Here is a 121,146-nt window from a genome sequence, read left to right as displayed (position 1 = left end):
CGTCACGCACGCGCTGCGTTGTTTTCGTTCAGAACACAGCAAACATGGCATCGAGGCAAAAGCGCTCTAAAGTTTGGTTATATTTCACGCGAAAAGACGACAATACGGTCACTTGCAACACTTGTAAAAGTACCATTTCGTCAAAGGAGGGAACTACCTCCAATATGCAGAAATATTTGACCACACAGCATGCAATTAATTTGCAGGACTGTCGCGTGTTTGATACACTACTACTTAGCGACACAAGTAGGCCTGGTCCGAATACCATTTTTTGAGCTTCGAAGCTTCGGTAGTAATGAACATTGAATATTCGAAGCTTCGGAGAGAGGGGGCTTAACATACTGTTCTCTCTAATAAAGGCAGTATTCTCTATGTGTCTGTATGTCCGTTTGTATTTTTATTATTTCGAGAACCGTTCATCCAATCGACTTCACAAGGGAGTGCAGTGTTGCATTTGGTGCAATATAGACAGACACGCGAGACGCGACACGTTCAGAATTAATAAACTTTTAGTAAACTATAGAACAGCGCGAGCGGGAAGTGGCGCACCTCACGCGGGCAGGGCTTATATGCTCAGAGAACGGACACTGCACTAGTGATATAAAACGCACACACACATGTCTGTGAAATCAAGCAATACTTTTAAGGTAGTCTAATATTTTTTCTGACTAACAAATTACTGACACAGAAAAGGGTAGATTTAAATAAAGAATAACGAAATTTAAATAGCCTAAAGAAAAACGAAATTTAAATAAAGAAAAAACGAAATTTAAATAAAGAAAAAACGAAATTTAAATAAAGAAAAACAAAATTTAAATAAAGAAAAACTTAATTAAGTTAAATTAAAAAACGAGATTAATTTAGATTGATAATGGGTAAAAAGGCTAATACATTTTGTTTCTATTATTCTGTTTTCCACAATGTCAAAGCAACGCAGCTTAACCCAAAATACAAGCTCAGGCATGCACTTTTGTCCATACACACTCCGCTGTTCTGCGCTCTAGCCAGAGAATACTCCCGTTGCAGGAACACGGCGTTGGTTCTATTTCTAGCATGCATGCGTTTTCCACGTGACTCGAGCCGCGCCTGAAAACGGACACGCCACGCAGCCAGTGTGTTGCCAGCCTTATTCAAGCGTGAATGAGAACTGTTTCGCGGGGGATGCCAGGTGTGCAAAAACAACAACAAAAAAACCCTGAATATTCGAATGTCAAATTTTCAAATCGAATACCAACCCACCGAACGAATATTCGAATATTCGGGTCCAGCCCTAGACACAAGTGAGTCAAGCAGCAGCGGAGCTAACGGGGCGCCATCTGTTATTAATGCCGAAAGTAACTTGTCTCCAGGCAGGACAGGCCCTGTCTACTTAGTTAATGTGAGCTCCATTTCATTGTGTAAACTTTTACTATACGGATAATCTCCATTGTCATTGTCCATCAAATTTAGAAGATGATGATGACGGCCAGAGTCTGGCTGGCTCAGAGGCTGGCTCTCACACTGGCTCAGAGGCTGCAGCAAGTATCTCTCGTGCACCTCTAGCTACTCCATTTACAGAGGCAGGGAAGAATAAAATGACCAAGGCGAGGATAAACGAATGTCACCGAGCAGTGACTAAGTTTGTGGTAAAGGGTTTGCAGCCGTTTGCCACAGTAGATGCCTCTGCATTTCAGTAGGTTAATTTGCTGTATTTGCTGTATTTTGTCCAGCATCATGCATGACCAAAAGTTGCATGTTTTTATGTCAGTATAGTTCTGTTTTATTAATTCCTAGTCCTACCATATATTGTCTGTAGCGAGATGATAAAGACTCTCAACCCAAAATACAATGCCCCAAACAGAGACAGTTTAACAAATAATCTGATTCCTGCTTGGTATGGGTGTTGAAAAGAGCAATCTGATCACAGACCTCAAACATGTCACACATGCAGCCATCACAGCAGATGGATGGCCTAGTTTCAGTCAAGTTTCATTCAGGGAAGGTCAAAATAAAGATAAAGTCCTCCAAACCAGGGCAGTGTACAAAGCTCAAACAGGGACAGCTGTGGCCAAGGAGATTGAGGGTATCCTGGAGGAGTTTGGAGTGAAAGAGAAGGTGGTGGCAGCAACTGTGGATAATGCAGCAAACATGGATGTAGCTGTGAAAACGCTAAATATCATCAAGCTTCCATGTTTTGCGCACACACTTAACCTTGGAGCTCAGAAGCTGTACAACTGCAATACAGTTTCCAACTGGGCAGCAAGGATTCGTTCTGTGATCGTATGAATGAAGAGATCCCACATGGATAAAGTAGTCCTGAATGAAAAGCAACAACTCCTCAGTAAGTAGTAATAGGCCTATACTGTTTAAATACTGTACTTTAATTGCAAGCTAACGACATACAAATTGTAACATATAAATGAACAGATTAGGATACATCTAAAAATTGTAAAGTAATGGTAATATTACATTGTTTAATGTGTGTGTGTGTGTGTGTGTGTGTGTGTGTGTGTGTGTGTGTGCAGAGCTGCGCCAGCACATGCTCCTTTTAGATGTGAGGACTAGATGGAACTCTGTATTTGATGATGGACAGATTTTGTGAACAGTTTCCTGCTATCCAAGCTGCAGCTATAGACCAACGGCTTAGAAAGCCCATGGAGAAGTAAATAATGATTGCAAAAAAATTTAAATGACTATAAAAGCCATTAAAAGAGTTTTGCTGTTGTTTAGCCAATATATTTTTTGTTTTGTTTTGTTTATGTTGCAGACTGGCCAGAATGGGCAATGAGGACCTGAGGAAAGCAGAGGAGTTTGTGCTGCTGATGAGGATGTATTACACATCCACACTTGCTGTCTCCAGCGAAAAAAGTCCAACCTGTGGCCAGATATTGCCCATCCTTCAGAAACTGCGCAAACATTACACAGTACAGGCAGACGACTCTGTATTCGCCAGGATCGTCAAGAAGAACATCTGGAATGATCTTTCCAAACATTACCAGGTACAGTCATGTAATGATGAATTACTTTATGACAATTAATCATATACACTAATGGTTATTTATTGTCATTCACATTTTCCTCTAAATTTGTGTTGTTTGTCCTCCATTTTAAGGATGATGATATCCAGGCACTCCTGGAGGAAGCCACTGTGTTAGATCCCAGATTTAAATCTAAAATGGACAGGGATGAAATCTGGGACAGGGTCAGGGCATCAGCAGTGGCAGCAAACACAGAGGAAGTTAAGAAGGTATTTGAATTTGACAATGCCTTTAGCATATACAGTGGGGCAAAAAAAAAAAAATTTGTCAGCCACCAATTGTGCAAGTTCTCCCACTTAAAAAGATGAGAGAGGCCTGTAATTTTCATCATAGGTACACTTCAACTATGAGAGACAAAATGAGAAAAAAAAATTAAGAAAATCACATTGTAGGATTTTTAATGAATTTATTTGCAAATTATGCTGGAAAATAAGTATTTGGTCACCTACAAACAAGCAAGATTTCTGGCTCTCACAGACCTGTAACTTCTTCTTTAAGAGGCTTCTCTGTCCTCCACTCGTTACCTGTATTAATGGCACCTGTTTGAACTCATTATCAGTATAAAAGACACCTGTCCACAACCTCAAACAGTCACACTCCAAACTCCACTATGGCCAAGACCAAAGAGCTGTCAAAGGACACCAGAAACAAAATTGTAGACCTGCACCAGGCTGGGAAGACTGAATCTGCAATAGGTAAGCAGCTTGGTGTGAAGAAATCAACTGTGGGAGCAATTATTAGGAAATGGAAGACATACAAGACCACTGATAATCTCCCTCGATCTGTGGCTCCACGCAAGATCTCACCCCGTGGGGTCAAAATGATCACAAGAACGGTGAGCAAAAATCCCAGAACCACACGGGGGGACCTAGTGAATGACCTGCAGAGAGCTGGGACCAAAGTAACAAAGGCTACCATCAGTAACACACTACGCCGCCAGGGACTCAAATCCTGCAGTGCCAGACGTGTCCCCTTGCTTAAGACAGTACATGTCAAGGCCCGTCTGAAGTTTGCTAGAGAGCATTTGGATGATCCAGAAGAGGATTGGGAGAATGTCATATGGTCAGATGAAACCAAAATAGAACTTTTTGGTAAAAACTCAACTTGTCGTGTTTGGAGGAGAGTTGCATCCAAAGAACACCATACCTATTGTGAAGCATGGGGGTGGAAACATCATGCTTTGGGGCTATTTTTCTGCAAAGGGACCAGGACGACTGATCTGTGTAAAGGAAAGAATGAATGGGGCCATGTATCGTGTGATTTTGAGTGAAAACCTCCTTCCATCAGCAAGGGCATTGAAGATGAAACGTGGCTGGGTCTTTCAGCATGACAATGATCCCAAACACACCGCCCGGGCAACGAAGGAGTGGCCTAGCCAGTCTCCAGATCTCATCCCCATAGAAAATCTTTGGAGGGAGTTGAAAGTCCGTGTTGCCCCGAAACCAGGGGCGTAGCACCAAATTCTGGGCCCTGTATACTCTCAATGTCAGTGGGCCCCCTATACATGCCATTGTACGATGCGGGTTAGCAAAATGAAAATTCAATTTTGAATGAAAAAATTTTTTTTTTATTATTTGAATATAAACAAGACAGTGTTTAAATCTATAATCAAATCAGATTATAGTAATGACTGGTTCTTTCATTCACCACCTGAATTGATGCATTTGGCCTACTTGTGCTCAAATACCTTTAAACCTTAGGCTACATCAGGTTCGTTTGTGTGCTAACATTTTGATCCATGATACTGATGAAAGTTTTAAATTAAAAACATTTATTTTTGAACAGGAGAACACGAGACAACTGTACCCTCAGAAACCAATCAAATAAGCTAAGCCTGCCATAATGAAAAAAAAAAAAAAAGTCAACTATAAAGGAATAACCTTTCAGTTTTGTAAATTCCCATTAATTCCCTTATATTCCTGTTAACTCCCATGGAAATTTTCCAACTTTGAAAATTCCCAGAATTTTGCAACCCTATTCATTGGCTTTGATAACATCATGAATTTATTGAGCATTGACTATAGCTTTTAAGCACAGCACTGTTTGTTTCTGAAACTGGTTAATGTTGGCAACCTGACGTTAGGCCTGGCCCATAATTTACTTACAGCAACAAGCAGCCTGGTTGACAAACTAAGCTAAAGATTTAACATTAGCATACATTAGCAGCAGCTGTCTGGAGTTGACTACGTTAACTTTAATTGGATGTGTAGGTGCATAACAAGCAAACTCCGTTCACCTTTTGGAAAGAAAGCAGTCATCAGCTGCTTCCCCTCATTCTGCCTCCTTTCTTTTTCCTGCCTGTCTTTCTTTTTTTGAAAGCCCGATTTGCGCTTTTTTTTGCGCAGCATGATCAGGCTCCCAGGCTCTAGACCGCTCAAGACTCACTGCGTTACTTGTTTGCCGCCGGCTGCCGTCTATGGGCGGACTAAACCATTTTGAGGGGGGGGGTCCAGAGTGTCTGGCACTGAGTTCATTCTCTCAGTTGGTGTTATCAATATATTTTGAAATGAATAACGACATCAATTGGAGGGCCCAATTAATTCGAATTAGGCTACAAAAAAAAAAAAAAAAAAAAGTAAAAAAAAAAAAAAAAATGATGGGATTTCAAAGGGCCCTCTCCCTAGACGGGGCCCTGGGTAGTCAGGTCCACTTTTCCCCCCACTACCACGCCCATGCCCGAAACATCACTGCTCTAGAAGAGATCTGCATGGAGGAATGGGCCAAATTACCAGCAACAGTGTGTGAAAACCTTGTGAAGACTTACAGAAAACGTCTGACCTCTGTCATTGCCAACAAAAGGTATATAACAAAGTATTGAGAAACTTTTGTTATTGACCAAATACTTATTTTCCACCATAATTTGCAAATAAATTCATTAAAAATCCTACAATGTGATTTTCTGGATTTTTTTTTTCTCATTTTGTCTCTCATAGTTGGTGTACCTATGATGAAAATTACAGGCCTCTCTCAACTTTTTAAGTGGGAGAACTTGCACAATTGGTGGCTGACTAAATACTTTTTTGCCCCACTGTATCTGTTGTGCGAGACCTTTTCTTCTTGCTCTTTGGTTCTTACACTGTAAATTTCTTCTCAAGCTGTCAGAGCAAAGAGAGACACAAGGGCAGGCAGAAGAAGAGGATAGAGAAGAAGAGGATGACTACGTAAGTTTATTCTAGTTAATTGTGATAAATGATGATAGATGGCAGGGATTATTACACTATTTCATTTAAAACTAAAGCTTGTGGTTATGTCATTATTTCAGACCCCACCTGTAAAGCAGAAAAAGAGGACAGCCCTAGAGGAACTTTTCAAAGAAGAGGACAACAAGCTGCTTTCCACGCAGCAGCCCCCTGTCTCCACAGCCCAGAGAGTGGAGCAAGAAATCCAGCTGTATAGAAGCCTTGCTCCCATTCCAACCAAAGACAGTGCCAGTTTCTGGTTCTGGAAGAAGAGTGACACATTGCCAGTGTTGTCAGCTCTAGCTGAGAAGTATCTCTGTGTCCAAGCGTCCTCCACCCCTTCTGAAGGGTGGTCTCCACTGCTGGAGGCAACTTAAGTCCAGAAAGATCTCATATCCTTCCTGAGAGGGCAAAACATGATAATTTTTCTGCACAAAAATTGTTAATTTGCCTAAGTTGATAGTTGTGGTCTTTACAGAAGACTTCTTTGTATTTTTTTATGTCAGTTGAATTTTGTTTCAGGTTGAATCCAAATGAGCACTGTTAATATTCCAAAAGGCACAAGCTCTTCCTTGACTGGTTTGAGTCTGTGTTTTTAGTTTTTATGGCACATAAATTGCAGTTTTATTTTTTTATTTTTTTGTCTGGACAAATGAATGTGAAAATGAACAATTTCCTAATCCTAAGGCACTCTTCTTGATAATCTTTCAAGGCACACACTAGCGTGCCATGGCATACTGGTTGAGAAACACTGCCCTAGGCTATAGGTCCATGGACTTTACTTTGAGAAGTAGCTCACCTACTTTTAGGTTTGTTCTGAGGTTGCTATATAATTTGTGTATACTCTGTGCTGTGTCTTCTGATCAGATATTAAAGTGAGTTAATACAAACAAACAAATTTGTACTTATTCCCTCACCCAATGAGAATCAATAAGAGAATCGATAAGGACTCAGATCAATAAGCAATATCGATAATGGAATCGGAATCGTTAAATTCTTATCAATTCCCATCTCTACCTGCCAGTGGTGTGTTCCTAGCCTGGTTGACACCAGACCCTTCTCAGTTGTAACTGGGGAAGTGGGTCTGGGGAAGGTTCATTTACAGCCCATTTCCAAAGGCCTCTGGGCACAATTGGATTGACCTAAAACCAATCAGAGCGATCTTCATCGTGTAAAGCCCGCCTCAACGTTTGTGATTGGTGCCTCAATTTGGAAAAATTGGAAATGGGCTTGAATGGGCTCTTGGCCAGTCTGACTTGCAGAGCAAATTCCCAATCTAACATATTGATGTGGGTCTGGCTTGTCAGGCTACTATAGTCCAGTGTTTTCATCAAGAGTTAAGTTTCAATTGATTTACAGACTGGACTGTGATGAACAGAATTTATGGAATGATTTTAACAGCTAAACAGTTAAACTTGAACACTGTAAAAAAATTCCTGTAAATTTACAACAGCAAGATTTTTTTTTTTACATTACTGATGAATATGTGCATGAGTATAGACTTACGTTAAGTAGACTCACCTACTAGGCCAAATCCTAAACATCCTGAAAAGTCTACGCTCCTTGATTTGTTTTTAACAAATGTGCCGCAGAAATACAGAGCTACTGCTGTTTTTGCAAATGATATGAGTGATCATTGCGTTATTGCTGTGTGAGCGATACCAGGATATCTAAATGTAAACCGCATATTATAATAAAGAGAAATCTGAAGTCGTTCTGTGAACAAGCTTTTTTTATTGATCTTAATCTTTGTGACTGGACCAGGTTGAATCTGATCCTGGAGCCCGAAATAGCGTTGCAATATTTTAAATCGTTATTTTTGGACATTATAAACAAGCATGCTCCTTTTAGGAAATATAAGATTAAAGGGCGTGATAATCCTTGGTTTTCAGAGAAATTGTCTGATCTAATTCATGAGCGTGATCTTGCTTGGTCAATGGCAAAGAAATCCAAAAATAGCTCAGACTGGCAACATTTAAGGCACCTGAGAAACAAATGTGTCTCTCAAATACGTAAAGCAATGTATATTAATGTATATTAATTATGTGATAGTTCACCTAATCCCTCTAAAGTTATAAAATCACTGTCTTCTGATTCTAGGGATACTGTCATGCCAAATATGTTGAAGTTGAATGATAAAATTATTACAGACAGGAAAAGTATGCTAGAATCCCTAAACCAGCACTTTATATCTTCTGGGTTGTTGTTTGAGCATGCAACACAACAACAGAGGAGACAAGAGGACGACTCTTTGTCTAGGGAAAATGTACCTGTCGTTTTTGATCTTGTTCCTATTGCAACGCAGGAGGTGTATGATGCTCTTATAAAGTTAAATGCTAAGAAATCCGCTGGTCCGGATTGATTGAATCCATACTTTTTAAATATTGCTGCTGAACATATTGCAGAACCTGACACACATTTTCAACCTGACTACTGAAACTGAATTGAAGTCAGCATATGTCACTCCGTTATGTGGAGGGTGGTGACCGATCAAATCCAAATAAGTATAGACCAATATCTAAGCTATCTGCTTTAGCCAAGGATTTAGAAGGGCTTATAAGTGACCAGTTGAAAGACTATTTAGTAACAAAAAAACATTTTAAAAGATTTGCAGTCAGATTTTCATAAAAAACAGCACTGTCACTGCCACTATGAAAGTGTTAAATGATTTCATAAGTTCTTTTGATTCTAAAGAATATTGTGCTGAGCTGTTCTTAGATCTTTCAAAGGCGTTTGACACAGTTGACCACTATCTCCCGTCTCAGAGATTGGTGGATATTGGAATGTCTCCAAAAGCTGTCAAATGGTTTGGCAACTATGTGAGTGGTAGAACACAAAGTGTTCAGGTTGATGGTGTGTCCTCAAACTCATTACATTATACAAAATGGTGTCCCCCAGGGGTCCATTTTGGGTCCTATTTTATTTTCTATTTATATAAATGACTCGTGTCACAATGTAACAAAAGCAAAGTGTAATTTTAATGCGGATGATACCGTTTTGTATTGTTCTGCCCCATCCTTGACAAGTGCCTAAAAGATCTGCAGTCTGCTTTTAAAATTATTCAGAAGAATCTTTATAAATTGAGACTTGTACTAAACTCAGACAAAACTAAAATGATGTGCTTTTCTAAATCAAGGAAAACAGAAGATGCTTGTCAAATTTTTACACTAGATGAGAAAGTAATTGAACGAGTATCAGTCTATAAATATCTTGGTTTCCTTTTAGAAGAACATTTGTCCTTCAAACAGCATATAGAGTGTTTAACAAAAAAAACTTAGAGTAAAGTAGGGTTTATATTATAGAAACAAAGGCTGTTTCTCTTTTAGTATGAGAAAAACACTTATACAAACAACATTTATGTCAATGCTGGATTATGGTGATATTTTATCCAAGCATGCAAATCAATATTATTCAGAAATGCTGGATTCAGTATATAATGCAGCACTAAGATATGTATCCATAAATATGTTAAGCATTATTAGCGTATATATTACGCACACACATCGGTCTCTCTGTGTACAGAACAGATAATAGTTTATATAGGCCTATGTTCTTTATTGTTTGTTGTTTTTTCTGTCAAAGTAACAGAAAACATTTAGAATTTTCCATCTGTTTCTAAAAGTAAATGAGTGAATTTTTTTGTGAGACATCAATCTATCCTTCAAAACAAAAACAAAAAAAGCCATCAAGACAATATCAAGGTTTATATGGTGTAACAAATATGAGCATGGTGCTGTCTGATATTAATTTTAATTTATTTCTTCAGCCAAGCATTCACATAATAATACCTTTTATACTACAGTTGAATCGGATCGAATGCATTAATATTATGAACAGCAGCTACACTAATTATTTCCCAGAGTTCGTCAGCTCCAGTTTGTATCCAGCCTTTCATGGAAACCTCAGATGCCCCAACACCCGTGAAGAGACGACTCGACGCCTGTGAAGAGACGACTCAACGCTGGCGATATGTTATGCCCTAAAATTTATACATGATTAACTAACTGTATTTTTCTATGTACATTTCTGAAATTCACTTTATGTAAAGCTGCTTTGAAACAATATGTATTGTGAAAAGCGCTATACAAATAAATTTGAATTTAATTGAATTATTTCACTTTTTAATTTGTAAGTGCAGAATTATTCTGCTGTGCCTATTAATATGTTTGAATCTAGAATGTTTGCTTAAAAAGTTTTGTATCTTTTGTTATTTATGGTGTTTGATACTGTATTTATTTGTTGTATATTTTGTTATTTATCTGTATATTCCTGTTAATATATATATATATATATATATATATATATATATATATATATATATATATATATATATAAAATCATTAAATCCCAGGCTGAAAATGAGTGTAAGTGTTGATAAACACAATACATTTTCTAAATAAATAAATAAAACAGAAAGTATGCCTCTTAGTGGAGTATTCATTTCCAAAAGAGTCGATTCCTCTGCTGTGTCTGAAATCACTCACTTGTTTTTGATTCTCTAATTCCTATAGTGTGTGGCAGTTTAAGTGCACTTGTTGCGATCCAAAAGGATCACTACAAATAAGTAGAGACGAATACCGCTACATTGCAAAATATCTGAGCTTAATTTTACATTCTTCTTCAAAATGAGCCGAGACTCGACCATCTAAAGCCACAGGTATCGACCCGAAGGACAAGAAACTGCCACAAAATCCAACGCATCCCCAGAGCAGCCCTCGCCGACAGGAAACATGCAGCCTTAAAGGTGGTATCAGTGATTTCAGGCCCAAAAATATTTTTATCACATTCATCTAATCTTTCCTAACGATCCGCTAGCTGCCCGCCCCATAAGCATACCGTCAAAAAAACGTGTCTCTGTAGGCAGCCTAGGCTCTGAGATCTGCACACAAAAACAATTGGTTTCACCAACCACTCAAAACCAAAGCAAATAGTGTTCCAACCAATCACAGACAGGGGGAGGGTGTTGTGAGGTTTTGTGCTCGTGCACGGCTGCACGCGAAGTCAGAGCTGAAGAAGAAGCTGGCTCAAAACCTCACAACACCCTCCCCCTGTCGGTGATTGGTTGGAACACTATTTGTTTTGGTTTTGAGTGGTTGGTGAAACCAATTGTTTTTGTGTGCAGATCTCAGAGCCTAGGCTGCCTACAGAGATGCGGTTTTTTGACGGCATGCTTATGGGGCGGGCAACTAGCGGATCGTTAGGAAAAAAAAAATATATATTTTTGGGCCTGAAATCACTGATACCACCTTTAATAGGAAACGAAGAACACCTGCGCGCTGGTGCTCCCAATCTTGCCGCAATCAGCCAGTCACCTGCAAACAATACAGACGCAACGCACCCAAAACAAGGAACGGCTGACAGGGACATCACAGCACTATATAAGCAAGAGTGAACGAAATGAAGCGAGGAGTTCGGCCACTGATTTATTAAACCTCGTCAGAGAGCTGTCACAGAATCTTTGTCACATACATTTATCCTACATGTAAGCGTACTTTAAACTAGATAACAGTCATAGTGACTTAAGTTTATACATACCTCGCTCCGTGCCAGCTTTAGTTTAATTGATGTTAAGCTATATGCAATGTGAGCTGACTACATAGACTGCATCTGTGAGCTGACTACATAGACTGTTCTCTGACAAAATCCAGAAAACCCAGAAAATGCATGAAATTACAGGCCTATAGCATTAACATCTCAATTAGTGTGAATGGATGGAGAAGGTAATAGTTTGTAGACTGTCATATTATTTAGAACAGAAAGGATTTATTAGTGCACATCAAAGTGGTTTTGATAATCCACTTGGCTTCTCTTTGGCTCTCAACAAAGGCGGTCACCCCCCATCCCTCGCCTTCAAAGCTTTGTACCACCAGTCTGACAGGCGGGTCTGTGACCAGCGCCGAGAATGGCTGCAGGATCGGATGGCTGCTTGCCTGTGCTGGGTTAATCAAGATTAAGACTTGGGCATACTGGACTAAAATCCATAGCTCCCTTACGAGACCCTCCATCACTTCACCGGCCCTTATGAGACCCTCCATCCCTCCACCTGCCCTTACGAGACCCTCCATCACTCCACCTGCCCTTACGAGACCCTCCATCACTCCACCGACCCTTATGAGACCCTCCATCACTCCACCGACCCTTACGAGACCCTCCATCCCTCCACCAACCCTTCATCACTCCACCGGCCCTTACGAGACCCTCCATCACTCCACCTGCCCTTACGAGACCCTCCATCACTCCACCGACCCTTACGAGACCCTCCATCACTCCACCGACCCTTACGAGACCCTCCATCACTCCACCGACCCTTACGAGACCCTCCATCCCTCCACCAACCCTTCATCACTCCACCGGCCCTTACGAGACCCTCCATCACTCCACCTGCCCTTACGAGACCCTCCATCACTCCACCTGCCCTTACGAGACCCTCCATCACTCCACCTGCCCTTACGAGACCCTCCATCACTCCACCTGCCCTTACGAGACCCTCCATCACTCCACCTGCCCTTACGAGACCCTCCATCTCTCCACCAGCCCTTCATCACTCCACCGGCCCTTACGAGACCCTCCATCACTCCACCGGCCCTTACGAGACCCTCCATCACTCCGCCTGCCCTTACGAGACCCTCCATCACTCCACCGGCCCTTACGAGACCCTCCATCCCTCCACCGACCCTCCATCACTCCACCGGCCCTTACGAGACCCTCCATCACTCCACCTGCCCTTACGAGACCCTCCATCACTCCACCTGCCCTTACGAGACCCTCCATCACTCCACCTGCCCTTACGAGACCCTCCATCTCTCCACCAGCCCTTCATCACTCCACCGGCCCTTACGAGACCCTCCATCACTCCACCGGCCCTTACGAGACCCTCCATCACTCCGCCTGCCCTTACGAGACCCTCCATCACTCCACCGGCCCTTACGAGACCCTCCATCCCTCCACCGACCCTCCATCACTCCACCGGCCCTTAAGAGACCCTCCATCCCTCCACCGACCCTCCATCACTCCATCTGCCCTTACGAGACCCTCCATCACTTCACCGGCCCTTATGAGACCCTCCATCCCTCCACCTGCCCTTACGAGACCCTCCATCACTCCACCTGCCCTGATGAGACCCTCCATCACTCCACCGGCCCTTACGAGACCCTCCATCCCTCCACCGACCCTCCATCACTTCACCGGCCCTTATGAGACCCTCCATCCCTCCACCGGCCCTTATGAGACCCTCCATCCCTCCACCTGCCCTTACGAGACCCTCCATCCCTCCACCTGCCCTTACGAGACCCTCCATCACTCCACCCTCCATCCCTCCACCTGCCCTTACGAGACCCTCCATCACTCCACCCTCCATCCCTGCACCTGCCCTTACGAGATCCTCCATCCCTCCATCTGCCCTTACGAGACCCTCCATCACTCCACCGGCCCTTACGAGACCCTCCATCCCTCCACCGACCCTCCATCACTTCTCCGGCCCTAATGATACCCTCCATCCCTCCACCGGCCCTTATGAGACCCTCCATCCCTCCACCTGCCCTTACGAGACCCTCCATCACTCCACCGGCCCTTACGAGACCCTCCATCCCTCCACCGACCCTCCATCACTTCACCGGCCGTTATGAGACCCTCCATCCCTCCACCGGCCCTTATGAGACCCTCCATCACTTCACCGGCCATTATGAGACCCTCCATCCCTCCACCGGCCCTTATGAGACCCTCCATCCCTCCACCGGCCCTTACGAGACCCTCCATCACTCCACCGGCCCTTACGAGACCCTCCATCACTCCACCTGCCCTTACGAGACCCTCCATCACTCCACCAACCCTTACGAGACCCTCCATCCCTCCACCGACCCTCCATCACTCCACCGGCCCTTAAGAGACCCTCCTTCCCTCCACCGACCCTCAATCACTCCATCTGCCCTTACGAGACCCTCCATCACTCCACCTGACCTTACGAGACCCTCCATCACTCCACCCTCCATCCCTCCACCGACACTCCATCACTCCACCGGCCCTTACGAGACCCTCCATCACTCCACCTGCCCTTACGAGACCCTCCATCACTCCACCGGCCCTTACGAGACCCTCCATCCCTCCACCGACCCTCCATCACTTCACCGGCCCTTATGAGACCCTCCATCCCTCCACCGGCCCTTATGAGACCCTCCATCCCTCCACCTGCCCTTACGAGACCCTCCATCACTCCACCGGCCCTTACGAGACCCTCCATCCCTCCACCGACCCTCCATCACTTCACCGGCCCTTATGAGACCCTCCATCCCTCCACCGGCCCTTATGAGACCCTCCATCACTTCACCGGCCCTTTTGAGACCCTCCATCCCTCCACCGGCCCTTATGAGACCCTCCATCCCTCCACCAGCCCTTACGAGACCCTCCATCACTCCACCGGCCGTTACGAGACCCTCCATCACTCCACCTGCCCTTACGAGACCCTCCATCACTCCACCAACCCTTACGAGACCCTCCATCCCTCCACCGACCCTCCATCACTCCACCGGCCCTTAAGAGACCCTCCTTCCCTCCACCGACCCTCAATCACTCCATCTGCCCTTACGAGACCCTCCATCACTCCACCGGCCCTTACGAGACCCTCCATCACTCCACCCTCCATCCCTCCACCGACACTCCATCACTCCACCGGCCCTTACGAGACCCTCCATCACTCCACCTGTCCTTACGATACCCTCCATAACTCCGCCGACACTCCATCACTCCACCTGCCCTTATGAGACCCTCCATCACTCCACCTGCCCTTACGAGACACTCCATCACTCCACCGGCCCTTACGAGACCCTCCATCACTCCACCTGTCCTTACGATACCCTCCATCACTCCACCGACACTCCATCACTCCACCGGCCCTTACGAGACCCTCCATCACTCCACCGGCCCTTACAAGACCCTCCATCACTCCACTTGACCTTACGAGACCCTCCATCACTCCACCCTCCATCCCTTCACCGACACTCCATCACTCCACCGGCCCTTACAAGACCCTCCATCCCTCCACCGACCCTCCATCACTTCACCGGCCCTTATGAGACCCTCCATCCCTCCACCGGCCCTTATGAGACCGTCCATCCCTCCACCAGCCCTTATGAGACCCTCCATCCCTCCACCTGCCCTTACGAGACCCTCCATCACTTCACCGGCCCTTATGAGACCCTCCATCCCTCCACCGGCCCTTATGAGACCCTCCATCACTTCACCGGCCCTTATGAGACCCTCCATCCCTCCACCGGCCCTTATGAGACCCTCCATCCCTCCACCGGCCCTTACGAGACCCTCCATCACTCCACCTGCCCTTACGAGACCCTCCATCACTCCACCAACCCTTACGAGACCCTCCATCCCTCCACCGACCGTCCATCACTCCACCGGCCCTTAAGAGACCCTCCTTCCCTCCACCGACCCTCAATCACTCCATCTGCCCTTACGAGACCCTCCATCACTCCACCGGCCCTTACGAGACCCTCCATCACTCCACCCTCCATCCCTCCACCGACACTCCATCACTCCACCGGCCCTTACGAGACCCTCCATCACTCCACCGGCCCTTATGAGACCCTCCATCACTCCACCGGCCCTTACGAGACCCTCCATCACTCCACCGGCCCTTACGAGACCCTCCATCACTCCACCGACCCTTATGAGACCCTCCATCACTCCACCGGCCCTTACGAGACCCTCCATCACTCCACCGGCCGTTATAAGACCCTCCATCACTCCACTTGACCTTACGAGACCCTCCATCACTCCACCCTCCATCCCTCCACTGACACTCCATCACTCCACCGGCCCTTACAAGACCCTCCATCACTCCACCTGCCCTTACGCACTTATTTATTACTTTTTTGTTGTTATTTTGGTCGAAAATAGGACATCGGTATCTAGATGTCAAGTTTTGACATCAGTTTGATTTGCATATTTGACTTATTTTTTGACGTCAATGTTTGACATTAATTTGATTTCTTTTCCACATCAATTGCCCACTGGGATATTTTTGTTTTCACAAGGTGTTGTTGTGCCGAATTTCGTTCCTCATATTGAGGATATCTGAAAGTTAGAATTAAAAATGTTTTATGGTTACATTCATCAATGCATGTTCATGTTGTTCACTTGATAATGTTGACTGGTAAATTTCCACTACGGTGACTTGTATGATCTGAGAACTGGTATGCATGTAAAAGGGAGAGAAAGTTATTTTTGGACATACAATACTGGTAAAGAGACATGTGAGTTACTTGAATGTGGTCTCTTGATTTATTGTATACAACAATATGTAGTCTGCATTTTACATTTGTGACCCGTGCTTGCAAAATGTGTCGGAAAGAGTGCAGGGATCATTCTACCACCCCTACTGGACAAATGAACATGCAACATTGTGATCTCAGATCAGTTTTATAAATGTTTAGACAATTTAATTATAATAATCACTCTGATATTAGTATTACTGATATTATCGTAATACTATATTTTTTAATATTAGTTTAATATTCTTAATATTGTGTTTATTATATTTTGGAAGTTTACTTTGCACTCTTAGGGGCGGTTTCCCGGACAGGGTTTAAATTAAGCCAGGAGTAGGCCTTAATCTAGAATAGTTAATCGTGTCTTAAAAAATGGCTTTCTGTAACACAGATTAAGTACGGATTAGTTACACCTGGACTATGGAGTCCTGAACTAAAATAAACCAGATTAATTTAAAACCAACTGTGCTAATCTGAATTAGCATGATAGAGGTAATTATATGCCTATAAAACATGGAATGAACCAAGAACATCTTAAAATTGCATGGAAATGAAAGCTTTAGCATAAGTTCTGCCGGGAAGACTCAATTACTATGTCACCTATTGCTTTCACTTCTATCCAATCATATTCGTAGGCTCATTGTATAAAAGCTCGGTACTTACACATGTTTGAGTTCGCAGATACTGAAGCGACGATTACCCCCATCCTCCCCACCACCACCAGGATGGTCCTGTCCATACCTCCCGGGGGGGTCGGCTGCGCCCCTGCCTTCGTCTTCAGGCAGGAATTGCAGATCCGATACCCTCGGATTATGCACTACGGACGGGGCCTACGCCAAATGACTTTGTATATTATCAGCTTGCTGAGCTGTCAATAAATGTATGGTTTATTGAAATAATTCTCCCGAGTCTTTCTGGTAGAACTGAGAAGCAAATCCAAGGAAACAATGGAATCAGAAAAAGACTGCAATCAAAACATTTTTACTAAACAAGAGCTAGCCTCTAGACTAAACATAGCTTAACTCCTGCTGAAGAGACTCAACATCACAAATACAATATAAATAGAGATGGACTACTGTTATGGAGCTTTTTGTATTCTTTATAATTTTTCATACTGATAACATTTTTTAGACTACAGGCCTTAATCTGCCTGTTTGGACATATGCGGTCATTATGAAATTTGTGTTCTCAAACTAATGAGAGTCAAATGTGTTTTTTAAACGTTTAAAAAGAGATGATGTTGTTGACAATGATTTATTTTTTTTACGGCTGGAAAACGAAAGTGTAATTGGATAAATCAGCCACGTGAGGGCGCAGTAACAGAAACTACTGATGCGCTCTCGTTTAAAACGTGTTCTGGATAGACAAGAATGGTTTGGCTTATTATTTTATTGTCTTTTCTTTTCTCTTCAAAGCAATGTGAAGCAAGGTAAGCACATAATTTTCTGATCTATATAACAGTAGGATTAGTAGCCTAATGTAGGCTACCAATGTTGGCTACTGTCTATAAACCTTTTGCAGGGTTTGCTTTTTAGACAGTAACAATTAAATAACTGAGTTGCAACATTACATTTAGTTGAAACGTATCTTTGTATAAACTAAATTTACTTTTTACAAACCAGATTTACAGAAGCCTCTGTCAGTTGGAATAAAACAGCAGATTTTAACAGCATCAATAAGCTCTTGTTTAACCTGATAGATTTCAATTCTTTTAGACATAGGCTCAATGATAATGCTGAAATTTAGATTTTAAGAGAGAGAACATTATGTGAATGAATTACTTTGTTAGCGGCTCTTTAAACACCTCTGTGTGCATCAATCATAGGCTAATAAAAACATTGTTTTTATGTTTTTTGTATCAGTATTTATTTATTGATCCGTATTTGTATCATATACCGTTTCTGGCTGTTATTTACAGATAAAAAATGACTGTGGGTTATTTTCTGTTGTGTTGAGGCTTTATTCTGTGTAATTTTGCCTGCTAAACAGTAAAACACAACAGGAGCAGCAGCATCCCCCCCCCAAAAAAGTCCCTAAGATGGTGGGAATGCTGACTAATGAGTACAAAGTCAGTTATAAACTAGTTAATCGTGTGGACGCTAATTTGCAGTTTAAGTAAGAACATACTGTACGAACAGCTGATGATGCAATCGAACTTTTCATTGTGGTTTATGTTTCATATGTTCCTCAAAATAAACTTTCCTCCACTGAATGTTTTAGAGCCCCAGAAGTAGCCTAGGTTCTTTCCCAGAGTTCAGTGCTGTGGGTGTTTATGATGACAGACAGATCTCATCTCACACTAGAAAGAGCCTGTGTAAGAGAGAATCTGACTGGACCTGAAACTACACAGACTGGTAACTGAAGACTCTGTCATGCACACTACATCTGCAGAGCGTTCTGGTGAGTTTATTGATTTCTCTTGTCAACATCTAATCAACAAAATACATTAGAAATGAAAATGAAGGTGTTATTTCCTAAAGTATAGCCACTTTGTGCATCCATATACCCTGCTGTCTCAAAAGGCACTCCCAAGGATACAGAAGTATATTTTTGTGCTAGTGTGTGTGTTTGTTCTGTGATTGTAGAGCTTCAGAGAATAATTGGTTGTGAATTGGAGAAATTTCCTGATGGATCAGTGAATCTGACTGTCTTTGATAATATATGGATTTGATGGAGAGGATTTTATTATCTTCAATTATGCATGGATAAAGTCATACAAATCAAAATGCAATGGGATCATCAAACTGGACACAGCAAATTCCTCCAGGGTTTCCAGACACATTTAACAAGTTAACAACACATATAAGAGTAATTTCTGATCATATCACTTTAATTAGCTTTTGTCCGTGTTTGTGTTTTTGACTGTTTCTAATTCTCTCTTTGATCACAGAGGTTGTTTATCACCATTATCATCACCAATGATGACACAATCAGCAATATTCAAATCTTTATGACCTTCACTGTAAAAATAAAATCACCTAAATCAACATAAAAACATCAGATCATTTCAAATCAGGTCATTTAAAATGGCTGTACGAGTCATTTCAAGATTTCATTTTTAAAATCTCTACTTCAATCTCATATACCTTGAATTGGAAATTGGAAGTTGGAAAACAATACAATTGGTTAATTATTTTGAGTTATGAAAAACACGTTGCCATCATATCGTTTGATTCTAGTGAATCGCAGAATATCTTGATTCTAGTTTACTTACAAGCGTTTAAAAAAAATTTCAACATCAATTCCTGAAAAATTATGAAAATATATATTGAAATATGTACATTTATAATTTTCTCTCTGAAATTCACATTATTAAACTGCCACACAATTTTAGGAGTCATTTGCCACCACAATGGCAACAAGAAGTGTTTGATTTTGTCTCATCATGGAAATGGACAGTAAAACAAAAAAAAGTTTAAGTCAGGATTAATTTGGCCTACATTTGTTTAAATAAACTGCATCTGTAAAAAGTGTAAAAACCTCATTTTTAAATATTTTAATATTCTGACAGTACAACTGAGTTGTTTCTTACTTGTCCATTAAAATGTATACTGTTCTTACAGAGTGGCATGCCCATGCATGGCTCTTCACTACCACAGTAAAAAACAAACAAACAAACAAACCTATGTGTAACTAAAAACTGTAGCCCAAACATTTAGTATAAATATAAATGCAAAATAAATAAATAAATGCAAAAAATAATAATAATAATAAAAAAAAATAAGGGGAGAAAATAGCATATAGCTTCTACACAAACACAAAGTGTAATAATTAGGCTACATTGCACTCAGAGACATTTATGTATACATGACTATATTACTATAACAGCATTCAATATGAATATATAGCCTACCGGCACATTTCTGCCAAAAAAGTTTGTTTTACTACAGTAAATGTATTAATTGTGGTGAGAAACTAGTTTGTTCTTCTTGGATGTTCTCCTGTTTTTTTGCAATATGTTGAGAATATCAGCGCTGTTTCATCTTGCTTTAAACCATAGACTGTAATAAAAAAAATATATAAAAATAAAAAATAGTTTAAATCACAGACTCATGTGTGGGTTTATAATAGAGATAAAGAATTCTGCGCTGAATTCATGCGCTTCACAGTGGATCGCGCAGCTCTGTTTAATAATGTTCGTGTGATCGACATCAGCCCACTGGGCCGAGCTGATAATGCTCCGCGCTGCAGTTCAAAAAAAGTTTCATTAGGCCTACACTTTTGAAGCATTTGCCGTTTGATGTTTCTCATAGGCAACGTTGCAAATGACAGGCAGCGCATAACCAGAGAGTTGAGTAATTTTGTAGAGGCAACGGTGCAAAATTTAAGTCGTACCGGCACGAATAGGCAATTATACCATTTAGTCGAAGTCTGGATTCCCGATTTACAGTGGATCGCTATTCATTCGATTCACATGACGTCACTGTAGCTTTGCGCCGCCATCTTTGCGACCGACGGTCTCAGTAATGCCTGCAATATGTTGTGCAGTTGGCTGCAAAAACAGCTGAAAGAGGAACACTGAACTGGTATTTTATTCTATACCAAAAGAAGAGAGAAGAGAGAATCATTTATTTAAAAGACTTGAAGTCTCATGTTGGTTTGTGGTTAATTATATTTCCATTATACTCTCAGTGGCCAACATTATAGACAGATATCGACAGATAATGTTTTGTCTTCATTTTATTGTTATCTGTTTAAATGCACTTTATCATGGTAAGTTAGTAAGATTTGGGGTTGTTTTGTTTTTGAACTGTCTGTCTGTCTGCCTGTTATTTATACCTACCTAAATCTAATACATATTTTTCTGAAGTTCATAAAGATATTGTCTTCGTCACATGCGCTTTAGATGTTATATTGTGTAAGTTACGTTAACGTTATCTCTGCAGACGATGCATAATCTCAGCCTTGAAATGCATATTTTAGGACTAACGTTAACGTTAGTTCTTCCAAAAATGATCATTCTTACGTCATTTACTCACCTTCATGTTCAAATCCTTAAGTTTACTTTCCGTGGAAGACAAAAGGGACATTTTTGAATATGTAAGTTAGCCTAATGGAGACTCTTCTTGTCGATGTAATGAAAGTGAATGAGTAACGTTAGCCTACTGGGGGCTGTCACGCAAAAAATAAATAAAATAAATAAAAGACAAAAAAACATCACAAAAGTAGCCTATCATAAAAGTGATCTAATACGACTCGTCCGTTATATTAATATCGTTATTTATTCATATGATAGCTTTATGTGACGAACAAACTGCAATTTGAGTAGTTATATTATAATCATGATGAGCTTACCTCTTGATAGCTTTTAATCGCAGCCGAATCATTCAAAAAGATTCGACTCGAAAGAGTCTTTCATTTCGATATTTGTGTGTATTAAACCTTCTTCTCTGTAATTGAACATCTGTTCTTTCGGACAGATATGGCAGTCTTTTATGATATTCGGTTGATGTCTTTGGCTGTGCTGATGGACGGATTAGATAGATTCATTCATGCCAGCCGAACAGCTGCAGATTCATAGATTCATTCATGACATCGCCTCGACTCTCATGAACGCGCGCTATGAAGCTCTATGACTTAAGTATTTCTATATCATGAAAGGCCAAATGGGATAAGCCTGGGGCAGATAATAATGGACTAAAGAAAACTGGGGGTAACAAATAAGAATCGGAGCCTAAAATAGAATTTTTCTCCAGGTATCTCTGTCTCTCTCGCTCATTCAAATGGGCAGTTTGGGCGGCCATACCGGGCGAGTCGGTCGCAAATATGGCGGCGTTCTATTTATAGTGACGTAGGTGGCATCTATGAATTGGCAAGTTGGGGCTATTTATAGAATGTGCTTATAGCAGCTAGGCAACTCACTGGCTCCACGCGGGCACTATTGGAGACACTGGCCTAATGCAGTCGAGATGGTGGACTGACTGAAGAACTCTGCAAAACAAACGCTGTATGAAACGGTGCATTTTTACACTGGGACCCATGGGAGTAAAATCGAATTCTTCCTATCATGATCAACTTTGTTAAATCACATTTAAATATCGGAGTATTTTCTTTTTGATTAGCCGGGTTTTAATTCCGGCTAATCAGTTTGAGCTAATCAAAACAACGCGATTATCGTTCATGAGTCCAACATTCATCCACGCAAGAAAACATGCAATCTACCTGAGGGAAAACTTGATCAAAAAGGGAAGTTTTCTTTCACTATTGAAGCCGAAGTTAATGTTGTTAAATAGCCATAAACATTTTTCATTGAAGTAACATTGAAGGACCTCATTATTGAAACAAAATAACCAATAAAGTCTTAAGCACCAAAAGCAGCCCATATAGGCCTACTAATCCTCTCTCTATCTGAAAAATATGCATTTTCATTTATTCATGTCAGTAGGCCTGGTTGCAACAACATTTAGTTACAATTTTGAAGTGCCATTGTTAAAAAAATGCTTTATTGGCAACATTTTAATATCCAATGGTGTAGAAAAAAGGTAAAATCCAACTTTTTGCACATGGAGCCACATTATAGGCCCTAGGCCTAGATTGAACAATTTAGGGCCTTTAAAATGAAGATTAAAAAACTAAATTGTATTAAGAATGAGAATATAGAAGGGTATGAAGATATATTTAATACTTTTAGAGTCACAGGCAACTTTGGAATAAGAGGCTACTATTTATGGCACTCAGCAATGCTCAATTTAGTTGCTAGAAAAAACAACAACAATTTATATAGTTTCAGCATTATTTGTTCTTCAGAAAATATTGATGAAATTGAAAATGTGTTCCAATTTTCTAATGGAGCCACACTGAGATCCCCATATCTCTGGAAATTAAACATACTGGGCATTAAAAAAACTAAGAAACCAAAAGAAAAGTTAAGAATTATTCTAAATGGATATTAAAACATATTTAATATGAGTTACTGGCATGCAAACTTTGGGCAAAAGGAAGTGCTTTTCACATTTCTGAACTTCCACCATTGGCATATAATGCAACAAAGATTGCTAAAGTAAACAGATTTCATGAATAGACTTAGAACAGCATCATTATTTTTTGTATTACACAGAGATTGGTAAAGTCATTTTTATTATAATCTGATTCCGAATCTCAGGTGAAAATTGTCATTTTGTCATTTACTCTACAAATCAGTAAATTACTCAGTAAATAATATACATCCATCACATGTAATATTTATGTTTGTCTTTCTTAAGATTAAAAATAAATAAATTTAACAACATTTTGAGACCCAAAAATGACCCAAATGTGTTTATGTCTGAGAACCTTTTATACATAACTGCAGATGCTGAGATGACATCCACGTGTAGCCTAATTTGAGTGTCCCCGGTCTTATAACCGTCCTTAAAGAACCACGATTGTCCGTTGTTTCCTTTCCAGAAGTTGGCAACCCTGAGACCATCTGATGAAATATAGGGCTACAAAATATTTGAAAGAAATGTCCGGATAAGCGGATGAAGATGGCTGGATGGATGGAGAAATGTTGTAATATTATAATTATTATTTATTTTCTTTTTGGGGGGAATGAACACCAATAAATATAATGGATGATATCTTATCTTGTACATAGCAGCAGGATTCAGCATTCTACATAAAGCTAAAACAGCTCACGTTAGCTACAAGTTATCGCGAGAACAGATTTAGATCAGGCATAGTACTGGGGTTCTAAACTGTCAGTCAAACTCATTAGGCTTGTTTGAGATGCGCCTTGCCTCGCCTGAAATGTAGTCGAGAGTAGGCGGCTGCAGTGAGAGGAGGAGTGAAAAAAGCGCAGGCAAGCCGGACAGTTCTCTCTTCTCGTAGTGGATCTGACACCTGTGAGATCAAAGATGGATATCGCGGGATTCACGCTCGTGCACAGTGTTGCTAATAATCTGGATGTAATTCAAGTTCTGTTGCTTTTATATGAAAATAAATAAAATGAACAAGACACCCAAAGTACTTATTTAATTCCATTCCAAATACATGTTTATCAATATTTTTTTTTTCTTTACAGACATATGTTTTTATTTATTTATTTATTTTATAAAAATGAAATTGCATAACCTAAAGAGATCGAACTGTCAGACAGTTTGGGAATATTCACACATAACATATACACATAAAACCTGAAATTAGAGTTTTAAAATCAAAACATTTTAAAAGAGAACAATACATCACAGTTGTTTAAACCAATGAGCATTAAGCTGTGTCGTCAGCAAGTCGTTTCCCATCATGCTTTTGATCAGCGCAGTCGGTGGAGAGCAACTGCGCTCGACTGCAGAATCCGACACTTGCGCCTTGATTTTTGACATACGTCAGCATGACATCAGAGCAAGGCGGATCGCACTCGGACACATTTCTAACCGGCATGCATCTCGCGATGATCACCGGTGATCGGTTCTGCGCAGATTTTGCTCATCTCAAACAAGCCTATTTCCTCCACACCGTGAACGGACCCGTATTAATTTACTCGGACGGGATTCTCCGGTGGTCATACGGGATAACTGAATTTGTGATCAAGCTGCTGGAGGATTTTAACGCCAGGCTACTCGCGCTTCTTCTGCCTTCTGACAGCGAATGCATTTCACATCGATTTAAACTTCGGGAAAGTTTATTTTCTCGGATGCAAGAGATGGTTTCTATCGATGCGCTGAACTGTGCTGGTGATTATTCCAAGACTCAACGAAAAAAAGAGCACCGTGGACGTTTCGAATTTCTGTTAAATATGCTGACTTAAAATTAGTAGCTAAAATAGCATATTTAAACTAATAATGCATAAACTGTGCTCAGCCAAATCTACAGTCTTTCTCGTGATAATGGCCCGATGCTGGAAAAGAGGACTGTAGAAGATGATTTTTGTTGTTGGAACATGAAATCAGTTTCTGTTCTACTCGCTTTAACTGTGTTTCTGCACACGATCTCATGGAGCGCCAATATCATCAGCCATGGAGGTGAGTTCAGTTCAACTGATGCAGGAAATTATCTCCGTTTGAGACATAGAGAAGTAGGCTACTCGCATAAAAAAAGCAGTTTTAAAAGTCAAATAATTAATACAAATGTTTAAACTTTCGAGTCTGCGTTTAAACTACTTAAAATAGTTTCAGCCACAGTCCTGCATGCGCTAATATGTGATGCTGCGGTAGAATGCGTGCGGGTGCGGGTCCAATAGCCACGACTATTTCAACTCAATTCGGTGCATTTGACAGCTACTTTCAATGGTCAAATGGATGGTCAAATGGATTTTAAATTCACAGATTCAAAATTACCGGATTAATAACTTGTGAGCTAAACCTTTAGGCTACTAAAAAAATACGCCTCATTTAAATCGTAGTAACGTAGACATCTACTACCCATTTTTTTTTCTTCAAAACGAGCTTTCCTTCACAGTGGACAAAATGTAGTTTATTCTAGTTAAGTTATTGATTTTTTTTTTTATTTAAAAAAAATCATACAAATAATTAAATTAAGCAAAAATACATTTATCTAAAATAAGTGTAGTATAACCATCAGGACAGCAGGTGATGCGTGCAATGAATTTGGTAACAATACAGCTATTACAGTGAAGTTAAGTAACAGTAAGAAATATACACTTGTGCCGGTCAAAAGTTTTGACCTCTTATGCGCACCAAGGCTACATTTATTTTATATGAAGAAAAAAAACCCCGTAATATTATTAAAATGTAGGCTACTTCCGTTCCATAGTTTTGAGTTAGTAAGAATAAAAAATAAATAAAATTAATAAATGGGGGAAAGACCTTAATGAAACGCAATGAAATCCCTTATTTTTGAAGTGTTGTAACATGAAGTGTTGTTTGTGTTTTATATGTTCCTCAGAGAAACACTTCCTCCACTACAAGTTTACCCAGATAGCAGACCAACATTGAATCAATGTTAATGCATTAACCAAAAGATCATTGATTCAATGTTGAAATTTAACATTGATTTTTCATCAGGTTTGCACCCTGAAATAATGTTATTTCAACGATGAAAAATCAATCAATATGGTCATAAAATCAATATTATTTCAACCATAATTAAATCACTTATTTAACATTGAATCAACATAGAAACAATATAAAATCAATCTTGCTTTATGTACAGCAAGACTCTATGCTAGTTTATATATAAATATAAATATAATGTAAAATAAAATACAGTTTTACAGTATACTTTATAGTATAGTATGTTTTCAGTTTTTAAGTTAGTTTTATCCACCATTTTTTTTTTCTACTGTATGTTCCTCAGAGAAACACTTCCTCCACTACAAGTTTACAGTCCTGACCAGATCAGACTCATTCCCAGAGTTCAGTGCTGTGTGTGTTTATGATGACAGACGGATCAAACACTTCAGTAATGAAGAACGAGTCTGGATTCTGACTGATAAAGACTGGACTGAAGCTCCTGAAGATCCTCCTGATTCTAGAGACTGGTTCATACATCAGATCAGGACTCTGTCAAACTGCACAGACTCACTGTGTTCTGGTGAGATTCATGCTTTACTCTTATTAATTATCAGACATTATATTTACTGTGAGTTTCTCATGAGTGTTGATCTGTGATTGTAGATCATGTTCTTCAGAGAATAATTGGCTGTGAACTGGAGAAACTTCCTGATGGATCAGTGAATCTGACTGTGTTTGATGAATATGGATTTGATGGAGAAGATTTTATTGCCTTTAATTATGAAACTATGCAGTGGATTGATATAAGCCCCAAAGCCAAAGAAATCAAAGAGAAATGGGATCGTCACACTGAACGCAACCAATACCTCAAACATTCAAGGCCTGCACTGAGTGGAATTTGATGTTTCACAACATAAAAAAGAGTAAGTTCTGATCAGATCACTTTATTTAGCTTGTCTTTTTGTGTGTGAGTGTGACCTAAGTTCAGGAGGACATCATTTAGCATCAATGTTTGTGGGCAGTGGCACTGCAACAGTTAGCATGTATTTTAACTTATACGTTTCATATACTAGTATTTAACCGAAGCTATAGTTTGTGAAATTAAACATTTCTCGTTGTTAGTGTGTTTTTTAGTTAGCTTAGACAGCCATTATGAAAGTATAAGTAGCCTAAAAGGTATAAGAAGCCATAAAACGATTTGCCAGGGGAACAAATTATATATTAATGAGATCAAAGATCGTCCATTAGATATAGCCTACACAAGACGAATTATATCCCATGTTTAACCACTCCACTAGACTAGAGACATCAACCAGCGGCAAACGTCAGCAGCACTAGCCGAGGTAAGGCTATTCCAGGCGGATACATAGCGCTGAGCGCCCGGTGATCGCTTGGATCTCACAACTCTGCAAACGTCAGATCAAAATTTTAAATAGGCGCTATCTGTATAAACAAACAACATATTTGAGATTAAAACAACTACATTCTCGACTGAAAAACTCTTAAAACTACATTTCGTGACACAATAACAGTAGTATTTTAAAATTTCGCGGTCTTTCTCCTCTGCTGACGCAACTTGAGATTATAGCTGCGGGATTTAGCATTCTACATAAAGCTACCACATAATAACACAAAAACAGCTCACGTTAGCCCGGACTCATCACACCGGCTCAGTCTCACACAAAGCCCGCCCTTTTACCCATATATGGATTGGCCAGAAGGTGGGCGGGGTTAGGATTTCCCAAGATTTTACAAGATGGCGCCGCCCATAGCCCCCATAAACGGCCTCAAAACTTTTTTATTTTTTATTAAGTTTTAGTATAGATTACAAAAATTTGTCAGATACTTGCGAACACAGAACAGAATACAAAGAATTGACATATTTCTCATATCACAAATATGTAAATATAAAAAATTATATAAATTATATATAGCCTACACAACAACCCACATAAACATATACAATTCATAGAAAAAAAAATACAAATAAAGATATTTAACCACAAAATACATAAATAGTAAATTCATCTTACACAAACAATATATAAAAGGGTAAATTAATTACCATAATATCAGGGAAGCTTTCCAAATATATTTTTATAAGATTCTATAAATCTATTAGGCTACTTTTCTTATTATCTATTAGGGTAAGAGATAGGGGTGTAAATATTAATCGATTCGTATCGATGCATCGATTATACAGCCGACGATTCGATGTATCGATGCGTCCGCAAGAGAATCGATTAATGTGTTTATTTTGCCGCCTGTCTATTTTCAGCATCCACTCCGACATATGCGTACAACCTACTAAGCTGCGGGTGGCGCTAACCTCATTATTGTCTTCTACTTCACACGCGTTACGTTTCATAGTCTATCTGTGTTCAGAGGACACATTGTTGAGTCTGACTTTCAAGAGCGATGGAACCGTCAGAGCGAGCTGGCAATGACAGTGAAATGTTACACACTCCAGTCGGCGTCAAGTCATGGGTGTGGAAGTATTTTGGCTTCAGGAAAACAGATGGAGCAGTGGTAAGAGTTGCCGTTTGTCTGATTGCGCCCGTTTCACACATACGTTTGCAGTGCGTATTTTTTTCCGTACCCATGTTAACAGGTCAGAGCTTTCACACTGCACGCGGTTGTGGTCCGTTTATCCGTTCCAGCTGCGGTGCATAGGCTATACAGCATTGCAGATATCGTTTCCGCACCGAGTCTATTTGTGCTGTGCTGCACGCGCTGTAAAGTGACAGCGCATGGTTCGTGGTCAAAATGAACACAGATTGACATGAAAATGTAGCAATTTCACCATAAATGCGTTTAATTAAATAAATTGTAGTAATCTCACCATAAATGTATTTAATTTAATTGTACTATTTTTCACAGTCATATTTTTTACTTTAAGACCGGGGTAAAGCAAGGAAAACTACAATTTACCTCAACAAACATAATGAACAACACTTGTCTCATTCGTGGAGGTGGAAAAACAATTTCTTTGTGACATGCATTGCAATTGTATTCTGCATTCTCAATAAAAGGCAAATTATTTATTATTTTTGTTGATTTATATGAAACTTAATAGATATCATGTAAAAATCTAGTATTGAATCGAATCGAATCGTATCGCGGGGAATTCTGAAGTATCGAAAAGAATCGAATCGTTGGCTTAAGAAATCGGTATCGTATCGAATCGTCATGTAGGCTCCGATTTACACCCCTAGTAAGAGAATTGAAAAGTGATTTAAATTCCACTAAAAATAGAGGAAATGAGGGTTGAGACCCTAAGAATTTCTGTTTATGGGTGAAAAATTTCCCCAATAAAATAAAAAAAGTTAACCACAAGGATTAGAGGCTGATCCTTACTATTATCATAGTAACATATTACATCCTTGAGAGAAAAGTTATAAATTATCATGGGGGGATGGAATATGAAAAGCTTTAAATCAGACCAGAACTTCTTTGTAGAATCACAATGAAAGAAAAGATGAGTAAAAGTTTCATCAGTGCGTCCACAGAAGGAACAAGAGCTATCAACATCCACATATTTGGATATTATAGAATTTACAGGATAAATTTTATGTAAGATTTTAAAATGAACTTCTTTTACCTTGTTGGAAATGCAAAATTTATGCGGTAAAACCCATGCTTTTTTTCCAATTTATATCATCCAGCTGTGAATTCCAGTAAAATTTTCCTCTTGGAACAATCTTGTTTTTACTTTGCAAAATTTGACGAATACATTTATTGTTACATTTTTTTATTAAGTAATTTAATGCCGTTCAAAGACAATGTAGGTTGAGCATATGAGGTATTTACTTTATTAAAAAGAACATGACTTCTAATTAGAAGAATCAAACCAGAAGGGATGGCTTTAATGACCGCGTTGTATTCCTTAAAAGGAATGGGAAAACTGTGCTGTATCATGAAGTTCTCATATGACAGTATGGAGCCATGTTCATCAAACAACGACAAGATATTTACGATATTTCTTTGGAACCACTTTGGATAGAAGAGAGAAGAATTTCTAATAGTTATATCAATATTATTCCATAAGAAAGTTCTGCGAGGAGAAAAATTGTGGACAAAACATAGTTTCCATGCAAGAAGTGACTGCTGATGAAACTTAGATAATGCAACAGGAAGTTTGTTTGGATAGTAATTACATATCAAGACAAAAGAGAGACCACCAATTTTTTCAAAAATGTAGTTGGGGATAAGAAACCATACAGAATTAGGGTTTGCCAGGCATCTTTTAAGCCAGTTAATTTTAAAAGTATTAACAGTATCAATGAAATTTAAAACTTCAAGACCTCCTTCTGATTCATTAACAAAAAGAGAAAGTGAAGGGTAAACAAAACGAGACAGACCCTCGGCTTTTGATAAAAGCACTCTACCATATATCGTTAAGTCTCTTTGAAGCCAGAGGTTAAATATATTCTTAGTTTTTTTAATTCTCTCATTAAAGTTCAAATGTTGTCTGGATGAAAGATTCCAGGATAAATAAATACCTTAATATTTCACTACATTCTTTACAGGAACACTTCCTATCGAGGTATCCTCACAATCATGCACAGGCAATAATTCACATTTAGATATATTAAGTTTTAAACCTGAGGCTGCAGAAAACTGTTCGACTAGTTCATTAGCTTTTGGTAGCTGATCTTTATCTTTAAGGAAAAGTGTTGTGTCATCCGCCAGTAGCGAAATTTAAATTTCCCTATCAAATATGGAGATGCCTTTAAAATCAGAATTGCATACAATGTTCCTGGATAACAACTCAACAACTAAAATAAAAAGAAAGGGCGAAATAGGGCAACCTTGTCTAACACCCGCTTTATATCAAATCTAGGAGATGTGTTGAAATGTACTATTGGAGAACTATTAATACCTTTATAAAACATATCAATCATCTCTACAAATGCCGTTCCAAAACCAAACAACTTGAGACATTTTATAAGAAAACCATGTTCAATGGTATCGAAGGCTTTATAAAAGTCTAAAAAAAGGATGAAAGCTTTAGAGTGTATTGAGTCTGCATAGTCCAATAGATCTAATACAAGTCTAACATTGTTACTAATATGCCGTCCCTTAATAAAACCTGACTGGGGTTCAGCAACAATATTATCAAGTCCGGTCTTTAATCTGATTGCAAAAACTAAAGCCAAGATTTTATAATCAATAGTCAATAGAGTAATGGGCCGCCAATTATCTATTAGCAAAACATCTTTATCAGGTTTTGGTATTAAGGAGATAATCACCTGTTTCATCGTTTTGCTCATTTCTCTCTGACTGATGCATTCTTTATACATGTAATATAAATTATTTTGAATAAGGTCCCAAAAATGAATATAAAATTCAACTGAAAGGCCATCAATACCGGGTGCTTTCCCTTTTTTCATTGAAAAAAGTGCTGTTTTAATTTCATTCAAAGTAATCTCTGAGTCACAAAGTGTTTTAAAGTCATCCTTAATAGCAGGCACATCCTTCATTAAAGGGGCTATATGCAACTTTTTCCCCAAAATAAACGTAACAATAGCCTTTTTATTTGACCATTTATGACTCAAACATCTCCTGATGAGCATACTGACACCTTGTCAGCTCACAGTGGGTGCACCTTATAAGCCTGTATCCTATTTTTCCTATTTTCTGTCGGGTCGGATTTTTCGCGCGCTGTCTGCGGATGTGACGTCAAGCGCGTTCATGTTAAACGTTTCAGATCACTCTGCCACCACCGCTAGTCAGCAAACAAACTTAGTTTCTCAAACAATATATGTATTTGACTGTTCTTACCTCTGTAAACATAATGTTGACTTCTTTGCAGCGGATGACTTGTGAAGTGTGCACGTACGAGAGCGAGCAGAAAGGAAGAGCAGTTCCGTTTTTTGGCCACAGGTGTCAGTCGCGAGTTTAAATTTCAGAAAATCGCATATAGCCTCTTTAATTTAGAAATGAAATTTTCACATTTGCAATCATCAAATTAGGAAGTGTAAAGGGCACTGTAAAATGAAAAGACAAATTTGGAAATCTCTGTTGTGTCTGAACAGTGAGTTCCATTAATATCAAGAACATCCAGTGATTTCCTCCTTCCATTTCTTTTTTCCAGAGCAAAAAAGTAACTGGAGTTGGTTTCTCCCTCTTCCAGCCATTTAGCTCTAGATCTTATAAATGCGCCTTTAGCTAAATCTCTATACATTTGATCTATTTTTAGTTGTATCTCCTTTAACTCCATTTCTTCCTCAGGAGATACAGTACTTTTAGTTAAAAGCATATTAATTCTATTAAATAATTCTGATTCTTTTTGATATCTAAGGAATTTAAGTTATTTACTTCTCTTAATAGCAGCACATCTAGCCATATATTTAAAGTATTCCCATTTTTGCTTGAATTTGCAATTTGTATTATCATTAAATATTTCTTCAATTATTTTTTTTAACACTATCATTGAAGTTGACGCCCTGGAGAAGAGAGTTATTGAATTTCCAGTAACCTCTTAAGTTTGCAGTTTCCTGTGAATCGCCCAATTTTAGAATAATTTGTTTCATGATCTGATAAAGGGGCAGAAGAATGAGACAAGTTGTTAAGAAGATGAAGAGCATTTGTTGAAATTAAAAAAAGATCAATTCTAGATTCACACAACAAACTTATGTTAGACCAAGTAAAATTCAACATATCAGGATTCAAAAAGCGCCATGCATCAGTCAGAGATAAGTCACAACAAAAATTTAAAGTCAGATTGTTACTTTGTGAAAGTTGGCAAATTTGGGGAGGATACCTGTCTTTTGCATCATCAGCACATTCATTAAAGTCACCACCTAAAATTAAAAGGGAGTTTGAATTCTTCTGCAAGAGTTGTGACTATGTGGGAAAAAAGCCCTTTGTTCCGAGAGCGTGAGTTGTGACCATAAACATAAGGATTGCATTATCCTGCCTAATAACAATAGTTAACCATCTGCCATCATCAGAAGATACCACCTCTAGAATATCTCCTCTAAATCTATGTAGAAAGATAGAGACCCCAGCTGAGTGATTAGTGCCATGACTACAGTCAATTCCATTTCCCCATTGCCCTTTCCAAAACTTAATATCCGATTCACAGGAATGTGTTTCTTGAAGTAGAATCAAGTCAGCCTCACTTCTTTTACAAAATAAAAAAACAGCTTTCCTTTTTACAGAGTCCCGTATACCCCTGACATTCAATGACATCACAGTAAGAGAATTTAACTTAACATCCATCAAATAAATTTGAAAAACAGAAACAGAAAAAAAAGACATAAACTAAAACAAACTCAACTAACAAGTAACAAGAAATGTAAGAAGTGTTTAAGTAAACGTTGAAAAAGGATTGATACACAACCATTAACATTATGGTTAACAAATAGCGACTATAGTAAATGTAGGCTATATTAAGGCACCATATGTTTGATTTGGTATAATAAGAAACAAAATTATAAATTGCCTTTAACATAGCCATGTATATACTACTTATATCAACTTAGTTTAATTATACATATAAACTTAAGGTATTACTTTTAAATTTACTAACTCCTTTAGGAGAACATATTGTATACGGTTAATTAGAGAATTTCAGAACCAAACATTAGGACCAAATAATCACAAAAAAAAACATATTGGCCACTAGCCCATATTTGGGTGAGAACCTTTAATTCGTCTCAGGACAAAAACAAAATACTAATTTCCTTTCCTTTTGTTATTTTCTATTTTTTATTTATTTATTTATTTTTTTTTACATAACGACGTTAATGTTTCTTGAACCGAAGGAAGACCCATCATTAGTTCTACCGGTCTGCAGCTCCGATGACAGTAAGACCGTTAGATTCACTCTGGGATCACAGGGGATGAGAAGTCATCATACAGATTTCCGTCCATCAAATGTCAGTTCAGAAAGTAGTTAATCAATGTCTGCGTAGTTGATCTTTTTCCCATCAATTAGAGCAAGTGGGCCAAGGAAAGAAGCTTTTTTCCCCTCCTCTCTTGCTTTTTTAACCAGGCGCCAGAGCTTCTCTCTGGCAATTCTGTCCTCTGGAGACAAAGCCTCAGTAAGCCGCAGTTTTTTGTCACGTAAGAACCTGCTCCCTTTGGCGCTCTTCCAAACAGCATCACGGATGCGGCGGAGTGCAAACAGAATAATGACAGATCTGTGGGGACCATCCTGTTTTTTAGGGCCGACACGATGGGCAATGTCGATCCTCTCCTCCAGGTATTCCTGTAGCCCAGGAGCAACCTTTCCAATTACAGTAATCACCACCCTTCTCACATCCTCGTTTCCCTCCTCTTTTAGCCCGTGCAGCTTTAGCGCCCATCTCTAGCTATAGCGCTTGTAGTCGGCGACTCCTTCCCTCAGGATTCGGTTTTCTTTTTTCAGATTTTCAATCTCTTGCTTCGTGTTTCTTTATGTTGCTCAACGTCCACCACAAATTGTTGAACAGTAGATGAGAGTTTCTCAATTTGCTTAGAGGTTTCAGTTGTTGTCAGTTCTATGACTGAAATTTTATGGAATGAGTTGTCAATTTTTTTCCCTAGGTCACCACAACTTTTTGCTAAATCTTGGATAGCAGCCACAATGTCCGCATGGCCATTCTCTTCACTGTCACCATTACCATTACTGTGCTCGCGCTTCTTCTTCTTTGTGGCAGGTTTCTTAGAGATATGAGGTGAGGTGGAAAGAATGTCACCTGGGTTAACGTCAAGTTTATTCGATACATCTTCTTTACCTGAGTCTTCCATAGAAACTTCTGTGGTACTGACGTTAGAGTTGTCTTCCATTGTTTTCACCCTCTGGCATGCGTTCCTGTGTTGACAAAACTTTAGCCTAGCTTACCGCCAGTTGTGACTTTTCCCTTTTGCCGGTTCTTTAAAAAAATAAAATAAATGATGTCGGCTATATGGTGAGCATATTTTCTCAACACTGCTGCCCCGTAGCACCAAAAATGGTTTCACCTTACTTTCAAGCCATCATTACACCAGTTTCAAGTCAAAGTAATTAGGTTGTGTTGTCAAAAACCTACACTTTTCTGACAGAAGAGTTCAGAACAGCCTCCTCAGACCAGCGCCATCTTGGCCCTAGGCCGGCCTCAAAACAGTTCTTCAGAAAGTCTATGGGTGACGTCACAGACGCTTTGTCCATATTTTTTACAGTCTATGAGTGTAGCACAGTTCTTCAGCAGTGATGTCAGCATGTCGGCCTTCAATCTTAACCCAAAGGTCTGTCAGAGACTTGTGTGGGCCGTCTGGCATACACCTCAGTTTCTATTAGGGATGTCCCGATCCGATCCACGGCATCGGTATCGTGCCGAATCCGATACTGGCCCAAAATGGTAGATCGGATATCGGAGGGGAGAACAAAATTTATCCGATACCTATGATCCGATATCCATTAGGGGTGGAACGGTACGTATTCGTACTGAACGTACGTTCGGTGCATGGATTTACACAGAGAATACACGGTATAAAAATAAATAAATCTCGCGTGCACATTAATTAATGTAATACGGAACTAACGTTACTGTTAGATACGCGCATATGCGGGTTCTTTAGGGACACCTAATCTGTAGCTCGCCTTAGCTCTGAACGCGCGTCTATATCGCTTCAAACGCTCACTTTATCATTATACGCGCGCGGCGCGTCCTATTCGCTTTGGGCGCGCGAATGGATTCAAACTGTTCAAGCATCGAACTAGACGCGATAGACGCAAATTTGACGCTCTATTCGCGTTTGGTGTGAACGCAGCAAAATGAACAGGCTGCGTATGTCAAGATTGCAATGCTGGTGTGTGTGTGTGTCAGAGAGAGAGGCACGGGCGCGATCGAACAGTGGAAACATAAAAACATACTCCGTCATTTTCATACAGGACATCATTAAAACTGCAAAAAGTGTTTAGCCTACTTATATTTGTGTAAAACACAACATTGTGCTTTTGTCAAACTGTAAACTCTTGTCAAACTGTAACTGTCACCCAACCAAAAACACACACACACACACACACACACACACACACTGTTTAAAAGCAAAAATGATCTCATCTTTTGGACATTCATCATTGCATTGGTTTTCATTTCTTGTCCTAAACAGGGCACTAATCTGTTTATTTTGAAGTTACACATTCTACATTGAATAAAAAAGAAAATCAAATGTGTTTTTAAAAGTAGTATTATTTTATACAGAAATAAATTATTTATAATTCAGATGAGAATAAAGTTAAAGTTAATTAAAATTTTAAGGAAACAAATATATTGATCTGAAATATAGCAAATTAATTTTAAATTAATTCAGGTACAATTACCAAACATATCTCAAGGCCTTTTGAATAAAGGGTGGCAGTCTTTCATTATCAGCTGTTGTTGTGGACTATATACTGGAGAAGTATTTGTTCTCCATTTGAGTGAGGTGTTTTTATGTGGCTAATTGAGCAAAGTGCTTCCATTATATTTTATTATTATTAGTATTAGTTCAAGAATAAAATAAAAATATCGGATTGATATCGGTATCGGCAAATAGCCAAAGCTGCGGCATCGGTATCGGTATCGGAAGTGAAAAAGTGGTATCGGGACATCCCTAGTTTCTATGGGCTATTTGGGTCTGTATTGGCTATTTGGTTCACACCATTACAGACAGTTTCAGTTGATTGTATCTGAGGCACAGTAACAATGTAAATCTGAAACTGACTAAAGGTAACTGAAATACACATAATCTTTCAATATGAATGTACATATACTTTTCTAACTTTAGTCAGTGTGTAATGTTGCTGTTTAACCCTCTGATGGTCTTTATTTATGTCTACACTCTGGGTTTTGGGGTCTCTAGAGACCCCAGAAAATAACATTTAATTTTGTCACAAGATAATAGTTTTTTTTTTTTACAAATGTAATTTTATTCTGTTTGTTAATGTTTTTACTCAACATTTGTGCAGTTTTTGGAGAATTTATGATATTTTTTAATTTTCTATAAATAAATTAATAAATAAATATTTAAATAGCCTTTTTACAAAAAAAACAGCATTTGATGTAAAATTCACTTTATAAAAGACCCAGATTTCTAACTTTCATTCATGGGGATAACATGGATGATTTTAAATGGTTTAATGTAACATTTTTGCCCATTTTTTGGAAAATGCAGTTTTAAAATAAAAAATAATAATTTTAACCACTAGATGGCTATAGAGCTCCAGTATATGCTATTTGCTATTAGACTACCTGAAAGATATCTTTTCACAAGTTGGATTCAGTTGGATTCATATCTAAATATTATAAAATCACAATTATAACAAAAATAAAATATTTTTGTCAAAGTTTAGCATTTTTTTGTACCAAAAAAACCCCCAGTTTTTCAATAATGTTACATTATGATTAGAATCAAACCTGAACAAAATGTTACAAAGAGAAATGTTGGAGTCTTAAGATTTTATCATTTATTTCAATCATTTATTTTTAATCTAATTCTAGATTCTAGACACACACAATTGTGTGTGTGTGTGTGTGTGTGTGTGTGTGTGTGTGTGTGTGTGTGTGTGTGTCTGAGAGATAAAGAGAGAGAGAGTGTGTGAGTACACATTGTCGATGTGCCAGTGTCACCACACCACTTTATATTTGAAGTGGTTTAGCATTTTGGATGATTTTATTTGACAAATTATAGCCTTACAAATGTTCCTGTGTGTGTGTGTGTGTATGTGTGTGTGTGTATGTGTGTGTGTGTGTGTGTGTGTGTGTGTGTGTGTGTGTGTGTGTGTGTGTGTGTGTGTGTGTGTGTGTTTACATTTTCAATGTGTCAGTGTCACCAATTTATTTTTGTGGTGGTACTGCATTTTGGATGATTTTATTTGACAAATTATAGCCTTACAAATGTTCCTGTGTGTGTGTGTGTGTGTGCGTGCGTGTGTGTGTGTGTGTGAGAGAGAGTGTGCGAGTACACATTGTCGGTGTCAGTGTCACCACTTTATATTTGTGTTGGTTCTGCATTTTGGATGATTTTATTTGACAAATTATAGCCTTACAAGTGTGTGTGTGTGTGTGTGTGTGTGTGTGTGTGTGTGTGTGTGTGTGTGTGTGTGTGTGTGTACATTTTCAATGTGTCAGTGTCACCAATTTATTTTTGTGGTGGTATTGCATTTTGGATGATTTTATTTTACAAATGATAAGAGAACAGTTTTTATAGTCTCAAAAATGTATTCCTCTATATGTGTGTGTGTGTGTGTGTATACACACGTGTTGTGAGCAATATAATTTAGCATTGTGGATGTTTTTTGCATTGGTGGAAGTGTGCCACTTTATTTGTGCCATTTCTGTCGATGTGTTCTGCATTGTTTCTGATTTTGATGATGAATTTTGTCTATTTTGATTGCGGGGTCTCCAGAGACCCCGAAGACCACGAGTGTCACAATTTTTGTCACGCTAACATAAAAACAGATATCATTCCACTTTATTTATTTTTTTGTAGATCTAGAAAGTGTTGAGAGCCGTAGAAGGTTTCATACCATTTGGACAAAGGGAACATTTTTTTTTAATTTGAGCAAAAGTCATTTGGGGTCCCAAAAGACCCCATAAACCATCAGAGGGTTAAACATAAACAACATCTGCAAAGTTACGACGCTCAAAGTTCAAAGCAAAGGGAGATATTTGCTTTTAAAGAAATTCCTTTTTAAGGACTACAACAAACGGCTGGTAGAGACTACACCAACATTCCTCCCGGGTTGGTGACATCACTAACCGTATAATTTACATAAACCCCGCCCCCGGAACACAATTTATAGATTATCATGACAGAATATGCTAATCAATGACTAGAAGATAACTCCACATAATCTACATAAATGCATCAATTAACCAATCAGAAATGTCCTGTTGCTTCTACATGTTGTCACTTCTTCTTGAGTCTCTATATCTTTGTCTGAATCCGGTTTGAACATAAAAGGCTAAAATGTTTTTGAAGTTTTCAGTGCATGCCTGTGTGACAGTGTTGCCAGATTGGAAGAAAATGATCGTACACGAGTGAAAATGACAGACTTCCCAACCTGAACAAAGTCATTTCTGGGCGTCAAGAAATCTGGGGGGGGGGGGGGGGGGGGCGGGTTGTTCGGTTCTGATTCGGGAGTATAGATAAAAGCCCGCCCGCACTTACAATTGATTGGTTGGGTCCTTACATGCGCTTCGTGAGGCACACTTGCGCACACACGCAAGGTCTCTCGCTCCCTCTCTCTACACGTTCTTCCCCCGGTAGACGTAGAATCCACAGCTAGATCAATGAGAAGCCCTATTACAACGACCATCATTTGAAGTGTCACACAGTTCTGAAATTATCGTACATTATAGGATTTTTTCCATTATTGATCGTACATCGTACAGAGGTCAAAATTATCGTACAAATACGATAATTATCGTACATCTGGCAACACTGCTGTGTGAGGTAAAAGGACACAAGCTGTTGAAGCTCCGCCCCCTGTGCCGGGAGCAGCAGCTCATTTGCATTTAAAGGGACAGAAACAAAACGGTGCGTTTTTGCTCACCCTCAAAAAGTGACCATTTTAACATGCTATATAAAAATATCTGTGGGGTATTTTGAGCTAAAACGTCACATACACACTCTGGGGACATCAGAGACTTATTTTACATCTTGTGAAAAGGGCATTATATCACCCCTTTAATAGGCACGTTAGTATTTTCACAAAAAAATAGTTTTAAGCCAGTTATTCATATCTTTTTCTGTAGTTTGTCAGTAATAAATATCAGTTTACATTTCCAAACGTTCTTTTGGCCATTAATTGTAGTAATCCAGTGAGATTTTTGTTTCAAGGAGTCTGAAAACAGCCAGGTATGATCTGATCTCACACTACTGTATATATATATATATATATATATATATATATATATATATATATATATATATATATGGGTGAGTTTATGTGTTAACACTATATTTTTAGTACTATAGGCAAACTACTTTGCTTTTAAGCACAGACAATGTCCTTGCCAAGCCAACCTGTCTATATCACTTCCATTGAGACAGATGTGGAAAAGACATTTTCCCCCTTTCCCTCTAATATCTCATGTTTGACTAGCCTGTTAGTGTTAGTTTTAGAGTTAGCATTAAATAATCTTAAATATCACCTGATGAAATTGTAAAAATCCAGAAATGTTTCCATTGGAATGAATTATGAGCGGTTCAGAAATGACATACAATAAACTCGCAGTATTTCTCATATTTACCTTGACATATCTCCAATTTATTAACCTCTGCTGGGACCATTCTTTCATTCTGCCATGTGGTTCCCTCTGGAGTGTCAGTTACTATGTTTACTGAGTATACAAATCTAGAACACTGAGCCTGGGATTGCATTTAATGCAGAGGGGTGAAAATGACAGTGAACCCAAGAGATGTGTTAAATATGTCATAAACATGTTTAAAATATGTCAAATTGAAAAGAAATATAAAAAGAATATTAGATTTGAATGAATTGGGTTAAAATGCATACTTTCTGTTTGAATTTAAAATTATATCAGTATTAGATTTTAAGTGAGATAAGGTTGAAGACCCAAAGTCTGGCCTAGGGACAGAGGCAAAATAGTAAAAAACGCATATAAAATGCCTCCTATTTAATATAAAACAACAGAATTGAATTTTTTTTTTTATATAGGTTCCCCTGGACAGAAAAAGTACCATAGTTGGAGAATCACCCATATATATATATATATATATATATATATATATATACAGTGAGGAAAATAAGTATTTGAACACCCTGCTATTTTGCAAGTTCTCCCACTTAGAAATCATGGAGGGGTCTGAAATTGTCATCGTAGGTGCATGTCCACTGTGAGAGACATAATCTAAAAAAAAAAAATCCAGAAATCACAATGTATGATTTTTTTAACTATTTATTTGTATGATACAGCTGCAAATAAGTATTTGAACACCTGAGAAAATCAATGTTAATATTTGGTACAGTAGCCTTTGTTTGCAATTACAGAGGTCAAACGTTTCCTGTAGTTTTTCACCAGGTTTGCACACACTGCAGGAGGGATTTTGGCCCACTCCTCCACACAGATCTTCTCTAGGTCAGTCAGGTTTCTGGGCTGTCGCTGAGAAACACGGAGTTTGAGCTCCCTCCAAAGATTCTCTATTGGGTTTAGGTCTGGAGACTGGCTAGGCCACGCCAGAACCTTGATATGCTTCTTACAGAGCCACTCCTTGGTTATCCTGGCTGTGTGCTTCGGTTCAATTTTCATGTTGGAAGACCAGTTGGAAGACCAAGCCTCGACCAGTAGCGCGGGAAGGGGGGTGCTGCGGGGGCTGCAGCCCCCTCGTCATAGCATCAGCACCCCCAAGTGGGGGGCTGTGGACAGTGGACTAATATAATATTGTACTTTAAAAACGTGAAATAAAAATAAATAAATGGACAGCGTTAACTAACTCTCTTATGCCTAATTAAGTGAGTGTTCAAGCTACGGAGAAAATGAAATAAAGTTTGAATTTGTCATGCTTTGTTCCGATCAGAGCACGTGAGTGGAGAGCGCATTTCTGAATATTCCGCTCCCTCGCTCATTCCGCTCAGGGTCACTCGCTCAACCCAGAATAGCCTGCTGGTACCAAAATATGTGGAATAAGGGCTGCCTCCGACTAAAGTTTTTTTAGTAGTTGTTCATTTAAGCCATCAGTGGACAAATCGCCCCTTTATATTAATTTTATTACTTAAATAGGCTATATACAGGATAATGAGCGTGTACATAATATAGCCGCACTCAGGCGCACAGCCGCATGCATTAAGCTTGCCACAAAGAACCGGCAAAAGTATGAATGTGTTCAAAATAGCAAGGAGACATTTAATTGTTTATTAATAAACTGGTGTTTTCTGTGTCGCTGCAAAGATGGAGTTGGCGATGTGGACTCGCCATGAACGCCAGAGAGAAATGCATGTGAAATACACATTTCATATGATAAAATCAGAGAGTAGCCCATTTCTTTTCGTTTTGAATAGTTTCGTTTAAAAGTAGCCTTTTCAAGCTTTCTATAATAGATAGCCTATAGCATATTTCTCAAATCTGTGATGCACAAGCTGAGTTTCGGCGCCCTCCAGTTCACGTGCAATGCAAGTGATCATGCCGGTGCCTTATTACATTGTCTGCTATATATTTGCGTCTTATTTATTAAATAGGCTACAGGCAATTGGTTAATAAAACATTGATCAAAATTAAGATACAATTTATACAAAACGAAAATCTTCTAAAAATTGTCTTTCTACAAAACAAAACTCAATGAAGTGATAAAAATCATGTCTTACCCACTCCATGTCTCCAGTCATATTGCATCTCATGATGTATCATTATCTTTCTCATGCTGCATATGCTCACTTTCATAATCAACATCGATTAAATAAAAAAATAACATAGCCTATAATATTTAAACATAAATATGAAACTAAATGTTTTCTTTAATGGCTACAACACATACAGTACAGAGAAATTTCATGTCTTGTCGTTGGCCACAACATAATGACGTCAAATATTTTCCAACCCAGCCCCCAGCCCCCCCTCCATGAAACAGCTTCCAGCGCGCCTGGCCTCGACCCATCTTCAATGCTCTAACTGAGGGAAGGAGGTTGTTCCCCAAAATCTCGCAATACATGGCCCCGCAATACAAAATCTCGCAATACATACACTCTCCTTAATACAGTGCAGTCACCCTGTCCCATGTGTAGAAAAACACCCCCAAAGCATGATGCTACCACCCCCATGCTTCACAGTAGGGATGGTGTTCTTGGGATGGTACTCATCATTCTTCTTCCTCCAAACACGTTTAGTGGAATTATGACCAAAAAGTTCTATTTTGGTCTCATCTGACCACATGACTTTCTCCCATGACTCCTCTGGATCATCCAAATGGTCATTGGCAAACTAAAGACGGGCCTTGACATGTGCTGGTTTAAGCAGGGGAACCTTCCGTGCCATGCATGATTTCAAACCATGACGTCTTAGTGTATTACCAACAGTAACCTTGGAAACGGTGGTCCCAGCTCTTTTCAGGTCATTGGCCAGCTCCTCCCGTGTAGTTCTGGGCTGATTTCTCACCTTTCTTAGGATCATTGAGACCCCACGAGGTGAGATCTTGCATGGAGCCCCAGTCTGAGGGAGATTGACAGTCATGTTTAGCTTCTTCCATTTTCTAATGATTGCTCCAACAGTGGACCTTTTTTCACCTAGCTGCTTGACAATTTCCCGTAGCCCTTTCCAGCCTTGTGGAGGTGTACAATTTTGTCTCTAGTGTCTTTGGACAGCTCTTTGGTCTTGGCCATGTTAGTAGTTGGATTCTTACTGATTGTATGGGATGGACAGGTGTCTTTATGCAGCTAACGACCTCAAACAGGTGCATCTAATTTAGGATAATAAATGGAGTGGAGGTGGACATTTTAAAGGCAGACTAACAGGTCTTTGAGGGTCAGAATTCTAGCTGATAGACAGGTGTTCAAATACTTATTTGCAGCTGTATAATACAAATAAATAGTTAAAAAATCATATATTGTGATTTCTGGATTTTTTTTTTAGATTATGTCTCTCACAGTGGACATGCACCTACGTTGACAATTTCAGACCCCTCCATGATTTCCAAGTGGGAGAACTTGCAAAATAGCAGGGTGTTCAAATACTTATTTTCCTCACTGTATATATATATATATATATATATATATATATATATATATATATATATATATATATATATATATATATATTATTATTATTATTGTTATTATTATTATTATTATTATTATTATAATATATTTTTTACACACAACACCAAGTTCTTTGTAAATGCTTGTTTGTTAATTGCATTTTCATCTCCAGGTTCTCCAGATGTTCATGTCTCTGTAAGTAAATCTCCTGATGATGAAAGTAAACTGGTTCTGGTCTGTCTGGCCACTGGTTTCTACCCCAGAGATGTTCAGATGAACATTAGATTGAACAGAATTAATCTTGAGGATCAAACATCTTCTGGAATCAGACTAAATGATGATGAAACCTTTCAGATGAGAATCAGTGTGAAGATCGACAGAAACTATGAAGGATCTTATGACTGTCTGCTCACTCACAGCAGTCTGACTGAACCAGTTACAGTAAACTGGGGTAAATATACATTCTAGTGCTCTATATAAATGTAAAATATAAAACCATAATTTCAGTCACTCACATATTTGTAACAGGAGAACATGATAATGCTGAAATAAATTAATGTTTCTTGCCACAACAATTACATTTGAAGAGCCCCAACTCATTTCAACATGTTGATTAATTATATATATATATTTAAAAAATATTTTCATTCTGCAGATGGAACCTGTATTGACTGTGAAACGGATTCTACATGGATTGTAACAGCAGTAGCAGTTCTACTTCTTGTTCTCGCTGTGATTGGTTACTTCATCTATAAAATGAGAAGGTCAAACGGTGAGTTACAAATATTCAACACTGTTGCTTTAAATGTCTTATTGTTGTAATATCATTGTTTAAAAGACAAGAGATGGACAGTTTTAGACCGTATATAGATTAGTATAGAGATGATTTATGATTTTCATTTAAGTTTACTTTTGATGCATTAAAATGTATCGAATTCTATATTTACACAAACAGGGTCTCTGTATGTGCTCAAGCTTTTATATAATCTGATTTATCTTTTCTAGCTCAGAAAGCAATGACAGAAGAGAATACTATTGGGACAGAAACACTGAGTAATAATCATCCTTTTCAAACACAGGTATCTACACCACATTTACTGTCTGTCTTTGTGTAGAGAATCTTAATTCAGGCCAAAGAATCCAAAGAATTCCTAGGTCACCATGTCATAGTCTCTAGTCTCTTCATAGTCATAGTCTCTTCTGTCCGATCGGACAACAGTGGTCTCCTACATAAATCAAATCATCAAGCGGTTTAGTGAGGGCATACACATATCTTTCTAGTGGCCCCTCTCTGGTGGACCCAACCTTGGTTCCCCGAGTTGATTCAGCTGCTGACAGCAGCCCCGTGACCAATACCCCTGAGGGAAGACCTCTTTTCCCAGGCGAACAGGACGATTTGGCACCCCTGTCCCAAACTATGGGCCCTCCATGTGTGGCCCCTCGACGGGAGCTTATGGACCTCGCTGCGAGAGTCCTAAACACCATTTGTGAGGCTAGAGCTCCGTCCACAAAATATTGTTTTTGAAATATGTTCAAAAAGATCGAGAACTGCTTGTTTATGGGCTCTGGTTAGAAATTAAATGTTTATTTTTTATTTTCTTTCATTCTCAAGAGAAACAGTATTCCTAAACTGTGACTTCATTTTCTTTCTTTCTTTCAGCTGTTTCTAATGTCTGTTTATGGGTCACCTCTAATTTAATAAGAATAATTAATCATGCCAGTCCCTGTTTATTATGATCATCTGATGATGCTTCAGACTTTTCACATTTGACAGTTTCTTTAAACGTTTACAGGATCAAGATCAAGAGTTTATGTGTGTAACAGTATTGTTCTCTGGTGTTGTTTCAGGCAGATGGAAACGACGTATGGTTGCAGTGAAGCATTAGTGGTCTAAATGCTCTGGACTTACTGGACTACTAGACAATTTTTCATTCTTAAGTTTACAATATTTCGCACTAAAAGCATAAATGTACTGTTTTTTCACAAGGTGCTCATTAGCTAAAAACAAAAAAAGTGAATGTGAGACTCAAGCAAATATGACAAACATGCATTCCCTTTTGCTCCAGTAGAAAAAAATGATAATCCACGATTGCATTTAATGACTTTCCAAATTAAGAAAAATATATATCTAGAGATTGATTACAGCTGTTAGAAGAGAGAAAGATGTCAAATTTACTGTCACTACCTCAGCCGTTGTGTTAGATAAGCACACAATTCAGATAACACAAAGCCAAAGCACAAAATAACTCTTGTTTTATAGAAATATATGTACGTAGATATAATATGTAACATAAACCATAATGTATATAACTTAAAAAAAAGTAACAGTTATTAAAATGAAAAGCCATAAAATGTGAAGTGCCCCACTGGAAATCCAGCAATTTTCTGTGTATTTTCTGTGTTTCTGTGGACAAATTCTGTGTATGGGTTACCATACTTGCCCTTCACACGTCACTTTCATTTTACTGTAAAATTTTAATAATATATTTATTTATACCAGACATTTTTATAACAGCATGCGAGCAATACAACCTTGCATGATGAATTGGTCTTTTACCTTCTCTTCATTTTTAATAAAAAAACGGCCAATGATGATTCTGAAAGAAAATGCACAGGGTTTGTTATAGTAACAAACACAACTTTCACGCACATCTGACTAACAGATTAACTGTTATTTTAGTGTTGTTGTTAATGTTGTGGTTATTTTAGCAAACAGTTTGCTTTGTATATTCACGGATATACCCCCCCCCCCCCCCCCCACCCCACACACACACACACACACACACCCCTGTATATAGGGGATAGGGAAAGATTTAGACTGTGAATATGCTTTCCATTGAAGTGAATGAAGTCTGGTTTCACGTTAGTGTCATGTGACACATTTCTTGTTGTATTCCTCATGTTTAAGCTGGTTTGGATAAAAGTGTCTGCTGAATATTTTATGAGCTGCTCAGAAATTGTTCATCTTTATAGAGTGTGTCTAATGTACGTGTGTGAATGGTATTTTTATTTAAAAATAAAATGCTTAAAATACAAAAAGGTTGATAACAATGTGATGTTTTATGTTTGGTCTAGGAGACTGAAAGACATATTAAGAGACCACTGCAAAATGATCCGTTTTGACCTTTTATAGGTTTTTGAGTGAAATTAACATTGTTGTTTTATTCCATAAATTACTTGCAGCATTTATCCTATATTCAATCAATTTAGTCTTTAGGGCATTTATATGCATAAAAGCACATTTAATAAATAAACACAAATGTTTTCACAACCTCATATAATAAAAAGACAAGTTCATATTCATTTTTGAACAACAATGCAAACTTATTTTATGCATGAAGAGTCCAAAAATGTATGTTGTCAGTCCCAGAACTGTAGGTCCTGAGAGGATCAATAAATTAATTCTGATATGATACTGGATAATATAAACCTTATGAGAAACAGAAAAATACAACTTCCCATTGAATATTTAAAATAAGCATATAAGAAAATGTATTCTTGTAAACCGAGATTATATGAAGAATACAGTGTGTGGATCTTGACATGCAATCACAATAAAATTGTTTTTAATCTCTAAAGAGAGTGTGAAAAGTGTGTATATAGCGCCACCTACCTGTCTTTCTTTGAATTAAATAGGACAGTCAGCTTCATCAGGTTCCTCAGATTCATCAAATATATCCCTACAAAAATATTGACAAGAAATTTAAGTAGGCTATTCTACGGCTGCACTTTTCCCACATGCATGACCTGCATTTAAATTTAATATTAAAATTCCATTAAATTGAATCGAATAATTCTTGAGTAGCATGTTTTAATTGAATAATTGATTATGGATTGTACAATTCAAATTGCTAGATTTTTTTTTATATTAATTTAAATACATAAATCTTTTTAAGGTTTTTACTCAGTGCAGGAATGAAGACGCAGGTGTGATTTCATCTTCAGCCAGTGAGAGGCAGCAATCGCACAATACACCTAGAAGAGATGGTAAATATAAAGTTTTTTTTTTTTTTTTTTTACCTTCTGCTAATACATCGTGAAGGAATGAAATAATTCATTCATTCATTCATTCATTCATTGTGTGGGGGTTTCCTTTTTCTTTATTTTAATTACAGCCTATTTATTAATTGCGAAAAAATGACAAAATAAATAAATGTGTTATTGGATAAAATAGTGTGTTTGCTGAACTTCTTAAAGAAGGTTAAACAGTAATTAATCTACAAACAGCAATCTACCTTTTCATATTCTGTGGTAAATGTTTTATGATCAACCATATTAGCCCTTATCAGGCAAAACATTGATATTTTTAGTTTACATGCACTTTTAGTGAAAGTGCAGGAAAACACAATGTAAGCCTAAATCACAGCTGTATTATAAGTAAAACAGAAATTAGGCCTATACTGTTTCACATGTTTTTGTTATCATTGCAACGGGAAAAGACCATGAAATCCTAATTAAATGAAGTTCAAATGTAGTATTTTTAATATCATGACTAGCAAGTTACAAAGCCTGTTGGATTGATCACTTCCCTCTAATCTGTTGGCCAATAGTGTTAATACACTCCGCCTTATGCCCAACTTTCACGACCAGTAAAGATCTTTCTGCAGAAATAAAGCGCTCGACATTCAGAGACACTTCCAGATTTCATCAGTGAAACACACTGATGCAGTGACGCGCGCTGGAATTGAATGGGAAACATATCACGCGCTCTCGTTTAAAAACCTTATCTTTATCGAGGTAGCGATAGTCTGTCTTATTTCTCACTCTAGTCTGAGTGATGCGCTTCAAGGTAAGAACAGTTCATTTGTTTTTCTTCTGATCCGCAGCAGAGACGCGGTTATCTACAAATGTTTAAACTAAACCTTTCGAGTTTGCTTATTTAATATATTTATTTCTCATTCATTAATAAACTGAAAATATTTTAGAGTTCTCATAACAACATTACATGTCTCTAACATTATGTTTTATGCCATTGCTCTGTTAAAGCATGTCAAACGAACTAATCGAAAGCGCAAACAGGCTTTTTGTGTTTTATTGAGGAGTCAGCATCTGTTTCACGCACTTTCCTCACGAGATCAGCTCGAGATCACGTATTTCCCGCGTCTCTGAGCGACTCTGTCCACATAAATGAAGTAAAACTCCATCTCACGTGCTTTCAGTTTCGAGTGCCTTTGGGAACGGGCACCAGTTACGAGTGTTATAAAGTCAGAATAATGAGATGAGATATTGCGTAATATAGGCCAAGGCTAACGTTGCAGTTTCGAGATATAGGCCTAAAGTCAGAATTGGGATATCAAGTCAGAATTGTGAGATTTGAAGTCAGAATTGTGTGATATAAAGTCGCAATTGCGAGAAAAAAAACTCGGAATTCTGACTTTTCCCCCCGAAAATTGCAAGTGTAGGCCTATATCCCAGCGACTATAGCCACAGAATAAAAAAATAAAAAAGGTAATTGCGATTTTTTTATCTCACAATTCTGACTTTATAACACACAATTGCGACTTTATATCACGCAATTCTGAGAAAAAAAGTCAGAACTGTGAGATAAAAAAATCGCAATTACCTTTTTTATTTTTTATTCTGTGGCGGAAACAAGCTTCCATAGATTTGTAATGAGACGCTTCGAAAGATTTTTCAGCAAGTTTGGGTTTCGTGAAAAGTCAAGTAGTCAATTATTTTCTTTGCGCTAGTTGCTGGTCTGTTACAGAATTGATTTTAGATTGACAGGCACCAGCAATCTCTCTGAGCTCATTCTGAGTGCAGGAACATCTGTTAGATGTCTGAAGTCTGAGCAGAGATTATTGATGATCCCTGAGACTGTACTGGGCCAAAACTGACACTGTCATGTCACAGTGCTGAAAAATAACTTTTCCATTTATTACATACTCTAGCAGTTTATTATGACCCGAAAATATATTTACACTTTAATAACATAAAAGGTCTCTAACATTGTGTTTTGCACCTCTGCTTTGGCAAAGCATCTGTTGATTGAACTAGAACCAAAATTGCAATATGGTTTAGTGCACTTAGCTTATCAAATATCTGTAATTTAATTAAATTAGTACAGTCAATATATTTATTGCACCCTATTGATAAGAATTGTTGCCCCAGTAAAGTGTTTTTATTGTTGTTTTCCTCAGAGAGACACCATCTCCACTACATGATTACATCCATGACTGAAGCACACTCGTTTATTTTCAGTTCTCTGTGTCTGTGTGATGATGGAAAGATCTCTCATTACTGTAACGAAGTTGAAGCCTGGACAAGCAAGATTCTGACTATAGATGACTCGACTAAAGCTTCTGCAGAATCAGATGATTATAGAGACAAACATCAGCTGTACAAACTGTCAAACTGCACAGACTCACTGTGTTCTGGTGAGATTCATGCTTTACTCTTATTAATTATCAGACATTATATTTACTGTGAGTTTCTCATGAGTGTTGATCTGTGATTGTAGATCATGTTCTTCAGAGAATAATTGGCTGTGAACTTGAGAAACTTCCTGATGGATCAGTGAATCTGACTGTCTTTGATGAATATGGATTTGATGGAGAGGATTTTATATCCTTTAATTATGACACTATGCAGTGGATTGATAAAAGCCCCAAAGCCAAAGAAACTAAAGAGAAATGGGATCGTCAAACTGATCACAACCAGTTCCTGCAGTATTACCTCAAGACCTGCACTGACTGGATCTCAGCGTTTAACAACACAAACAAGAGTAAGTTTTAATCAGAGCACTTTATTAAGCCACTTTGTTTGTGAGTGAGTGAGTGAGTGTGTGTGTGTGTGTGTGTGTGTGGGGGGGGGGGGGCTACCATCACTTCCGCTAGAGCATCGTCCACGAGACATACCTATGCGTTGAAGTGGAACCTCTTCGTCAACTGGTGTTCTTCCCGACGTGAAGACCCCACGAAATGCCCGATCAGTGTTGTGCTGAAGGGTTTGAGCGAAGGCTGTCTCCCTCCACCCTGAAAGTGTATGTTGCCGCCATTGCCACACATCATGATACACTTGAAGGTAAGTCTCTGGGAAAGCATGACCTGATCGTCAGGTTCCTGAGGGGAGCCAGGAGACTGAATCCTCCTCGCCCTCCTCTTGGTCCCTCTTGGGACCTCTCAGTGGTTTTAACTGTCCTGCAGAGTGCTCCCTTTGAGCCTCTGCAATAAGTGGAGCTTAAGTTCCTGTCAATTAAGACAGCGCTCCTGGTTGCATTGGCCTCCATCAAGAGGGTAGGGGACCTGCAATGATGGTAAAAACGAAGTGATGCTTTTAAATATTAAATTAAAACCGCCAGTAGGTGATGAGTCATCGAGTCATTCAATCAGTAACGAAGCAAGTGGCTGTCTTTATGAATTAATCATTGAATCATTGACTCTAAAGATTCGTTCACAATCATTGCTGTGTGCTGCAGTTCTGCTGTGGCTTTCATTGGAGCTATTCATTTATTGTAAAAATACTGACAACTGTGTTGAAAATGGACATCACTTAATATTAATATTTAGTTTGTTGAACTGTTGTATAAAATCAATGTCACATTCGCAATCGTGTGGATCTTCATATAATGTGATCAACATTAAACACAGGAACTCACACAGGGTATGTCTTTGTAGCAAAATTTAACCTGAGAGAAATGCATGCTCAGTTTAAATCGTATTTTAAGATGAGGTAGTATTAAAGGAACGGCAAAATTCAGCATTTTGTTCCCGCACCCCCTTGTCACCTCACGGTTTGAGAACCACCACAAACCCAGTTTGAGAACCACTGCCTTTACATATCTTTGTAAAACGAAAAATAATAATAATATTACAAATAATTATTAGTATTAACCACCCAAACACAATTTAAAACAAACTGCATGATACCAGTGCTCTGTGAAAAAGTCAGTAATTATTTAATGCCATATTACAAGACTGAAGCATTCTTACACAAAAACAAATTGCACAAACTTTCCATTTGCATTTGAAATTTAACTCAAAAAGTTTAGTTACTTTCTCAGAAAGGTCCCTCACTTCGGTAACTGTCCATGTTGGATCTGTCCCTGTTGTTTTAAAAAGTAATCACGGAAAGCAAAACAAGGCATTAGCATGACCGCATCCAGCTATCCAGGCCGATAGACCGCAGTCTGATGGAGATAGGCGCGCATGAGCGCGTGCGCGGGCGGCACGCGCAGCTTGGGGCGCTAACAGAAGCGCCCCAGAGAACGTCTAATGAGGGGAGAAGTGCCACTCAATAAACTTCCGGTTGCAGTTCCACTCTGGCTCCATATGAGGTCGCTCACATGACGAGTGCAGAATGAATGGAGGTCTATGGAGCTATACCGCTCAAAATCCACTTTTCTTAGGATATAATTTTTTGTCTAGTAATTTGAATGTTGTTTTCGAAAGGGGATGCAAAGCAATTACACATTGCTTGGTGTTAGATTTTTTAGAGTCACTTATTTGCTTTAAAAAGTCTTTCAAAATGTCAGAATGCTGACGTCATTAGCAGAATGCTAGCGTGTTATGGGCAACAACAACTCAACCTGTAAGAAATCGAAAAGAAATAAGTACTCGTTCATTCAACTTTCGATCTATAACCCATGTTGAACTTGCAAAACCTACAATCAAATCTGAGATTTCTCAACAGCAATCGGGTGAGGGAGACAAATTTAGCCGTCTAGCCCCATTGACTCCCATTCATTTTGCACTCATGGCGAGCGCCCCCAGTGGAACTCTGATTGGAACTACAACCAATAGGACTTAATAGGGCGTTGGAGTGAACAGGCTTTCCGTAGACGGGCTTTGAGCGCCCATAGCTGACTAGATTTGAGCTCGCTGATTGGCTACAGTTTATGTCAAACATGTATATCTTAAATCAGCAATTGGCTAAGCTGCTCCACAGACTCGCCTCTCTGGGGCGCTTTCTCTAGCGCCCCAGAGCTGATGAGACGTGCACGCAGGTGGAGGAGACGTGTTGAAAAAGCAGACATTTTTAATTTCTATCATATTTTTCACATATACTGGGTGCATTTAATATCTTAAACACACAAATACTGACAATTTGTATGTATGATTTATGTATGTATTTACTTATTTATTTAATGAGTGTGGCTCATAAACTGTGGTCTGGCTCATGGGGGGGCGGCGCCCTAGCGCCCTCTATTGGCCAGCCGCCCCTGCCTACATGTGTCTTGGCCATTGCACACTGACGCCGCCTTCACACTGGCAGTTGAAATCAGCTCCGTAATACACAATACGCCCCCAGCGGACGTCGTACACAATGGTGAAAAGCGTCGGAAGCGAGTATATTTAAATATTGAATTATTTATTTGTATTAACTGCCCTAATAACGTTAAAACATCATGAAAATAAAAAAATGACATGACAACTAATTGTTATAAAATCATTATTTATTTTATTAAAAGTTAAGAATCCAGGTTTGTTTATCAGTACCATAGCAACGCTAACTTCCGTTGGGATTTTCGGATAGAAACCGTCCGTAGCCTTTCGCAAGAGTTCAATTTTTTTAACGCATCCGGATGGCCAACGGACACGATTTTTTTCGCACCGCTCTCGTTCGCACCTGGTTCGGACCCATTCGCATGCAGTCTGCGAATCTCCATAGGAAATGAATGACTTCCGGTCGTTTCGCTGCCGTATCGGAGCTGATTTCAACTGCCAGTGTGAAGGCGGCGTGAGTCCGAAATTCGCATCCGAAATTTTCGCACGTTAAAAAAAAAAATCGACCTCACCTTATGTCAATCACGCTTGCACACTGTACACGAAACTTTCGTCCGTAATAAAAAAATTCGGATCGGGTTCGATTTTCTGCATTTTTCGCATCCACAGCCAGTATTTTGAGAGGTTTTTTTGACAATTCAGAGCCACCGTACGAACGACAAAATCCAGAATGGAGTCTGACAAGTTGATACACTTCGTCTCGCAGCACATAGCCTACTGTATGAAAAACAAAATGCGGATTACAAAAACACTGAATTCGGATTAGAAAATGAATAAACCTCCCCTTTCAATCAGATCGAAATTTTGGATCGATTAAGTTGTGATTGAGCAGCCAATTCGATTAATTTGGGTATAAAATATAACCTGTATACAGCTGTTCTCTCTGCCCAGCGCTTCCGCCGGCCGTGTGTGTGTGAGTGTGTCCATACTCCATACCTTAGACATACTGCCCGTCTCTGTTCAAGATCGATTGGTTCACGGAAATTGGTGGTCTTCTTTTTAATATGTGGCTCCAGTATCGCTAGCAAAGCATCAAACTGTTCCACTGACATTCTGAGGTAAATTTTGAATCGCTCGGGATAATTTCGCAACTCCTTGATAAGGAGGTGAAACTCTCCTTCCTCTCAGTGCCTCTTTCTTTTTCTCTTTTTAAGAAAGAGGACAACAAAATCATCCTCACTGCTTGACAAATCCATTTAGTATTTTTTGCGTTTTTTTCCGCAAAGGTTTAATAAATACGCATCAGACTCAGTGTGCAAGGTTTCTGTGCGTGACGAATTTTAAGGCTGACGAACACGAAAAAACGCATACGAAAATTTCGGACTCAGTGTGCAATGGCCTTAAAAAAAATCTCTGATTATCGTTTACTTGATTGTTTGAGTTAAACATACCAAAATAATTGACTAAAAATCCAACAGTTAATTTTATCTCAAATTTACAGTTATATTAAAAAAAAATTTGACTAACCAACTATTTCTTTATAATACACTTAATATATTTGTGACATTTCTATCAAAATATTTGAGAATGGAGAATTAAACTGATCTGTTTAAAGAAACAAAAAATATTACTTAATTCAAATCAATATTATTAATATATTTAACACACTCTTAAGAAATTGAGTAAGTTTACTCAATTAAAACAGTGTAGCCTACACCTCCCCCGCCCTCTGAAGTGACACAACTCAACGGTTGAGTGAGTGCCGGCTGTTTGAATTCTTTCCAGTCCAGAACAGTTCTTCTCCTTTCGGCGTCGCAGATTTGGTGCATTTCCTCAGTGAAATTCAGGTTTGTGAATGTTTTATTTTATCTATATAATCATTACTGTGCTTTAAATCATTTTATTTAATGCAAAACAACATACAGAGGCGTAATGTGACACCTAAACGAGAGTCGCGCCTGTCTTTTCACATTATTGAAACGCCTCGAAGTTCACCCACAGAGGCGAGTCCTTCTCCGGCACGAGAACCAGCGCTGATCCGGTGGAAATTGGATAACAGACTGGTTGATTACACTTTAATTAGGCTACCTGAATGTTTAAATGTTTCATTTTTACTTCTAAAATGTTTGTTTAAATGTAGGCAATATTGTATACATGTTAAAACAGTGTAAAATGTACTTGAACCTGATGTCAATCGTGTGGAAAGTACAGCCCACTACTACATTTCAGTTCAGGGAAGAGAGCGGAAGAATGGCTGAAGCCCTTGGCAAGAGACCCTTACCACCACCACAACCACCCGCTGCAGGGAAAAAAACGCGCTCAGAATCGCAAATAAAATCTGATAAAAAAAAGGACCCAAGTAAACAGAACAGAACCCGAGTAAACATTGGCACTGCTTTCCATCGCTGGAGACAACTAATGGACATGAAATAAATGAGGTTCGACTCCGAACTTGCAACATTTCTTTTGGATTGGTAAGTAAGATGCTGTTAATACTTCGCTAGAAGTTTGTTTTATATGTTTGTGTAGTTTTTTCGGGAAGTTATAACATAGAAATGTATTGAAGGCTGTTCGATAAACGTGCTAATGTTAGCGATGGCTAACCATAGCTGTTAGCGTTTGATAGTTAGCTCTACCCACAGATCCGATCCGGTTTTCACCTGTTATCTACCAGAGCCCGTCTCTACCAAGCTGATGCTAAAATGTAACATTAGCTAAGAAGCTTGAAATGTCTTCGATGATAATGAACCCCAAATGGACGCATGAAACGTAACGGAAAACATTGCAAGGTGTAATGAGACCGAATGTTTTTTGGTGACTAATGATAACTTAGCTAGAAGAGGTATTGCTAATGAAAATCAAACTTGATATATGCTGCTAAATTAGCATCAGGCGGGCAGCATACGTAACACTAGATGTTGTCCCTAGTTTCACTTGTATATGTGCAGCTAAGAATACTTCATAATTTTTAACTAAACTACAACTACAGCAGCAGCATGTTCTTCAGTAGTCAGCAGCCATATCACCCTGTAGCCCAAGACTGGTTGCCCACTGAAGCTAAGCAGGGCTGAGCCTGGTTAGTACCTGGATGGGAGACCTCCTGAGAAAACCAGGTTGCTGCTGGAAGAGGTGTTAGTGAGGCCAGCAGGGGGTGCTCACCCTGTGGTCTGTGTGGGTCCTAATGCCCCAGTGTAGTGATGGGGACACTATACTGTCAAAGAGCACCGTCCTTCGGATGAGACGTAAAACCGAGGTCCTGACTCTCTGTGGTCATTAAAAATCCCAAAGAGTAGGGGTGTAACCCCGGCATCCTGGCCAAATTTGCCCACTGGCCTCTGTCCATCATGGCCTCCTAATCTTCTCCATAATACTGATTGGCTTCATCACTCTGTCTCCTCTCCACCAGTAAGCTGGTGTGTGGTGGGCGTTCTGGCGCAATATGGCTGCCGTCGCATCATCCAGGTGGATGCTGCACATTGGTGGTGGTTGAGGAGATCCCCCCTTCTATGTAAAGCGCTTTGAGTGCCGAGAAAAGCGCTATATAAATGTAACGAATTATTACAACAGTTTTGACGATGTTAGGTAAAGTGATGGTAAAGTTATGCAGTGACGATCGACTGGCCAGCTGATTTTGGGATCTGAGACTAGTTCCGGCATTAGGCATAACATTTGTACCTGCAGTGTTGAACTGTGTCATTTTTTTTTTAGGTATGAAGGACCACTGTCATCCACCAACGTTCCTCTGGAGTCAAAACGTCCTCTATTAGGAGTTGGCTCGGCTTCGGCTATGGCTCTAGGGTCGTTGTGAAGGTAGGGGCGGAGCATAGAGACTATGCCATTTCTCGGTTGTTACTCTAGAGTAGACCAACTCACTTTCTGGAGGTATACTGCCCCCATCTGGTATGGAATGTGGAGTATGAATTGATTTTTTGGTGGACATTACACAAGGCACCTTTAAAAACTATAAATGAAGTCATATAACTTATTGATTATTTGTGAGGTGAAAGTGTTTGTATTTTTATAGACCATATACACACTGAAGCTGAATATCTGACTTGCTGCTTCTAAGTGCTTTAAATCAACATGAAATAAATTTTGACTATTTTTCAACTTTTTTTTAAATCTTAATTCATGATCCTAAGTTAATTATATTTCAATCACATGGCATATTTAGAGAAATACCATCCACACAATAGTGATGATAAAACTAAATCAAAAAGTGAAAATAACAGAAGTCAAATGCATCACTTATTTGTATTTGTGTCACATGACGGAGGCCCGTCTGACGAGTCGACTCTGATTGGATGAGACTCGAGAAGAGGCGTGTCCAGTTCTGTATGCATGTTTTTTTTTGTTTGTTTTTTACAATTTGTGCATATTTTAGTAATAACTGAATTTAATTTCAGTCTGCACTTACATTTTTCAAATGACTGCAGAAGACCTTATGGCACAGAATGTCATAGGGACTATTTATGGAGTAAGATTTATATTCATTTACATTCATTTGATTGTCCTGTTTGGCCGTGACAGAATGTTTTGATGTATGTTCAAAGTTTATGCTCTCAGAAACTATAGTGTGAAAACTGTGTTTTAAGATAGTCTTAAAAAGATAATACTGTTAACAACGAATTTAAATTATTTTTACGTCTGGACTTCAACACGTGACGTCAGGAATGAAAACGAAAGTGTGATTCCTCCAGCAGCCAGTGAGGGGCGACAGTGAGCTGATACTCCTAAAGCTCAATACAACCCGGAAGAGACAAGACAAAGATTTACCTCAGTGTTTAATCTGTTCAAGACGATCGTCTGAAATATAATGGACGAAAATGGTTGATTGACTCTACTTTTTAAATATTCTGTGTAGACGTAAGAATGTTTTTGCTCATTTTTGTATTGTTTCTCTCTTTATTTAGCGATGGGCTGCAAGGTAAGAACACGGTTTATTAGTTTCAGTAGACTAGATGCGACCTACAAATTGCAGACACTTACAAACATACTATGAGTAGTATAAAATATAATGTAAAATAAAATACAGTTTTACAATATACTTTATAGTATTGAATGTTTTCAGGTTTTAAGTTAGTTTTATCCACCATTTGTCAATATATGTTTCTATAGCTTGTTTTTTTATACTGTATGTTCCTCAGAGAAACACTTCCTCCACTACAAGTTTACAGTCCTGACCAGATCAGACTCATTCCCAGAGTTCAGTGCTGTGTGTGTTCATGATGACAGACGGATCAAACACTTCAGTAATGAAGAACGAGTCTGGATTCTGACTGATAAAGACTGGACTGAAGCTCCTGAAGATCCTCCTGAGTCTAGAGACTGGTTCATACATCAGATCAGGACTCTGTCAAACTGCACAGACTCACAGTGTTCTGGTGAGATTCATGCTTTACTCTTATTAATTATCAGACATTATATTTACTGTGAGTTTCTCATGAGTGTTGATCTGTGATTGTAGATCATGTTCTTCAGAGAATAATTGGCTGTGAACTTGAGAAACTTCCTGATGGATCAGTGAATCTGACTGTCTTTGATGAATATGGATTTGATGGAGAAGATTTAATATCCTTTAATTATGACTCTATGCAGTGGATTGATAAAAACCCCAAAGCCAAAGAAACTAAAGAGAAATGGGATCGTCAAACTGGACGCAACCAGTTCCTGCAGTATTTCCTCAAGACCTGCACTGACTGGATCTCAGCGTTTCACAACACAAACAAGAGTAAGTTCTGATCAGAGGGTTGTTCCATAAAACAAGATTAGAATACAAGCCAGGCTTATTTTGGTTAGTCAGACTTATTGTCGGTTGATTCTGTTTCATAAAGCAAACTTAAAATAGTTCGAACTCAGTTACTCTGGCAACTTATGCTGGGAAACTAGCCTGGTCCAGGGCAGGCTAACTGTCAGACTAAGCCTCAGTTGTTACACAGATCCTCTAACACTGACCAATAGGAACACAATGACTGACACTATCTCATACCATTATTTCACTTTATTAACTATTATCAGTCCAAAAATAAATATACAGTAAAGAAAATACACTTAAATAAGGCTACAATGATAAATGAGACAATATAGACCTACAAACGTGTTAAGTTGTATTTATGTTAACATTAGTGAAATGTTTGTTAACATTGTTATATACAGTATATATATATACAGTATATCAATTTTTTTTTTTTTTACATAAACAATTGATAGTATACAATATAATTTAACACGTTTGTAGGTCTACAGTGTCTCATTTACAGGGCCGGATTAACCATTAGGGCAACTAGTCACTTGCCCAGGGGCACATGACATCTAAGGGGCCCTGGCAGGTAGGAGGAAATACACAGAAATGTAATAAAGTTATCAAACACTTTACATTCGTCACTGCATAAAATGCATCTACGCGGGTTCATGCAGACTTTCCTCCCTCCCCGCTGAACGCCAGCGATTACTAATTTGTGAAATGCACTCCCGCTGGTTGAGCACGGTAAAGTTCGTTTTAGGTTCGATATTAGCCGGACATTTGTTCTATAGGGTCGGCAGTCTAACAAAGATATCAATAGCAAGATTAGTTTTAACATTATGTGACCATTGTATATCGACATGATGAAAATATTCATTCAAAATCATTCGTGCATTAATGCTGCATAATTATACCTGAGAATGCTTTGACGCGTTTCCACAGCGCACGATGCTTAAGGGAACGTCTGCCAATTCCACTATATGAATTAACTTGTCTAAGAAAATGATTCATAAAATATCAGTTATGTATAAATATATAAATATCAGTTGAGCCTATGTTTACAGACAAAAATGAAAAGACTAAGTTCAGCTTTAGGAGGGGAAGAAATAGGCCAGGATAAGAAGACAGAGAAAAAGAAATAAAAAGATGAGGAGAGAGCAGGTATTGACAAATAATCTAATGACAAGGTTTTAAAGCTAGCCTATTTCTTATAATTTTTTGGCCTTCAAAAGTCCTAAATTGCACATGTAGATCAGAGAAATCCAAATTTTCTTGGGGGAGCATGCCCCCTAACCCCCCTAACTACGCCAGGGCCTTAAGTCTTGTTGCCCAAGGCCCAGGAAATTGTTAATCCGGTCCTGCTCATTTATCATTGTAGCCTATATATATATATATATATATATATATCCTGGTTTTATTTTAGTTTTGTACCCAAGATTTTATTAGATTTATGAATACATTTCTCTCTGGTTTTATTTGGCAGCTATAGTACATTTTTATGGTTATTAGAAGAACATTAGAACATTACAATCTTACAATCTACATCTACATCTACAATCAAGCTTATTAAAGGAGAAGTTAAAATCACGAAATTAAACATTTCAACTGGTAAGATGAATCTGAGCTTAGTAATTGGCTATATTAGCCTATGCTTTATTTACCCCATAGTCCCTTTACAGTTATTTCTATCATAAAAATACATTTGTAGGTTTAAAATTCTAAATAAGGCACATCTAATGTCCAACAACAAACATTTAAATATTATGTACTTTATTATGTCTTTCAATTCAAACACATTTAACACAATTATACAAATAGTTATTTAGTTACTGTAGGCTAATATGTATTCCTTTATTTTATGGAATATTCTTTAATTTTAGAGTTGCATCTTTTCAAAATGTATACATTTGCTCTTAATTTCACGTTATCCTCTCCATAATGTACTGTATAAACTAAATCTAACCAAACATTCTTGCTTTCTCCAAAAAAACAATTATTGCTTTAAAAGCTGTAATTCTCAGCGTTTTAAATAAGCATAAGTCATCTTTGTTAAAGGGTTACTTCAGGATTTAGCATTAAGCTTTGTATTAGTAGAAAACCTGTAGTATTTTAGAATTACCATGCTTTCCACCCTCATATCTCCCTGAGACAAGAGATTTATGTATTTTTTGTCTGGAAAAAATCCTCCGATGACACAAAAATCGTCATTTTGCGTCATCGGAGGATTTTCTGGCCAGAGGCTAAAGACTACAGCCAGTAGATGGCGTTGTTCCGCATGTTTTCAGCCCGCCCATACAGGGAGGGATCTCACTCACAGAATGTACACAGTGTCAGCCGTCTTTCTTTGGAAGCTAAGCTAGCAGGCTCTTGTTCTGTGGAGAAAGCTGAATAGTAGGAGAAAGCTGAGTAAGTAACCATCCTCCTTTTCCCGGACTTGTCCGGCGGGCGAGATCGTTCAAAATGTACGGGATTCAGCTTTTGCTTTCTGCGGTCGCCATTCATTATTTACATGCACACCTTTTGTTTCAATCTAACTGAATTCATTGCGATTGGTGAATGTGAATGTAGTGTTTACATGAACGCTAAACAAGTGATCGGTTGATGTGCGTTTTACCATTGCTAAGAAAAATTCCCGCTCCTCCGTGAGAGATGGGAGACCCGGCGCGTCTCAGTAATTATGCCACCGGCCTCGCGCTGTTCTCCCGCGGCCGTCAGCCTCGTCCTGCTCGCCACAGTAAACATGATGAATGGCGACTGTAGAACGCAAAAGCCGAATCCCGGACATTTTGGACGATCTCTAAATCCCTCGCAAACTCATCACGTAGGCTAGCTTTGTTGTTTTAAACTGCGCACTCTTACCGGTAGGCGTAGTCTCCTAAGGCAGCGAAGCAAGTGCATTCTGGGAGTTGTTGTCTTTCATCCACATAAGCCAAAAATACATTTTCTGGCTTTTCTCAGTCTAGAAGGCTCCAAATTCAAAAATTTCTTCACATTTCTTCTACTCAAATGACCTATTTTAAATACACATTCATCTTCCCAGAGGTGAAGTATCCCTTTAAGTAGCTTAGGTCCTAAACCCAAAACTATATTTTGTAGTATAATTATATTTGGTTTCTTAAAAAATTCCCCCCTGAATTACTTGTTCAATTTGTTTTATTATTTTAAGTATAAAATATAATGAGCTATAAGTTCACTGCAACTTATCCAACATCCTAAAGATAAAAATGTATAATTAAAAGATATTTCTGGTGTTATAAAATATCACATAGCCTATTAATTTCCAAAGCAAAATGTATATATTGGTCAGAATTATTGCACTCCTATTTGGCGCGCATGCGTGCAGCAGCGCTCGTTCAATGTGAAGTTTAGCAGCCAAATGGAAATATTTGCACGACTTTCTAAGATTTACAGATGAAATGTAAGTTTTGCAAACACCATGTCTCAAACGCATAAAACAGCACAAAATATACGCTGTTTGATGGTGGATCGATTTGATCTATGATCGACCTCTAGGGCTGCTTAAAGGAGAAGTTCACTTTTAAAAAAACTTTTGCTGATAATTTACTCACCCCCATGTCATCCAAGATGTCCATGTCTTTCTTTCTTCAGTCGAAAAGAAATTAAGGTTTTTGATGAAAACATTCCAGGATTTTTCCCCATATTATGGATTCTAATGGGACCCAAACGGTTCAAGGTCCAAATGACAGTTTCAGTGCAGCTGCAAAGGGCTTTAAACGATACCAGACGATGAATAAGGGTCTTATCTATCGAAACGATCGGTCATTTCAAAAATAAATAAAAAAGTTTAAGTTTTATAAGCACAAATGTTCGCCTTGCTCTGTTCTGTGATGCGCGTTCGTGACGTCACGTAATACGCAATTACGTTGAAAAGGTCACGCTTGAAAAATGTTCTTTTTGGCTTTTTAATATTAAAACACCCAGGATACGCACACGAATGGGCATTTTAAACGTTAAACTGACACAAATACATTTTAAAATGTGTATATGGTCCTCCTCCCGCACATTTGTAAACACATCAAACTTGACCTTTTCAACGTAATTGCGTATTACGTGACGTCACGAACGCGCATCACAGAACAGAGCAAGGCGAACATTTGTGCTTATAAAACTTAAACTTTTTTATTTATTTTTGAAATGACCGATCGTTTCGATAGATAAGACCCTTATTCATCGTCTGGTATCGTTTAAAGCCCTTTGCAGCTGCACTGAAACTGTCATTTGGACCTTGAACCGTTTGGGTCCCATTAGAATCCATAATATGGGGAAAAATCCTGGAATGTTTTCATCAAAAACCTTAATTTCTTTTCGACTGAAGAAAGAAAGACATGGACATCTTGGATGACATGGGGGTGAGTAAATTATCAGCAAAAGTTTTTTTTAAAGTGAACTTCTCCTTTAAGAAACGCGTGCACACGCAGTTATCTAGACTAGATCAACCTGGATCAAATTAGTGGGATTGCGTGAACTTGAATTACCTTTTATGAAACCGCTTTAGCCCCAACTTTTTTGTTAGGTTTATTCAAGTCGGGTTTTGGAGTTTAATCCCCGCTTTTCTTAGCATCTTTTTTGGAACAACCCTCAGATCAGTTTAATTAACTGTGTGTGTGTGTGTGTGTATGTGTGTCTATATGAGTTGAAGATCCTTAAGGAAATGTTCTTGATCATGTTCATCTGGTCTACAGGAGTTGATGTTTATCAGTTAATGTTAAGACTTAAACAGACAGAGAATTATAAAGACAAACCTTTGGTTAAAAGGCTAATTCACCTTGTCATCATTTTGTTACCCTTGTTGTTTCCCTTATGTGGAACACAAAAGATGAATTTATAATTTATAAGAATGCAATTTTTTTCACCACACAGAAACCATCGAGACAGAATCAGTTTCATCATGATTTTTATTCTTCTTTCTTCTCCAGGTTCTCCAGATGTTCATGTCTCTGTGAGTAAATCTCCTGATGATGAAAGTAAACTGGTTCTGGTCTGTCTGGCCACTGGTTTCTACCCCAGAGATGTTCAGATGAACATTAGATTGAACAGAATTAATCTTGAGGATCAAACATCTTCTGGAATCAGACCAAATGATGATGAAACCTTTCAGATGAGAATCAGTGTGAAGATCGACAGAAACCATGAAGGATCTTACGACTGTCTGCTCACTCACAGCAGTCTGACAGAACCAGTTACAGTAAACTGGGGTAAATATGATCATAAATACAGTCACTCGCAAGGAGAACATGATAATGCTGGAATAGATTAAAGTTGCCACCCACAAACAATTACAGTGTCTCAACTCAGTTTAACAGTTTATGATGTTGATATAAAACATTTATTTAAAAATAATTACAATGAGTTTGTTTTTATTTATTTTATGTTTTTTTGTTTTTCATTCTGCAGATGAAAAATGTTCCAACTGTGAACCAGAATCTCAATGGCCTGTTATAGCAGGAGTAATAGCAGGAGTAATATCAGCAGGAATAGCAGGAGTAATAGCAGGAGGAATAGCAGGAGGAACAGCAGGAGTAATAGCAGCAGTAATAGCAGGAGTAACAGCAGGAGGAATAGCAGGAGGAATAGCAGGAGGAATAGCAGAAGGAATAGCAGGAGGAATAGCAGAAGGAATAGCAGTACTAACAGGAGTACTAGCAGGAGTAACATCAGGAGTAATAGCAGCAAGAATAAAAGAAAAGAGAAGGTCAAATGGTGAGTTTTAAATATCCAGCATGATCAAGTTTTTTTTTTCTTTGTTTAAAGACATTTTTAAAATGTATGAACTAGAAATGAAAGGTTTGCCAGTATACAACAGTAGAAATATGTGAACATTGTGATATAAATTTTTATCATTTTGAAATGTGAAGTATGAATAAATGTAAACATATTTATATGTTTACAAGAACATAATATCTATTTTATTCTGTATCTTATAGGTAAGGTGAGAAAGGTTTCCTCTCATGACTCATTGGATCAGAGAGAGATGCCCAGAAGGAGATTCAATCACAAGCTCAATACTGATGGATCTACGACTGGGATGTGAACGGGTTCACAGGCATTAATGAAATGTTTTTATTAATTAGGGCCCAAGCCCTGAAAGGGCGAAGGCCCTATTGTTTCCGTAAGGATTACATTTTTTTTATTTTTTTTGCCTTTTTGCCACTTTTGGGGCCCTTAACATGCTCAAAAACTCTTGAAATTTTGCACACACGTCAGAACCTGCGGCCATCAGGGCCGGGCTGAAGCTGGTACCTGGGCGTGGCAGGGGGACTCGACAGCGCCCCCTGGAATGGTATCCGAAAACTTGGTCCGTAAATCAAACACGCTTGCATATAATAATATGAAACTCGGTACACATATAGATCTCATCAGGCCAAACAACTTTCGTGCTCTAAGTTTTACACCAGCCCAACAGGAAGTCGGCTATTATGGGTTGTTTGAAAAACGCATCCTCTGGAATTTGAAATACTCCTCCTAGAAAATTCATCCAATCGCAACCAAACTCGGTGTGCATGAAGACAAGACATAGAGGATGCTAAATTGCGGACGGATTTTTGATATCTCGAACGGTTTGGCCGTGGCGAGGAAACGAATTTATGGCGAGAAAAGACAAACACGAAGTGTTATAACTTCTGCATACATTGACTGATCTTGATGAAACTTCAGCAGAGTGTTCGTGGTAAGAGGCCGATTAGATGGATGTAGCTATTGTGAGTCAAAGTTATAGCGCCACCATCTGGCAGCAGGAAGTGTGTCACTTTCAAAATGCTTTTGACAAAAGTGTGGGGGTTAGTTTTAACTACAGTAAAAAAAAAAACTCAGTTCATATATTGATCTCATCGACCCGGACAACTTTCTAATTTAAAGTCATTAGCTCTGACCATCAGGAAGTCAGATATTTTGGTCTGAATGTGGATTTTTTTTGCAAAATCAGCCTCTGAATTTTTAGCCACCTTTATCTAAGTGGTTTATTTTATTCCCACCAAACTTTTTCAACATGATAAAAATATATTAATGATGCTAAATTCTTTTTTTTTTCAATTTAATAATTGTTTATGTTTAAAAACATCCAGAATGTTTTTTTAGTCCAAAAAATAAATAAATGATGTCATTCATAGTGCTATACTGCCCTCTTGTGTTCAAAGTCAGGTAGGCCTATTGTATCTATATAAAAGTATACTAGGTATGTGACGGTGAGGAATATTTTATCACCGGTTAATCAACGTGTGACACCGCTGGGGGCTTTTGAATTGCTAACTTAAAAACTAAAGTAAAATATGTTCGTCCGCACTGACATGGATAATGGTGCAGAGCGAGCGTTTTCAATGAATTCCTATGGAAGTAGGAATGAACTAAAAAACGTTCGCTCTTCTCTGCCCGTTCCTCGCCGTGGACGCACACCATATATATATATATATATATATATATATGTATTTTTTTTGTTACATATATATATATATATATATATATATATATATATATATATATATAATGTACATATATATATATATATAATGTATACATAAGTAATTTTACTCAGTTACCAGTGAGCGGTTAGTAGTCTCGGCTGATATATCACTAGTCCACCCATTATAGAGTTTAAAACACAGTGTGTGTGTGTTATTCGCTGTATCTCTGTGTCTTCTGCTGCTAAGATACTGACAGGAAGTGAGATTATTATGGGGTGCATGAGTTTCAAAATACTTCAGAAATACTTTTTACATTTGTAGTTTAATAGTTGTATTTAAATAATTATGAAATAATAAATAAAATTAAACATGTTAAAACTGGTTAAAGGGCTGGTATAATGCCCTTTTCACAAGATGTCCTGATGTCCCCAGAGTGTGTATGTGAAGTTTTAGCTCAAAATACCTCACAGATATTTTTATATAGCATGTTAAAATTGTACATTTTTGAGGGTGAGCAAAAACGTATAGTTTTTGTGTCTGTCCCTTTAAATGCAAATGAGCTGCTGCTCCCGGCACAGGGGGTGGAGCTTCAACAGCTTCCACTCACACGGACATGCACTGAAAATTTCTAAAACTTTGAGCCTTTTATGTTCAAACCGTCAGAAAGATGAAGAGAAGAAGAGGCAACATGTAGACAACATTTCTGAATGGTTATTTGATGAATTTATGTAGCTTTTGTGTCATTGATTAGCATATTTTGTCATGATAATCTATAAATCGTGTTCCAGGGGGCGGGGTTTATGTTAATTTTAGGCTTAGTGATGTCAATAACCCGGGAGGAATGTGGTGTAGTCTCTACCAGCCGTTTGTTGTAGTCCTTAAAAAGCGATTTCTTTAAAAGCAAATCTCTCCCTTTGCTTTGAACTTTGAGCGTTGTAACTTTGCAGATGTTGATTATGCTCAAACAGCAACATTACACACTAACTACAGTTAGTCCACCCACCCAATTAATTACTAGATAGTGTTTGTTGATAAATCTAACAAAACTGAGTCTTTATTTTAATCATTGTTATTTTGTATTTCTCACTAGAGTCTCTCTTCTCTTTGATGAATCAATACATTATCTACTGTAAGAGTTTTTATTCTTCCGAAAGAGTTATTCTACTGTAACTGTTTAGAGTTATTAATCTACTGTAACTGTTAGAGTTATTAATCTACTGTGACTGTAAGAGTTATTAATCTACTGTAACTGTTAGAGTTATTAATCTACTGTGACTGTAAGAGTTATTAATCTACTGTAACTGTTTAGAGTTATTAATATACTGTAACTGTTTAGAGTTATTAATCTACTGTAACTGTAAGAGTTATTAATCTACTGTAACTGTAAGAGTTATTAATCTACTGTAACTGTAAGAGTTATTAATCTACTGTAACTGTTTAGAGTTATTAATCTACTGTAACTGTAAGCCTTATTAATCTACTGTAACTGTAAGCCTTATTAATCTACTGTAACTGTAAGAGTTATTAATATACTGTAACTGTACGAGTTATTAATCTACTGTAACTGTAAGAGTTATTAATATACTGTAACTGTAAGAGTTATTAATCTACTGTAACTGTAAGAGTTATTAATATACTGTAACTGTACGAGTTATTAATCTACTGTAACTGAAAGCCTTATTAATCTACTCTAACTGTAAGAGTTATTAATCTACTGTAACTGAAAGCCTTATTAATCTACTGTAACTGTAAGTTATTAATCTACTGTAACTGCAAGAGTTATTAATCTACTGTAACTGTAAGAGTTATTAATCTACTGTAACTGTAAGAGTTATTAATATACTGTAACTGTACGAGTTATTAATCTACTGTAACTGAAAGCCTTATTAATCTACTGTAACTGTAAGAGTTATTAATCTACTGTAACTGCAAGAGTTATTAATCTACTGTAACTGTAAGAGTTATTAATCTACTGTAACTGTAAGAGTTATTAATCTACTGTAACTGTAAGAGTTATTAATCTACTGTAACTGAAAGCCTTATTAATCTACTGTAACTGTAAGAGTTATTAATATACTGTAACTGTACGAGTTATTAATATACTGTAACTGTAAGAGTTATTAATATACTGTAACTGTAAGAGTTATTAATATACTGTAACTGTAAGAGTTATTAATATACTGTAACTGTAAGAGTTATTAAGATACTGTAACTGTACGAGTTATTAATCTACTGTAACTGTAAGAGTTATTAATCTACTGTAACTGAAAGCCTTATTAATCTACTGTAACTAAGAGTTATTAATCTACTGTAACTGTAAGAGTTATTGATCTACTGTAACTGTAAGAGTTATTAATCTACTGTAACTGAAAGCCTTATTAATCTACTGTAACTGTAAGAGTTATTAATATACTGTAACTGTACGAGTTATTAATCTACTGTAACTGTAAGAGTTATTAATATACTGTAATGTCTTTTTTTATTGTATTGTTTGTAACATTTACTTTATTATGCTGATGCATCTGTAACATTCATAATACATTGATTATGAATTGTGCCAAAAATGTTTGTTAATGTTATAAAACAATTCTAAAATATTAATTGAATACAATGTATTAAGTGCATCTGAAAGAAAGGGTTATGGGGACACCTACAGGCGATTAGGGTAAACTATGAAGTCGGCCATTTTCTCCTCAGTTTCATGCAAGCTGTTGAAGAGAATGGTAGGTGGAAAATCTCTCTCTGGCCAAATGTTCTGAGATGCAATGTTTGTATGATATTACGTTTTCTGTGTTCAGGGAAAAGACTGAGCTCTTAATTATAAAAAAATAAAATAAAAATGGTTTATTGCTTGTTAAACTGGTGAAAAAAGTTTCATGCAAGCTGTTGAGGAGAATGTTATGTGACCAGATGAGCTGTATTTCACGTCTGTTTGATGTCATTTCATATGTTCTCAGTAAACGTGATGATTGAGCTCAGCATACGTCTTCGTGTGGTCCTTTCTGGAAGGGTCGAAAGAAAGAACTAGAGGGGGTTACACATCATGATTAGGTTATAAGATGAGTGTGAGTGTGAGTGTTTATGTACTGGATATGGTGAAATATGATGCTTATGAAGATCTTCATATCAGACATTTCTCTCAGATCATATAGAAAACCATGTTAGATAGAATAAAGAATATATAATATGTAATAACTGTAGGTTTTGAGACTATGATGCCCAGAAATGCTGTCTATGTAATTCAGTGTGTTCACTTCATGCATTTAACTGTCACAGCTTTAATAGTGTTTGTGCATCTTTGACTATCTGGAGATGAAATATTAATCTTGCTGTATTTGACAATCTCAGGTGAAGCTGTTTAATAAACTACTGTAAAAATATCGTCTGATGACTTTTACACACGTGTCTTTAGCAGAGACTGATATTGATTCATTTACATTTAGATTTCATTCAATTCAACTGTTAAAGAGTTGAAGGATCTAATTCTTCGGCACACCATACAAGTTCAGCGATCAGCAACATTTATTAAATAAAAAATATATTTTTTTAATTGTTTAATTTGTTTAAAAACTATAAATGAAGTCATATAACGTATTGATTATTTGTGAGGTGAAAGTGTTTGTATTTTTATAGACCACATCCACACTGAAGCTGAATATCTGACTCGCTGCTTCTAAGTGCTTTAAATCAACATGAAATAAATTTTGACTATTTTTCAACTTTTTAAACTCTTAATTCATGATCCTAAATTAATTATATTTCAATCACATGGAATATTTAGAGAAACTTCACCATCCACACAATAGTGATGATAAAACTAAATCAAAAAGTGAAAATAACAGAAATGTATCACTCGTTTGCATTTGTGTCACATGACGGAGGCCCGCCTGACGAGGTCGACTCTGATTGGATGAGACTCGAGAAGAGGCGTGACCAGTTCTGTGTGGATGTTTTTTTTTTGTTTTTTTTTTACAATTTGTGCAAATTTCAATAATAATTTAATTCAATTTCAGTCTACTCATAAATTTGTCAAATGACTTAAGAAGACCTTATGGCACAGAATCCATTAGGACTATTTTATGGAGTAAGATTTATTTATTAATTTACTTATTGATCGATTGTCCTGTTTGGACCGTATTATAATGTTTTGTTGTATATGTTAACAGTTAAAACTGTGAAAACTGTGTTTTAAGGTAGTTTTATACAGTTAGTACTGTTTAAACAACGAATTAAAATTATTTTTACGGCTGGACTTTTCCTCAACACGTGATGTCAGGAGTGAAAACGAAAGTGTGATTCCTCCAGCAGCCAGTGAGGGGCGACAGTGAACTGATACACCTGACGCTCAATACAACCCGGAAGAGACGAGATAAACATTCTTTTTTTTTTTTTTTTTTTTTTTTTTACGAGATAAACATTCACTTCAGTGTTTAATCTGTTCAAGACGCTTGTCTGAAATATAATGGACGAGAATGGTTGATTGACTCTACTTTTTAAATGTTCTGTACAGACATAAGAATGTTTTGGCTTATTTTTGTATTGTTTCTCTCTTTATTTAGCGATGGGCTGCAAGGTAAGAACACGGTTTATTAGTTTCAGTAGACTAGATACGACTTACAAATTACAGTCACTTACAAACATACTATGAGTAGTAAGAGAAAAAATGTCCAGGGTGCTCAAGGAGTTAAAAAAAGGGTATTTTGAAGGTGCTCTTTGGGGTCGGGAATTCAGTAGAAAGTAGTAGAAGGAAATCCAAGGCACTCTTCTTTGGAAAATTATAAAAAGCCTTTATTAAACTGGCTATTTCATGGTAGAAAATTTAAAAGACATTGGGAAAAAACCAACCCACGCGTAGCGGCACAAACAGCCTTCTTCAGGGTATGTTTTCCAATCAAACAATTTACTCTTTCATAGATGCTAATTAGAAACACCTGAATGACAAATTACATGCACATACAGAGAATGTCCACAAATAGAAATAAAATAAAATATAATAAAAAAAAATATATATATAAATAAAAATAATAATAAATACATACACATATGTACACCTACATATACATACACACACATATGAAAAAAAAATAATAATAATAAAAAAAAATATATATATAATAAAAAAATAATATATATATATATATATATATATATATATATATATATATATATAAATAAAAATAATAATAAATACATACACATATGTACACCTACATATACATACACACACATATGAAAAAAATATATATATATAATAAAAAAAATATATATATATATATAAATAAAAATAATAATAAATACATACACATATGTACACCTACATATACATACACACACATATGAAAAAAAAAAACAAAAAAAAAAAAGACCTATACACAAAAGGCATATCACAAAAAGGGGCTGAAATCTATTTCTTCATTCAAACCAGGGTATACTGTGGCCTGTAACTCATATATATAGAAAGTTTCTCTCTGTAGTAGTAATTTTAATCGGTCACCACCCCGAATGCTCTTTTTGATCGTTTCTAAACCCTCAACCATTAGGCCTTCTGGATTACTATTGTGCACATTTTGAAAATGTTTTGCCATAGGGTAATCTAAATTAGCTTTTCTAATGGCATTTTTATGCTCCGATACTCTGTCTTTGAGACGTCTCTTGGTCCGGCCTACATAAAAGCATCCACATTTGCATGATAACCTGTATACTACAAAAGTGGTGTTGCAATTAATGAATGTCTTTATGTTGTACCTCTTATCTGTCTTGAAATTACAGAATCCTTTACATTCTTTAATATTAGAACAATGGTTACAAGACCCACATTTGTAAGTCCCTTTTAATGGTCTGTTAAGCCAAGTGGTCTGTTTTTTGGCAGGAAGATGACTAGATACTAGCCTATCTCGTAGAGTTGGAGCCCTCTTGAAACTAATTTTGGGAGATGCAGAAAACACTTCTCTAAGAACAGGATCACTCTTAATAAGATTCCAATTTGAGTGTATAATCCTTTTTATGGGATTGGCTAAAGAGCTAGATTCTGTCACAAAATAGACCTGATTCTGTAAACTGGATCGTTTTGTCTTCTTCTGGAATAGCTCTGGTCTAGAAATACACTGGGCTTTCTTATAAGCATTTTGTACAATTTCAGTGTGATAGCCCCTTTCTAAAAATCGGTTGGACAGGATTTTAGCTTGCACTTCATATTCATTATCGGTATCACAAATTCGTCTAAGACGTTGGAACTGGCCAAAAGGTATATTGTTTTTTAGCCAATTTGGATGGAAACTATCTGCTTTCAACAGTTTGTGCCGCTACGCGTGGGTTGGTTTTTTCCCAATGTCTTTTAAATTTTCTACCATGAAATAGCCAGTTTAATAAAGGCTTTTTATAATTTTCCAAAGAAGAGTGCCTTGGATTTCCTTCTACTACTTTATACTATGAGTAGTAGTTTAAAATATAATGTAAAATAAAATACAGTTTTACAGTATACTTTATAGTTTAGTATGTTTTCAGGTTTTAAGTTAGTTTTATCCACCATTTGTCAATGTTTTCATAGCTTGTTTTTTTATACTGTATGTTCCTCAGAGAAACACTTCCTCCACTACAAGTTTACAGTCCTGACCAGATCAGACTCATTCCCAGAGTTCAGTGCTGTGTGTGTTTATGATGACAGACGGATCAAACACTTCAGTAATGAAGAACGAGTCTGGATTATGACTGATAAAGACTGGACTGAAGCTCCTGAAGATCCTCCTGAGTCTAGAGACTGGTTCATACATCAGATCAGGACTCTGTCAAACTGCACAGACTCACAGTGTTCTGGTGAGATTCATGCTTTACTCTTATTAATTATCAGACATTATATTTACTGTGAGTTTCTCATGAGTGTTGTTCTGTGATTGTAGATCATGTTCTTCAGAGAATAATTGGCTGTGAACTGGAGAAACTTCCTGATGGATCAGTGAATCTGACTGTCTTTGATGAATATGGATTTGATGGAGAAGATCTTATATCCTTTAATTATGACTCTATGCAGTGGATTGATAAAAACCCCAAAGCCAAAGAAACCAAAGAGAAATGGGATCGTCAAACTGGACGCAACCAGTTCCTGCAGTATTTCCTCAAGACCTGCAATGACTGGATCTCCACATTTCACAACACAAATAAGAGTAAGTTCTGATCAGATCAGTTTAATTAACTGTGTGTGTGTGTGTGTGTGTGTATGTATATATGTGTGTGTGTTTGTCTATATGAGTTTAAGATCCTTAAGGAAATGTTCTTGATGCAGCAGATCATGTTCATCTGGTCGACAGGAGTTGATGTTTATCAGTTAATGTTAAAACTTAAACAGAGAATTATAAATATACCCTTGTTGTTTCCCTTATGTAGAACACAAAAGATGAATTTATAATGATGAATTTTATTGATAAAATTAAGAATGTAATTTTTTTCACCACACAGAATCAGTTTCATCATGATTTTTATTCTTCTTTCTTCTCCAGGTTCTCCAGATGTTCATGTCTCCGCAAGGAAATCTCCTGATGATGAAAGTAAGCTGGTTCTGAGCTGTCTGGCCACTGGTTTCTACCCCAGAGATGTTCAGATGAACATTAGATTGAACAGAATTAATCTTGAGGATCAAACATCTTCTGGAATCAGACCAAATGCTGATGAAACCTTTCAGATGAGAATCAGTGTGAAGATCGACAGAAACTATGAAGGATCTTGATTTGATTAGCCTTTATTGTCTCTTTTTCTTTTTTTCTTTTATTTCATTTTCACATCAAAAACATTAAAAAAACCAAACAAACAAACAAAAACAAAAACAAGAAAAAAAAAAAACAGTGTTATACATTTCACAAAAAGAATGTGATGGACAATTGCCGAAAAACCCTCAAGGGGCTTAATTAGTGGCAATCTCCATAGAAACAATTATATTTAACAAATTAAAAACATATTGTAATACAATTTAAAATTGGATTTAAAGCACAAACCCATATGGAAAATTCAAACAACTTAGTAACAATAATTTTACTCTCTGTTTAAACTGTTCTTTAGAAACCTCAACAAATGATGGGGGGAGACTATTCCATACCTTTGACCCTCTGTATAATATACTAAACTGTGTTTGAGTCGTACAAGAGTAGGGAGGCCTAATAAGACGACTACTACGAGTCGGATACTGATGAAATTCATTATTAAAAATAAAAATATTACAAAAATGCTGGGGAAATAACTTTTTTATAGAGCTATAAACGAATAAAGCAATTTGAAGCTGATTCACTTGGTAAACACTAAGAATACTTGCCTGAGCAAACAGTGATTGGGAGGAGTGTCTACGATTTACACAAAATATTATTCTTAAAGCTCGCTTCTGAAGTCGAAAAATAGATTCTAGTTTAGTTGGGTGGGTACTAGCCCAGGCAACATTACAGTAATTGATATATGGATACAACATTGAATAATACAACATAATTGCAACTTTTTTGTTAATCAAGTGCCGGATTTTTCCTAATATACCGACCACTTTGGCTATTTTTGTACTTATGGCACTAATTTGAGGTTTCCAAGATAAAGAGTCATCTAGTATAACACCGAGGAAACGAGCAGATCTAACATTGTTAATGGAGATATTATCAATTTGAATTTTCATTGAAAATTTAAATGTGCCAGACTTAATACCAAACAATATATAACTTGTTTTTTTTATGTTAAGTGACAATTTGTTGGACTTGAACCAAGTAGATAACTTGTCAAGTTCTTCATTAACTACTTTTATTAAAATTTCTGGAATTTTTATGAGAATAAAATACACTTGTATCATCTGCAAATAAAATTTTAGAAAGTTTATCTGAGACATTAGGGAGGTCATTAACATATAATAGAAATAACAAAGGACCCAAGATGGAACCCTGTGGTAAGCCGCACTGAAGGGGAAGGAAAGGGGATTCTGTCCCATTATAGTTAACAGATTGATATCGGTCTGAAAGATAACTGGTGAACCAGAGTAGTGACTTGTTTTGTATACCATAATGTGAAAGTTTTTTTAACAGGATGGAATGGTCAACGGTATCAAATGCTTTTGAAAGATCCAGAAAAATACCTATAGTTTTTTCATTTCTATCTTTTGCTTTATATATCTCAGTCAAAAAATGGACGAGTGCCATGTAAGTGGAATGTTGTTTCCTAAAACCATACTGGTGTGCATATAAAATATTATTTTTGTCCAGATGTTTAATTAATCTTGTGTAAACAAGTTTTTCAAGAACTTTGGACAGGGCTGGTAACACAGAAATTGGTCTATAATTGTTAAAAATAGCATGGTCATCTTCTTTATAAACTGGTGTAATTTTTGCTATTTTCAACTCTACAGGTACAATTCCTTGGTCTAGGGAAAGATTATAAATATAAAGTAATGGTTTAATGATATCAGGATAAATTGCTTTTAATATTTTACTGTCAATCATATCATGTCCGGGTGAACAGTCTTTTAAATTAATAATTATATCTCTGATCTCATCCTCGGTAACAAAAGTAAAGTTAAAATCCTCAGACACTGGAAAATTCATGTATTCTAGTGGTCCAAAATGACTAGGTGGAATTTTAGAAGCTAACGTTGGACCTACATCAGAAAAAAAGGCATTAAATCTTTTGGCAATTTGTTGCGGATCTGAAACAATAGAATCGTCAATCTTAAATTCATTTGGTAACTGCTTTTTAGAATGTGTTTTATTAAGAATACAATTAATGGTTCTCCACAAAGAAGATGCATTATTTTCATTTTCGACTAATTTCCTATTATAATAATGGGTTTTTGCTCCTCTTATGACATGATTTAATCTGTTTCTGTATTTTTTGAATTGCAACAGATGAAATGGAGTAGGACAAAGAATGTATTTTTTATATAATTTATTTTTGATTTTCAGGGACTTTATGATAACTAGAGTTATCCACGGTTTGGACAATTTGCGCTTCAGAGGCACTGATTGGAGTGGAAAACATGAGTTGTAAACCTGAGTAAAAATTTTTATAAACAATGAAAAGGCCTTCTGAGTATCTACTTTTTGATAGATTTCACTCCATGATATTTGCCTTACAGCGTGTCTGAAATTTATCAAATTTCTATCACAAAAAATTCGTCTATATTTAACGTTTTGTAAAGGGGGGCAATTTTCCGTCTCATCAACAGTGATCAAAAATATGGGACAGTGATCAGCCACATCAATGCACAAGACACCGGATTTCATAGTCTTATTATACACATTAGTAAAAATATTATCTATACGAGTTGCTGAGGTATTAGTCACTCTGGTGGGAACTGAAATCATAGGATTAAAGCTATAAGAATACATAGTATCAGTAAATTCTTTAATTAACATATTTCCCTGGCTATTTTCAATATTAATGTTAAAGTCACCCATTATGTAACAATTTTTCCTTTCATTAGAAATGATATCCAGTACATTTGAGATGTCTGTAATAAATGCAGAGAGGTCACAATTAGGTGGTCTATAGATACATAAAATTATTGCTAATTTAGTTTCTACTGCTACTACTTCCGAAGAAGAATTAAAAAGCTTTTCAAAGTCACATCTTTCTTTATAATGTAGACTAGAATTGATAAACAGAGAAACCCCTCCACCCACCCTTCCCTCTCTACATCTAAAAATATGTTTGTAATCTTCTAAATGAAAATTCCCAGCTATTTTGTCAGTCAGCCATGTTTCAGTAAGCCCTATCACATTAAAGGTATAATTTAAATTTTCAAGGCAAGTGGATAAACCCTCAAAGTTTTTAGACAAACTACGAACATTAATATGAAGGAAAGAAAGATCATTTCCAGTACTAAGAGAATTTATCAAAGTTTTAAAAGTACTTTCACAATAGTATTCAGAGGTGCCAAAATAATTCTGTTGTAGTTGGAGAATATTGTTTCGGTCTGGATCAGGAGAAATCATCATGCATGTGGACTAGATCAAAATAAATCGTCATGCATGTACATAGGAGGAATTATTTGAACTTCACTGGTAGTTGCCATCTGATGTTATTGACGGGGTTTAACTATGAGCCGATCATAGCTAATAACAGCAAAGTTTCCCCTCTCTCTGGCCTCCTTCATAGCTGGAAACAGTTCGGCCCTCTTCTTCATAATGCGATCAGAAAAATCTTCATTAACATAGACACCAGTGTTTTTGAGATGAGCTTTCGCCTTTGTGAGAATAAGTTCTTTGTCCTTGTAGCGTAGAAATTTTACAACAATTGGTCTTGGTTTTGTGGTTATTTGCTGTTTCAAGTTTCCAATACGATGAGCTCTTTCAATTTCAATACATTTCGGATCAATTTTAAGCTTGTCATTAAAAAATTCCCTCACCTTCTTCTCAGAGTCTGGCCACGATTCAAATGCGTTATCCTGGGTTAAGCCATCAATTATCAGATTATTTCTGCGACTCTGATTATCAAGGGAATCAATTTTTAAGGCAAGATCGTTCACTTCAGAGTTAGTGCACAGTGAGGACAGTTGCTGCAATTGAGATTCAAATGAATCCGCCTTCTTCTCTATTGCCCTAAGAACGTCAATTTGAGCTTGAGAGAACTGAAGGCTGGAGAAATTCATCTTGGGCATTCGGGACAACAGATGCAGCACAACATACATAACACATAACATGATTTACTACACATAACATGAATTACTACACATAATTATCACCTTAAAAAAAAACATGAACACATCCCACCTTCCTAGCACCTTCTGCTAACGCATACTGTAATCACTAGCCTCTATACCTAATTACAGCTTGCACACACCCTATTTGTTTTTATTCAATATTTTAATAGAGAGTGGCACAAAGGAAAATTTAAACCTATTCAGTTTACAGGTCGGTACCCTGTACCTTCTGCCTGAGGGCATCAACTCATACTCACTGTAGAGAACATGATTCGGATCATTAATAATTTTAAAACTCTGTTTTCTCACCGCCAGTAGTATTAACATATACCATGTGTCACTTTTGGGTTAATATTTGATTGATTTATGACCCCTTGTCACTCATGATTGACAGGGAATCCGTGTGTCAAAAACAGGGTCTCTGATTTACAGTGCCAAGCTGGCTGGTCATTTGTTGAATCCTGGGTATCTGGCTCCTTCCAGTCTGTTGGGGGGTAAACTGTTGCTGATTGTATTTTCCTTTGATTGTTGGGGGTGAAATTCACCCAAGCAAGTATTACGCAATGTTGACACCCTGAGTGTCAAAATCTTTGCTGTTTGATCAATAGGGTAGCCTATATGTTAACTGAGTCAAAATATTTGAGTCAAGACATTCAGGATTATCATTACACCTACACCACACTGGTTATATTCATTAAAATAATATGTCTGGAGATGTTTTAAGAACAACTGTGTGTGTGTGTGTGTGTGTGTGTGTGTGTGTGTGTGTGTGTGTGTGTGTGTGTGTGTGTGTGTGTGTGTGTGTGTGTGTGAGAGCACCTCAGTAGGATCAGTAGTACCTGAACTATAGGTTTATGTTAATGCCTAAGACAAAGAATCAGACACATTCATCAAGCCAAAGAGTCCTATACCCACACACCCCATACTATATTCTTCTCAATAAGAAAAGGTGTTGTTGTTTTTTTCTAGAACATCTGTATCTATTTCCTGACGCCAATAGGATCAGTGTTAAAAAGACAAAGAATCAAAACATTTATCTAACTCACAGTTGAAGGTGTTTACGAGTGGAACTGGCGGGGGAAGAGTGCATCCTAAATGGGTTTGTTAATGGTTTTACGACAGTTGCTTAGGCTAGATGTTTAAAGAATGACACTTCATCAAAAGGTTTCTGGTGATTCTCTGGACTCGCACACAAAAACATATTTTTAGTGTATATAAATTTGTTTGTTACTTTTGTTATTGTAGTATTTTTTTTTTACAGAAAATGTTTTAGTTTTTAACCCAACCCATAGTGTGTGTGTGTGTGTGGACATGTTTTTCTACACCGGTGGGGACTTAAACCTGAATGCACACAGACTCATGGGGACTCGTGTCACCGTGGGGACCTAAATTGAGGTCCCCATGGGTACAAAAGCTTATAAATCATACAGAATTAGTTTTTTTGAAAATGTAAAAATGCAGAATGTCTCCTGTGATGGGTAGGTTTAGGGGCAGGGGCAGTGTAAGGGGATAGAATGTACAGTTTGTACAGTATAAAAACCATTACGTCTATGGAGAGTCCTCACAAAGATAGTGCACCAGACGTGTGTGTGTGTGTGTGTGTGTGTGTGTGTGTGTGTGTGTGTGTGTGTGTGTGTGTGTGTGTTGCAAAACAACTTACAGATTTTTTACTTCAAAATTCTGAGTAAAATAAGAAGCATAGGGGTTTTAAACATTCAAACATTTATACATTTGTTTGCCACAAAAAGCAATGAAAGTTGTCTCTTGTCTTTAAATAAAAACTTTTACTTTATTTTATTTTTTAAAACAGACTGGTGACCAGCATCTTTTATTAGAACTGTAGCCGAACCGTGTCCTCACATGAGTAAAACACAATTTTCACTAAGAAAACTTTTTAAATGTATGACTGAACCTTTTTTGTTCTTTTGACAAACCTACATTTCAAATTATACCTGAGGTGTGTAACAACCACAAGGGATACATGTTGATTCCATGTTTCAGTGTACAGTGCAAACATGCAATACTCAAGAAATCTAATCTTAGGGTAAATCTTTGTGTGGCCAGAACACAAAACTTTGTGTTAAGTGATCCAGACAAAGCTTCATGCTAGAAAATATCATGGAAGTCCCTAGCACTTCAATATCCAGCACAAATTAAAGAGATGAGCTTAGGATGTTTTTACTATTACCATCTTCTATGACCCCCAAAAACAAGTGATATCAAGGTTCTATGGTTCTATTAAAGCGACATAATATATAGTTAGATATTTGTGTGTGTGTGTGTGTGTGTGTGTGTGTGTGTTTGTGTATGTGTGTGTGTGTGTGTGTATGTGTGTGTGAATAGTAGTGCTAAACTCTTTGTGTGTATTTTTACACGCCAACATATTTTGTCAGGGGTATGTCACACCGCTGTGATGCAAAGTTTCACACTCGTGAATAACTTACGAACATAATCTTTATACAGGAGTTACTGTATGTGTGTCCGAAACACCTGTAAAATTCAAAAGACCAAATCAGTAAGAAAAGAGGACTCAGCATACATTGAAAAGTAACATTTATAATAAATACACAAAATCCATTTGAGAGCAATTGTGAAAGTTTGTAAATTTTGTTTTGTAAGTGATGTTTTTATCACTCCACTAGTGTTAGTCACTTTATTCAGACGCACTATTGTGTTTGTTGGAATCATCTTTGTGAACTGTCAACATTCAGTGTTTATAGGAATAAATGCAAATTAAGAATTAAAGTGAAAGTCTTTCTGCTTGAGAGTGTTTGACTAAATTGATATTTCTTTTAGTGCAACTTTACAGCTATCTATGATTTCGGATTACACAAAGCATCAACACGAAAAGTAAGTTATGATGTTTTACACTTAATCTGTTACAACTGAAGCACATCTGACTATTACACTGAGAGCTGCACATTCATTTAAGATTGGGGCTGGCAAACCCCGCAGATAAAATAAAAAAATGACCTTTGTAGAAATTCACCATGTAAATTCAAGACCCCAAATCACTAAGAAAGTAAGTTACGCCATACAAATATCATTTATGATGCATACAGAATGTAGAAAACTCAAATGATGAACAATTTGTTAGTTTGTTACACGTTTGTAAATATGGTTTCACAAATTACTTTTTATTACTCCACTAGATTTAGTCATCTTGTTGAGATGACACTGTTCACATTTCTTTGTTTGTTGGTCTGTGTTCAGTTTTAGGTGAAGACAAACCGATGTAAGTTCATGCTATTCCACACATGGGAAAACGTGTGTGATGAACGCAGGCCTTTCATTTAAGAGGCTTTTTAAATATATGACTGAACTTTCTCTTTTTGGCAAACCAGTATTTCATATTATATTATATTATACTTAATATTATATTAAGTTGTTTAACGTCCGCAGAATAGTTTATTTCAACAACCCTGCTTAACATTAAAGATTATAGTTTTTCAATTGTTATCACCATCTTCTTTGACTCAAATAAAGTTACTATGTGCTAAAAATCTTTGTATTTTTTTTTTTTTTGCTCTTCTGTCAGATTTGTTAGAGGAACTATGCCACACTGTTGTAATGCAAACACATTAAGAACTATAACGTTACATGTCCTTGTAAAGACTATAGATAGCATTCAAACATAATTGTTATACAGGAATTATGTTTGTACAAAAGTAAATTCAAGGTCAATTTATTACGAAAGTGTGTAAGGCATATAGGAAAAGAGACAATTAGCCATAAAGAATACAGAATTCCTCTCTCCTGGTCTATTGTGAAAGTTTATGTCGATACAGTGTGTAAAAGGATATTTTTCCACTAAACGATGACCCACTTTACATTTAGTTTCTTTGTTTTGTACAGTTTGCAAAGACTACTCTCAGAGCGTGGTCAAACATGTTCATAGGAATAATGAAAACATGAACAAATGCAGCATTTTGAGAATTAAATGTCAGTCCTTCTACATGACACTGGTTGAGACTAAACAAATGACATTTCTTTTAGGACATCTTTCTGGTCTATCTACGTTGTGGGATCGCAAGACACAACGACCCAACATGAAAAGTGAGTTATGCCCTTTTTCTGTTACCTATTCAACCATTACACTTCAAACTTTTAGAACTATTACACTTAAAACTCTGCATTTCACTGCACAGTCATAGATACACAGTTTCTTTTGTCTATGTCTCTAAACAACTGTTAAGTAAATTAATTACAGTTGATAAGTAGTAATTTTAAGTGAAAGGTTAGATGATTCATGCCTTTTTTTTTTTTTATTCTGTCCACACCAATACTTTGACACCAGTGTTTTAGGCATCTGTCTTCTAGGTTTGATCCAGAAAACAGAACTTGTGTTTTATGTCTCAACATTTTGTTCTCCTTTTTAATGAAAACATGCAGTTTTTGTTCTCAACAGCAGAATACCAAAATGTTTTAGCATATTGTAAATTTCAATAGTTAGCTAGCAAATGCATGTGAACTGTTTATTACTGTGATCATTTTATATGTGAAACAAGCTCAGTCACATCAGAGTTGAATTGGAACAGTTATTGTCCTGCATGTTTAACAGTGTTCTCACAAGGCACAACGTTTTCAGTGTAGTGTGTTTCATTGTTCCAAAGTTCCAATGTTTCAAAGTTTCATTGTAGCATGTAACAGTTTGGAGACATTTGGGGGATTTCATTTTATTGTATTTTCATGCTACTTTGATTTTGTTTGTACTTTTACTGAAACAAACTGTTTTAGAAACTGTTAACCGTGTGATTGCACAGTTTTGTGTGTGTGTGTGTGTGTGTGTGTGTGTGTGTGTCTGTTTTCCTTACACTTTGCAAAGCAACTTTGAAAAACAACTGTTTCCTCTAATCTGCTGTAATTTTAGTGAGCTCAAGGTGTTCTCGGCTTCTCTTTGTTCAAATAAGACAATGCTCCCATGAATTTTGGGGTGGTATGTGGATATAGAATGCAGCACAAGGAACTCTTAAATATTTATTTTAATAAAACATCTATGTAGTGTTTTTAAAAACACCGTAAAACAAAGGTATGAAGACATCTGTCTATCAGAGACCTTCACAAACTATGGTGTAAAACAAAAGATTTACCAGCAAATTACTTTTATCACTATTGTTTGAAGAAAAAAAAGAAAAAAAACGTGTTAATCTCCCTAAGTGTGGTGTTTTATGACTACTGAAGGTGTCACATCCTTAGAGCATTACATCCTTGGATGTTTGACACCTACAGCCCAGCCTCCTGAATTTGGTATTTAAATAAGATTTAGGATAGTAATTAAATAAATAAAACAAACATTCTACAACTCTAGTGTTACAATGGCTACTCCAAAAACTCATGAAACATCTAGAGAGATGTGTGTAACACCGACAAGAACAGCAACAGCTGAACAGGACTGACCAGTTAACAAGCTTAAACAGATGAAGACCTTCACTATCTACGCCAGAAAATTAGTTTGACAGAGTTTCTCCATGAAGATGAAGATTTTGTGAAACAGGACTTTCTGATGTCTGATGATCATGTAGGAAGATTTGTGTTTGAAAAGGGGTCACACACACAGTCAAACTCTATGCTATGGAACCTTACAAAGATTATACATCGAATGTGCTTATCTGCTTTCGACTGCCATAGACTTGGCATTTTTCTACACCCCAAAAAATTGGAGATTTTATTGGTATTGGTGGGGGGGGAAAAAATGGTACTTTTTCAACTGGGGTGGCACTACACCCGATGTGTGGTACGTGTCAAAGCAGCGATGAGTCTCACTCTGGAATAGGTCAGTCACGCTCATACTCATCAGAATGCTGCAAAACGAGTCTATATTTTCAGTGGAGCGACATACACACCATTTTCACAACAATAGACTAAGCTGTTAAAGTTGAGTTTCACTTATTTTGAGCATTGCTAAAAAATCAATTAGTATTTAATCATGGTGATGGGTGTGAATATGCATTGAATAGGACCGTGTTACAGCAAACCTGAAGATTTTGTTCACTGTATTCTATTTGTACATTGATATTGTATTGTATTGAGCTGCATCTGTTTCTGTTACTTGTCCCCATCTCTGTGTTCCTTGCTATATGTTTAAGTGTTTTTGTTTAATAAAACTGTGATTGGATCCAATTTCCCTTGCTTCTAAGCATCTCTATGATACAGACATGATAATGTTTTATTCAGATTGTGGAATACTGTTTAAAAGTGTTTGTATATTTTTGAAAAACATTTAAATTATTATCGATCTGTGCTATACAACATTGAGTTTTATTTTAACTCAAGACAAATTAATATGACAATGTCACCTAAAAGTCTTTAACTGAACCATCATAACATAACTTCATTTTAACATTATCATAGAAGTTAACAAAGTCTGCACAGAATGAAATTCCACCCTAATATCTAAATGCATGTTATGGATCTTTTTGTGAACAATTCACCAGAGCATATGTTTGTTTTTGTTTTTTTCACGTCCTAAAGAATCAGGGTCGCAAGTTGTGTAATAGCTACTTTTTTTTAATATGAGCTCAGATGGTCACAAAAGAATAACAAGTTAAGTGACTCAACCTTTTATTTCATGCACATACAATATTGAATATATATTCATACATTGAAGTAGTAAAGAAAATGATAAAAATGGCATTACAGCAAACAACCTGTGTAATCCTCAAAAATGTTCTGGATGTGATGCGTGGCACTAGTATTATTATTTTATTGTTTGTATGTAATGCCATTTTTATCATTTTCTTTACTACTTCAATGTATGAATATATATTCAATATTGTATGTGCATGAAATAAAAGGTTGAGTCACTTAACTTGTTATTCTTTTGTGACCATCTGAGCTCATATTAAAAAAAAGTAGCTATTACACAACTTGCGACCCTGATTCTTTAGGACGTGAAAAAAACAAAAACAAACATATGCTCTGGTGAATTGTTCACAAAAAGATCCATAACATGCATTTAGATATTAGGGTGGAATTTCATTCTGTGCAGACTTTGTTAACTTCTATGATAATGTTAAAATGAAGTTATGTTATGATGGTTCAGTTAAAGACTTTTAGGTGACATTGTCATATTAATTTGTCTTGAGTTAAAATAAAACTCAATGTTGTATAGCACAGATCGATAATAATTTAAATGTTTTTCAAAAATATACAAACACTTTTAAACAGTATTCCACAATCTGAATAAAACATTATCATGTCTGTATCATAGAGATGCTTAGAAGCAAGGGAAATTGGATCCAATCACAGTTTTATTAAACAAAAACACTTAAACATATAGCAAGGAACACAGAGATGGGGACAAGTAACAGAAACAGATGCAGCTCAATACAATACAATATCAATGTACAAATAGAATACAGTGAACAAAATCTTCAGGTTTGCTGTAACACGGTCCTATTCAATGCATATTCACACCCATCACCATGATTAAATACTAATTGATTTTTTAGCAATGCTCAAAATAAGTGAAACTCAACTTTAACAGCTTAGTCTATTGTTGTGAAAATGGTGTGTATGTCGCTCCACTGAAAATATAGACTCGTTTTGCAGCATTCTGATGAGTATGAGCGTGACTGACCTATTCCAGAGTGAGACTCATCGCTGCTTTGACACGTACCACACATCGGGTGTAGTGCCACCCCAGTTGAAAAAGTACCATTTTTTCCCCCCCCACCAATACCAATAAAATCTCCAATTTTTTGGGGTGTAGAAAAATGCCAAGTCTATGGCAGTCGAAAGCAGATAAGCACATTCGATGTATAATCTTTGTAAGGTTCCATAGCATAGAGTTTGACTGTGTGTGTGACCCCTTTTCAAACACAAATCTTCCTACATGATCATCAGACATCAGAAAGTCCTGTTTCACAAAATCTTCATCTTCATGGAGAAACTCTGTCAAACTAATTTTCTGGCGTAGATAGTGAAGGTCTTCATCTGTTTAAGCTTGTTAACTGGTCAGTCCTGTTCAGCTGTTGCTGTTCTTGTCGGTGTTACACACATCTCTCTAGATGTTTCATGAGTTTTTGGAGTAGCCATTGTAACACTAGAGTTGTAGAATGTTTGTTTTATTTATTTAATTACTATCCTAAATCTTATTTAAATACCAAATTCAGGAGGCTGGGCTGTAGGTGTCAAACATCCAAGGATGTAATGCTCTAAGGATGTGACACCTTCAGTAGTCATAAAACACCACACTTAGGGAGATTAACACGTTTTTTTTCTTTTTTTTCTTCAAACAATAGTGATAAAAGTAATTTGCTGGTAAATCTTTTGTTTTACACCATAGTTTGTGAAGGTCTCTGATAGACAGATGTCTTCATACCTTTGTTTTACGGTGTTTTTAAAAACACTACATAGATGTTTTATTAAAATAAATATTTAAGAGTTCCTTGTGCTGCATTCTATATCCACATACCACCCCAAAATTCATGGGAGCATTGTCTTATTTGAACAAAGAGAAGCCGAGAACACCTTGAGCTCACTAAAATTACAGCAGATTAGAGGAAACAGTTGTTTTTCAAAGTTGCTTTGCAAAGTGTAAGGAAAACAGACACACACACACACACACACACACACACACAAAACTGTGCAATCACACGGTTAACAGTTTCTAAAACAGTTTGTTTCAGTAAAAGTACAAAAAAAATCAAAGTAGCATGAAAATACAATAAAATGAAATCCCCCAAATGTCTCCAAACTGTTACATGCTACAATGAAACTTTGAAACATTGGAACTTTGGAACAATGAAACACACTACACTGAAAACGTTGTGCCTTGTGAGAACACTGTTAAACATGCAGGACAATAACTGTTCCAATTCAACTCTGATGTGACTGAGCTTGTTTCACATATAAAATGATCACAGTAATAAACAGTTCACATGCATTTGCTAGCTAACTATTGAAATTTACAATATGCTAAAACATTTTGGTATTCTGCTGTTGAGAACAAAAACTGCATGTTTTCATTAAAAAGGAGAACAAAATGTTGAGACATAAAACACAAGTTCTGTTTTCTGGATCAAACCTAGAAGACAGATGCCTAAAACACTGGTGTCAAAGTATTGGTGTGGACAGAATAAAAAAAAAAAAAGGCATGAATCATCTAACCTTTCACTTAAAATTACTACTTATCAACTGTAATTAATTTACTTAACAGTTGTTTAGAGACATAGACAAAAGAAACTGTGTATCTATGACTGTGCAGTGAAATGCAGAGTTTTAAGTGTAATAGTTCTAAAAGTTTGAAGTGTAATGGTTGAATAGGTAACAGAAAAAGGGCATAACTCACTTTTCATGTTGGGTCGTTGTGTCTTGCGATCCCACAACGTAGATAGACCAGAAAGATGTCCTAAAAGAAATGTCATTTGTTTAGTCTCAACCAGTGTCATGTAGAAGGACTGACATTTAATTCTCAAAATGCTGCATTTGTTCATGTTTTCATTATTCCTATGAACATGTTTGACCACGCTCAGAGAGTAGTCTTTGCAAACTGTACAAAACAAAGAAACTAAATGTAAAGTGGGTCATCGTTTAGTGGAAAAATATCCTTTTACACACTGTATCGACATAAACTTTCACAATAGACCAGGAGAGAGGAATTCTGTATTCTTTATGGCTAATTGTCTCTTTTCCTATATGCCTTACACACTTTCGTAATAAATTGACCTTGAATTTACTTTTGTACAAACATAATTCCTGTATAACAATTATGTTTGAATGCTATCTATAGTCTTTACAAGGACATGTAACGTTATAGTTCTTAATGTGTTTGCATTACAACAGTGTGGCATAGTTCCTCTAACAAATCTGACAGAAGAGCAAAAAAAAAAAAATACAAAGATTTTTAGCACATAGTAACTTTATTTGAGTCAAAGAAGATGGTGATAACAATTGAAAAACTATAATCTTTAATGTTAAGCAGGGTTGTTGAAATAAACTATTCTGCGGACGTTAAACAACTTAATATAATATTAAGTATAATATAATATAATATGAAATACTGGTTTGCCAAAAAGAGAAAGTTCAGTCATATATTTAAAAAGCCTCTTAAATGAAAGGCCTGCGTTCATCACACACGTTTTCCCATGTGTGGAATAGCATGAACTTACATCGGTTTGTCTTCACCTAAAACTGAACACAGACCAACAAACAAAGAAATGTGAACAGTGTCATCTCAACAAGATGACTAAATCTAGTGGAGTAATAAAAAGTAATTTGTGAAACCATATTTACAAACGTGTAACAAACTAACAAATTGTTCATCATTTGAGTTTTCTACATTCTGTATGCATCATAAATGATATTTGTATGGTGTAACTTACTTTCTTAGTGATTTGGGGTCTTGAATTTACATGGTGAATTTCTACAAAGGTCATTTTTTTATTTTATCTGCGGGGTTTGCCAGCCCCAATCTTAAATGAATGTGCAGCTCTCAGTGTAATAGTCAGATGTGCTTCAGTTGTAACAGATTAAGTGTAAAACATCATAACTTACTTTTCGTGTTGATGCTTTGTGTAATCCGAAATCATAGATAGCTGTAAAGTTGCACTAAAAGAAATATCAATTTAGTCAAACACTCTCAAGCAGAAAGACTTTCACTTTAATTCTTAATTTGCATTTATTCCTATAAACACTGAATGTTGACAGTTCACAAAGATGATTCCAACAAACACAATAGTGCGTCTGAATAAAGTGACTAACACTAGTGGAGTGATAAAAACATCACTTACAAAACAAAATTTACAAACTTTCACAATTGCTCTCAAATGGATTTTGTGTATTTATTATAAATGTTACTTTTCAATGTATGCTGAGTCCTCTTTTCTTACTGATTTGGTCTTTTGAATTTTACAGGTGTTTCGGACACACATACAGTAACTCCTGTATAAAGATTATGTTCGTAAGTTATTCACGAGTGTGAAACTTTGCATCACAGCGGTGTGACATACCCCTGACAAAATATGTTGGCGTGTAAAAATACACACAAAGAGTTTAGCACTACTATTCACACACACATACACACACACACACACACACACATACACAAACACACACACACACACACACACACACACAAATATCTAACTATATATTATGTCGCTTTAATAGAACCATAGAACCTTGATATCACCTGTTTTTGGGGGTCATAGAAGATGGTAATAGTAAAAACATCCTAAGCTCATCTCTTTAATTTGTGCTGGATATTGAAGTGCTAGGGACTTCCATGATATTTTCTAGCATGAAGCTTTGTCTGGATCACTTAACACAACGTTTTGTGTTCTGGCCACACAAAGATTTACCCTAAGATTAGATTTCTTGAGTATTGCATGTTTGCACTGTACACTGAAACATGGAATCAACATGTATCCCTTGTGGTTGTTACACACCTCAGGTATAATTTGAAATGTAGGTTTGTCAAAAGAACAAAAAAGGTTCAGTCATACATTTAAAAAGTTTTCTTAGTGAAAATTGTGTTTTACTCATGTGAGGACACGGTTCGGCTACAGTTCTAATAAAAGATGCTGGTCACCAGTCTGTTTTAAAAAATAAAATAAAGTAAAAGTTTTTATTTAAAGACAAGAGACAACTTTCATTGCTTTTTGTGGCAAACAAATGTATAAATGTTTGAATGTTTAAAACCCCTATGCTTCTTATTTTACTCAGAATTTTGAAGTAAAAAATCTGTAAGTTGTTTTGCAACACACACACACACACACACACACACACACACACACACACACACTATGGGTTGGGTTAAAAACTAAAACATTTTCTGTAAAAAAAAAATACTACAATAACAAAAGTAACAAACAAATTTATATACACTAAAAATATGTTTTTGTGTGCGAGTCCAGAGAATCACCAGAAACCTTTTGATGAAGTGTCATTCTTTAAACATCTAGCCTAAGCAACTGTCGTAAAACCATTAACAAACCCATTTAGGATGCACTCTTCCCCCGCCAGTTCCACTCGTAAACACCTTCAACTGTGAGTTAGATAAATGTTTTGATTCTTTGTCTTTTTAACACTGATCCTATTGGCGTCAGGAAATAGATACAGATGTTCTAGAAAAAAACAACAACACCTTTTCTTATTGAGAAGAATATAGTATGGGGTGTGTGGGTATAGGACTCTTTGGCTTGATGAATGTGTCTGATTCTTTGTCTTAGGCATTAACATAAACCTATAGTTCAGGTACTACTGATCCTACTGAGGTGCTCTCACACACACACACACACACACACACACACACACACACACACACACACACACACACACACACACACACACACACACAGTTGTTCTTAAAACATCTCCAGACATATTATTTTAATGAATATAACCAGTGTGGTGTAGGTGTAATGATAATCCTGAATGTCTTGACTCAAATATTTTGACTCAGTTAACATATAGGCTACCCTATTGATCAAACAGCAAAGATTTTGACACTCAGGGTGTCAACATTGCGTAATACTTGCTTGGGTGAATTTCACCCCCAACAATCAAAGGAAAATACAATCAGCAACAGTTTACCCCCCAACAGACTGGAAGGAGCCAGATACCCAGGATTCAACAAATGACCAGCCAGCTTGGCACTGTAAATCAGAGACCCTGTTTTTGACACACGGATTCCCTGTCAATCATGAGTGACAAGGGGTCATAAATCAATCAAATATTAACCCAAAAGTGACACATGGTATATGTTAATACTACTACCGCCTCCTCAAAAAGCTCATTAAGAGTAGTCGGTGGCACTGATCCAATTATCTTCCCTGCCCTTTTAATCAATGTTTGGAGCTGTGTTTTTAGTTTAACTGACAGGTTACCAAACCAAGCTATAATACCATATCTCAATATAGACTCAATAACTGTCTTGTGAAAAAGGAGCATAATATCTTTATCAACACCATGAACTCTTAGTCTTCTTAAAAAATATAAACGCTGACACATTTTTGATGAAACATAATCTACATGATGTGACCACTGAAACTGTTTGTCTAAATGAATTCCTAAATATTTATATGTTGTTACTTGTTCAATCGGTACTCCTTCAATTATAATAGGGCTTTGATCACCTATAGACCTAGGGTCAAAAATCATTTCTTTAGTTTTGTTAACATTAAGGAGCAAGTTATGCTTCTTGCACCACTTCTCCATCTCCTCTATCTCCTGTATATAAGTACCAATGTCAGACTCTTTGTGGAGTAAACTCAATATGGCCGTATCATCAGAAAATTTAATAATAAAATTATTCCTATTGATGTTTCTACATTCATTTGTATATAATATAAAAAGTAAGGGCGAGCTTACACAGCCTTGAGGGGCACCTGTGCTTATATTAATCATCTCGGAAAGAGTGGAGTTAACTCTCACCTGCTGCTTCCTTTCTGTCAGGAATGAGCCATACCATTTAATAATGTAGGGGTTCACTTCCATCTGATATAATTTGTCTAGCATTGTCTGCGGAAGAATACAATTAAATGCAGAACTAAAATCCATAAATAATAAACGAACATAACATGATGGATTGTCTAAGTGTTTTAAGATAGAGTGGACAGTTGTAATTAAAGCATCATCAGTACCCCTGCCATTATTATATGCGAATTGGTACGGGTCCAAGCGAAGCTGTACCTCACCTCTTAATTCACCAACCATAATACGTTCGAATGACTTCATCACTGTAGAAGTTAGCGCTACTGGTCTATAGTCATCATTTTGCTGTGGGCATGGTTTCTTGGGCATAATGACAACTGATGTCTTCCAGATAGTAGGAATGACACATGTATCCACAGACAATTGAAATAAGGGGCACCAAGCCGGAGTTAACTCATCCGAAAATGTTTTCACAATAAAAGATGAAATACCATCAGGTCCACTTGCCTTATTGTTATTCAACTTTTTAAAAACTGCAGTAACATCTTTGGGGTTAATTAATATTCTATCCCGTACTGGGTCACATGGTATTGACATAGACAGCTCTTTACAGCTTATCACATTTGTTTCACAATTCAAATCAAAACGTTTATAAAAGATGTTAAGATCATTAGCCTTATCTAAATCATTCTCCACATTTAGTTGCTTCTTACTAGAGTTCATATTAGTCATATCTTTCACCTTGTCCCACATTTTTTTGGGGTTGTTCGTTAAAAAGGCTTCCCTAACTCGTATACTGTGTTCCTCTCGCGCCATCTTCAGTTTCCCCCTCAGGTCTTTTTGTATTGATCTCAGTTCCATCAAATCATTATTCCGGAATGCTTGCTTTTTCCTCCTGATCAGATGTTTAATTTCAGGTGTTATATAGTCTTTATTGTTCGGATATATGGTGATTGTCTTTTTCGGCACAACAGTGTCAACACAGAAATGGATGTATCCCGTTATTGTTTCCGCAATATTGTCAATACTGTTGTCCCTATAAAAAACATCCCAGTCTGTAGCCAGAAAGCATCCACTCAACGTCTCCTTGCTCTCATCCTGCCACACACTGACAGTTTTTGAGACGGGTTTACTTTTTTTAATAGCACACTTAAAGGTGGGGATCAAATGGATGATGTTATGATCTGAGTTTGAGAGGGGGGGTTTAATTCTGGCAGCATAATTATGCATCTTTAATGTTGCCATAGCATTTATCTAGCGTCCTATTCTTACGTGTGCTGTTTTTAACATATTGCTGGAATCCAGGTAGAGACAGCTCCAGTTTACATTGATTGAAGTCTCCGAGAACAAATATAGGGGAGTCTGGTTTATCTTTTAGCTGCTGATCAACCCGTTCTCATACCCAAGGCGTCACTTTCAACCATGCTTCAATATCTGACGCTCAAAGCACCCTTTAGCGTCCATATGAGACGCATAACCCTACCACATACCTAAACCTACCCAACCGAAGCGTCACATATTGACGCTAAAGGGTGCTTTGAGCGTCAGATATTGACGCTTCCGAAAGCGTCAGTTACATGACGCCTAAACCTACCCATAACCGAAGCGTCACATATGGACGCTAAAGGGTGCTTTGAGCGTCAGATATTGAAGCATGGTTGAAAGTGACAAAAAGTGACGCCTTAGGTATGAGAATGTGTTGTGCTGATGGACACAGTCTGCTACACATGCAGCTGCTTTAGATGCATTCCCACTTGGCGGGATATATACAGAGCATAAAAAGATGTTCCCATAGTCTCTAGGTAGATAAAAAGGTCTCAAACTAATGCAGATAAGTTCAAGATCAGGAGTGCACACCCTGTGTTTTATCGTATAATTATTGCACCAGGAGTCGTTAATATAAACACAAATCCCACCCCCCCTCATCTTCCCTGAGTCATTATTTCTGTCCATACGCACACATGAGAAGCCTCGTACCTGCACCAATGAGTCTGGAAAATCCTCTTGTAGCCAGGTCTCTGTATAAATCATTAGGCATGATTCGCGATATTCGTTACACGCCTTTGCATTAAGCTTCAGCTCCTCCATCTTATTCCTTAGGGATCTTACGACTGTCTGGTCACTCACAGCAGTCTGACAGAACCAGTTACAGTAAACTGGGGTAAATATGATCATAAATACACTCTTGAGTGAATATGAATGATCTTTATACAGTAATGGTGCTTCTGCATCAGGCATATTGTATCAGGAGAACATGATGATGCTGAAATAGATTTATGTTTATGATCACAAACAAATACAGTTAAAGTGCCTCGATTCAGTTCAACAGGTGATAAGCATTCATAATGTTTCTGGTTATATATAATTATTCTGTATATATTCTTCACTCTGCAGATGGAGGATGTTTTGACTGTGAAACAGAACTTTTCTGGCTTTATATGACAGGAGGAGCGGCAGCATTTCTTCTTCTACTTCTAGTTCTCATTTGTTGGTGGATCAACAAAAAGAAAGTGTCAAACGGTGAGTTCAACATATTCAACATGATTGTTACAGTTTTAAATCTGTTGTTTGTAAATATTCTTGTCTTAAAGATATTTTTTGAGCTGGATAGTTTGACTGTATCCCCGCCCCGATAGAAAATAAACCAAGAGAAATTAAACGGTTTTCAATTTGGTTGATTCTGAAAATACAGTATTCTTATGTTCGGCAAGAAATGTAGTTTAAGGCTTTAATTTTTGTTCATTCATCCATTTCTAATTGGTGACAACTTTTAGTTTTAGTACGAATACTTAATCATGACGGTCACTTTTTATTGTGTTCCTTTATGTTTAGATTAAAATAGGTATCAGATATTTTACATTTGACAGTTTCTTGAATATTTCAAAGGATCGAGAACATATTATATGTGTTACATGTATCATGATTCTCTGTTGTTGTTTCAGGAGGGGGAATCAGATACGAAATGATGAAACTAAGAAGGAGGTTGACCGGCCCAAGAAGGATCAGAAACTCTGCAGATCTATTCCCAGATCGCCTAGTTTGTTTTTATATATGTATTTTGTATATAATTCCTTACAATTATCGTGTATATGTAGTATGTGTATATATTATGTATAGAATGTTTTTGTTCTAAAAAAAAATGCATCAATCATAAAAGGTTGATTTTGCAATGTTTGTACATTTGTCTAGGATATTGGAAAGGCATAATCCTACACTGTAAAAAAAAAAAAAAAAATTACAGAAAATAACCATTTTTTTATTTATTTTAAATTGAACTCAAAACTGTAAAATTACAAACAAATTATGACAAATGAGAAATTACAGTAATTTACATTTTAATGTAGAAAAATTACTGTATTTTTTATTCACTATTTCTTCTGTTTTCTTAAATAACATACGTAAACTTACAAAAAAAAAGTTTAAACAGTAACAAAACAGTTAAATGATAAACCTATCAAATGACTGCCAGACAAAAACCTTGAAATTAAAGTAAAATATCCTAATTTAAATAAAGCGTAAACACTGTTATTTTACAGGCATTTCCTGAATTATTATGATCAATCTCTCTTCTCTGGTTACTAGTGTAATACATCATTTACTGTAAGAGTTATTATCGTGATTATGTAACTTTCAGCGGCCATGGTTAAACTCTTCAGGCTGAACTTGTGTAACAACCCAAGATCCTTTCTTTCAAAAGATAAATCCTCTCAGGGGACTTTGTGTGTGTTTGTAATATTTACTTTATTATTGTGTGTTTTAAATCCTGTCAGGAGACTTTGTGTGTGTTTGTAATATTTACTTTATTATTGTGTGTTTTAAATCTTGTCAGGAGACTTTGTGTGTGTTTGTAATATTACGTCATTATGCTGTGTCATGATTGGCTGAGCTACAGGAACACTATAGAGATACAGATATTCCCGGCATTCCTCATAGTTTTCCTGTAATTGGACTAATCATAATCAGGTCACGGGTTTGATGTCATTTGATGATCAGCAGGGAACGTGTTGATCAAATGTCCAGATGCTTTATGGAGTGTAAGACTCTGAAGTGTCTGACAGATGCTACTGTAAATGTGCCTCTTTGGACAACATGTGTTAAATATGCAATATTAATAAATAAATGAGTCTTTTAACTATGAGACTTGATGTACAGCATCACATGTTAGATAGAAAATAACTAGGCAACTCACTAGATTTGATATGTTGGCAATCCATGTGGTTTGATTGCCAGGAATCAAATGTAGAGAGCTTGAATGCAATGCAAGTTTTTTTGATGCATAATGTGTTGTATTCAGTGTGCACTAGTCTTGAGTAACTGTGAGTGTGTGTTCATGTATTAGACAACATGATGTTTAGGTTTGACTGATATCTGGCATTTCTCTCAGCTAATATGAATACAACATGTGTCCGATAGCCAAAGGAGATCAAATATTCTTTCAACAACAACAAAAAAATATACAAGAATAAGAAGTTTTACAGTTTTTTTGTCAAGAATAATAAAAAAAAAAGTCTTGAGAGTTTTTTCTTTGATGCATCTTTTACTAATCAAACACTAAATCTGTGCAGAGCTCGTAAAATATGATCAGCTTCATGTGTGTCTGTTTCTGATCAAATCCAGCAGAGCGTTTGTTAAAACATGGATATGAAATAACCAAAGATAATCTGCATTAATCAGATGAAATATTAATTCTGCTGTACTTGACACTCTCAGGTAAAGCGTTTTACACACATTAAGCAGAAACCTAGGAGAGAGTCTCTATTGATTAATTTAGATGAATGTTGATTATCAGTTAATGAGGGTTTAATTCTTCAGCACACCAAAAAATATCCAAGTTCAGGAATCTGAAAGTGACGTTTATAACAGGTTTTTACACAATGTATAATTGTTGAGTAACTTTGTTTAAAAACTGTCATAAAATCATGGATTATTTGTGAGATGAATGTTATTGTGTTTTCATAGACCACACAGAAGCTGAGTGTTGTTAACACACTTGTTCAAAGTGCTTTAAATCAACATGAAATCAAATCTGACTCTGTTTGCCTTTTTAAGTCGTGTTCCTGCTGGTTCTATTGTGAACGGGAGAAAGGAGTGTGTGTGTGTGTGTGTGTGTGTGTGTGTGTGTGTGTGGGTGGGTGGGTGGGGTGGCAAACAAATTTGTACCAACTTTGAATATGTGCAGTTTGAATTCAGTTTCAGTCTGTTCCTCGCATTAACCTGTCATGTGACTGTAGAAGACGTGTATATGTGTGAATATAGCACACATATGAATAGCTGGTCCGAAATGCAGCAGAAGTATTTGCTCCATTCTGCATTTACTTATTAAACATTGAAAAAAAAAAAAAAAAATGGTGCTGATTTCTTCTAAAGCCCTAAATGCTGTAGCTCTTCAAGACTTGAGTAAGATCCTATTGCATCTCATGCCTTTATGTTGTTCTCCACATTCTGGCCACTCGTTGAAGTTATCAGTCATTGAGCTGAACTGAACTGTGTGAATGATGACACTATTGTCTTATTAGAGCTGTATAAGAGAACAGTGAGATTGTGTTTAATATTATGAAGCTGCTTTGAAACGGAGCTTGACTTGACATGAGCTCAGGAATGCAGACAGACACGTTTTGTGATTCCATCAAGCGAGTGTTTTCTCATTTCCTCATTTTCTCATTTCCTGAACGCACAGAATATAAACATCTGTACACAGACACAAGTGACATGATGTGAAGGTGAAGTATAGTAAGCCATACCCAGAGTTTGTCCTCTGCATTTAACACATCCAAGTTAGAGCACACACATTAGGAGCAGCGAGTAGTGAACACACACACACAAGAATGATTTTATTTAGTTTTTTATTGTTTTGCTCTTTTCTAGGCGATGCACAGCAAGGTAAGAAACAAGCTTTTTTCTGTCCGTATACAGCACTTCCTTCTGTTCGACAGGCACCAGTTACATCAACAATTTGAGTTTGTTTTCTGGTTATATTTAAGATGTTGTGTTTTATAGCATACATAATTTCACCTATATCGTTTTGCATAATGTGTTGTCCTTTATTGTGTTGTAATCCTACTTTGCTCAGCTTTGCTGTCTTTGTTCTGAACAAATACATTTTAGTTGCTTCATGTTTCCATTGTTGCTTGTGTTTCATATATTCCTCAGAGAAACACTTCCTCCACTACAAGTTTACAGTCCTGATCAAATCAGACTCATTCCCAGAGTTCAGTGCTGTGTGTGTTTATGATGACAGACGGATCAAACACTTCAGTAATGAAGAACGAGTCTGGATTCTGACTGATAAAGACTGGACTGAAGCTCCTCCAGATCCTCCTGATCCTAGAAACTGGTTCATACATCAGATCAGGACTCTGTCAAACTGCACAGACTCACTGTGTTCTGGTGAGATTCATGCTTTACTCTTATTACAGTTTTTTTGGATTGCTTACACACTAAAATTAAAAGTAGTACACTATTAGCAAAACCTTACACTCAAGAAGCAAAACATCAGCCCATATTTGCACAACTATAAGCACATTGTCAACCTCACACTTGTTGCAAAACTCTACACACAGTGATTTGCAAAACACTAAGCACACTTAACATTACACACACAAATCTGTCATGAAGTCACTTCCTTGCAATACCAAAGCACTGACTGTCAAATTACCGCACCGTCCAACCAATTGGTTCAACACAGTCATCAGATGTGCAAACACTTGTTTGCTTAATTGTAGACACACCAATTAGGTGTATAAGCACTATAAAAAGCAGCAGTCATTCAAGACGTTTCTTTCCAAGGTGTCTTGCTAATGACAGCATTGCCTGCAATGTTGATGAAATTCTCTGGCCAGATCCAGCTAGGCGAAGAGACAATGTCTAGGTGTTTTTTTTTTTGTTTTTTTTTTTACAGTAAACTTACAGTACAATACGTAAAGTGACATTTTGTTACAGTATTATGAATCTCCAGGTCAACATTTTGGGCGTGTTGAGAAATAAATGAGTTTCTTCAGTCTGCAACATTGGTCTTGTGTAGTGTTTGGTGAATTTACATTATATTTGTACTTTGTTGATGGTACCCATACACAAAAGAAATATATTTACAGTTTTTCTCAGTTGCTTTGGTGCATTTCTTAGATCAAAAGTGCAATTCTTGATACTACTTGTACAAATTCCAAATCATCTAGTCACTTGTGCACATCAATAAAGCAATTTCTTATTCCTTTGAACAAATTGCAATTGCTTTTGAACATATTGCAATTGATAATGTACAAGTGTCAGCTTTTTTCCACATTTTCAATTGCTCATGTCATGTTGATCAAAATATAGTAGATGGTTCTCTGTTGAATAGTCTTACCCCTCAAAATATCAAGGCATTAGTTCCTTGCATAAGCCATTACATGCTAAATTGTTTAACTATTTGTCCTAAACTGTCAATCATAGTTTTACACATTTCTATTAGACCTTTTGTACAAAAACGATGATTTGATGACTCGTGCAGGTGAAATTGACCCTCACTCAAGGAATGTAAAGTGTTAGTTCAACCAACAATCAACCAGTTGTCAAAATTGCTCAAAGGTGCATCTTCTGCAGAAACAGCACTAGAACAGTGGTGCGGGCAAAGTTATGCCTTAGGGGGGTTTCCTGTGTTTCTTTCTAATTTAGTTTTTATTTTCCTTTGTGCCCCTTGTCTTTTTCTTACTGTAAATGATTTTGTTGTTTTCTTTCATAAAGTAGAACTAGTAAAAGCTGTGAAAAACTAAATCTCTTTTGTCTCTTTCAATCAATAACCCACATACATTAATATGTAAATAGTACTTTTGAAATTGATATATGCCATAGTAGTGCAGCCTTGTGCATTTTCAATACAGTAACTGTCATCCAAACTGTAGCCTAAGTTTACATCTGGTAATAGTGTCAAAGTACACAGTTACATTGACAACATGCCTAAACATTTTGACGAGCTTGTTCATGAACAATGACTAAATGACTTATCATTCTGATGACACTGACATGATCATTGGCATGAATATTTACTTTTGAGAGATGTACTAAGGATTTTTAGTGACTGACTAGCTTTAGAAACATATCTATTGTATATTGCAGTTTGTACAAATTGTTCTGAGAAATGCACTTATTATTTTGCACATGTTAGGGATGATGTGAAAAACGCACCAAAGCGACTGAGAAAAACTGTAAAATATATTTTCAGAGTATATTTTGGAATATATGCAAATATTTGAAATTGGCCCAATAAATATATTTCACACTTACTGTAACATCATATCTTTTTTGTTATATTTCAGAATATTTTTCAATGTATTTTTTTCTGTATGGGTCCCCAAAAGAGTCAAAAATATATGTGGCATATATTCCAAATACATTGAAATATATTCTGAAATATAACAAAAATATATGATGTTAAGTGTGAAATATATTTATTGGGCCAATTTCAAATATTTGCATATATTCCAAAATATACTCTGAAAATATATTTCTTTTGTATATCTAATCATAGGGAAGTAGAAGTGCTAAAAGTGTTTTAGGTTTATCACAGCAGAGTGTAACTCATGCAAACAGAGTATAGTAATGTGAAACGTGTGTGTTTCATATGGTAAGAAAGTGTGGTTTTTAAACAGAAGTGTATAGTTTTTACAAGAGTGTTTAATTATGCAAAGGATCTGTAGTGTTTTGCTAATTGGGTGTGTGGTTGTGCTAACTGTGTGTAGTGTTTTGAAAACACGGGCCCTGTTTTGAAAATCGTGCTTAAGCAATCCAAAAAAACTGTAATTATCAGACATTATATTTACTGTGAGTTTCTCATGAGTGTTGTTCTGTGATGTAGATCATGTTCTTCAGAGAATAATTGGCTGTGAATTGGAGAAACTTCCTGATGGATCAGTGAATCTGACTGTCTTTGATGAATATGGATTTGATGGAGAAGACTTTATTGTCTTTAATTTATCCACTATGCAGTGGATTGATAAAAACCCCAAAGCCAAAGAAACTAAAGAGAGATGGGATCGTCACACAGAACGAAACCAGTTCCTCAAGCATTTCCTCAAGACCTGCACTGACTGGATCTCAGCGTTTCACAACACAAAACAGAGCAAGTTCAGATCAGATCTTTAATTAGCTCGTCTCTCTCTCTCTCTCTCTCTCTCTCTCTCTCTGTGACCCTGCTATTCCCTACACACACACACACACACACACACACACATATATATATATATATATATATATATATATATATATATATATATATATATAATATATACACAATTTTGGTCTCCATGAGGAAAACAGCGTGTGTATGTGTGATGGGTAGGTTTAGGGGTCAGGTTAGTGTGTGTGTGATGGGTAGGTTTAGGGGTCAGGTTTGTGTGTGTGTGTGTGTGTGTGTGATGGGTATGGTTTAGGGGTCAGGTTAGTGTGTGTGTGTGTGTGTGTGTGTGTGTGTGTGTGTGTGTGTGTGTGTGTGTGTGTGTGTGTGTGTGTGTGTGTGTGTGTGTGTGTGTGTGTGTGTGTGTGTGTGTGTGTGTGTGTGTTTGATGGGTAGGTTTAGGGGTCGGGTTAGTGTGTGTGTGATGGGTAGGTTTAGGGGTCAGGTTTGTGTGTGTGTGTGTGATGGGTATGGTTTAGGGGTCAGGTTAGTGTGTGTGTGTGTGTGTGTGTGTGTGTTTGATGGGTAGGTTTAGGGGTCGGGTTAGTGTGTGTGTGTGTGTGTGTGTGTGTGATGGGTAGGGTTTATTGTAAGGGGAGAGAAAATACAGTTTGTATAGTATAAAAATCATTATGGCTATGGAAAGTCCCCATTAAACATGAAAAACCAAAATGTGTGTTTGAATAAATAACTCCAGGAAGTTGTTTCTAATTGTTTCCCGATACAGAGGCAATTTATCATTAGTGACAAATAGTCCTAAATACCACTAAGAAGAACATTTAAACTGTTAAAAAAAATGTGTTCATACATGCAGGGGATTTCTCTACTTATATATGTAATTGTGTGTTTGCATCAGAAAGTCAGATGCTTCGTGTTTATTAGTGCAGATCCAGTGTGTGGCGTAACAGAGTTCAGTTATAGATGTGTCTCTCAAATCAATGCATGTTCTTCTGGATTGCAGGAGTTTGATTTTCACATTGGATTACTGTGTCAGCTTACTAAAGTATTAGATCCACCAACTAATTAGCAGATTTCATTAAAGAGAAAATTGAAAAGACTTAGGCTGAATCCCAATTCTCTGTCTTACCCCTTCCCCTTACCCCTTACCCTTAGTTTTGCTCGTTCACGTGAGAGTAAGGGCTATCCCAATTCTCATTTTGATCAAGGGGTAGGGCTAAGGGGAAGGGGTAGATACCCCTTAAAACCAAGAATTTTCGCGAGCTTACTTGAAACCAAGGGGTACCCAGAATGCACTGCGCAACCGGCAACAAAGGCGGGCATACCATCAAGAAAGTCTCATTTTCGGCTTAAATGATTGATTGAAAAATTATGACAGTCGTGTTTTGTACTCTACACAGTCATGTACATATATATTTGCAACCATGTTGTTAACTGAAACGTTTTTAAACGTTTTTAAAAATCGCTGGTCTGCTACGCTAGGCTATGCTAACGATACATTGCTGGTTTGCACAATCAGTCCCGCATTTCTCTGACTAATGTCCGGGATTCGGCTTTTGTTTTCTACAGTCGCCATTCATTATGTGTAACGTTTCATTATTTGACACTGACACGTATGTGCCAGCTTTGCAGGTCATGTATTCAGCTTCAAACGGATCCCGACTGATACGAAAACACAGGAATTTAAGCAATGCTAAAACGCACATAAACCGATCACTTGTTTAGCGTTCATGTACGTTAAACACTACATTCAGATTCACCGATTTGAATGAATTCAGTCCGGTTGAAACAACACTCTCTGTGCATAATGAATAGCGACGGCAGAAAGCAAAAGCCGAATCCCGGACATTTTTGGGTGATCCCGAAATCCAGGCGACATGTCCAGGAAAAAGATACGTGCTTAACATATTGTAACGCGTTGTGTTAGGAGGGAAACAAAATAAGGATAGCTCGCAGCTGAAGTATTAGGCCAGACAGACTCACGGAGGCGATTATTCACTCGCAATTTATTGACAAATCAAACTCCTGCAACTGTCTGCCACACGCTCCACCTTGACTTCCACAGCGTCACTCAATAAAACAAAGCAAGAATAATGAGCATCAACACAGAAATGACCCACATACATGGGGTTGTTCGAGTCGCACGGCACAATACCATTACAGCCCGTTCAACAGAGAGCGCGCAGCTCTTAAAGGGGCCATACTTATTTCCACTCGTTACAATATACTGTCCTGTATCACACAGGGACGCCGGAGTATGATGTATGATGACGTAACCAAGTGGCGTCTCATTTCATAGGGGTATGTTTTCAACCCTAGCGCTTACCACTCGGTTTCGAGGGACAAGGGCTAGGGGTAAGACGAAGGGGTAGGGGTAGGGGAAGGGGTAAGACAGAGAATTGGGATTCAGCCTTATTCTCATTATGTCTTTCGAAACCCTTATAACTTGCCGTCTTCTGTGGAACAAAACCCATAATTTCTTCCCAGCTCAGAAACAGGAGAGAGAAAACAAAATTTGTTGAAAATGTTTGTTTGTTAATTGCATTATTATTTTCTGCTTCAGCTCCACCAGATGTTCACGCTTTTGTGCCGAAACTTTCTGCTGATGAAAGTGAACTGGTTCTGAGCTGTCTGGCCACTGGTTTCTACCCCAGAGATGTTCAGATGTACATTAGAAGGAACAAATACATTGTCGAGGATCAAACATCTTCTGGAATCAGACCAAATACTGATGAAACCTTTCAGATGAGAATCAGTGTGAAGATCGACAGAAACCATGAAGGATCTTACGACTGTCTGGTCACTCACAGCAGTCTGACTCAATCACGACCGGTTTTAACAGTGTGGAGTAAATATCAACATTTTGTTGTGATTATGATTTAAATATCCATTATGCACTAATTCTGCTTCTACAATTAGCTTATAAGATGAAGATTGAATACAAATCAGTATCTGTGGGAAGAGGAGTAGTGTTGATGTTTTTAATGTAATTAAAGGGGCCATAAAATGTATTTTCAGATTATTGTTTCTGGAGTTTAGCTTATGAAGTTAGCATGTATTAAAAATTCCAAATATTTGCAAATATTTCCAACTTTTGGAAGGATATCCTGATGTTTCAGAAGGATAGAAAACTGGGCAGTTAGCTTTTTTATTGTAGAGTAACATCTTCTATGTTTAAATATAATTAATAATAAATAAAGGACATTTTGCTTTTCCATTTCATGAGCCCTTAAAGGTTCTCTAAGCGATGTTGGGTGACGTCACTTCTTGTTGACGTTCGAAGTATTGTCAAACAAAACGGAGGCTAGCTCGACCCTCCCTCCCTTTTCCCTCTTATTTGCTATTTGTTCATCGGAACGTCGTCTCTTTGGTCTTGTGTCGGCCATATCAAAATTCAAGAGAATAAAATTCTAGCGTCAGTCGTTGTCGTTGTCTAGGACATCTCTCCTCTAGCTAACTTCCCTCTTCATGCTTCTCTCTCCTCGACCCCCTCCACCCCCCTTCATGTGCACATGCACTAACCCCCCACTCCCCCCTTCATGTGCACATGCACTAACCCCCCACTCCCCCCTTCATGTGCACATGCACTTATGTGCACATGCACTAACCCCCCACACCCCCCTTCATGTGCACATGCACTAACCCCCCACACCCCCCTTCATGTGCACATACACTAACCCCCCACACCCCCCTTCATGTGCACGGGCACTAACCCCCCGCCCCCAAATCATTCTTGTCGGTTATTGGCTGGAACACTGTTTGTTATGTTTCGTGGTCCAGGCTGGGCCAGTTTGTTTTTGTCGTGTTTGTGGAGCCTGGGCTGTCTACAGAGACCGCATTTTTTACAGTGTGTTCAGGGGACAGGCAGCTAGCGGATAGTGAGGAGATGTTTGCTGTATATGACAAAAAATGTTTCAGCTTAAAAAACGTGTGACATCGCTTAGAGCACCTTTAAAATAATGTAGTGTAATTGCCCAGACAATTAAGGTTAAACTCTGTTCAACAGTTTAAAAGCATTTATGAAGCATTATTTTATTCTTCATTCTGCAGATGGAAGATATTTTGACAGTGAAACAGAATCTCGATGTCTTGCTATAGCAGGAATTGAAGCAGCTGTAGTTCTTCTAGCTCTCACTGTGTTCTGGTACTTCATCTACAAAAAAAATGGTGAGTTATAATTATTCAACATGATCATTGCTTTAAATCTCTTGTTTTAAATCTCTTGCTCACAAAATATCCTTTTTATTATAAAAAAACAACAACAGTTTGACAGTATAGTATAACAGAAATAATGTGAACAATGTGAAAGCGATGTTTATTATGGTGATTGATTATTTTCACATTTTAATATGATAACAGACTACAAGGTAACATTTTCCCATACTTTTTATCAAACAAATGTGACATCATTGAAACCTCATTGAAACCTTGTTTCGTGTCCGGAGCGAGAGGTTTGATCCCGGCACTTCGGTCTAGTTTGGTTTCGGTTCTTTCGGGATTCGGACACTCATGCTCCGCGTGTTTGTTTTCTGTTGTGAACACAGGATGAGCTTTCGCTCGTTCTCATGCGTTCTGTCTTGTCGTGTGAGCGTGCGGTTTCGAGTTTGCTCGGACAAAACACTCTTGTGTCAGTGTGTGTTGTTGTGTTTTGTGTTGAACGTGGTTCGTGTTTAGCAACGTGCTTTCATGTCATGTTTTGTGTGAACACGTGGCTTATGATTTGTTGTATTGGCCATGTACTTATTTTAGTCATGTTTGGTGTGAGCATATTGCTTGTCACTGTTTGTCTAGCCCTGCCCATCTTGTTACCTGATTATTGATTCATTTTCTCCACCTGTCCTCTCTCATTACCTGCTTTGTTTGCTCCCTATTTATTCTCCTTGTGTTTGCAGTTCTGTGCTGGTTCGTCATTGTTTGTTATCTTTGTTTTTCCCTTGTATGTTCCTCCTGAGTGAAGTGAAGTGACCCCCCTTGGGGTAGTTTTTGTTTTTACTGTTTTATTTTTTATTATTAATAAAAGCTCTTCATTCCTGTGATTGAGTCCTCACTTCTTCCATCACACCCAACCCTGACAAGCTTGGCATAAACATTTACAAGTACATATTTATGTACTTGAGATTAATTTTTATAGTGTATATTCTGCTGTATCTTTCCTAGGTCAGAAGAGAAATGATGCTAATGGAGTGAAGTTGGAGTGATTGAGCAGGTTTACAGATCCCAGTTCAGCGAGTGAGTTTTATAAACATTTCAAAGCATCAAGATCGCATCAGTGGTCTGAACAAAAGTGTTCTTAGGAAACTCATTTGAAATGCATGTTACTAGCAGCTGCAAATCGGGCCTAAAAGATCAATGTCACAGTGTTACACTTTTTTTTGTGTGTGTTTTTTTTTTTAGTAGGCCTACTCGTAACATTTACATTGTTATGCTGCATCATGATTAGCTGAGCAACAGGAACACTGTAATGATACAGGTATACTGTAACCTGGATAATCATCATCATGGTGTGAGAAAACCCAAAGTCATGGATTTGATTCCCAGGCATTAAATGTATAGATTGAATGCAATGTAAGTCTTTGTGATTAAAGTGTCTGATACATGCATAAATGTGCCTTTGGATAATGAGTTGTTAAATGTGCAATATAAGAAATAAATGAGTCTTGAGTGTGAGTGTGTGTTAATTGGACTGTGCAACATGATGTTTAGGTTTGAAGATTTCTCTCAGCTCAAATGAATACAGCATGTGTTCGATAGTCAGAGAAAACTTTCAAAAAGATTTGCAGAACAATAGGAATGATTTGCAGTTTTCACAAATTATTCAGAAGATGCTCTTCTGTTTGTTTCTTTCTTTCTGTTATTCTGTTATTAAAGCACTTTTATGCAAAAAAGATTTGATTATATAACTAGATCTGGATATGGAAGGATATATCCTTGTCCACCATTGTGCTGAACAACATTAAATAAAAGGTTCGGATAAAAGACCAAAACAGATAAACATTCAACAGCATGCTGTACATCCGCCATACAAGAAAAAGCACGTATTTAGATGCTTACATCAACTCTATTTAGACTCAGGAGTCATAAACCTTCCCAGAGAGACATAGGTTTTAAGTTTTGCTTTGAAAAGCGATTATATAGTTACTGTTCTAATAAAAAGTGGTATATAGCAAAAGCCCAGTCGGCCCATTATGCCCACATCTGACACTTCCAGTCACAGCTTTAGATGAAATCAACTGAAGAGAAAAGAAGACATTAATCTCTGAAGATCTCAGCAGAAGAGGATTAAACAACTCCACAAACAGCATTACCAGCTTCACTTATTACTAACCAGTTTTACTTTATTTCTGGCATTTGTCTACAAAGTGCATAATCAGTGAATAAATGAGCCATTTGAATGAATGAGGGATTTATATAACGCTTTCATGTACTACTGTACACCTAAAGCGCTTTACAATCATATCAGGGGATCTCTCCTCAACCACGACCAGTGTGCAGCATCCTCACTTGGATGATTTATATTCAATTTATAGCAATATCTTCAGTATTACTCAGAAGTCTAGTTTCATATATAATTCTTTTGAAGTGATGGTGCTTTCTGTAAGTGATAAATGCCGTTTAACATTTGTTCTGGCTACTGTATACAGGACACCAGGGCACCATACAGATTTTATCAAAGAATTTGCTGATTTTCTATCAGAGTTAGTACTGGCTGCAGATGAAGTCCTAATTGTTGGTGATTTTAATATCCATGTAGATAATGAAAAAGACGCATTGGGATTAGCATTTACAGACATTCTAAACTCTATTGGAGTTAGACAACAAGTGTCAGGACCTACTCATTGTCGTAATCATACTCTAGATCTAATATTGTCACATGGAATCAATGTTGAAATTCTGCAGCAGAGCGATGACATCTCAGATCATTATTTAATCTCATGGATACTTAAGGAAACTAGTTAAGGAAACACACAATTTTGAGGCTTGAATTGAGGAACTGATAAGCCTGATAAATTGAAGTAAAAAGGGCTACCTATTTATTTTAGGAGAATTAGCTCAATTATGTGGTTTTATTTAGAGACACCATTGTTTGTTCCCAGCATGCTTTGCACATGGCTGGAAATGAAGAGTATATCTTGAAATCAGTGTTATTTCATGTGTTTTTGAGTACAGGGAAACATCTGTTAATGTTTAATGTGTAGTGGTTTTCTGGGCCCTGGAGGTGTTCTGACATGCTCTGACATTTGTGCTTTTTTCAGTTATTTATAAACATGTTAATGGCAAAGGTGTAAATTCACTCTATATAGCACAAACAGGGCTACCAAAATATGTGATCACCATGCATGTATATTTTTTAATTTTTAAGAGAATAATGTTTATGCGTGGTTATTGAAAAAAATAAAAATGAAAGTTGCTGAAATAAGACCACAAAACTCATACTAAATATGTGACAATAAGACTTTTGACTAATGGATGTTGTTCCTTCGAGTTCTGGCTTCAAAATTATGTGAAAATAGTCTTGCTTTATCGTTCACATAAAACAATACATTGATTTAAATTGATGTAAAACAGGTTTTGCTTGGAAAGCCAATATGCGAGGGGGGCGTGAACAAGGATTGGTTTACACCTGAGAATACAATGTCCCACCCACTCTGCATAATTAGCCATTCATTCAGGTGTGAAACTGACTGAGCCACAATGCAAGGACAAAAGATATATTTAGAAGAAGACTTATATTGACCATTTAAGATTTTGCTTACATCTATCTTGTAAATATGTTTTGTTATTTTATTAACCCTCTGAGGTCTGAGCTGTTTTCTGGGCCCTGGAGGTGTTCTGACATGCTCTGACATTTCTGGTTATTTCTGTTACTTGTGACATTTTCATGGCTAAAGTCTAATTACACTGTATTCAGCACAAACTCTGCTACAATAATATATCAGCAGCATGTATGTAAAAGTTTGTAGTTTTGAGATAATGACATTTATGCGTGGTTTGTGAAAATACAAAAAAAAATTCTCACTGAAATAAGGCCATGAAACCCCTACTGATTATTTCTTCACAAGACTTTTGAAAATTGTATGACGTAGCCTAGAATATTTGCTGCAAAACTATGTGAAAATCACCCTGACTGCTCATTCAGAGAAGACAATATATTGATTTAAAATTTTTACGACGTGTTTTGTGTGAATAAGCCTTATGCGAGAGCTCATTAATATGTATGGCTTTTCTCACCTGAGAAAGACAAAGACACTCCCCTAACGGCCCTATTAGGAGCTATCAGGCCCCTATCATTCTGAGCAACCTTGCACAATACTGTAAATTAGGAGATTTAAAAAAGAATGGCTTTTAAATTGTTTGGATTTATTTACACAACATAATCCAAATAGACACAACAAATGGCAAAAAAGCACTTATTGAAAGACAGAGACCTTTGTGCCATTCCTAAAAACATTGTACATACCTTTCATTTCCAAGGTGTTTGATTTTCACTTTACCATGTTCATGTTCCAGAGACTCATGTGAATGTTGAAGTCGGCAGGACTCAGTGGCATCTGGGCCCTGAAAAAAAAGTGAACATACTGATATCAAGAGAAAGGCCTGCACGATTTTGGAAATAAATATTAGATTTTTCTGGTTAAAATTGCTTTTTAAAATTCACAAAATACACACACACACACACACACACACACACAAATGTTTCCAACAATATATAAAATAATGAACACCAGGTTTGTTGTGCCTTGTAGGCATAGGCTATGCGCAGTGCTGGGTAAAATAATAATAACAATAGATAGCAGTATAAATCTTCCAAAATATTTCAGTAACAACCAAGCTAGAGAAAAATATATTGATTATCATGTTACTTCAAATGTTTCCATTCGTTATGATGATATGAAATGAGATAATAGTAAAAACATGAAGCCGTTTGGTGTGTTTTGCTTTTCAAATTTTCAAATGATACATTCAAACGCGATCGCGCTGCAAAATCTGATACATTCAAACGCGATCGCGCTCAAATATAAAACATTATGGTTACCATACATATCTACGTTTGACCAGATATCCACAAACACAGTAGGCCTAACAGTAAACACGGGTCTAAATATTATAATATTCCCCATATATCTAGCAACAGTTCAACTGCAATGTGACATTTATGCAACAATAACAAACATGTAAGAATTTCTTACCTTAAATCTTTCTTGTCTTCAAATTGCGTTCTTCTTCTTCTGAGGTAGCCTAAATCCAATGTAAGCTCAGGCGCGTCTTTCAAACTCGACGAAAAGTGAAGTGAAGTGTTTTGGTGTTTTGTTGTTGAGGTAACGAGCGCGTTCGCGTTCCATGTGGAGATTTGCATGTGAATATCTTTTGCGCGAGTGGGCGTGGCCAAATTAACTGTAATGAGCAAGCGTTTGAGAAGCTGGACATCTTGTTGGTTTTATACAAATTACTTAAACAGAAAATATTTGTTTTCGTTTTGAACCCGATCATTTAAAAGTACACACTTAAATGTTTATAAAGGTGTATGGCTCATAAATGTGTGACAAGTATTCGCTGAGTTTTGTTTCAGTTTATAGACGTGCGCAAGAAAAAAAAGTTCACCGCGACGGAGAGGCAGAACGCACACCCTGTTTATTTTCTTTATTTTACAAAAGCACAATGTTTTGATTTGATTGTAAGTGGACACATACAAAAGTAGAAATATCACAGATTATTTTTTTATATTTCTTTTTTCTGTATGACCATAAATGACGGAGTAATTTAAGTTTATAGTGCTACAATGTGGAGAAAATCCAGCAAAACGCGCCGGCGCGTTTGCCGACCTCAGAGAGTTAAAAAGGTTACAATTACAACAATAATTACAATTTCAACAATATTTCAAGTGTACTCTTTCTTTGTAAAAAAATGATTATAGGCCTACATTTTATCTATGTATTCATTAGTTTGAATATAGCCAACATTGGAACAGCTAACATCTTAGTTGATGACTTTATTTTTGACAAAAATAGTATTTTATATATATAGAAATTGCTAAACAAAAGCTTATTTGATGTGGCAGTATATTCTACAGTAAAAACTGTACCCAAATCTAGTCAACAAAATGTTGTCTTTCATATTTCGCCTGACTGTAACGTTGTTTTTATGAAATATTAGGGCATATAAATGTTAATTTGCAGTTTAATACGTTGATAATACAAATAGCCTACATTTTACTTCAACATATTTCAGTCGATTTTTACTCATCTCAGTATAGCAATACAGTTTGCTAAAACATCATCATTCATTCACACACGCGATTTAAATTTAAACTGTCTTTTTGCGAGCTGTGGTAAACAGCGCATCTCTGCCGTTCATTCATTCATAAACAGAAACCCGATTCACGTGAGAAGGAAAAAAATTTACAGTATTCCTCAGCTCGCTCCTCGATATACCCGCACTTCTGAGGTACATTTTCCATTATTATTATTCCTCACAGCGCTGCGAGACGGTGTAAACAAGTAATGATCTGAATAAATTTGTGTTTTCTCGAGCTGATATGGGGGCGTTCACAGGTTTGCCTCAATCATTTGCGTTTGAATAGCGCGCACTCTCCGTGGGCATGTCACATTATTTTTGAATGAGCTGTAATGAGCTCGACTGGAATCGCTCTCTTTTAATACAGATTTCACAAGATGAGAATATTTGTTTTTTATATAAATTACTTCATTTAAAAAAAGAGAATTCAAGCTTCATGCCTGTGTGTCTGTATGCCTGTTTGACTGAGTATTCGCTGAGTTATTGTTCATTTTCGGACGCGTTTCAGAATGGACTACACTGGCAGAGAGAAGGCAGAACTCGCTTCGTGTTTATTTTTCTTTATTTGGCAAAAAGCACAACACTTTGTTTTTATTGTGAGTATACACAAAAATAATACACATTTAACAGAATCGATTGATGTATGAAACTCCTATGGAAAATCAAAGTCAACAGAGTATTTATGAGTTTCTTTTACACTGATAAAAAAAAGCAAGCTGGTATCGCCGGCGATACCGCTGACCTCGGGGTTAATGTTCAGTTATGTTTGACATTTGAAAGAGTTTCTATTATGTTAAAGTTTTGATCATTACCATTGTGCAGAAGAGTAGGGCTTATGTTAGGTTGTGAAAAACAGCATGTTGTTTTGTTCATTGAGCAATAACTTTGCTAATGATAATGAAGTAACAAGTTTGTTTCTGTGCTGTGCTATAGCAGCATATAGTCTTTTAATAATACAATATAACTCAAGTCAAATATAAACAGGTCTTTTCCATTCACTTGAATTCCCACAATTTTGAGAGTAAAAAATACTTAAAATAAAAAAGCATATTTCACAAAAAATATTAAATTCATCATGTCATAGAGCTAAATAAATTAGGGAATTTTACATGATTTATTCAGGTAGATTCCATGATAGAAATCAAGCCTTTACTCAAAAATATTATGTGTAATATTGTTACCATCATTTTTTAAAGTAAATAACAAAATACAAAAAATACAGTGTATGATTCAGGCATTACAGGTCAGAGGTCAGATTGGATCTGAACATTCAGAATATTCATCCAATTTCTTCTGGTTGAAGGTTTCCTGGTTTGACTTTGGATGAAGGATTGGATCACTCTGTAAAGTTACACAAACACGTGTGTGATGATCACTGTGGGTTTGTGTCTGTTGATTCTGTTGAATGTGATTGTGTCTGTAGAGGCTCTTTATTCTCCATCAGCTGATCCAGAGAAGGTCAGACTAACATTTATAACCTGTAACTAAAACACAGACAGTCAAATGTGTGCGACATTATTGCATTATCCACTTTAGAACAACTAAAAGTACTAAAAAAAATACTTAGATGATTAATTGAAAGATTATAATATAATACTGCGAACACGTTAAATTGTTAAAGCTGTTTTTAAACATTCAGATTTTGCTTCTAAGTCACCATGAATGATGACTCTTGACCCTTATCTATAACCCTGTATGACTGTCCTCTTTCTGTGTCACTGGGTCAGGTTTATTTATGATAAAGAACTATAGTGATAAATATTTACAATTATGTTTTATTGCAACTGACATTCTCTCAAAATACATAATTTAGGGATAAAAAAAATGATAAAAGTAAAATATTGAATTGTTTAAAATAAAAAGAAACTTGAAGATATTTAATTGTTGCTATAAACTATTATAATAATAAATAAATGAATCAAACTCTTATTAAACATGTTTATAGTGTGTAATTCACCATCACAAGGAAAGTAAACTAAGAAGAAACTAAATTCACTTGAAAATATGAACAGTTTTAATCATCATTACTCACAGAAGCGTCTCCAGTTTATAATGTGGATCCTCCTTCAGATCAGAGAGCAGCTTTACATCTGAGTCTCCTAGTTTATTCCATGTCAGATCCAGTATTCTCAGGTGTGAGGGGTTTGATCTCAGAGCTGAAGTCAGAGCAGCACAACCTTCATCTGTAACACCACAATCATACAACCTGTAGAGAACAATGACACTCTTCGGTCTCTCAGTTTAAGAAACACTGATATAAATGATAAAATATATATATGAATTTCTCCTCAACAAATCAAATTTATATATGAAAGAAGTTGTCACCTCTTCACGATATCCAGTCATGTTTTTGACTATAACGTTATATCATGTTAAAATAAACTCAGAAGCTTTGGAAAGAATCCACTGAAGATTAAACATAATTTTCAGTTACTTGATGGTAAACCTTTTTTATATATTTTATTTTTGTATATCATTGATTATTCACCACAGGAGAAAAACAGACAACATTGAGACTTATATAAAATCTTACTTGAGTATTTCTAGTTTACAGTGAGGATCCTGCAGTAGAACAGAAAGCTGCTTGACTCCTGAATCTCCTACTATATTTCCAGTCAGATTCAGTTCTCTCAGGTGTGAGGGGTTTGATCTCAGAGCTGAAGTCAGAGCAGCACAACCTTCATCTGTAACACCACAAAATCTCAACCTGTAGAGAACAATGACACTCTTTAGTCTCTCAGTTCAGGATCTACAACTCAGATAAGCAGAACTTCACAATCAGACACTTAATCCATGGCACCATTAACAGGTCCAGTCTAAGGTTCAGACCCACTTCTACAAACTGCTTGAGCGGGTTAGTCTCCATTTGATAAAAATTGCAAGAATATTTGATAACACTTTATATAACAGTGTCCTTGTTACATATGTTACATGAACTTACCATAGTAAAAACAGGTAAATTATGCATAATTACACGTAACTAACCCTCAACCAAATCCTAATCCTACCCTTACCCTATAGTGAGTACATGTAGTTGCTTAATATTAATCAGTACTTAAATATATAATTACACTGTAACAATGACACCTTAAAATAAAGTGTAATTGGAATATTATTTTTTTATGCAAGTACCCAAAATCATCAACATATCTGTATATGAACATAGTTGTCACATCTTTACATCATCCAGTCATGTTTAATCATTAAAATTGTAAAATGATGTCAGACACATTGGAAAGAATCTAATGAAAATAAAAGCAACATTTCCATTAGTAATTTCACAGTAGATTTTTTTGTATGGCAATCTGTTACGGAAGCAGACTCAAGAGAAGGAGATTGAAGTTAATAGGGGGTTTATTGAGACAACAAATGAGCGGATGAACTGAAATCAGGAAAGTGGAAAGTGCAATGATACTTTGGAGAGCGGGATGCTGGCAGTGAATAGTATGTTTCTTCTGAAGGGTGTGATGACTGGTAGATGATGCAGTGAAGGCTGGAACTCTGAACAACACTAGACTTGGAGACATGGAGGAGAATGGAGACGAGACTGGAGAAGGATCGCTGGAGATATCAGGTAGTAGTCGCTAAGTCAGGGTAAGTAGTCCTCTTCATACAAACGAGACCAGACAATGAACTGTGGCGAAGTGTGTGTCTGAATAATGGCAGTGATGAGGGTGATGATGAGGTGCAGTTGTGTGTGATTAGAACTCAGGTGAGGGAGTGCGCTGTGATTGGCTGGTGTGAGAGCCTGGCAGATCTGACACAATCATTATTTACCATGTGAACAGTGCAAAAATATCCCCTAATCATGCCAACCCGTCTCTACAGGCCACCCTGGTGGACATGGGTAGTGCAGTAACGGAAAGAGAAGAAGTTGTTTTTTAGTCGATATATAGACATTTCAGAGCACAAGTGAGCTGAAGCGCGTTGGAAACTAACACCAACTTGTTTGAAAGAAAAAGGGGAAACCCCCAATTTGGTGTTTTGTTTGTTGAGCAGTTGGAGCAGTGATTGATCGCACGGATTCCGTATTTCTCCCGAGTGCCAGAGATTTCTGTGTGGAACGATCATACATTCCACAGTGACGGTGATTGAACGTGAGTTTTTGTTCAATGGAATCATTACATGTTATTTGAACTTATTACTACAGCTCATGTTATTATTGAGGAGAATGTAAACAATACTTCTGTCTCTGTGATAAAATAATATCAGAGGGGAGAATGAAGAGTTGTGAGTTCATGTGAGATGATCGCTGCGTGAGCTTTCTAGTGCGGTGCAGCACTTTACAGAGTGAGTGTCATTTTATTTCTTTTTTTTTTTTTACTGTAAATGCTTATATTCACTCAAAGAAGGTTTTTGGCTAGCTGTGCACTGTTTGTAATGTCAATGTTCATCCAAGTTTATTGATGATCTGTTGTAAGAGATGAGAATGAATATAGTAATGTTAATTGAAGAGTGTTAAGTGTGTTTATTTCTGTCTTACAAGTGTGTAAGTGGCTTATGAGAATGTGTCTTTATTCATGTTTCTGTTTTGTTCTTTATCCAGAAAGCATAAAAAGCCACTACCGCTGTTTATTTGGGGTATAAGTGCTCACATAAACAGTTTTGGGTATTCTGTTTTATTTCTTGGAACGTTACAATTATTTGCATAAAGCTGAAAAGGGAAAATTAACTCAAACTGAGTATTGTGAAAGAGAACTAACTGAGGGGAAGATACTGAAGTGTGACTATTATCTTTTATTTTGGTTAGTTTCTTTGTACATTGTGATTCACACCATATGGGGCAAACTCTATTTGAAAGTGTTCCCTTTTGTTCTTTTCTTGTTGTTACTCGCTGTATAAATTTTGTATATATACCTGCCCACAAACGGAGACCCCAGACATTAACCCAGCTTCTTTCTCATAAGCGGTTGGAAATAAAGAATCCTTTTTTTAGATGTTTAATTTTGTTTGAGTTTTGTATAGTGAACACATTTTCGCGGCCACAACCATATGAGACATTTTATACAATCTTACCTCAGTATCTCCAGTTTACAGTAAGGATCCTGCAGTAGATCAGAAAGCTGCTTAACTCCAGAATCTCCAACTTTATTAAATGACAGATCCAGTTCTCGCAGGTGTGAGGGGTTTGATCTCAGAGCTGAAGTCAGAGCAGCACAACCTTCATCTGTAACACCACAATCATACAACCTGTAGAGAACAATGACACTCTTCCGTCTCTCAGTTCAGGAAACACTGATATAAATTATATGATATATATGAATTTCTCCTCAACAGATTTATATATGAAAGAAGTTGTCACCTCTTCACAACATCTAATCATGTTTTTGACTTGTAAAACTATCAAAAGTAAAATGACCTCAGAAGCTTTGGAAAGAATCCACTGAAGATTAAACATCCTTTTCAGTTACTTGATGGTAAACTTTTTTGTATATATTATTTTTGTATATCATTGATTATTCACCACAGGAGAGAAACAGATGACATTGAGACTTTTATAAAATCTTACTCGAGTTTCTCCAGTTTACAGTGAGGATCCTGCAGTAGATCAGAAATCTGCTTAACTCCAGAATCTCCTACTTTATTTCCAGTCAGACTCAGTTTTCCCAGGTGTGAGGGGTTTGATCTCAGAGCTGAAGTCAGAGCAGCACAACCTTCATCTGTAACACCACAATCCCACAACCTGTAGAGAACAATGACACTCTTCAGTCTCTCAGTTCAGGAAACACTGATATAAATTATATTATATATATGAATTTATCCTTTCACAGTATTCTCATAAATTGAAACTCATAAATATGATCATGTTTTATCAATGTAATGATTGTTGTCAGAGTGACTTACTGAACTGATCTGGATTCTTTAACCACAGGCATCAGCTTCTGAAGAACTTCATCTGCTGTATTTTGTGCTCCAATAAACAGTTTTAGATTAAAAACATCCATCTTCTGCTCTGATGTCAGCAACACATAAACCAGAGCTGACCACTGTGAAGAGGAGAGTTTGGTTCCTCCTATTTTTCCAGATTTCAGATAATCTTGGATCTCCTGCATCAGAGAATCATCACCCAGTTCATTCAGACAGTGGAACAGATTGATGGATCTCTCTGGAGAGCGATTCTCCATGATCTTCTGTTTGATGTACTGAACTGTTCTCTCTTTGTTGTACGAGCAGCTTCTAGTCTGTGTCAGTAGTTCTCGTAAGAGAGTTTGATTGGACTTCAATGAGAGACCCAGAAGGAAACGCAGGAAAAGGTCCAGATGTCCATTCTTACTCTGTAAAGCCTCATCCACAGCTCTCTGATGCATCTTAGATAATGAATTATATTTCTTCTGGATTTTGGAAAATAAACTTTGTTTGGTTTTGTCAAACACATTTCCGTTCTCCTTTGTAAAGTGAATGTGTGCATATAGAGCTGCTAGATGTTCCTGGATGCTCAGATGAACAAAGCAGAAGACTTTCCCCTGATACAAGCCCAACTCCTCTCTGAAGATCTGAGTGCACAATCCTGAGTACACTGATGCTTCTGTCACATCAATGCCACACTCTCTCAGGTCTTCCTCATAGAAGATCAGGTTGCCTTTCACAAGCTGCTGGAAAGCCAGTTTCCCCAGTTTGAGAATCATGTCTTCATTTTTTACTCTCTTCTCATAGTCCTTCTCATGTTTGATGTTGGTCTGAATGATCAGGAAGTGTGTGTACATCTGAGTGAGAGTCTTGGGAATCTCTCCTCTCTCTGCTTCACTCAACATCTCCTCTAGAACAGTGGCTGAGATCCAGCAGAAGACTGGGATGTGGCACATGATGTGGAGGCTCCTCGAGGACTTCAGGTGTGTGATGACTGTATTGGCCAGACCCTGATCACTGATTATCTTCCTGAAGTATTCCTCCTTCTGTGGGTCATTGAAGCCTCGTACCTCAGTCACTCGATGGACAAACTCAGAGGGGACGAGATCCGCTGCTGCTGGTCTGGAGGTGATCCAGATGAGAGCAGAGGGAATCAGATTCCCCTCAATGAGGTTCATCAGCAGCTCGTCCACTGAGGCTGATTCAGATATATTACACAGTTTCACTTCACTCTTAAAGTTCAGAGTCAGACGACACTCATCCAGACCATCAAAGATGAACAACACTTTATATTCATCACTGGATATTTCCATTTCTTTTGTTTCAGGGAAAAAGACATGAAGAAGATCTGAAAGACTGAGTGTTTTGTCTTTCATCAAGTTGATCTCTCTGAAAGGAAGTGGAAATATGAGCTGGACATCCTGATTCTCTTTCCCTTCAGCCCAGTCCACAATGAACTTCTGCACAGAGACTGTTTTTCCAATGCCAGCGACTCCCTTTGTCAGCACAGTTCTGATGGGTTTGTCTTGTCCAGGTAAAGGTCTAAAGATTTCATTGCATTTGATTGGTGTGCCCTCTGTTGCTACTCTCCTGGATTGTGTCTCAATCTGTCTCACCTCATGCTCATTATTGATCTCTCCACTTTCACTCTCTGTGATGTAGAGCTCTGTGTAGATCTCATTCAGGAGTGTTGGATTTCCCTGCTTTGCTGTTCCTTCGTACAGACACTGAAACTTCATCAGCAGGTTTGATTTGAATTTGCTTTGGACCAGTTGAGAATCATGAATGAAAGAATAAATTATTAGATTACAACAAATTAGTAAAAGTGATAGTAAAATATATTTATGTCTAGACAGAAATGTTGTACCTCAGATTAGATGACATGTGTCTTCCCCTAAATGTTCCTCGAGTGTCCATAGACTGTTCACTAATTATGGACAAACACAGAGAGAACAGAGAAAATACAACAGAGTCGAGAAAACAGGGACAAGAATTCATGTATTATTCATATAGAGCCTCAAGGCTCCTGTTAACACTTTAAGATAACTCTGTATAAATAACTTTTAAAATGTTATTAGAAAGACTGTCACAAACTGCTCCGAGACATGAAAGTTAAGATCCAAACGCAGCTTTATTATGGGCAATCCAAAGGCATAATCCAAAGTACAGGCAATGGGTCAAAACACAGGTAGGCAGTCCAAACAAACAAAACAGGCAGGGGTCAGAGGCAAGAGAGTAATCCACGGAACAGGCAAAAAAATCCAAAAACCAAGAAACAGGAAACCCGGGAAAATGCTCAGAGATGCACTGTGACACTAAAACAAAACTTTGCAGTAAGTGAATGAGTGAACATGGAATAAATAGGCTGAAACTAACAAGGTAATGAGATACAGGTGAATGCAATCAGTGATGATGAGTCCGGGCAGTGAGTTCTAGGAAATGTAGTTTGTGAGGGATACTTGATAGTCTGGTGTGGAGTGCCCTCTGGTGGCTCTCAAGGGCACTCCAGCTGGTGACCGTTACATAGCCCCCCCTCAAAGGAGTGGCTTCCAGACGCTCTAAAAACAGACACCGGCTCAGGAACAGACACTGGCTCAGGAACCGGAACAGACGTGTTGGCGGCCATCTACTGAGGGCTCAGTTTCAAGCATGTCGACGGCCATCTCTGCTGAGGGCTCAGTTTCAGGCGTGGCGGCGGCCATCTCTGCTGAGGGCTCAGGTTCAGGCGTGGCGGCGGCCATCTCTGCTGAGGGCTCAGGTTCAGGCATGTCAGCGGCCATCTTTGCTGAGGGCTCAGGTGCAGGCATGTCAGCGGCCATCTCTGCTGAGGGCTCAGGTTCAGGCGTGGCGGCAGCCATTTTGTCCGGAGACACTGGTTCGGCGGATGTGATGTGAACAGTCTCTGGATCGGCGGACGTGACGTGAACAGTCTCTGGCTTGGCAGGACTGACGTGAAGCTCTGGCTCGGCAGGGCTGACATGAAGAGACTCAGGCTCGGCAGGGCTGATGTGAAGCTCAGGCTCGGCAGCGGCCATGGTGGGATGAGGCTCTGATGTGACTGCGCTGGTGAGCAGTGTTAGTACTGGATTTGCCATCACTAGAGTGGGCATGACATGAAGTGGCTCAGGCTTAGAGGATACCGTGGGCTTGCAAGGCTCCTCATCCGTAAAGCCCATAGTAAATGAGCCACTCAGCAAAAGGGCAAGGTCAATATATTGAGCTAGAGTCCAGTGAGGGGTATTGTCAGGCATGAGGTGGTTAAGAAGGTCATTCAGTCCATGGTTAAAAATGTCCTTTAACCCTCTGAGGTCGGCAAACGCGCCGGCGCGTTTTGCTGGATTTTCTCCACATTGTAGCACTATAAACTTAAATTACTCCGTCATTTATGGTCATACAGAAAAAAGAAATATAAAAAAAGAATCTGTGATATTTCTACTTTTGTATGTGTCCACTTACAATCAAATCAAAACATTGTGCTTTTGCAAAATAAAGAAAATAAACAGGGTGTGCGTTCTGCCTCTCCGTCGCGGTGAACTTTTTTTTCTTGAGCACGTCTATAAACTGAAACAAAGCTCAGCGAATACTTGTCACACATTTATGAGCCATACACCTTTATAAACATTTAAGTGTGTACTTTTAAATGATCGGGTTCAAAACGAAAACAAATATTTTCTGTTTAAGTAATTTGTATAAAACCAACAAGATGTCCAGCTTCTCAAACGCTTGCTCATTACAGTTAATTTGGCCACGCCCACTCGCGCAAAAGATATTCACATGCAAATCTCCACATGGAACGCGAACGCGCTCGTTACCTCAACAACAAAACACCAAAACACTTCACTTCACTTTTCGTCGAGTTTGAAAGACGCGCCTGAGCTTACATTGGATTTAGGCTACCTCAGAAGAAGAAGAACGCAATTTGAAGACAAGAAAGATTTAAGGTAAGAAATTCTTACATGTTTGTTATTGTTGCATAAATGTCACATTGCAGTTGAACTGTTGCTAGATATATGGGGAATATTATAATATTTAGACCCGTGTTTACTGTTAGGCCTACTGTGTTTGTGGATATCTGGTCAAACGTAGATATGTATATGGTAACCATAATGTTTTATATTTGAGCGCGATCGCGTTTGAATGTATCAGATTTTGCAGCGCGATCGCGTTTGAATGTATCATTTGAAAATTTGAAAAGCAAAACACACCAAATGGCTTCATGTTTTTACTATTATCTCATTTCATATCATCATAACGAATGGAAACATTTGAAGTAACATGATAATCAATATATTTTTCTCTAGCTTGGTTGTTACTGAAATATTTTGGAAGATTTATACTGCTATCTATTGTTATTATTATTTTACCCAGCACTGCGCATAGCCTATGCCTACAAGGCACAACAAACCTGGTGTTCATTATTTTATATATTGTTGGAAACATTTGTGTGTGTGTGTGTGTGTGTGTGTGTATTTTGTGAATTTTAAAAAGCAATTTTAACCAGAAAAATCTCA

At 37.3% G+C, this 121,146-nt stretch overlaps 5 protein-coding genes and 2 long non-coding RNA genes across 11 annotated transcripts in view; 5 read left to right on the top strand and 2 right to left on the bottom strand.

Annotated features, from left to right (window-relative positions):
• Positions 1–25,372: 25,372 nt before the first annotated feature.
• On the top strand, positions 25,373–27,169 carry LOC307163790. The gene is made up of 3 exons (XR_013822147.1): positions 25,373–25,412; positions 26,707–26,943; positions 27,027–27,169. It is a non-coding gene; the product is annotated as an uncharacterized lncRNA (long non-coding RNA).
• Positions 27,170–28,846: 1,677 nt separating this feature from the next.
• Positions 28,847–66,067, top strand: LOC307162985 (uncharacterized protein; the record flags this gene model as incomplete). Its single annotated transcript, XM_079878777.1, has 8 exons — positions 28,847–28,892; positions 44,204–44,482; positions 48,773–48,820; positions 58,343–58,579; positions 58,663–58,926; positions 63,876–64,154; positions 64,354–64,659; positions 64,884–66,067. The coding sequence occupies 8 exons, from the start codon at positions 28,847–28,849 to the stop codon at positions 64,988–64,990; spliced, it is 1,566 nt and encodes a 521-aa protein (XP_079734903.1). The 3' UTR covers positions 64,991–66,067.
• Positions 66,068–70,716: 4,649 nt separating this feature from the next.
• LOC307163732 (patr class I histocompatibility antigen, A-5 alpha chain-like) lies at positions 70,717–77,945 on the top strand. Of its 3 annotated transcripts, none has more exons than XM_079879952.1 (4): positions 70,717–70,929; positions 72,933–73,169; positions 73,253–73,516; positions 73,850–77,945. In XM_079879952.1, exons 1-4 carry the CDS (start codon positions 70,854–70,856, stop codon positions 74,074–74,076), a joined length of 804 nt encoding a protein of 267 aa, XP_079736078.1. In that variant the 5' UTR covers positions 70,717–70,853; the 3' UTR covers positions 74,077–77,945. The 3 variants fall into 3 exon arrangements, 2 of the variants coding, with proteins under 2 accessions (XP_079736078.1, XP_079736077.1); XR_013822126.1 differs by lacking the exon at positions 70,717–70,929 and having other exon boundaries at positions 72,804–73,169; positions 73,850–74,726; positions 74,771–77,945; XM_079879951.1 differs by lacking the exon at positions 70,717–70,929 and having other exon boundaries at positions 72,804–73,169.
• A 15,544-nt stretch (positions 77,946–93,489) lies between these two features.
• Positions 93,490–94,421, top strand: LOC307163781. Its single transcript, XR_013822138.1, has 3 exons — positions 93,490–93,550; positions 93,784–93,909; positions 94,332–94,421. It is a non-coding gene; the product is annotated as an uncharacterized lncRNA (long non-coding RNA).
• A 2,660-nt stretch (positions 94,422–97,081) lies between these two features.
• On the top strand, positions 97,082–106,374 carry LOC307163714 (zinc-alpha-2-glycoprotein-like). Of its 2 annotated transcripts, XM_079879922.1 has the most exons (7): positions 97,082–97,269; positions 97,540–97,776; positions 100,220–100,483; positions 103,059–103,343; positions 104,546–104,662; positions 105,653–105,724; positions 105,890–106,161. In XM_079879922.1, exons 1-6 carry the CDS (start codon positions 97,215–97,217, stop codon positions 105,691–105,693), a joined length of 999 nt encoding a protein of 332 aa, XP_079736048.1. In that variant the 5' UTR covers positions 97,082–97,214; the 3' UTR covers positions 105,694–105,724; positions 105,890–106,161. The 2 variants fall into 2 exon arrangements, with proteins under 2 accessions (XP_079736048.1, XP_079736047.1); XM_079879921.1 differs by having other exon boundaries at positions 105,653–106,374.
• A 4,981-nt stretch (positions 106,375–111,355) lies between these two features.
• Positions 111,356–121,146, bottom strand: part of LOC307163682 (protein NLRC3-like) — a 21,333-nt gene continuing 11,542 nt past the window's right edge. Inside the window, exons 5-11 of the mRNA XM_079879865.1 lie at positions 118,503–118,562; positions 116,633–118,396; positions 116,298–116,471; positions 115,805–115,978; positions 113,322–113,495; positions 112,821–112,994; positions 111,356–112,272 (exon numbers count right to left, since the gene is read on the bottom strand). Of these exons, the coding sequence (XP_079735991.1) occupies positions 112,260–112,272; positions 112,821–112,994; positions 113,322–113,495; positions 115,805–115,978; positions 116,298–116,471; positions 116,633–118,396; positions 118,503–118,562 (2,533 nt within the window). The 3' untranslated portion in view covers positions 111,356–112,259. The remainder of the gene's footprint in view (positions 112,273–112,820; positions 112,995–113,321; positions 113,496–115,804; positions 115,979–116,297; positions 116,472–116,632; positions 118,397–118,502; positions 118,563–121,146) is intronic.
• Positions 118,779–121,146, bottom strand: part of LOC307163741 (uncharacterized protein) — a 7,221-nt gene continuing 4,853 nt past the window's right edge. For both annotated transcript variants that reach the window (XM_079879962.1, XM_079879961.1), the window contains one exon: positions 118,779–119,928. In XM_079879962.1, the coding sequence (XP_079736088.1) occupies positions 119,230–119,928 (699 nt within the window). In that variant the 3' untranslated portion in view covers positions 118,779–119,229. The remainder of the gene's footprint in view (positions 119,929–121,146) is intronic.

The sequence above is a fragment of the Squalius cephalus genome (assembly GCF_949319135.1).
Source record: "Squalius cephalus genome assembly, chromosome: 8".
NCBI lineage: Eukaryota > Metazoa > Chordata > Actinopteri > Cypriniformes > Leuciscidae > Squalius > Squalius cephalus.
Note: the sequence above shows the minus strand (reverse complement) of the source record. Positions and strands in the feature narration are given on the sequence as shown.

What these genes read in the sequence shown, in the direction of transcription:
- LOC307163732 (XM_079879951.1), top strand. Translation starts at nt 72,851, where the DNA reads ATGTTTTCAGGTTTTAAGTTAGTTTTATCCACCATTTGTCAATGTTTT. An exon ending in CACAGACTCACAGTGTTCTG is followed by an intron (nt 73,170 to 73,252) that starts GTGAGATTCATG and finishes CTGTGATTGTAG; the next exon opens with ATCATGTTCTTCAGAGAATA. An exon ending in ATTTCACAACACAAATAAGA is followed by an intron (nt 73,517 to 73,849) that starts GTAAGTTCTGAT and finishes TTTCTTCTCCAG; the next exon opens with GTTCTCCAGATGTTCATGTC.
- LOC307163714 (XM_079879921.1), top strand. Translation starts at nt 97,215, where the DNA reads ATGATTTTATTTAGTTTTTTATTGTTTTGCTCTTTTCTAGGCGATGCA. An exon ending in TCTAGGCGATGCACAGCAAG is followed by an intron (nt 97,270 to 97,539) that starts GTAAGAAACAAG and finishes TATATTCCTCAG; the next exon opens with AGAAACACTTCCTCCACTAC. An exon ending in CACAGACTCACTGTGTTCTG is followed by an intron (nt 97,777 to 100,219) that starts GTGAGATTCATG and finishes TCTGTGATGTAG; the next exon opens with ATCATGTTCTTCAGAGAATA.